The sequence below is a fragment of the Medicago sativa genome, chromosome 3, assembly GCF_051527215.1.
Source record: "Medicago sativa cultivar Bolivia chromosome 3, Bolivia_mono, whole genome shotgun sequence".
Classification (NCBI taxonomy): Eukaryota; Viridiplantae; Streptophyta; class Magnoliopsida; order Fabales; family Fabaceae; genus Medicago; species Medicago sativa.
In genome coordinates, this window is record NC_140751.1 from 24,510,619 (window position 1) to 24,654,797 (window position 144,179).

General features: G+C 33.7%; 10 protein-coding genes and 1 long non-coding RNA gene across 17 annotated transcripts; 7 read left to right on the forward strand and 4 right to left on the reverse strand.

Moving 5' to 3' along the window:
• The first annotated feature begins 4,097 nt into the window (after positions 1-4,097).
• On the forward strand, positions 4,098-10,071 carry ATP5 (delta subunit of Mt ATP synthase). Its single transcript, XM_085751321.1, has 6 exons — positions 4,098-4,277; positions 4,981-5,031; positions 5,213-5,456; positions 8,787-8,899; positions 9,535-9,621; positions 9,800-10,071. The coding sequence occupies exons 1-6, from the start codon at positions 4,164-4,166 to the stop codon at positions 9,923-9,925; spliced, it is 735 nt and encodes a 244-aa protein (XP_085607447.1). The 5' UTR covers positions 4,098-4,163; the 3' UTR covers positions 9,926-10,071.
• An 8,071-nt stretch (positions 10,072-18,142) lies between these two features.
• MYB83 (myb domain protein 83) lies at positions 18,143-22,003 on the forward strand. The gene is made up of 2 exons (XM_085751320.1): positions 18,143-18,548; positions 20,142-22,003. The coding sequence occupies exons 1-2, from the start codon at positions 18,256-18,258 to the stop codon at positions 20,866-20,868; spliced, it is 1,020 nt and encodes a 339-aa protein (XP_085607446.1). The 5' UTR covers positions 18,143-18,255; the 3' UTR covers positions 20,869-22,003.
• A 25,005-nt stretch (positions 22,004-47,008) lies between these two features.
• Positions 47,009-56,291, forward strand: LOC146936578 (protein DETOXIFICATION 43-like). 2 transcript variants are annotated; one of them, XM_085751322.1, is made up of 13 exons: positions 47,009-47,134; positions 50,764-50,930; positions 51,726-51,847; positions 52,179-52,454; positions 52,705-52,901; positions 53,012-53,147; positions 53,492-53,588; positions 53,968-54,068; positions 54,325-54,488; positions 54,579-54,767; positions 54,887-54,982; positions 55,084-55,205; positions 55,708-56,291. In XM_085751322.1, the coding sequence occupies exons 2-13, from the start codon at positions 50,851-50,853 to the stop codon at positions 55,760-55,762; spliced, it is 1,635 nt and encodes a 544-aa protein (XP_085607448.1). In that variant the 5' UTR covers positions 47,009-47,134; positions 50,764-50,850; the 3' UTR covers positions 55,763-56,291. The 2 variants fall into 2 exon arrangements, with proteins under 2 accessions (XP_085607448.1, XP_085607449.1); XM_085751323.1 differs by having other exon boundaries at positions 50,773-50,930.
• A 4,525-nt stretch (positions 56,292-60,816) lies between these two features.
• On the forward strand, positions 60,817-61,809 carry LOC146936579 (uncharacterized). The gene has a single exon (XM_085749245.1). It carries the CDS (start codon positions 60,817-60,819, stop codon positions 61,807-61,809), a length of 993 nt encoding a protein of 330 aa, XP_085605371.1.
• A 1,159-nt stretch (positions 61,810-62,968) lies between these two features.
• On the forward strand, positions 62,969-66,665 carry LOC146936580 (uncharacterized). Of its 2 annotated transcripts, none has more exons than XR_015030662.1 (6): positions 62,969-63,703; positions 63,778-63,952; positions 64,586-64,640; positions 64,757-64,846; positions 64,929-65,665; positions 66,300-66,665. It is a non-coding gene; the product is annotated as an uncharacterized LOC146936580 (long non-coding RNA). The 2 variants fall into 2 exon arrangements; XR_015030663.1 differs by having other exon boundaries at positions 66,330-66,665.
• A 6,358-nt stretch (positions 66,666-73,023) lies between these two features.
• LOC146936581 (poly(ADP-ribose) glycohydrolase 1-like) lies at positions 73,024-83,614 on the reverse strand. Of its 2 annotated transcripts, none has more exons than XM_085751327.1 (12): positions 83,494-83,614; positions 77,942-78,215; positions 77,585-77,782; positions 76,944-77,047; positions 76,494-76,698; positions 76,296-76,400; positions 75,917-76,035; positions 75,405-75,548; positions 75,071-75,146; positions 74,776-74,958; positions 74,302-74,364; positions 73,024-73,446 (listed from the first exon to the last, which is right to left on the reverse strand). In XM_085751327.1, the coding sequence occupies exons 2-12, from the start codon at positions 78,176-78,178 to the stop codon at positions 73,291-73,293; spliced, it is 1,590 nt and encodes a 529-aa protein (XP_085607453.1). In that variant the 5' UTR covers positions 78,179-78,215; positions 83,494-83,614; the 3' UTR covers positions 73,024-73,290. The 2 variants fall into 2 exon arrangements, with proteins under 2 accessions (XP_085607453.1, XP_085607452.1); XM_085751326.1 differs by having other exon boundaries at positions 77,942-78,225.
• LOC146936582 (Tetratricopeptide repeat (TPR)-like superfamily protein) lies at positions 78,893-83,614 on the reverse strand. 2 transcript variants are annotated; one of them, XM_085751325.1, is made up of 2 exons: positions 83,494-83,614; positions 78,893-82,179 (listed from the first exon to the last, which is right to left on the reverse strand). In XM_085751325.1, the coding sequence occupies exon 2, from the start codon at positions 81,851-81,853 to the stop codon at positions 78,995-78,997; it is 2,859 nt and encodes a 952-aa protein (XP_085607451.1). In that variant the 5' UTR covers positions 81,854-82,179; positions 83,494-83,614; the 3' UTR covers positions 78,893-78,994. The 2 variants fall into 2 exon arrangements, with proteins under 2 accessions (XP_085607451.1, XP_085607450.1); XM_085751324.1 differs by having other exon boundaries at positions 78,893-82,236.
• Positions 83,615-90,575: 6,961 nt separating this feature from the next.
• LOC146936583 (uncharacterized) lies at positions 90,576-92,347 on the forward strand. Its single transcript, XM_085751328.1, has one exon. It carries the CDS (start codon positions 90,602-90,604, stop codon positions 92,108-92,110), a length of 1,509 nt encoding a protein of 502 aa, XP_085607454.1. The 5' UTR covers positions 90,576-90,601; the 3' UTR covers positions 92,111-92,347.
• Positions 92,348-100,561: 8,214 nt separating this feature from the next.
• LOC146936584 (small RNA-binding protein 11, chloroplastic-like) lies at positions 100,562-103,679 on the forward strand. 2 transcript variants are annotated; one of them, XM_085751329.1, is made up of 5 exons: positions 100,562-100,680; positions 100,988-101,176; positions 102,881-102,949; positions 103,029-103,135; positions 103,218-103,679. In XM_085751329.1, the coding sequence occupies exons 2-5, from the start codon at positions 101,065-101,067 to the stop codon at positions 103,329-103,331; spliced, it is 402 nt and encodes a 133-aa protein (XP_085607455.1). In that variant the 5' UTR covers positions 100,562-100,680; positions 100,988-101,064; the 3' UTR covers positions 103,332-103,679. The 2 variants fall into 2 exon arrangements, with proteins under 2 accessions (XP_085607455.1, XP_085607456.1); XM_085751330.1 differs by having other exon boundaries at positions 101,052-101,176.
• A 7,355-nt stretch (positions 103,680-111,034) lies between these two features.
• On the reverse strand, positions 111,035-115,752 carry LOC146936585 (zinc finger CCCH domain-containing protein 30-like). 2 transcript variants are annotated; one of them, XM_085751332.1, is made up of 2 exons: positions 115,534-115,752; positions 111,035-113,728 (listed from the first exon to the last, which is right to left on the reverse strand). In XM_085751332.1, exons 1-2 carry the CDS (start codon positions 115,656-115,658, stop codon positions 111,529-111,531), a joined length of 2,325 nt encoding a protein of 774 aa, XP_085607458.1. In that variant the 5' UTR covers positions 115,659-115,752; the 3' UTR covers positions 111,035-111,528. The 2 variants fall into 2 exon arrangements, with proteins under 2 accessions (XP_085607458.1, XP_085607457.1); XM_085751331.1 differs by having other exon boundaries at positions 111,035-113,738.
• Positions 115,753-118,772: 3,020 nt separating this feature from the next.
• LOC146936586 (uncharacterized) lies at positions 118,773-119,546 on the reverse strand (the record flags this gene model as incomplete). Its single annotated transcript, XM_085749246.1, has 1 exon — positions 118,773-119,546. A coding segment is annotated over one exon (762 nt), but the record flags the coding sequence as incomplete, so codon positions are not given.
• Between the last annotated feature and the right edge of the window lie 24,633 nt (positions 119,547-144,179).

The following is a 144,179-nucleotide window of genomic DNA, read 5'->3' on the forward strand; positions in this document are numbered from 1 at the left end:
ACTCTGAGCTTACAAACCTCAGAAACCCCAAAGTCAACTCGTTAATTAGATTAACAACAATTGACCAATTTTAAATACTATTGTTTGTCATCATCAAAAAGGGGGAGATTGTTGGAACAAAATGTGTTTAACAATGAACCTTAAAGAGTTTTGATGATAACAAGGTATTAAAAATTGTAAATTGGACTAGCTAATATTTGTTCAAGTGTACAGGACCACAATTAAAAAGTTACATCATTAATTGGTTCTGAATGAGCAAATAAAGAGCAAAAGAAAATGAAGCTTAGACGCTTCTGAAGGCAATACGCTCCTGAAGACGGAAAGCGCTCCTGAAGTCAAGCTGCTCCTGAAGAGAGTAAAGCGCTCCTGAAGAAATGGTGCTCCTGAAGATTACTGCTTCTGAAGACAAGAGGTCCAGAAGCCACATCATCAGAAGCTAAGTTATCAGAAGATGCGTTATCAGAAGCTGCCTCATCAGAAGTCATTTCACCAGAAGCTGAATATCAACTGGATTTGCAAAAGATTCAAGGATTGAAGAATCATCACTGCAAAAGCTGTCTATTGGATTCAAAAACACAACAAAAGATTAGTGGAATCTTGCAACGGTCATTTCAAAGGTATTTGAAGGCATGTGCTTGCAATTTTGGACGAAAGCGTTGACATTGTACTTTGTACGAACTGTACAACCACCTTCTCCACTACTCTGTTTTGTGTCCACACTACAAGACAAGAAAACAGCTCCAGAATACGGCTTCGCTTGCATAGATGTTCCTTTGGATAAGGAATGGATTTCAAATTGGTTCTTCATAGGACAACAACCAAATCAGGCAAAAGATCATTGGTGAAAGATCAAGCTTCAACAACGACTCTTTGATGTGCTGGCAATTTCACAACGTCTCTTTCACACCTCTATATAAAGGAGTGAAGACTTAGAGTTTTGGGAATGCTGAACGAAAGACTCACAACATTATTACAAGTGCCAAACCTCTGCTGAAATTGTTCTGCATTCACTTAGAATTTCTGTGTCTCAAAGTTTCATTTTAGAAATTCCTAAGTCATTGAGTCTGTATCTGATTTGTATTGTGAGCACCTCTGATTGTATATCAAGTGTTCAACCTTAAACAATTTTCTGTGTAATCTTGTTTAGTTAGAAGTCTCTTGCAGTTGTGCTTGAGCAGGAAGTCTCTTGATTGTGTTCTTGAGCAAAGGAAGTCTCTTGCTTGTGTGCTTGAGCAAAGGAAGTCTCTTGCTTGTGTGCTTGAGCAATTGTAATCAGATATTACTCTTAGTGAAATCTCCTTGGAAGTGCAAGGGGGACTGGACTACTTCCGGATTGTGGAAGGAACCAGTATAATTGCTTTGTGTCGTTCTTCTTCTCTCTCTCTCTCTCTCTCTCTCTCTCTCTCTCTCTCTCTCTCTCTCTCTGTTTTATTCCGCTGCATTTAGATTCTGATTACCACTTCAGAAGTTGTCTCACTTAGCTTCTGACCTGTGTGTTCAGTTTTTAGGAGAAACGAAGAATTTTTCAAAACACAATTCAACCCCCCTTCTTGTGTTTTTCTCACCTTCATAGTCAAACCAAAATCAAAACTAAAACATATAAAGATGATATAAGGTTGATTTTGTGGTTAAGGTGTCAGAGTTAAGAGTGAAATGATAAGAGGATTAAGTCAGAAGGCTTAAATGCAATTTTGATCCTTCATATTTCATAATTGTTCAATTTTTGTCACATTAGTATATTTCAGTCATAAGGTCAACGAGGATTGACAAATGTAAAATGGGGTAAATCTTGAGATCCATCTATGACTCTAGAATTATAGAGTTTCAAATTCAAGAATAAAATTAAAATCATACTATCTCTCTGTCCCTAAATATAAGACTCTTTTGATAAAATTACTGGAATTAAGAAAGTTGATAATCATATTAAATTTTGTTTGTAATTATTATTGTTTTCACAATGTTATCCCTTCGAAAGAGAGTTAGTTTATGTTTTCAAGAATAAATAGGGGTATGATGGTAAAAAATAATTAATTTAGTAGGAAATACCAGAAGGGTCTCATAAAAAACAAACAAATTTTTTCTTTTCAAAATAGTCTTATAATTAGGGACAAAGACCGTAATAGAATTTAGAGGGAACAATATGAATAAACCAATTGAAAAATAGTATAACAAAGTTACAAACTAATCAGATGACATATTTAATTTACAAAAATGCTAACATATGTCATTAGAACATAAACTCATGTACTCCCTCCGGTCACTGTTATAAGCAAAAATCAACTTTTTAGGTTCATTCATTAAATGATGTATTTGGTTTATATTATAGACCAAATACATCATTTAATGAATGAACTTAAAAAGTTGATTTTTGCTTATAATAGTGACCGGAGGAAGTATTAATGATGAAAAATTTGTATTGGAAATTGTACATTACATTTTTCAAAGAGTTCAACACATAATTACTACTCCCTCCGTTTCAAAATACATGTCCAAGTCAACCACTTCACATATGCCAATGTACAATTTTGACCGTTAATATCTTTAATTATCTAAAGTAAAAAATTATAAAAATTAAATATTTTGAAAATATTTGTCGAGACAAATCAAACAACATCTTACATGCTAATATTTGTATTTATACATTAGTTAAAAAGTATGGTCAAAGTAAGTCAAGTGAATAGTGCACATTGCAAAAATTGGACATGTATTTTGAAACGGATGGAGTATTTGGGAATTCTTCAATTATGATGTAATGACAATGCAAATTTTAGTGGGCTAGTTTGTCTTTTTTTTTTAAAAATGGCAATGCAAAACTTATTACATTAACATTCAAATGAAGGTTGGCATATAAATCTCAAGCTATGGCAAGATGTCACTAAAACAGTTGCACTTGCACATGTTGGTCGTGCTTTGCATTTGATTGAGAGCTTGAGCTTAGCTATCACCCCTCTTCAGACAACAAACGCTTTGCATTTACCTTGACAGATTGGTAATGTTGCTTCAAATCGGGTGCAATGAGTGTCACTCTCCTCATAACACACATAGTCGCATGGTTACCTCATATATGAATGATGATCTTCGTTGGAAAAAGCCACAATGGGGTAGATTTAAATGTAATATTGATGCCTCTTTTTCGTAACAAATTCAATAGAACAGAAATAAATATTTGCATTCGTGACGACGAAGGTTTCTTTGTGTTTGCCAAGATGGTCTTGATTACCCCTATGTGTTTTGTCCTGGTGGGGGAAGCCTTTGGCCTTTTCTATGCTCTAGAATGGTTGACTATTGAGTGACGTGGGTTTCGATAATGTAGATTTCACTTTGGATTTCAAGATAACTACAAATGCCTTCAATAATCATCGTGTTGGTGTCACGAAGTTTGCTCATGTTCTCTATGCTTATAGAGGTCTTTTTACCACAAAGTGGGAATAGATTGTCTCCTGTGAGAATGTCTCCAGTTTTCTTCAGTGTCAAATCTAAGTCATTAAACATCTTCTCTCTCTTGATTTTAACATTTATTAACATTCAATTTCTTAAATGCATTTAATTTTCAATGGGTAGGATTTCACTGGACCCTCCAGTCACTGGAGAGGATCCATTCCCCCACAAAGTTTACTAACTTTAAGGTCAAGTTCAATCGACGACAAACAAATGAGACAACTCACAATCTATGGGGTAGCCGCATTATTAGATAGTCCCGCTATTTACACTAATGTACTTTGTTGTATTGAACAAATTATTATTAATGAAACACTATAAACATCTTTCTTTCAAAAAATGAAGGTTGTCATAATTACTAAGAAGTTGATTTATTTGTAAAATCGTGTGTTCAACTTCTGTTGTCAATGTGAGAATCTCTTTGATGAATGATCCATTAAGTTGTGAAAATTAAACTCTTGAAAGATTATGTAATTTTTTTTTCTTTCATAAAAAATGTATTTTTTTTAAAGGAATGATTATGTAATTTTGTTTATATTTTTTTATAATTTTTTTTCTTTCTTTGGGTACAAATTGGAATAAAAGATGTAAAATACTTATTTACCCTTCACATCTTCAAGTTTCAACTTCATCTTACATCTTCAAACACTTTCATTTTCACTCTCCCAAACACAGAAAACGCAGAATCTTCACAAAACAGAAAATTAGGGTTTCGAATCGCTGTAATGGCACTGTACGGCCGAGTCAAATCAGGGATCTCTCTTTGCAACAAATTGGGGCTTCTTTCTTCTCAGAGATCCACTCTTCAACGCTCTCTCATTGCTCCTTCCATTTCTCAGGTCAATAATCCCTTTTCAATTTCAATTTCTCATTCAACGCTATCGATTATCCTTTGATTTTTTTGATTCAATTCGTTAAATCAATGTTTGTTATACTCGTAGATCGTTTAAGCTTTGAAATTTGCAATTTTTTGACCTTTTGATCAAATGGGTCAGATTTAGAATTTGATTTTGATTTTTATGAGTGGTTTTTTGAGAAATGACCTAATGTATTAAATTGGCGATCCAGTTTTTGCTGGGAAAATTTACATTTTTTTCAACTTATTGATCAAATGGGTTAGATTTAGAACTTGTATTTTCTGGAAAAATTAAATTTCTTATTACCGATTTTTCTGTGTGGTTGTTTGAGAAATGACCCCTTTTATGCATAGGAAGGTTTATATTGGTGATCCATTTTTGTTGGAAAATGTTTTCTCTCCGATGCATCTTTACTTTTTTACCTCCATTTTTATGCGTGGTTGTGTGTGAAATGGCCCTTTTTACTTATATAACATATTAACTTGGTCATGTGTTTAAGTTAAAAAGATGTTTCTACCATTTGTAGTGTTTTGTTATTGTTGTTGTTGTTGCACTTGGACGTGTGAAGTGTATGAACTTGCATTATCATAATGTGTTGTCTGCATCATATTTCAGCTTTTTATGTTGTTGGATGCAATTATTTCAGGGTAATAATGTGTTTCATTTTCATCTCATGCTTGTGCAGGCCACCAGAAATTATGCTGACGTGCCGGGGGCAAGGGAAGCCAAGATTAAGGTAATCAAATATATTGGTCTTGAATTGTGCATTTTTTCTATGAACAATTATATTTTTTCCTTCTGGTTCAATAGTTGTTTATTGATTTTTTAATTTTTGTTTGTTAATTATGTTTTACCATTTAGTTCTTTTTATTGGATTGATTTTTATTGGTCTTGTTGTTTTTTAATTGTTGTTTTAGGTCCCTATCGCTATGTTTGGAGGTTCAGGAAACTATGCTTCTGCTTTGTATATTGCGGCAGTGAAAGCTAATGCAGTTGAAAAGGTTGATGCCGAGCTTCTTCAGTTCGTTGAAATGGTAAAAGGTAGTAAGATAACTTCACAGTTCATTAAGGACATATCTGTAAAAAAGGATGTCAGATTAAAAACCATCGAGGATATTGCCTGCAAAGCCAAGTTTTCTGAAACTACAAAGAACTTCCTTGGTAAGATAGGTTTTTACTTATTATGGTATTGTTTTAATTAGATTATTGTTTCAATTATGTTGCTAATGTAAGTTAAAACTTGAAATATTTTAATTTTTATGATTTTAGTATGTGCTTGGGTTAGAGAAATTGTTACATTTTAGTTTTCTTTAATGCAAAAAGAAACTGCACGTCAATGATGTAAGCATCTACATTCACTTTCTGATGCAATAGAGAGATCTAATGTTAATTACAAACTTCTTACACTGGGTTTTATTTTCCGTAGAAAAAATATTTATGCTCACAATTCAAAGGTATAAGTGTATATTATGGAATGGGGTGGGATGAGTAGAGTGTTTTCAAAGATTGATTAGATGGCTTTATTGCATTTTGAGCCTCTTAGGTTTATTGTTTCTTGCACAACAAAATGATCCTTTAAACAAGTTTCAGGAAATTTATGTTTTAATTGGTGCCCTTCAGGAATGCTAATAATCTGTAAAATATTGATTTAGTTATTAACTTATTATTCTAACTTGGAACTGGAATAATAGCCTTTTCTGGGTTGATTTCTAGTCACAAATATGACACAAACCTCAATCTAAAGTGGCAAGTTACCTGTTCTGATATGTAATCCACTGGAATGATACATGTGAATTTCCTGCTGTCTCATCAATCCTTAAATGGATGTGAATGATTTTTTCCCTCATAGCCTCTATCACATAGCATTGTCCTACATTTGTCTGTATCCATTTTTTAATTTTCTATTCATTTATATCTTTATTTGGTCATGTTATGTGAGTACATTAGAATTATTGGTCACATATTTCACTGGGTTATCTGTATTTCTTCAATTTACTGTCCTTATCACCCATTTACCTCAAATGTTGATAGAATTTATTTCCAATTTTAATATCAACTAAATTAAGAATATAAAATTCCGAAAAATATTCATTTTCAACAATTTTCTCCTGTTCATAAATGTTAATTTGTTTTTCTTTCAGCTGTCTAGCACTTGCTATAGATATACTGTTACTTGAAGTTGGAGCTCTTTTTAAATTTATTTTACCATCTAGTCTAGTACCATTAACTAATTCAATCCATTGATGCATTACATAAAAATGAAAAGGAGCTCTTTAAATATAATTTAGGCCAAATACCATTTTTGGTCCTTTAAGTTTGACAAGAATACCGGATTAGTCCTTTAAGTTTCAAATAGGTTCCTTAAGTTGTTAATTTAATGCACCTATTTGAAGTCTTTTAAGCTTAAAAGGGTAAAAATAGGTCCTTAAAAGGGTAACGATGTGATAAAACAACTTAAAGGACATATTTGAAACTTAAAAACTTACAGGACTAATCCGGTATTTTTGTCAAACTTAAAGGACCAAAAGAGGTATTTGGCCTATAATTTACCATCAAGTTTAGTAGCATTAAATAATTCAATTTCAATCCATTGATGCATTGCATAAAAATAGAAAGGGCTCCTGTTATAATGATAACAAATGTGGTGTCGCATATTGTAATCCTATAACACTGTTTGCAGTCATAGGACTCAACTGTGTGTATCAACGGGCTTCATATATTATGCTGGATTATGTATTCCTTAATCCGCAGATCAATAGTTGTGTTAGAACTTGCTGCATACAAGAATTCACATATGTGATGATTCAGACTTTTTTTTTTTTTGCACTTACTTAGAATTTATACATGTCATTCAATAATAATAATATAATGTTAGTCTACAGTATGTAATGTCATTGTATTTGGATGTTTTGTTCTCAGTTGTCTTGGAAGTTGGAACACTATTAGTCTCCCAGTTACACAATTATCGTTTAAGCAGGACTTAACTATTTCCCTAGTACAATAAAGTATTTTTGTGTTATAAGATATGAAAATATTCATATCTTATAAGATGTGAAAATATCTGATAACATCTTGATATATTATATTAATTATCTCATACACGGTCAGTTTAATCTTAGGGTATCTTTGACTATCTCCACAAATTACTTTTAGTATTTCTTGTTTTTATCATGATTTGTTTCCTTATTTAATTGGATTTGGAGTCTTGTATTAGTGTAAGCGTTTTTAGTATTTCTTGTTTTTATCATGATCTGTTTCCCTATTTAATTGGATTTGGAGTCTTGTATTAGTGTAAGGGTTAGTGTTTAATCTTTTTGTATGAAATCATAGTCATCAATAATATCCTGCCATATTCCTAGTTCTAAGACTTCATTCTCTCTCTTCCCTTGTGACGTAGAATCCTATAATATAACTTCAACATGTATCACATCGTCCCATCATGTGACTTATCCTGTTACTATTTTATTGGTAGTTCACCTAAGTCTGAAACCCCACTAAAATTTGAAATTCTATTTTCCTGTCAGTCGTTCACACACTTGGCCTTTTCTTTCTCTGAGTTTGAACAAGTTTTGTGTTTTGAAGCTCTCCACTGTCACACATCTGCCTTGTTTTGAAGCTTTCCTCCCGTGTCATCACATGTTCAAATTCTCTCATCTGCCTTGTCATCTTTTCGGATGCGTTCATATTTTTTCCTCACTTGTCATCTTTCTGGTGTGTTCAAACTCCCTCCTCCATTGTATTTTCTTTTTGGTTGTTCAGAATATCCAAGACTCGGTTTGTCATTGGATTCGTTTCACTTGTGGTTTTGCACCAGTTTTGTTTCAGTTGCTGTTTGATACTGGTATTGTCTCATTTGGGGTTTGACATTGGTTTTGTCTTTGTTGTGGCTTGGCTGCAGTTTTATCTTGGTTGCTGTTTGACACCATTGTCTCTGTTGCAGTTTTTTGTCAGTTTTTTCAATGGTTTTGTTTCAATTGAAGTTTGGCACTTTTCTTTTTCACAAATCTTGTCTGGCCAGCTTTTTTTTGTAGTTTCAATTTGGTCTTGACTGTTGTTCCAAATGTACCTGGCCCTGACAATCTTAAGCATCAAACTATATTATTTGGTTACTTTTCTCTTTCAAAGGGGCCCGCTAAGAGCTTAGTCACCTTTAGTTTAAGGTAATGCGTTAGAAGATATTAAAATATCTTGATATATCTTAGAGTACCTAAAACTATCTCATAGGATTAGTTCTTATCTTAGACTGTCTTGGACTATCTCTTAAGACCTGTTTCCATATTTCTGTTATTATTATGGTTTGTTTTTTAAAGAGGACTTTTTGTTTTGTATTAGCATAAACAGGGGTTAGTGTTTAGTATTTTTTTTAGAATATTTATCCATTTACATACATGAAATTATAGTATTGTATTAACCCAGTGTCTTTATTCTTTTTTTCCCTCTTTATTTAAAACCTATAACATCAATTTGCTGATTAGTTCTTTTGTTTTAAAGCTCTCCTTGCTGTGAATGGGAGGCTTAAACACGTAGAGCTCATTGCAAAGAGGTTTGCAGAGTTGGCAATGGCATACAAGGGAGAAGTGAAAGCAATTGTGACCACTGTTTTTGTAAGTTGTACTTGTTTGATGGCTAGCTTATTTATGAAATTAGTGCATCTTATCACATGTTTATACTCTATTAAATGCAGAAATTTGTTTAAAAAATTAATTTTTTGTAAAAGGACGATTACATTTGATATTATGATGTGAATCACTTTGGTTGACATAATACTTATCTTCAATTCTTTTATTATTAATAAAGAATTGGAGAGTCACTATTTCATGTATAATTTGTCAGAAATATTTCAATGAGTCCTTGTCTCAATCAATTATTCATTCAAAATAATCAATAGAAATTAAATTCAACTGATCTCTTTTCTACTATACCATACCTGGTGTATCCTCTCCCCTATTCTCATCATGTATCACATTCTTCGGTTTCCTAAACTACCATCCATGTATTGCTACATGCCAAGATTTACTCCTCTCCCTCTTAAGATATGCTCTATCACTATATATATAATGTGTATGTTTGTGTGGGTTATTGCTGTAAAACTTGTTTGCTGCATTTTTTTATTGTAAGATGTCTAAAAGCTCACATTCATTTCAATGCTTTCGTTATTTATTTAAGCATTGTCTTTTCATTAAATAGCAGAGTGAGTAATTTCTACATTACGTAACTTCCCATATTTTTTTTCTACCAGCCACTTCCCGCTGAGGAAGAGAACGCATTGAAGCAAACTGTTCAGGAAATGTTAGGTTCTGGGGCAAAAGTTAAGCTTGAACAGAAGGTATATTAACATGACATTTATATATGTAAACATGCCTAACTATCATTACAGTCAATTTTTTATTTTTTAACTCAAATCTAATCAAGATTAGCTCCTCTTATCCCATTATCACATTATATGTTGTATATTCACGTGCCTCTTCTAAGTTAAAGCTTTACACTTTGGTTTTGTATTTTAGATTGATCCAAGCATACTTGGTGGCATTGTCCTGGAATTCAGCCAAAAAGTCTTTGACATGTCTATAAGGACTAGGGCACAACAGATGGAAAGGATGCTCCGAGAACCGATAAATATTTCCGCCTAGAAGAACAATTTTCTCTTGACAGTCTGTGTCCTCATCGTTTGATGAAAGAAATGTTACATTATTGTTTATTATAAATTGTTTGAATATGGATTTGTATGGGATGGTAATATGCCATCATTTTGCAAATAAAAAGCAACTTTTTCCAACTTTGTGATACTGGTTGTTTCATGTGTCCGAATCTATTTCTATTTGTCCTTTTGAGGTCTTAACTGGCTCCTGTTTTCAGTTAATGTTGAGTTGATCAGTCTAAGGATTGCAAAATTTCAACATAGTTCAATATTTGTGATCACTTCTGGTTGTGTTAATGACAGTTTGACATCACGTTATCTAACCGAACATATAGTCATCATGTTATCCGACAGAACGTGCAGATTTCAAATTGCCCTCGATAAATATGCCATAAGGATGCCTTGTGCTTCGTTATTACAACGATTCATCATGGAGGATTGTGACCCCATGTATCTGTTCAGTATCAAACTATTGTGTTTGGCATAAAGGTTCATGGTGGGTGCCTTAATGGTTTTCGGAGAGACGATCATGCTTAGACAGAGTATCTTTTGTCGTTCTCTTAATTTTCACTATTTCTAAAGTTTAGATTATTTTGTTACATTAGAAGTTTTGGGTATAAATGTGATTTGGGGTGTATTTGTTTCAACTTAGAAAAATAAAAGATTATGTTGAAAAAATCTGAGATTTGTAAAAGTCACTTTCTTTTAACTTGTTTATGTGTTACCTCTTTGTTTTTAAGTCCATGTAAATAATATGTACTCTACTCTATAAAACAAGTAATGTTTATTTTGTTGAAGTAGTCTAGTTGTTCGAATTTTCCCTTACGTGAATAAGTAAGTAGTCCGGTGTTTCATCCTGCATATTCTAATACATTGTATTTGCACGCAAAAATTAGTTTGGGAATCACCTTTTTATCATGTAATTGTCCATGTAGTTTATTTAATAAAATGTTTTTGTTTTCATTTCTTGTTTTAAATATATAACTTTTTTTATTTTCAATGTTTTTAAAATTTATTCAAGGAAATAAACAAGTTTTTGAATAAATAATTTTTTTTTACAATTAATAACGTGATATTAAGATAATTTGGTGGCTGAGGTGAGTGGGTTAAATGGTTAACGAGGGTAGTGATACGAGAGATGCCAAAGTGCTATCCATTATATAAACGACGGGGAGACTAACAACACACGTTTTTCAACGTGCTATGTTTTATTGATTAAAATTCATACGACTTTTACTAAATCATACAGGTCTCATATAAATTTGATGGAGATGCGTGTGAATTTCAATTGATAAAAGATAGTAAAAATATGTTCAAAGGAGTTTTGCAAGCATTATTTATAGGCTATAATATGGTTTTAGTCCCTGCAAATATGCCTCGTTTGGGTTTTAATCCCTGTAAAAAAAATTTGTTTTTGGTCCCTGCAAAATATACTATTTAAAAAAAAAAATATTTTGCAGAGACCTTTTTAAAATAAAAAATAAAATATTTTGCAGGGACCAAAAACTACAAAATGAGTTCAGTCATCATGTGCATGCCACGTATGCAAATCATCACAAAAATGGGGTCAGGGACTATTTTAAAAAGCAAAAAATTTTGCAGGGACCAAAAACAATTATTTTTTTTACAGGGACTAAAACCAAAACGAAACATATTTACAGGGACTAAAACCATATTTTAGCCTTATTTATATTGTATACTAATATATTCTGCTTTTAAGAAAAGTATTACATTGTAAAAAAAAAAAAAGAAGAAAAGTATTACAATTTATAATAAATGAGTAATTCAAAAGAAAACGTCCCCACTCACTAGAGTTTGCAATGGTCCAATGTAGTTTCATTTTATGATACTTTGTTTATATAATGGGAAATAATTTTGGTTGTAGATTCAATTCTAAGGTGAAGAAACCATCGTTGAGGTTGAACCAATTCTAATATCTATATTTTTTTTTATATACAGGTCAAACTTCTTTTTGATAATTGCAAACTCAAGAAATTTTATACCTATAAAATATTGAAAACAACATGAAATCATAAAAATCTCATTTATGTGAATATATTTAAGCATAAACTATTTTACACATCTAACTTAACACAAAATTAATCATGAATCACTTTCCTAACGTAGTATTTTAATGGATAATGATCGAAAAACACAAAAATGAAACATCCTCCGATCATTTACACCAGCACGCACCTATGATTTCTATTAAAGAAGGACGAAGTTTTTTTTAATTCTTTTAAAACAATACAAAGTTATAGTCTTGCCATTCTTGTGAAACTGTTTTGTACAGATTTAGCAACACTCTATTTTAATCTATACTATATCTATACTATATATAAAGAAAACTACCTCTTTCAGCACATTTTTTGGTTGGACTTTTCTTTCCAAAAATACCCTTAATTTTCAATTTTAATTTTAAATACAAATAACACATGTAACAAATAGATAATAATAAATTTAATTTAACGAGAAAACTTACGCACAATTCCTTATGAACTGTTCTTACTGTTAGCCAATTATAAAATAACACGTGGATTACTAATGCATGTCACTAATTGTCCCCGTTAATCCTTTTTTACCTCCGTTAACCACATATCAAACTCACAAAAAACTAGCACAAAACAAAAACTCATGTTACTTTTTTATCAGCCGATTTTATGTTGCACATATGTGTTGTTCCCCTCAATACATCCGACAAAGATTGTCAAGTATTTTCATATCCCTTCCACAAAAAACAGTATTTCCATATTATTTTATTACTTCCACAAAATACAGTATTTTCATATTATTTTATTAAGTTACTCTTCCTTAGCCTTTGATCAATTGTAACAAACGTGAGCAAAAAATAATGGTAAAATTGAACTTTAAATCCTCTAAAAAAAAAAATTAGTAACAAACGTGACCAAAAAATAAAGTTAAAGATTAGACTTTAAATCCTCTAAAAAAATATTAGTAACAAACGTGAGCAAAAAAAATTGTTAAAGATTGGACTTTAAATCCTCTAAAAAAATATTAGTAACAAACGTGAGTAAAAAATCATGTTAATGATTGGACTTTAAATCCTGTAAAAAAAAGATTAGTAACAAACGTGAGCAAAAAATAATAATATTAAAGATTGGACTTGAAATACTTTAAAAAAAAGATTAGTAACAATCGTAAGTAAAAAATAATGTTAAATATTGGACTTTAAATCTTCTGAAAAAAAAAAGATTAGTAACAAACGTGAGCAAAATATAATGTTAAAGATTTGACTTTAAATCCTGTTAAAAAAAAAAGATTATTAACAAACATGAGCAAAAAATATTGTTAAAGATTGAACTTTAAATCCTCTAAAAAAAGATTAGGACTCAAAATATTTTAGAAAAAGATTTGTTAGCACTGTATTAAATATTAATAAGTAGCGTTCTCAAATTTAATAGTTCATTCCCGCATTGTTTAGTTTTTCTCAATCTCTCAGCCCTCTGCATCAGAATTCAAAATTAGCCTGTAAGTTTTTTCCTTTTTCGTTCATGTTACAACTAATCAAAGTTGATTAATTTTATGAATTATATTTGACTTTGATGGTTTATAAGTGATTATGATTCAAATTGTTTACGAATAATTTTAAGGATTATTTGACTTTGCTGGTTTATAATTGCTTATACAAACTATGATAGCGTGACTTTTTTTTTATATAAAGAGAACCATGGTTTTTTTTAATTATTATTAAATAAAGGGAAAATAAGCAATAACATCCCCTGCCGTTAAGCTCCTTCCATCACTTTTTTCCTTGTGATTCCAAACGATGCATGTATACAATTGATAAACTGCTCCCACGGCCCCCATCCAATATCCAATAAAATACAGTGAAATCAAAGTGTTAAAACCATTTAAACAATTCAAAATTGTTAAACCATAATCACACTCATGTTACCAACAACTAAAAACAGAAACACTAGAAAGCTTCAAACCACAATCTTTTGTTTTTGGTTACATTCAAACCACCATCTGAGAGGCCATTAAAAGAGAGGACCGCTAAGAAGTATGGATACGGACATCGTCACCAGATACAACACGGATATTGGCATGCCAATAACGTTGATAATTTGAGAAAATCACATAATTTAAGGTAATTATATTTGTGGATGCGGATGCAACACGTGTTCAGACACATCTAATACGAGGAGTGTATGTGATTTTTAGGCGAGGAGTAATATTATAATTTGTAATCACAATATAAAAGAAAAAAAATCAAATAGAATTGGAAATAGAACCGGTGGATTGAAGATGGATAAATAGGGTAGAAAGAAACAAATGGCTACACTACCATATCAACAAGAATTCCTAAACTCAATTGTTCAAGGAAGTATCCCACCACATATTTTAAAGGTAAAAAAGGTGCACCTTTGATGTTGTCGCGAAACATAGACCCTAGATATGACCTGTGCAATGGGACACGATTGTTATGTTTTGGTTTATTTAAGAATATGTTGGATGTGAAAATCCTAATATGATGCAATGCTGGAAAAAGAGCATTCTTGCCCAGAATTAAATTAAAAACAAATGCGAGTTCAAGACTTCCTTTTGTGCTTAGTAGAAAACAGTTTCCCATTAGACTAAATTTTGCTATTACCATAAATAAGTCACAAGGGCAGACCATTCCCAATGTTGGAATCTATCTTCCACGACATGTTTTCAGCCACGGTCAATTATATGTGGCTTTATCAAGAGGAGTTTCTCAAAATTCAACAAAAGTTATCATTAAAGAAGGGAAAATAGAAGGAGAAGATGGAGACTTCACGAAAAATGTAGTTTTTAAAGATATTATTTTATCGCAATCATAGCAATGTTTCTTTTACATAACATGTCATTTATACATTTATGTTATGATGTTACTAATTACTATTAAAATAAACAATAAATGATCATTGTTTTATCTTAATTTTATATGCAGGCAAACTAAAATATGTTGAGTTTAAAAATAATTTTGTTATATGCATTGACAATATTTTGTTTATAAATCAATATATCAATAATTTCCATTAATATTTAAAAATTTAAAAATTTTAATCAAAAATATACAAACAAACATAATAAAATAATCACGCGTAGTAGATCGTGTCCGCCCGTCTTTCCGCTAGTTATGATAGAGGAAATAAGATTAGTAAATATGAGACTAGTAAACCTCAACCTTGTACTTCCATGTTTCTTTTTTCAAAGTACTCTTACCTTTTTAGCTCTTGATTTTGTTTTAAAGTACAACTACTTTACGGCATTCTAGTATAACATATTTTCTTACTATAAAAGTGCATACAATATAAGGTGTAACACGTAAAAAACCAGATGAGTTGTTTTTTCTTGTCTTTGTAACAAAGTAGAATGTTGCTTGGTACACCCTGATAAGCATTGAAAAAATAAAATAATATTTGTTGTTTTTTATACCCTCTTCTTTCTAGGACACTTGTAGATAGGAAAATTGATGCTTTAAAAACATTAGAGTATTTTGAGAGATTTCTCCTTCACTTTTGCTCAAAAGATTGAATACAAGTCTCTATCAAAATAGAGATTTGGACAAATGTCCAATAACTATATTACCCTTGTAGTAGTATTTAGGAATTGACAAAGACTCCCCCATGTGTATCTGATTCTGAATTGAAAGTGACTAATTTTTTTTTTTAAGTTCATGATATTTTTGTGTAAAATTAATATTGATACCTATGTAGGGGAATTAGGTAATTGAAAGGGAATCACTTAGGGAGATGTATAATTTGACAGCTAGGAAGAAATTGATGAATCAAAGAATGTGGCATAGTTTATCTACACAGTTGAAAAATCTTAAGAAATGGATCTCCTAATAATTATGGATATAAACAAGGTCAATTTTCATGAAAGCTGTACTAGTTCACTTTGTTTATAAGAGAGGTCCTGTTATACAGAAAAAAATTTCATTGTTTTAAATTTTGTTGTAAACATATTATTGATGCAAATTATCAACCGACTTTATTGATGAATTTGCATGATTATTTTCAGTGGAATCTCTGGTTTCAACGATTTTTTTTCCGTTTTCATAGTTCAAACTGAAATCTTGTTTAAGATAACTGAGTTCAGTTTCGCACAAAAAACCTTATTGTTGGTCCTTTTTTACTATTGTAGTTATAATTTTAATTTGTTGTAGAAAAAAATAGTTAGATTTTAATTTTAACGTGAAAGTGTTAGGAAAAAATAGACATAAAAGGGTAGTTACTATGGATAAGAAATACACGTGTTGTCCTTGAATGACAAGCAGAAGTCGTTATCAAACATGGAAGATGGAATAGAAAACCCTAAATTTAACTTTTGTTGTAGTCACTTTAATGTTGTGAACCTTTATATTGCGGTAAAATGCAGTTAAATGTAGCAGATGCGGCTGCAATTTTAATTAAATATTGTTGCAAAAACTTCTAAGACTATTATATGGCGGTCGCAGACCACAATTTAAAACTTGATTACTTGTACTTAGATGGTTAGCAGGATATCCAACACAAAGAAAAGATTTTCAAAATGGAAAACCAAACTATTTTGATAGGGCATACACAAGAAAACTACTAAATTAATTTGGAAACCTAATATATTATATGCAAAAAGTTTTTTCTTAACCTTTCAAAGGACCGACCAATGTTTTTCAACCCTAAAATAGAAGGGACCAAACCTATGTTTTACTTTTTCATTTTTTAGAATATTTTTAGGGCAAGCAGTAGACAAGGTGATCTTTTGATTGATACAATTAATCTTCATTCATAGAATATCTTTTGTGTTGCAACCAATTAACTTTTGAAAAGAAGTACTACTTAATAATTTTCAAAAATAATAATAATTTCCAAATAAAGTTTTGCAACATTATAATTGCAATTGTCCTCATTGAGATAAGGTAAATTCTGTAAGTTATCATAGTGAATTTCACAAGATTAGAAGGTAAAATTTTTGTACTTAAAACAGCTCAAATTAGTCATGATATCTTGTATGTCCTTTTCATCTTTACAAAATAAGAGCCTTAATCTCCAATGTATGTCAATGACAAAATTATGCCATGAAAAGAAAAGAAATAAAGGAAGCATTGCTTTGTTAGGGGGTGTTCATTGTTTGCTTGTGAAGTATGCCAATAAGTGGTTAGCCCCCTAATGAAACTCATGCAAAAAATGTAATCTTCACACAACAATTTATAAAAATAATATTTTTCACATTAACAAGCAAATGTATGCTAAAAATGTAAGCTACACACAACAACATATAAATATAATTGTTCACATTAACAAACAAATGTGAAAGAATGCTTCACTTTTGCATTTAAATTAAATTAAAATACACACACATTCAAGAATGTCGGATAAGATGATTCATATCTCTTTTAGCTTAATTATTTTTTGGTGTAGCCTGAATATCACCTGTTAGCAATTGCAAAAACTAATTTTTTTAGTTTGGTACTACAACGACAAAACTTTCTCTCAAGAGTTTTAACGCTGCTCATCCTATAGTTCTTAAATCCATAACCTCTTGTTAAGTAAGAAGAGATCCAAACTTTCTCATCAAAACAATCTCATGTCTCTACCAACTTAATTTACAGGTGGTCTCAAATATGAACTCAATCTTATAAACACAATCCATCAAAACTTTAAAAAAAGTTTTGATGTCTATACACATATATAATCCTTACAAACTCGAGAAATTAATCTTCACAGTGGCCACCAAAATGCGTCAAATGAACAATCCATAGGCAGCATAAGCTTGTTTTTTTCTTCTCTCTCTAGGATCAATACACGTGAAATTGAAGTTTAAAATCAATTGAAGTTTAAAATGAGAGAGAGAGAGAGAGAGAGAGAGAGAGAGAGAGAGTTATTATGTGAAGTGGAAGCAAAAGAGTTTCTGTTCCACATACATTATATAAAAGATGATGAATGATTACCTTGTGAGTGAAGTAAAATGTATCGAAAAAGACAAGAATTGAGTCAAAGACAAGAAGACCAACCATCCTTCTCTGTCTCTCCATCTCTTTCTTTTGGGGTCCCCCTCCAATCCGTTTTCCACTCTACCTATATATCAACCAACACAATCCCTTCTCTCTCTCTCTCCAATACATATTCATATTTTAAGCAAACCCCACAAACCATCACTACCATCATTACATTTTCCCACCCCATGAAGCTTTCTCTATTTGTCTCTTAAAAACATCATTCACCTATATAGCTTTCTCAAAGATCTCTTTCACAAATCACTCAAAACAAGAAAGAAAAAACCTCAAAGTGCTTCTTCATAAGAACTACTAAACTCTCTCTCTCTCTCTCTCTCTCTCTCTCTCTCTCTCTAATGCAAATGAGGAAACCTGATTTGATCATGGGAAAAGACAACAACAACATTAACAAGAGCAAGCTAAGGAAAGGGTTATGGTCACCTGAGGAAGATGAGAAGTTGGTAAGATACATGATAACTAAAGGACAAGGTTGTTGGAGTGACATTGCTAGGAATGCTGGTCTTCAAAGGTGTGGTAAAAGTTGCCGTCTTCGTTGGATTAATTACTTGAGACCTGATCTTAAGCGCGGCGCATTTTCGCCACAAGAGGAAGAACTCATCATTCATTTCCACTCCATTCTTGGCAACAGGTACATTCTTTTCTATTTTCATTTTCACTTCAAATATAAAAATGCTAACTATTTTCATATTTGAACCCTAGGTCATTTAACTAGTCCACACCATAGCTATAAATTGCGGTCTTCAACCGTAATTGTTTTTTTGAATAACAAAAAATTCTGCAACCACAATTTAAAACCATAATTCACACGTCAGAATGCGACAAAGATACTCTTAGTTGAGAGGTTTTCAATAAACAAATCTTGAAGGGGTGACATATACATGAAGCTCCAACAAGACTACTTTGAAAGGATGAAACCTTTGAGAGATAAAAAAAAATATGAATAGTTTTCTTCCATTGTTTTACTGAAATTGATACAATAATTAAGTTGAGAGTGATGCTATATAAAAGACCTTATTAATCAAGAAGTTATAAGATTACTCTTTCCATTCAATAACAAAATGAATATACAATAATGTGATATACAAGAAATTGATCCAATAAAAAAGTATTCAAGCAATATTATATATTTTTTTTTTTGGTGAATGAGTATACAAGCAATATATGCAAGTGCAAAGTCATTGAAAGAATTAATTATTTATTTCAAAAGGGTATGATAAATTAAAATGTTAATGATATAAATTCATAGTGAAAAGAGACCCTTCTCTCAAAAAAATGAGAAGAGATCCTAAAATGTAACCAATCTGGACAATTTTCACTGCTTTAAGTACATTTCGTTTTATGCTACTTCCTTCATAGCAATAGCAGATTCTAAACCTTTTAAAGGGAAATGTACCCTTAATTTTTTTAAAATATTTTAATTAGGACTTAATTTTCCAGATGAAAGTTTAACTTACATGCATATTCATCGCATAAGGTTCAACTTATTCATAAGTATATCCCCCCCACTAAGATCTTAAGATTTATACGTATATACATATAGAATAATTTGGTTTTTGTTTTTTTGTTGAAATTTGATTGAAAATAGGGTTTGGTCCAACTTTTTTTTTTTTTTTTTTGAGGGAAGGGTTTGGTCCAACTGTCTGTGTTACATATTACTACAATATAATAAAATATTGACGTAGCATATAAGCATGCTAGGGTTTTTGGCAGCATTAGCTATTATTAAGGTCTATAGCTTTCAACTTAAGGATAGTCTTACTCATAAAGCATCGATTATTGAGGTCTGTCTTGTGCAGTGGTTAAGCTTTTTAATTACTCATCCTATATTTTTTTAATTCACTTTGATATTTATTTGATGGATTTACTTTACCCAAAAGATGTAATAATAAATAAAAAATAGATAAAAATAATTATATTTTCAAATAAAGTTGTTAAAAAAGGTTATACAAATAATTGTTGAATTCTATGAAATTTGTATACTAACCAGTTACGATTTTTAATTTAATTCAAGATTTTCATGTTACAAAAAATTATAAGGAAATATTGAAGGAATTATAATTGAAAAAAATAATTTATAAGTTTAGAGTGGAGCTCTTCCCTTCTTCAATTATTAGCATTTCTATTTTAATTAGTGTAACTTTTTTTTATATGGTTAATAAGTGTAACCTATTTTGGATTTTTCTTCTTTTGGATCATTAACTTTTACTATAAACAATCTCAGATGGTCCCAAATTGCAGCACGTCTACCTGGTCGTACCGACAATGAAATAAAGAATTTTTGGAATTCTACACTGAAGAAAAGATTGAAAACCAACAACAACAACTCTACTCCATCTCCAAACAACAGTGACACTTCGGATCAACCAATAGATAATGTTTTTGATGTGAAAAATAACATGATCATGCCAATTAATGAACAAGAACTAATGACATTATGCATGGATTCCTCATCATCAACTTCATCATCATCCATGCAATCCATGCACATGCATACCATGGTTTTACCTGACCAATTTGATCCATTTTCCTTGTTGTCTAACAACCGTTATGACATGACAAGTTTTCATGCTCATGACTTGCCAAATAGTTGTTTAACACAAGTTGGCAATATGGTTGATGATATTGGGCTTCATAGTGATGATCATTATGGGATTTTGGAGGCTAATAAAATGGGGTTATTAGAAAATGATTTTGAACTTCCTCCACTAGAAAGTAGAATTAGCATTGAAGATAAGAGTGCCCTAATTGGTGATTATAATGTGAAAAGCCATAACAACCACTTCAATAATAGTTGCTTCAATAACACTAATCACATTCAAAACTCCAATGAGGACTTGTTTGGGTTTGGAAGTCATGGGCAAGGAGAAAACTTAAGAATGGGAGAATGGGATTTGGAGGGTTTGATGCAAGACATATCCTATTTTCCTCCTCTTGATTTCCAAGTTTAATTGTCTTTTCATTCTTTTGAATTTCCAATCACCCCTTGTCCCCTCTGATCTCTCTCTAAATTGGATACTCTACAACGAACCTTAAGGTGCAGCCGGCTGTAGACAACTATACCTGAATAGAGAAAATTTCTCTGTTTGAATTTAACGGTACGTACAACCGGCTGCATTGTAAAGATGAATGTAGAGGATTCAAGTTCCACTCTTCCTTTTCTCCTTGAATATCTTTGTGGAAATCAGATCCGCTATGACCCCTCTTACTTCCTCAGTAAAATCTCAGCTTTTAGATTAATCTATTGGCTATAGGTAATACTATACACCGTTGGATTAATTCAACAATTGAAATTTTGCTATAAAAGGTAGATGGGCCGAAGAGGATCTCGTCCTCTATGACAATCCTTTCAAAGTCTTTCTATCTCTCTCGTATTTTTTTCTCTTATTTGTTTTCATTATCTCCTTGATTTCTCTTAATCTTCACTTTTATCTCCAATTTTCTCTTAGACTTTCTATCTTCCTCCAAGTCAATGTCTTCTCATGGTCTTTTTTTTTATCCAATTTGCATATACACAAATGTCTTCAATCAATATGCAAGGTGACTAAAATACCTTATGGAATCTTGGGCACCCATTCTTTCTTGTCTTTAGTTCTTCCAAAATATAAACAAAGACAAGTCCTTTTGTTTCATACATATATGTTGTCTTGTCACATTCATTGTTTCTTTTCATGGTTCACAAAATTACAACCCAATTGTATGTTGTGGTAGATATGTATACATAGTTTTGCAATGAAAATTGCGGTATGTGTATACATAGTCTTGCTTCGGATTTTTTTGCATTCTTTGTGCCCTTGTGGGTTTCCTTGTAAAGCACTTTGTGTAATTTTTCGGTATGTAGGTTGGTACAAATAATCAAAGGATATTATATCTTCAAATGAAATGTGAATAGTGGTCATTTAGAAATGTCAAAAGAGGCAAATAAATGTAGGCTTAATTGAAATTGTATTTAGCAGTGTTTATAGCACTAGGAACAATGTGGAGTTGTAAGTTTGTTATATTTTAGTGTTAGGTGATATAGGTGTACAATAGTACAAGATGCAATTGTAAACAATACAATAAATATCAAATGTGATTTGAAATTCATTCCCTTTGTCTTTCTCTTAGTTTGTGTGATTATTCTCCCCCTTTCTCTTATTTTGAATATATTCTCATTCTGATATTGGACGCCTACACCTTTGTGGTGTAGATCTTCAGGACGAAGAACCGTAAAAGTTGTGATTTGGAGGACTCTTGTTCTGAGAGAATATAACTTTGTTAATCTGAAGTTTAGTCAGAAGATAAATAAATTCTGACAAAAAATTATTTTAACTAGTATTGAAACTTGAATTCTTCTAATTGATTGGTTCCTTAATTGGAGCTCATCAAACATTTGGCTGAATCATTTGATTCTTTTGATAAATGATTTGATAATAGCACATGGACACATATTTGAGAAAATATAGACAGAAAAGAATTTAATAATGTGTATTTTTAAAATAACTACTCAGTATATATTTTCATAGGTGTTTGTCAAAATAATGTATCCAAATACTTATGATCATACGAGACTTTTCATAATCCAATTGGTTTAACTCAAAATGTGTGTGTATTTTTTATACAAATAAATCTACATTTCAAAAGTTGAAAAAGAAAATAGAAATCAAACCACGCTAAAAATGCAACTACCTATTCATACATAGCCCGATGATATATATACAAAAAAAAAAGGAAATGTTAAATAGTGCCCTTAGGACATTGGTTAAAGGGACAACGATAAAAATATTTTGTTGGGAAGTGATGAAAAGTGGTGAATTCAACTTTTTAAATGAAGTTGTTAACTAACGGGTGTGTATAAGAAATAATAGGTGTGAAAGGCAACGCCGAAATATTGATTAACTATATCAGGCTTATGTGAATCCACTATAAAAAGCCCAAGATACTGGCCGAAAGTTAGCAACAAGCCAATGCACAACAGTTATCTTAATGACTATTAATTTTCTTATCCCATGTGTTTCTCACGCATCATATTTATTTATTTACTTATTTTTAAATTAACTTTTGCTCGGCAAATATGATCCAAACCATATTTTGGTTTATATAATCTGAAATCTTATATTCCCAGATTTGCAGGAGATCATTGCATATAATATTAAGAACGCATAATTGAAAATAACCAAAATTAAAAGAGAAAAAAATGTAAATAGATAAAAAAAAATGAATAAAACTCTCATTTTATTAATAGATCATATCTTTTATAGTACATTTACATTGACATTGAAGCTTTTTACACAATTATTAAACATCTAATGATAAACACATAGTGTTAAACTTGTGGTGCAAGAAGATGGAGTGCAAAGAGAAGAAGATTGAGGGGGAAGGAGTTTGTGGTAAGGTTTGTTTCCTTTCTAGGGGGAATGAGACTTTGATGGTCAACTTTACAACTAATCAAACCAACCTTACACCCAGACAAATAGTACAAACTTGCAGAGTGGCACCATGTCTTTTGCCCATTCATACGATCCCTAAAACGCTAGAGTAACCTTTTTGCATGAAAGGCCAATGGTGGAAGAACATTGTAGAAGAAAAGAGAAGGAGAGAATGTGAGATGATCGAATGAGAAATTGTGAAGAATTGATGGGTAGGGATAATTTGTGTCACATGAAAGTATATAGTGTAACAGACCATTAAATAGGGTCAAAACATGTGATAAAATGGTTTGACCAGTCGATAAAACTGGTTTGGTCACAGAAAAACGTGTTCAACGAGTTACTATTGTTGAGCAAGTAACCATCCAAGCTATGAACGGCTTCAGATTATATAATCCGATTTCATCTCAAAATTGTTCAGTTCATATAATTTGAACTGTTTCAAGACTGTATTAAATTCGTTCTTTATAGGGTGAGGGAGAGTTCAGATTACATAATTCGAACCAGTTCAGTACATGATTTTTTCTGTGATTCACATTGCACCGACAATTTCTGTGGCCCACGATGCACATAGACTTGTATAAATTAGTGTGCTTGTTTTCGTATGTCGTAAACCACACCAAAAAATCATGGACACTTTGATCATTGATCTGAATAACAAACTAACTACAACTTACTACAAAAGAGATCAAATCAATCGTAAGAGGATCTTTGCTCAAGATCCTTAAACTATGCTTCCACCCATCAACATCCCTTAATATATGAAAGAAAACATGAGACATCAAACATGAAGAGGAAAGGGAAACAAGAGAGAAAGAGAACGACCAGGAATTTGAGCAGTAGAGGGGAAAGTTTTTGTGTGTGGAGGGTCCATTGTTAAACTAATAGACCTTCTCAATCTAACAATATCAAATGGCTTTGCACGGTGTAAGACTTGTAGTTCCTTATCCATGGTAGCATTAATTATAATATATAAAAAAATATAAAATACTTTAAATAAATCATCCCAAAAACTATGTATCTCTTTTATAAAAAGATATGGATTCGATCTAAATTTGCTTTAAATTTATATTGACTTAAATGTCAAAAAAATTATTTAGAGGATTTCAAAAAAAAAAATTAAATACACAATAATTTGTATGAGATTTTTTGTGTATAAATTTATCTTCAATTTTATTTAAAAAGTATTCCACAAAAAATAAAATTATAAGCATTTTTTTTTGTGCTTGACACATCTCATACACTAGACTCGTACACTAGTACACATAAAAACAAAAAGATATACTACATTATACAAATCAAGCCACTCATATAGCATAGACTTGCATGACCACCACACTGCCATAATAGTTTTCCAATTCCGCCACCCTACTATTGACTTTATGCCAAAGAAGCCACCATGTTTAACAACACAAGTTATCATTTCCCTATCTATTTTTACTAGATTATGTTTTTATCGATGTATTAATTACTATTACTATTTCAACTACAATCTAACGTCTAAAATAGTATAAATAGGGTCATTCTCTTCATGTATCATCATCAATTGAAATATATAAAATTTGAGTTTCTCATTTGAGACTTAGAGAGTGGATTCTCTCTTGGTTTCTGAGCCACTACATTTAATACCAATTTTCATATTGAACAATCATTTCTTCAAAAGACAGTGATCGATCATGGGTCAATGAAAATTTTGCTAAACAATGATGAATGCTTTTTGAAAGCAAAAAGTTTGAAAAAGTGAAAGGAATTTAGAAGACGTTAGCCTTAAGAGTTTCATGGTTGTGTGTCAAATCTGTCATGCCTCTACGGCGGCACCATTACAAATTTACGATAGGCATGAAGAGCTAATGGGGGGTATGAAGAGCTAATGGGGGTATGAAGAGCACATGCAATGTAATATTTTTTATATTATTTTTTGGAAAACAATGTAATATTTCCATATAGTAATGATCTCTTCGGATTTTTATTTTTTTCTTCATACTTTTTATAGTTTTATTTTTACAGTTTTTATTTAAAGCTGTCGTGTCTTCTAATTGATGATCAAACACTCATTCACTATATTTGGTAACACTCCTAAAGCACATAATAATAACTAATATATGAGAATGTTACCATATCAATCACAACAGTCATAAGTTCAAACCTTACCTAATTTAGTTGTAACAATGACACAAAAAAGCCTTTGGTGAAAGGGTTAAGTTTCCTAACTGGTGTGGTCTAAATTTGTTGTCTAGTTTTATAGTGGCATGAGTAATTCTCTTTAGGTGATCTGTTTGATAACTTTTGGTGTACCATTTTATCTAGGTCAAGCTCCTCACAAAGGGGCCTCTTAAATCCTTGTTAAAAGGTTGAGAGGGTGTTCACTTATGGTGTCGATGACGGATACTTTGAATACAAAATATATCTATACATCTGAAAAAAAGTCAAGTTTCCTAGACACACTCCTAGTATTATGATGAGACTTGGACTCTGTTTAGGAGTTTGAAGGTGAAAGAAGTGTAGGAATTTAGATATGAGGTGGAGGAAAAAATAGAGAATATTATAACAATAAAGACTGAATTTATAAAATTTATTAAAACATAGAGATTTTACAATTTTTGAGCTTCCAAAATTAGAGATTTTACATCATGAAGAAATTAAATCCTCCAAAATCCTCTCCTCGCAAAGTCTTTCATTCTTTCCACTCCATCCTTTCTTTTCTCCATAGTATTCCTCTCCTAAGCTCGCAAAAAAGCCTTTTTTTTTTGTGTTATTAAAATGTTCAAGCATAACTATCGGAAGAACTACTTGCTTTGGTGCTGTTGGTCGCAATGTACAACCTTGTCGATGGCGACGACCGCAACGACTATATCAATGACATGTTTATTGATGTCAAAGAACGCAAAAATAAGGAGATTTTGAGAGACGAGGGAGATGATGGGCGGAGAGAGAAAAAATGTGTAAGGTATTAAGGGTACATTATAAATCTATGGAACATCATCCATCTAACGGCTCACATAACTCGTCCACGGTGAGAGATTTACTTAACTTGCCTACCATGGCCTTTTCCCTAGGATAATTAATATTGTTTTTTATAACTCAATGAGATTGGCATTTGTAAAAACTAAAAATATGCAACTAACATCTCAAGTGGAGACCACCGGAACAAAATGGTTAAGACAAAAATGTACAAATATACTCTCTCATAAAGGATTTCTAACTAGTTTATTTGCCAACAAAAATAAATATCTTCAAGGCATATAATAGTTCAATTGCTTATAAACCTAGGAGAATATTAACCTTTATACTTAATATACAAGTTAATGAATCAAATATAAAAATATATTGTTCAATTTAAGTCTTAATACAGTTTTCTTAGAAATAAGACTTAAATTTGTCTTTCACAAATACTCAAACTAGTCCATCGAAATTAACAGTGTGGAGAATCGAACTTGATACCTTGAGAGAAGTGCACTCCAAAGTCTAAATCCAACACCACCATGTCAACCAAGTGAGTTTCACCCTTTTTTTTAAGAAGTCAAACTAGCCCATCAAAACTAACATAAAGGAGAATCGATGTGAGACAATACAATTCGGTTTCAAGCCAATACCATCAGACCAACTCAAGTGGATTCACCTATATTTCTTTTATTATAAACAAATTTCAATCTCATACTTGTACTTCAGCTACTGAAATGAAATTTGATAATCTCATTTAATTACGTCATGCAGTTACAACTCTTAGAAATCCGAGCTAGATCAACAACCAACATCGTTTCTCTATATTCCTTAAAAAAAACATCATTTCTCTATATGATACGTACCGTACGATTTCAAATTAACGGTTGAGATTAACTATTGCTTGAAACCATGTGAATTCGGACCGTAGGCGATCCCCACCCCAACAGAAAGCCAAACACACCCCGGTAAATGTTGTTGTCAACCAGCAAATCATGAATTTCTCAATGATCTGGAACTAACAGCTTGTACTTTCTCAACTAAATGTCCATTATGAAAGCAATATTGTACGCAACAAGAAAGTTTTTCCACCAATCCACTAATCAATATCATCACAAACAATGGAACAACATTTCAATCTTCTCCCAAAGTTAAGTGTAGTGGAAGCCGGACTAGTTATGTACGTTCTAACACAATCAACTCATATAATGATTTCCAAATAACCATGCATTTTGTCCATTCAAGTCAAAATTTCTTAGTTATGTGGCAGACAGCAGAGAATTATCTGCACCAATTTACATTTCTTTATCTTAGTGGTTATTAATTTTAGGAAAATAAGACTTTTAATAAGTATCCTTAAAGCACTTTTTAAAGGCTTTTAATAATAAGTTTTTACGGATATTTGTGGATTCAATGCATTGAAAATTGAAGTATTAGACCTTTATATTTATACTTTTTTTTATCTTAATTTTCCAATTTTTATGAAACTAGACAAGTAAAAGCGTGTTCAAGTTAGCAATGGAATTTGAATACTACAAAGTTATATTTGTATTTTTATTTTATTTTATAATTTTGTCAAATTTAAAAGTTAGTCGAACATCCAATTTATATAATTCTTAACTTTCATTATCTTTTTGCTTAAAGAAAAAACCTTACCACTCGATTGTGGGTTCTTTAACTTCTCTAAAAAGTGTTAATTATATATGCTAGTTTTATGTGAGCTACTAGTTTAATCAAAACATAATTGAATTGCAAAGTAGATATATAAAGTTAACTTCTGAGAAAAATGGTAGGATTGATTGAATATGTTTGTCGATAAAAATATGTACAATGGATATTTTTAGACAGAGCTAGTATGATACGGAAAATACTTGAATGATATTGGGGTTGGTGACATTGGTCAACCACAATGTCACAAGTATAGCCCTAATTGTTGTATTTGGCTATTCTACCATGGTATTTGAGTTAGTTTTCGCTGATGGGTGTACACGAGGTCTCACATTTGACTTGGATTCTCCTAATTTACAACGTTTATATTTCCATTTCCATTTCTCTTATACACACATTCTTTCATCATTCTCCGAAAATATAGTTGTTTTCAATGCATGGAGCTAAAATCAATAATGAACATGAATTTTTGCTGCTGAATTATCAATTCCGCATGTCCTTTGAATGAATCGGACATCCCTACGACCTTCGCATAACTTAGAAGACTTGAGAAATATTTGTCTAACTCGTTTATAGCCGTTCTTAATTTGATTGACCCTTATTCGTCGACTTGAGCATTTGTTTGTCTTCTGCTAATAACTTAGATCATTATCAAGTATAAATAGTTTCAAAGAGTCCATCAATAAAACTCATCCACATTTCGTATAGAAAAGTAGAAAATTGCAAGATCAAACTCGCGACTCCAAATACATCAAATATCTTTGCAATTTTTTACCATTTGCATTGTGCTAATTGTGGAACAAAATAATTCAATTTTTTTTTTTTTAGATCAAAACAATTCAACTTTAATTAGCTAAACTACTTAGGTTCATCGGGTTTGAGTAACTAGTTTGAACTAAGGGAAAAGAAGTTTGAGGTTATGGGTTCAAATGCGAACGAATGAGTAAATATTAATCTAACAATAATTAAAGATTACCATAAAAAAACACTTAGGTCAATAAATTTAGCTTTTTTCCATTTGAATGATAACAATTTTCTAAACCCACCTATTATAGTAGTTATACTAGTTACTATTCTGCTGCAAGCAACCTTTTTCTTTTTGTTGACAAATGCTGCATGCAATTTCTTCAGTGTGTGACTATTTTCTTTCCTAAAATGATGTCGTTATTCATTTTTGTAAAATGTAACCAAAACTTCCGTATATTTATTTGCTAGGAAGATATGTTCTCTCCAACATTCTTCCAAGGACAAGTTTGTCTTCCTATGTATATTGTTTTAGTACGAATGTCTTCCAGTCTACTATACATTATTGAGGTCGTGGTATAACATAAGTCAAGGAGGCCATGAGGCCATATTTTTAACAAGATGAGTTTATCAAATTAAACATTTATAATTTATTTGTCATACTATATTTTTATTGTTAACAATATTGAATTTTAATAGAGAATAACAAAGAAACAAAGAGATGGTTAGGGTTTCATAAAATAGTGTTTTTTTTTTTTTTTTTTTGAGAGAGGGTTTCATAAAATATTTCAATAGCTTAACATTACCAAAGGTTATAAGAGAATATATAATAAATCTGATGGACTCTAACTTACTAATATAAAGACTCAATAACTTAAGCCCAATACTTTATTATCTAACATTTATAACTAAATTAAGTTTTTTTAATCCATTTTTTGTCAAGATTTTTATTAGATAATCAATTAATTGATTTGAGTTCAAATATAAGTGGATGTCACTGATTACTTGTTTCAAAATAATAAGAATTAATCTTAATTGGTCATTATTCTATGTATAAACTATATGAACCCCAATATATTGAATATACAACATATTATCTGTTATCCTATCTCTATCTAAAGAACATTAAAGACATAAGAAGTCCTGATTGGAGAAGAATTTTTGTGTGTTTTGATAATGCTATCAATAACCTATTTATTTACTCAACTCTTAATTTTTATACTTTCAAAATAAATAAATTTTAAGTGAAGTGACCATATAGGCAATTCCTATATGAAAACACATTTGTGGAAATAATGAAGCAATATAATCCTACGTTATTATTATTTTTTTTTTGTTAAATAGTTCAATAGTTAGAAATCCACTTTTATTTGATGAATAAGCGGGGTAATCGGAGTTCAAACCCCGATCCTATATATATATATATATATATATATATATATATATATATATATATATATATTATACAATGTCTCTGTCAACTGAGTTTAGAAATTCACCTTTATATGGTAATTAAGTGGGATATATGGGGTTCGAATCCCGATCCTATATTACACAATATCTCTGTCAACTGAGTTATGCTCGCGTTGATCATGTTAAATGTTATTTAGCATTAGCGTATGATATTGAAAATATGAAATATCTAAAATTTCTAAACAACAAGCATAAGTGGATCCATAACCCACTAAACATAAAATATAGGGCAAATGCATCTAAAGGTCCTTTAAGTTTTTCGTTTTTCCCAAAGTGGTCCTTTAAGTTTCAAAAGTCCCAAACAAGTCCTTTAAGTTTCAAAAGTCCCAAACAAGTCCTTTTAGTTTTTGAATCGTTTCAAACAAGTCCTTTTAGAGGATGATGGTGATGATTCAGATGATAGCAACAAAGAGCATTATCCACCATTTGTCATATGCCTAAAAAGATGACTAATTTTAAGTGGGTGTTAGGAGCCAGATTTGGTACCAAAGATGAGTTCAAGGAAGCAATTACCAACTATGCTATCTACAATAGGACTTGTTTGAAACGATTCAAAAACTAAAAGGACTTGTTTGGGACTTTTGAAACTTAAAGGACCACTTTGGGAAAAACGAAAAACTTAAAGGATCTTTAGATGCATTTGACCTAAAATATATAACTTCTTTTAAAAACTAATATAACATGTCATAACTATTTCCAAAATTAAAATATAACCATATGGAGAAGGAAGGACACATGCATCCCACCAAAGTAGTTTGGGTCATCAACCGTTGTACTGGCCTTGACCATGTTTAATTTTTATATGAATAATTCGTGGCCAACATTAGAAGAGAGACAAAAATGTTTAATTTTTATATGAATAATTCGTGGCCAACATTAGAAGAGAGACAAAATGAATGAGTACCACGATATATTAAAGTACATCATTCACATATGTAATTCTCTTTGAGAAATTACAATAAAAGAGTGGTCAATGTAGTCGAATCACAAGCTAAAGCAATGCTCTCATCATTAACTCACTTGGAAAAATATTAAACTTCAATGATTTAAATTAATCTATCCTCATGGAAAAGTATATATTTGTAGTATTATTTTATATTTCTTGTTTTATAATGCGCATTTCGGAGTTAAGAAAAAGTTATCATGGCAACACTTCCAATTTAAATTACCATGCACTTATCACACTTATTTTAAATATGGGTTGTTATGTTTACGTACAACATAAGGAGTATCGGGTTTATATATCAGTACCATAAGCAAAATTAATCACTGTCCTACATATAGTAAGAATTTTTAGATCACAAGAGATAATATTTAAGAGTCTGCTATTACTCTTTCTACCCTATTGGCTTCTCACGCGCTTTATTTTTTCTCTTCCAAATACTCTTTACTCAACAAATATAAATCAAACCATATTTCGGTAAATAATATCCGAACTGTTCTAAAATTCCTTATGTCTATTCAAAGCTTCTAAATATACATTTCAGATTATATTTGCTGAAGTATTGCAAAATTGTTCGGCAAATAGAATCCAAAATATGTCAAACCTACCAGAAGACCATGTTTTGAGACAGATTACAATGTATAAAAAGACACAGTTCAAATTATATAAATTGAACGTTAACATACAATTCAGATTATATTTTTCGAACTGTGAAAGCACACAGAGGCAGAATATGTGTTCACTGCTAAACACCCTTATTTTTGGGAAATTGACGAATCAAGATTGATTTAAACATGTATCAAAATAAATTATAAGCAAATAAATTAATGAGACCATATGAAACAGCACACACGTGTAACATAAAATTAAAACAATGGCTCAAATATTTAAATGTTACAACCAAACCAAAATCATTCAAACACAAATTAAAAAACATAAATTATCCATAGGTTACAACCCAGTAATAAAACTATTGGGTAAAGAGGGGTTAGTGGTAGCAACTATTAAGTAAAGAAAAATATTTACGGAATATGTACGAATACTTAAAACAATAAATCAATCGTTCTATCTATGATATCTAAACACCAATCCCCGGCAACGGCGCCATTTTGATGAAGTAGTTTTACATCAAAAACAAGATAAGTATTTGTATCGTCTCCACAGGGATTAGTGCGACATCACGGATATTTCAACATCAAATATCATTCTAAGTAAAAAGGGTGATTGTTTGTTTGAATTTACAACTATGTTAACTAAATGCAAAAAGTAAAAGATGAGATTAATAAGGATTGAAACTTGTTAGGAGTAGCGTTCCTTAACCAAGCGTCACACGTAAACTAATGATCCATACGAATTCTAACTTTATAAACAACATTATCACAATCAATTCTAAACTATCCTTCGTGTCCAAAGCGATATAATTAATTCTAAGGTATCGTTTAAACATTCGTGTCCAAATCCCTTAAACGATAACAAAGTCGATCGAATAACCTAATCGACCGTGTCCAGCCTGATTAAGTATCCGAAAGCATTTAACTCTTGATTATGGTGATTATCACAAGATTAACAAACTTGTCAAGAATGATATAACCTAAGATATATTGCTACTCTAGCTCTAGATTCAAGAGTTTGTGTCCAAATCATCTTGAATCTCATTGAAAGCATTAACACAAGAATAACAACAATATTGAATATAAATTGCTAGAATCATATTTTGCAAGATCAAAAGATTACATGTTAGCAAGAATCAAGTACCTCTCATCCCAACAAAGAGTGTTTAGCTACACATCATCATGGAAGCCTTGCAAGGATGGATTGAAAAGGAAGGAACCATTACACTTGTGATGTCTCAACAAAGGAATAAGGATCCAACTTCCAAAATCACTCTCACTTCATATGATCTACCCTATTTTCTCTCTAAGATATTACAATGAAAACTAAGAGAAAAGCTATGAAAAAAACTCCTAAGTTACTAAGACTAATATGAACTAACTATCTCTCTAATGAAATTCTAATAATATATAATATATCAAGCCCAAAATATCTAAAAAATATCTAACATAATATCTAACATAATATCTAAATAATATCTAACAAAATATCTAAATAATATCTAACAAAAGCAAGTGGGCCACTTGAATTGAGCAAACCGCCTAACTCACGCTAATAGCGCCAAAATCGCTAATAGCGAAATTTCTTTAAGCTCCAGATACGCCAATAGCGTATCTCTCTGGACTTTGACACTTCTTTGAACACGCTAATAGCGTAGAACACGCTATTAGCGCCATTTCTTCAAGCTTGCTGGACAACTTTTACCATTTCGCACTTTTTCATGATAAATTGGTCTTTGATCAGTGTCTTGAGGCTAATTCCTGCACAAAAGGATAGAGTAATGATAAGTAAAGCGTAATAAGGCATTTAACGCTTATTTCTCGGCTTTTCCTTCAATAACTTGCAGAACAAGTAACAAAAAGTGCTTAAAATATAACATGAATTTAACACTTTTATGACACTCATCAGTAGCCCTAACACCCCTACCACGCCTATCACGCCTACGACGATAAACAATCCCTCCCTGAGCCTCATGGAAAATTGCATGCAAACTAATCCAAGGCGGACTTTCCTACAGCACCTGACCACAGCCAATGATAGCAAGGGCATGGTCTCAGATGTGTGCTAAGTGTGACCTGAAGTCTAGCCACTGTTGGTCTCCACGCTCCCTCAACGGCAAGCTCATCAATGGTTTTTTGCTCATATGGCCTTGGGATATGAGCATCTTGTTGTTGACGTATGATGTATAGATGTGAAATTACAAAATACCATCTTATGTATTAAATTGTATTCTCTAGACCAGTCGGAGCAGGCAGACCCAAATCATGCTCAGTCAGCATAAAGGAAGAATTAGATAGTGCACCAAATTATAACAAGTATAAAGTAGTAAGTTATCATCTCCACAGGGTATTAAAAAGCAGTAACAAAGATGAATGAGCTTGCAGGTTTTTTAATTGTCATGCAAAATGCGAGATTAGGTTTTTGATTCAGATAATTAGCGATGATTAGGGTTTCCTTCAATCTCATCTACCTTCTTTGTTGGGATTAACTCGTTTTGTTATTAACTTTTGATCTGCCTTGATTGGAGAGAGTAGGACATGAACCTGTGATGCAATAGTGGAAAATTCGAGTATTTATGTCGTGAAGCGACGTTCTCCTAAAGAAAAACCATATCCCTAACAATCATACTTATGTTTGATTTAAAAGATATTAATTTAAAATAAACAGTTTACTACTTTCCTTGTTCGGAAACCGACATGATAGTAAGTCATATACCTTAGTCTAGAGTTCAGGTCGACCGCTAGTTGAAAAGCATTAAGAATGGAACAAATACAAATTAAATCAGACACTTGAATCATAGACTCAATAAAAATTTATTAATTGATCAGGTTAACCAGCATGATCATGCAACTCTAATCAAGAGATGTTTAATTACACATTGTAACCGACATCATTACAAAACAGTAGAAAAATATACCCTAGAGAGAACAAGAGGAGGAGAAAACCCTCTGTCTTGAAGATTTGATGTTTGACCATTGCCTTGTACCACTAACTTTATGAATGAATAAAAGTGTGTGCAAGGGTCTGTATTTATAGCACATCATTACTTAGTTATTAAGAGATGATAACTAGGCTTTTTCCTCTGACCCATCTTGGAAAACAAGCTAAAATTGCAATTTCCTGCACAAAAGCGTAGATGAGAACAAGACAAGATTACCCCTGCCTTGAAACTTGGGATGAATTTTCCCTAACTTGTATTATCTTCAAAAGCCTTCAAAGAACCATTGATCTTCATTCTTCATATCCTCGATCCTTTATGAGATGTCTTGTTTAGCCGATTTACATGATTTTTCACTAAAAAGACTCAAAACACATGTGAAGTTGCATTATTTAGGATAAAAGTGAATTACAATTACTCAACTGAAAACAATACAATATTTCCCTCAAACCATGGACAACTCCTCAAAATAACCTCTTATTTGTCTTCAAATGCCAATAAAATAACAACAAAGAAAACCTAAAATATCATATGATGTTCCGTCATCACAACCGCAATCTTAAAGCATAACTTGATGATGACATGTCATCTTACGTTATTCATAGCATGTTTTCAGTCATTTTCAGTAGGTTTTACCAGCAAAATAGAGGAGTATTAGAACAATTGCCTATGATTTCGGAACATTTGTAATGTTTTCTATATTCGAGTCTGTAATTCTATTCTTCCCGAAATATAGCAATTTTAGGGTGTTTTTGATGTAATTCACGAAGAAATCATGCAAATCGGAAAAGCAAGAACATCCGTAGATTAGTGAAGACCTTGAGAAGATCAAGAATGAAGATTCAAGAGGCCTCGTAAGACTCTGCAGAGGGAGAAATTATGCTCCCAGGTACCAAAACATCTTATATGGAAGCAAACATCCAAAATGACGGAAAAACATAGAAAAAGGGTCTGGAACGCATGCACGTGCGCCTAGGGCTTGATCCATGCGCCTAGGGCATGGCTTGTGCGCCCCTTGCACTGATTAGTGCGGGCCAAAACTACTTTTTCCTACTTTTTTGTGGGAAAAGCCCGGTTTTTGGTCCCAACTTCAGGTGGAAACTCTCCCTATAAATACCATATTCCTCATTCATAATTTCTCGTTCAGAACTGAAGCAGTTCAAGAAAAAGACGATTCTAGGAGCTTTTCAGGAGGAGTTTTCTCTATCTTCTCCAAGTTTTTCTAGGGTATGTTTATTTCTTTTTGTAATTTGTTTTTAGTTATCATGGGTAACTCTAAGACAAACCACTGCTATTCCTTCACACTTGTCCTCGTCACAATGATTTCCTAAAATAAAATTTAATTAATTAATAATCCAACTCAACATGTTCACCTAAAAAGAGTTTTTTTTTTTTTAAAGATCTCAAAAAAATTGTCATGTATGCGTTGATCATGTGAAAATTAAAGAAAACCTGAAAATATAATGAGGGATTTACCATGGGGACGTAAATTGCTCGTTTAGAAAGTATGTTGAATATAATTTACAAATATGGTATCATAAACTCATAATTAGTGGTATCATAAACTCATAATGTCAACATCGAAACGACATATGCACCTAACAAAAAACTAATGTCATTTCAAGAACTTCTGCAAATTTTTAGACTTCAATGTCTCACAGCTGTTTCCATTTAGTATGAATCTTTTTAAAATATTAATATATTTTATACTACTGTGCTGCTGGATCAAAAGTGAGGATTGCACTATTTGATTCATTCAACTTCCGGAGTCAAAAACTATTCATCTTTTTTGGATATGCATTTTCGGCTCCTATTTTTGCAAAAATAAATAAATAGAGTTTTAGTCTCCTATTTCAAAAAATGGGTTTGGTCCTTTTAATATAATTTTTTTTTAATTTTCGTCCATTGTTTCATTTTTTATGATATGGAAGGGTATATTTTTTTTTTGACATATATATTTATTGTGACCTAATAAACCCTGAATTTAAGAGAGTATTTGATAGCATGTTCATTTTTAAGCATTTTTTAAAAAATGAACATACTGTTTAATTTAAGAGATCCAAAAATAAAATGGGAGATCAAAATTATATTAGGAAAAAGGTTAAATTTAGAAAGAAAAAAAACCATTTTTAAAAGATAAGAGGAAAAATTCATTTTTTTTAAAAACAATAGGTGGACCAATATGCATGAATATAAGCTCTTATAAACACATATATACACGTTTTTACACGTTTTTTTTTTAAGTTTTTACACGCTTTTTGACCTCATTAAGTGTAGTTAAAACCTATGTTACCCTAAACCCTCTATAAATACCCTTCCAACCTTCACCATTTCTCACACAATCATCTCACATTCTCTCCTCCTCACTCTCCTCCTCTTCCTTCTACAACAATGTTTTATCATCCTTGGTCTTTCATAGAAAGAGGCATCTTTGAAGATTTCAATAGGTTGCTTTGAACTTAAGACAAGGAAATACTTTACCAAGATGATTGGTGACCAACCTTCTTGGGGTAAAAAGAAGCAGATTTAGTTTTACCCCAAGAAGGTTGGTTTTCTTGTGTTTTTTTACCCCAGATTTAGTTTTACCCCATTGTAAATGTATCAATTATATTAATAAAATGAGATTTTATGTCTATTATTTTTGTTCCTTTATTAGTGTTTATATTTGCATTTATTTTATGATTGCGTATTGAATAAATAAATTTGAATAAAGTGAATACGAATACAAGTTGCGTATTAAATAAATTCGCATAAAGACTAATTAGACCCTGCGTGAATTCAAATAAAAATTGCGTATTGAATAAATAAATTCGAATAAAGTGAATAAATAAATTCAAATAAGGACTAATTAGACCTAGCGTGAATTCGAATAAAAATTGTATATTGAATAAATAAATTCGAATAAAGTCTAGAGCATACTTGTCGGGCGAGCAACACTTCACCCAACGATGTAATTCTATTTAGTAACTTTTGAAGACTAGCTGGATTTTCCCTCCACTTGAAGAAACCTCTAGTTGCTTGGTGAGCATGATTTCGCCCAACGATCCTATACTTTTTGTACTTGTATAAATAGGATTGTAATGAGATTTTAAATATACTTTTGATACCTAAGTCTCGTTTTAGAGATAGGGAGTGTGAGAAGTTGTGTCCACCACTGGAGGCCATTGAAGCTTAGATTCAAACTTGTTGATGTTCCTCATTCGTCATTCTAATTCTATTTGCTAGTTACCTTAATCATAGGTAACTAATCTCTCTTTGTTTGGGATTAGATGTAGCGAGCTAGGATTTCAATGTATTACTATTGATTTGGAAGGTTGTATACAATCTATTTTTCAATATAAGCTTTGGTTTAATTCTATACTTAATGCTTAGATAAGTCCTTTGACTTAATTCCCATAATAGAAGAATGCTTAATACCACTTTGGTCCCTTGACATATTCTAAAAGTTCAATTTGTCCTTGTAACTCTAAAATCAGGTTCGTTCCGTCTTTTTGAAGTTGAGTTTAGTCTTTTAACTTTAAAATCGATCAATTTTGTCCTTTAACTTAGCTAAGTTAATGCAACTTGGTCACATAACTTATGCAAGTAGATGCAACTTGGTCCCTATCGAGGGACCAAACATAACTATTAAAATAAGTAAGGGACCAAATTGATCAATTTTAAAGATAAGGGACCAAGCTGAACTTGTAAAATAAGTTAAGGGACCAAAATAACCGATTTTAAAATTAAGGGACTAAACTGAACTTTAAAAATAAGTTAAGGGACCAAACTGGTATTTAAGTCACACAAGGTTTATTATTATTGTAAAACTAACAAAAGTAAATAAAATTACCTACTATTAATAATAAGCTTGAATTATTTGTGTATTGCTTGTATTTGAAATCAAATGGAGTTAAGTCAGTTTACACTGTGCCTTTAGCTTACTCGATCCGTTTTTTTTTAAATACAATTTGTTGTCTTTTAAGTTAAATGTTTGTAATAATGTAGTCCTTTATGTTTTTTTTCGCAACAAGTTTTTCATTTAAGTCATAAAATATTTTTATCATTTGAGTTTAAAATACCCTCTTTTCTTCAAACTCGATTTAAAATTGCTTATATGGACCTTTATTCATCAGTTTGTGGGTCCAAATTCACTAGTCTAAAAACTAAGGTTCATATGTGTATTGTTTAGAACATGACCTCTTAAATATGGTGTACACCCTCCGGTCACTATTATAAGCAAAAATCTACATTCTAGATTCATTCAATTAATGATGTACATGGTCTTTATTATAGACCAAATACATCATTAAATGAATGAACCTAAAAAGTTGATTTTTGCTTATAATAGTGACCGGATGGTGTATTATTCATTCTTGGTTTGAAATGAAATTGGTTGATTACTTGATTTATAATGTTGTTCATGAAACATTTATCTGTAATATTAGGTTCGAATTCGGAAACAAAAAGGACAAAATGAAAGTAATTAATCATGTTCAGTGTTATAAGCACTTTTTGGACCTGCCCCCTCAATTTTAAAATGTAACAAGCATATTTCAAGGAAATCAGTTGAAAAATGGTAATAATTAATGTAAATATTTTATGACTTAAATGACCAATTTATTAAAAAAAATATTAAATGACTAATTTTATTTGTTAAAAAAATATTAATAACTAATTTGTTAAAAACATTTTAAAGGACAACATGAGGTAATTTGACCGGGTTTTTACTCGTTGTTTTGCATAAAAAAATATCTTAAATCTTTCTTGTTTTTTGTTCATTTTTAAAGTTTAATGCATAATTTATTATTATTTTGTCAATAGTACGCTCAAAGTATTACTGCAAATATAGAAACAAGTGGAATATGATGATAAAATGTTAGAAACTCATGTTAGGTAGTTTGAGCACGTAGAGAGAATACATGTAGATTATGTAATAAGAAGAGTTAACCAGATTGACTATAGAATTTATCATAGAGAAATAGTAGAAACTCAGGTTAGAAGACTTGAATATGCAGAGAGAAGACATGTATGTTCTTCAGTAAAGAGAGTAGATCTAATGAAAAGTAGTCAAATCATTAGAGGTAGAAGAAAACTTAGAAAACTATAAAAGTTTCTATTAAGAAATATCAAGAGATTAATGGATTGAAAAGAGATATGATATATAATAGAATATTAGGATCTTGATCATCTCCTTCCATTCACTCTCTCTTTCTCCCTCCTTCCACAACTTGTGTCTATCTCTCTCTAAATTTTAGACAGAAGATCAAGAGAGATAAAAGATATGGAAAAAATATCGAGAGAGAAAGAGAGGGAGAAGATGAAGCAAATTGGATCCTTTCTTTCACCTTTCTCTCTTTCCCTCCTAAGTCTCTATATGTCTTAATCTCACTCCTATCTTAATTAGATTTTTTTTTTTTCAATGAAGAGAGTGAGTTTAGGAGAGGGAATGAGAGAAAGGTGAAAGAGGTGATCCATATCCAAGATCAATTGAGAGATAGACACATTTTTTGGAAGAAGATAAAATGAGAGAGTGATTGAAAGAAAAGTAATTGGAGGCCAAGGAGGGAGTGATAGGAAATGAGACATAGACACGCTTTTATGACATCGTTTGATCTATGTAGTTGAACCTACTTAACGGCAGGATAAAATTTGTTTGTTGTTGTTGGATGATAAATGTGAAAAAAATTATAAAATTTATGAGTTAGTATATCTAAAAATAACTTTTAAAACAACAAATAAAATGAAACATAATGTGTATAGCGTGTCGCTGCAAATATTGAAGGTTCATATACCTTTATTTAAAGTTTAGCATGCCATTTTCATAAAAAAAAATGAAGAAGGTTTAGCATGCTATTTAAAGATGAAATATATAAACTATGAATATATTAACTTTATATGATTTCATTTGGGTCGAGTTTTTTATATGGTTTTTAAAAGAAAAGACGCATGTATAATTTATAAATATGTGTCAAAAAGGTATACATCACTACTCTAAACATGGAATAGTTTAGTGAAGACATGGTGGACACATCGCGTTGTTAATCTATTTTACACATAAAAGACTTCTTGTTGAGATTTTTATATAGCTTGAACGCGTGCCTGACACACGAAAGTGGAATGACCAACCTTGGGCAATAATTCCACTCAAAAAAACAAAACTTTATGCAATTAAAATAGATAAGTTTATAAAGAAAAAAAGCAATATGTATAGAAGTAGAGTGTCCGGGGTTCAAACTCCAGCCCCTACATATAATATGTAATATCTCTACCAACTGAGCTAAGCTCACGGGGATGCAATATATATACTATATATAAAGAAAATACATGAACTTGAGTTGATTTTTCCCTTTTTAATATTATACTTCATTTAATCCTGCCAACGCTGGTCCCATGCCCGGGTAAAAGGAGAGGGTTGTGTTAGACCTCGATAGCCATCATAAAACTTTGTCGAATCTCTATATGACATGGACCAAATAAGAAATAGTGTGAATGATAGGTTGTTTCCCGGAAACAACGTGTTGTATAGCTCGAGTACAATGTCAAATGAGCAAGAACCGCTGCATCGCCGCCTGGATGATGTGAAAAATGAGCAAGGGTTCCCACATCTTCATGAACGCGTGCGAGAAAAGAAGCTAGTTCATGAGAATACAAATTTTTTTGGAACATGGAATATAGACACTCTTACAGGAAAATCTATGGAAGTAGTAGACATTATGACTAAGAGGATGATTAATTTTATGTGTCTACAAGAAACTAAGTGGGTGACGAAAAATGCAAAGGAATTAGATAGTTCAAGATTTCAGCTTTGGTACACCGGTGAAGTTAGATCGAGAAATGTGGTAGACATCGTTGTGGATAAGGAGTGGAAGAAATATATTGTAGATGTTAAAAGGATAGAAGATCGGATTATAGCCCTAAAGCTTGTAGTGGAAAAGAACACCTTTAATGTAATTAGCGCTTATGCAACTCGGGTAGGGATAGAAGAACACCTTAAAGTAAAGTTTTAGGAGGAATTAGAAGGCTTAAATGGGGATGTAGGGATTTAAATGGGCATGTAGGGAGTGTTTTGAGAAGTTTTGAGGGCTTGCATGGGGGGTATGGTCTCCGGGAGATAAATGCGGAGGGTAGATCCATCTTAGATTTTATATCGGCTTTAGATCTTACTAAAGCTAATACGTGTTTTAGGAAAAGAGATGAGCATCTCACACATACAAGAGTGGGGTCTCATGTTCTCAAATAGATTTATTTCTTATTAGGAAATCAGACATGAACATTTGTTTGGACTATAAGGTTATACCTGGAGAAAGCTTAACTACCCAACATAGAGTATTAGTGATGGATGTCGGGTTTAAGAGGAGTGCGAAGAGAAGAAACCATAACGGGCCTCCGTAAAGCAAGTAGTGGCATTTAAAGGGTGAAAACAAAGGATTTTCCAACACAAGATCTTAGAGGGAGGTTTCAAGCGACCATAAGGAAGCTGTAATGATATGTGGGACAAGATGACACATGAGATTAAAAAAGTAGTTAAAGCGACATTGGGAGAATCTTGAGGTTTTGGACCTAGGGGTAAAAATGTCGAAACTTGAGATAAATATAAGATATCTATGAAAGAGGCTAAGAAGGCGGTGAGCGAAGTGAAAGTTCATGCTTTTGAAGGATTATATCAATCTTTAGGTACCAAGGAGGGAGATAAATCTATATATAAGCTTGCTAATGGACAAGAAAGAAAGACAAGAGACTTGGACCAAGTGAAGTGTATTAAAGATGAAGAGGGTAGAGTTTTGGTTCAGGAAAGAGATATATGGGATAGATGGAAGAAGTATTTTCACAACTTAATTAATGAAGGATTTGAGATCTTATAAGACTCTAACATGCTAGAAATTGGAGAGGAGGCCCGAAACTATAACTATTATCATCAGATTCAAGAGCACGAGGTAAAAGAAGCGTTGAAAAGGATGAGTAATGGCAAGGCAGTTGGGTCGGACATCATGCCTATCGAAATGTGGAAAATTCTTGGAGATAAAGTAATTGTGTGGCTCACCAAACTTTTTAACTAGATTATGAGGACGAAGAAAATGTCAGACGAGTGGAGAAGAAGGACTTTAATTCTGATCTATAAGAACAAGGGGGATACACAAAATTGCGCGAATTATAGGGGAGTTAAACTAATGGGTCATACAATGAAGTTATGGGAAAGGGTGATTGAACAAAGACTAAGAAAAGAGAATCAAGTTACGGATAACCAATTTGGTTTTATGTCAGGGAGGTCGACTGTGGAAGCGATCTACTTACTTTGACATGCGATGGAGCGATATCGAATGGATAAAAAAGACTCGCACTTAGTTTTCTCTTCTCTGTAACATTTTTTTTGCCTGTTATCTTTGATCATAACATAATTTTACTTTTTTACCCTAGATATAGTTTCTTCTAGGAGATTTTTGCTTCTCTTTCTCATTTTGTACATTACCTGATTTTGCTTTATTGCAATATCTTTAATCATGACAGATGTAATTACAATAGTTTAAAAAATCTAGCAAATTGTCATAGTCTATATCCTCCCTTTCAGCAAGGACTCTGTATTTTGGTTCTTTTCTTAAATCCATGTCTACCAAAACACGAACAAAATGACCAAATTCACGATCAAACCTAGGCTTATTTATGACTTGATCGGTACAAAAAAGCATACCAACACTACTTGCAATAGCAAACAATATTTTGGCCACCAATACTCTTACAAAAGACCAAAAATACAAAGTCAAACTTGTGTTGATGATTGTTGTTGCAAGCTATGGTTAAAATCTTTCGTCCAAGCAAATAATTTCAAATATCTTGAGTTCATACTCCAGGGACCTATTGATCTGACACTCATCAACACAACGAAGAATTCGGTAACCAGATTTTATTTAAAACTATCAAATACTATGTGAAAATTAAAAAGTTGTGATTGAATGTGGATGTAAAAGAACTTCATAGTGACAAAGTATATCCATTAATATCTTGCAACATTTTATTTATTATATAGTATTTAAAAATAAACAAATGAATAATATTGAAAAAGAAGGAAATTATCTTGTGCTTGACTCATGTATATATTAATTTTTATACACCAGTTAAATACAACTAGCTAGCTTTCCTTCAAAATAAAATATAACTAGCTAATTAATGTTGCACTACACTTGAAGTGTTAATTCAGCCGAAAGTGGTTTGCCTTGTAACATCAAATAGTAAACTTGAATCTCCTCAAAAATAGTTATAAAATGATTGTTAGTGTCACTTTGATTAATAAAAATTTCTCCAACTCTTCTTAAAATAAATCCCCCATTTCTCAATTTAAAGAAAAATAATGTTGCATCAAAATTAATGAAAAAGAACCAATCCCCCACACACAATCACTAAGTAAAACACACAAGATCCCTCTTAAAAAAAATGTAAAACACATAAGATCAAAATGTTAGGTCACAAGAGATTAAAACACATAAGATTAAAACACATTTTTAATTCCCAAGATTGTGTGATATTGGAGCTTAATGGGATTCCCACGTAGCCCACAAGAGCACACGCTTTGATCCCCGGCGAATGAGAAGCACCAAAATTTGTAGCATAAAGTAAGACATTATTATATATACCAGTACTAATTTTGAACTTATAGCTAACTTATCAATATGTGATAGTGGACATCATCTTTGTTTCTAAGACAATTTCTATAAACGACAAATAAATAATTACCAAATTAATTTATATCTGAAATATTGTGGGCTATATGTTTTTATACGTGTCAATGTTTAGCACACCAGATCATTTGTTTTGTTATTTTGTAAAAAAATAAAAAAATATTTGTGTGAGCAATTTGAGTACTAAATTATATAAATTTTGTATTTATAAAAATAATATCTGTATTGTACCCAAAAAAATCTGTATATTACTTTTATAAAATACTTTATCATGCGGCGGCGGAGGTGAATTATTTGAAACTTTATGGTAAAAAAATTTATTATGGGCTTGGCCAAAATCCATTTAACTTCTATTTGAATAATTTGTAGTTTTTTATTGGGTTAATTATGTTTCTAGTCCCTATAAAATAGCGACCTTGTAAGTTTAGTCCCTACTTAATTTTAATAGCATTTTTAGTCCTTATAAAAAAAATTACTTATAATTTTAGTCCCTGCTAAAACAAAGTTTGATTAATTATCCTTAAACTCTTAAATTTTTGAACGATTTTTTTGAGACAAGATTAGAACACTATGAAAGGTTCGTTTACTAAAATTTAGAATTTTCTGACATGAAATGAATTAAATATGAATTTTTTAAAACGACAAAAGTTAAAGATAAAAAGTAATAAAATCTGGATGTAGAAATCAAATTTTACGATAATTTTTTGCGGACGAACTTTTAGTAATGTTCTAAACATGTCTGCAAAAAATTGTTCAAAAATTTAAGAGTTTAAGCATAAATTAAACAAATTTGAATTGAGTAGGGACTAATACTCAGTGCAGGAAAACAAAATTAGGGACTAAAAATGCTATTAAAATTAAGTAGGGACTAAACTTACAAGGTCGCTATTTTATAGGGACTAGAAACATAATTAACCCTTTTTTATTTAAGTACAAATAATTTGTTAAGGGGGATGTCTCTAATCTATAAAAAAAATCTAAAACAAGGATTTGCTTATGTTATAGGTTCATTTTTTTTTCTTGTAAGTTCTAACCTAGCTGTGTCATGAATTTTCAATGTAGTATGAAAGTGTTTATCCTTATAACTTTAGGGTTCGTTTGGTGCGTATATGATAGATATCTGATATGAAATTGGATAAAGACAAGATATGATATGGACATGATAACACTTATCCTATCATGTGTTTGATGCTCACATGATAAGTATCATGATAACAATATTTTATCATATTAAATTACAAAATTACTCTTATAATCAATAACATTTTCTAATAGATTTTTGTACTACTTATACATATTACAACAACATCACAAAATAGAGGGAGAAAAATTGAAATCCATGGATGATCATAAAAAACGGAATCTGAAAAGAGAAAAGAAATTAAATATAAACCTAAAAAAAATAAGAGGAAAGTTCAAATCCATACAAAAGAAATGGATTTAAAAGAAAAAAAAAATAGGAAGACAAATCGATTAAAAAAGAACATAAATTTAAGAAGAAGAAAAAATGGAAGAGAAATCCATGAAAAGAATTTGAACGTTTTGAAATCGTGACAAAAAGAAGAAGGAATAGAAATTGAAAAAAAAAATAGGAAGACAAAATCTATTAAAAAAGAACATGAATTTAAGAAGAAAAAAAAAAGGAAGAGAAATCCATGAAAAGAATTGGAACGTTTTGAAATCGAGACAAAAAAAAAGGAATAAATATTGATAAAATAAAAATAAAATAGAAGTCCATGAAAAGAAGAAGAAGAAGATGAAAACGGGATCTATAAAAAAAATTGAAATTGATAATAAAAATGGTGAATTTAGAAAAAAGAGGAAGAAAAAGATGATAGGAATGAATGAATGATTCGGATGGAGAGGATATGAGAGAAGCAAGAAGGATGAGGTAAAATAAGGATTCATTCTGTCAAATCGGATATGTTAATTTAAACACAGCCTAAATTCAAGATAGAAAATACAAAAGAGTGATAGGATATGATAAGTAAAATGAATAATTTATCATATCTCATTGTTGCACCAAAGAGAAGATTGAAATAGGATATGATCATATCATGTCTCTCTATCCTATGCACCAAACGGACCCTAAGAGTCATGCTAACTTGTATTCTTAAGGTACAAGTTAAAGAGCTTAAAATGGAAATAAAAAATAAATTTTATATTGATAATATAACTTTTAAAACTTTTAAGATATTGAATGCACAATTTCAAAAAAAAAAAAACTTCTACATTTGGCTTCTTAACTTATGCCGGCACAAGTTAACAATTTCCTAACTTTAAAACATGAAGTTCGAATTTTCTCAAAGAGTTTTGTATAATGATCATTAATGTCTCTCAAAAACCTAATAATTTTTTCGATTTTTCTGGTTTTTTTTCTAACTAAATCTTAATTATATATTTGGAATGGAATATTTGTTATATTTCCTCTTAATATATTACTTTTTGCTTCTTAAAATAACTAGACCATTTGTTATTTTGTGTCTTTTCCCTTTCTTTAAATTACACCCTCAAAACAATGTGACAAACAAAAATGCTTTTCCCTCTCTAGCTCCTACACCTTTTTTGCGCACTATTGTGTCATTATATTAATAATATTAATATTGATTACAATATATATTTAATTCAAATACTTGGGAAGATCGAGATAGAGGTTTAGTGGGGCATGCAAAGGGTACTTATAAAAGGGGTGTGGTGTGGGATACATTTGCTAAGCAAGAAGAAGAGTGTGTAGCCTTTTTGAGGGAGAAAAATCTAAGAGTAGGGGAAAGGTTGGTGACTGCCTTGCATTCTTCACTCTCTTCCTACAAGTCAAGATCAAACCTTAGGAGAACTCAGGTATGCCAATTCATTTCATTAGATATGTTTTTTTCATTATTAAGATTATATAGATTTGATCTGGTGTTTATTGTTACTCGGAAGTCGGCCGTTGGACCAACGACTAACATAACAATAAACATACTAGAAAGCTTATATAATAATATAAATTCAAGATAGTTTATCTCTAGCTAAATTTGATATTTCTAACACTAACAAAATTTGAAACATATTTTATCTTTCTTAATCTTTAATTTTTGTTATTATTGAAAAAATCCATATAGTAATGGAATTTATTGATTATTGATCCAACACGCAGCTTTACATGTATTGTTTGCTTGCATGACTTGCATTTCCAATTGGCATTGCTTTATGCTATTAGCTTTTACCTTTTAATCAACTTAGATTTCTTTTCTTAGAAAATAAATAATGAAAATACCTGCATTTTTCATTTGAGAAAGTCTTTCATGCATTTACTTTTTTTTTTTTTTTAAGGGTCTTTCATGCATTTACTTTGCATGTAATTATTTAACACATGATTATTATTATTATTTTTAAATATATTAGATGGCGAAATCCAACTTCATCACATTATTTATTTTCTTCATTATCCCACAAATCTACCAAAAATAAAAATAAAACTAAACATAAAAATTAAGATCCCATAAACCAAAAGCCTGACAAAAACACACTATGAAATTAACACTATTAATATCTGTCAAAATGGTGAGCGGTGAGTTATTTATTTCAGACAAAGATGTGTATGTCCTCGTGAGCTTAGCTCAGTTGGAATGGACAATGCATAAAATATGCAAGGTCTGGGGTTCAAACCCTGGCCACCACCAAAGACAAAGATGTGTATTTTTGTTTCATCCTCATCATCCATGATTAATTACATGCTTAGAATTAAATGGAGAAATTATTCTTTGAATCCCACCAAAAAGAAAATCTATAAAAAATAATTTCTTAATTTTAATGAATAATGTAGACTTACTATTGCTAACTTTAATGAATAATAGTGTAGGTACTTTTTTTTATATAAACTAATATAAGCTATTTTACATCAACACACACTTAATAATGAAATCAACACTTAGTGAAAAAATTAGCCTTATCTCTTATGCTTACTGCATGCAACTTGCATGCCACTCAGCTTCCATTTAATACCCATAATGAGTCATTTTGTAACAATTTTATATATATATATATATGAATAATAAATTTTGTGTACAAGTGTTTCTTGTTAACTTTATTTCTGCCACGTACTTTATTAGTGACAAGTGTTTATTATAACAATACTCGTAAATTTTCCTGCCACGTACTTTACTTCTTGTTAACTTTTATTAGTGACAAGTGTTTTATTTATTTGCTCAAAAAATTGCAAGTTTACTTGTGTACTATGAAGCACGGATACGGACACGACACGGACACCGATACGTCGATACAGTTAAATTTTTTAGAAAATCACATAATTCAGTGTAATTCTATGTGTCGGTGTCGGACACGACACGTGTCTGACACGGGGACACGCCTTATTCGAGGAGTGTCCGTGCTTCATAGCTTCTGTAGGATTTTGGTAGAATATTTTATTGTGTGCTTTTTTAGTGTGATCCACCGTGACCATATTCACCTTGTACGGATTACGTTAAGAGGCCTGTCAATAATTATACGACAATTTTTTTTCAAAAACAAAATAATAATTAAACAATTACATTAAACATTGATTTGTTTTATACTTAAATTGGAAAAGATGTTCTGTTTTTCTAACTTATTACGGCTTTTCAATTTGTTCCCAGAAAGGCCAAAACATGTTCCACTTTAGTTCTTTTCTTTTACTTTCCTCATTCCGTAGTGGTTTAAAATACAATCACTATTCTCACATTCATGTATCTATCATTTAATTTTGAATAATTTACTTAAAAGTTAAAAATGTATATGCATGTACTATTGGTATAAAAAGTTTAATTTATGTTTTTAATGACATTTCACCATATAAATTTGTTTTAAATATTTTGATAACTAATTTAACAAAAATAACATAATAATGAAGTATAATTTGATGTATGCGTAAATTATTGCACACTTTTTTTTTTACAAAATTGCACACTTGGTAGTGCATACCAATAAATTAATTAATTAAAGGAAAATGTTAACTAATGCCCCCAGGACACTGGTTAAGGAAACCAAATATAGTATAAATACCTTGGAACTTGTGTAGTCAAAGTTTAAAAAGTGTAAAGAATGATCTTTTCAATACAAATATTACCTTTTTTGTTTCCTTAACTAGTGCCCCGGAGGCACTAGTTAACAAGACCCTTAATTAAATTATAAAGTATAAGCATCTTCTTCACTTTATCATTAGTAAAAAGGAAAACTTTTTGTTTTATGAGCTTTTAATCATGTCCACAAAATCTTCTCTTGATGTACATATCTTCCTTTAACAATAGTCAATATCTTTATTTTGAGAATTATGTTTTTTTTTTTTTTTGAAGGAGAGAATTATGTTTATAACACACTTCTCTCAATAAGTTGAAATTTAAAACCTATATATTGAGAGAGTTTGTAATATGACTATCTCCCAGAAAAAGAATATCAGTTCGAATCCTAAAATTGTTATTTGAGAGGTAGGTCAAAAAGGTCCTCGTGAGCTTAGCTCAATTGGTATGAACAATGCATACAATATGCAAGGTCTGGGGTTTGAACCTCGACCACCACCAAAAAAAAAGAGGTAGGCCAAAAAAATAAAACCAAATGTCTCACAATATAAGAAATAAATGATAATTATATACATATAAAAAAAAATGTTTCAAATACATCAATATATAAAATAGACACATTAAATATATTGTTTTTTTAATGCATGTTAAAACTACAAATGGGATGTAAGGACTAATATGTAAGTATGTTTGTAAGCCGAACATTTGGCTTTTTCTTAATGCGAACTACAACTCATTTAAACTTTTTGTTATCATAAAAAATATAGAGTTTATATTAGGTCATTACTTTTTTCTCCCTATGAGTTTCTCGCACGTCATATTCGGATTTTAAAATCTGAAGTGTTTCAAATGTTTTTGAAGGTTTTTATGGGTTGTTTATGCCGTTTGAATTATATAATCCGAACTACATAGGACGCACGAGAAACTCATAAGATGAGAAAGAAGCTATCTTTATATTATGTTACTGTCAAGGGGGTGTATGGATCTGGGGAAGGCTCTTGAATTAGGAATTACTATTTGTCACGATCTTCTAAGTTTTGTCTAGCTACTTTTTATCATTTTCCATCTTATAGGGGTTTTCTTATTTTGTTAAAAAATAGTTAGGCATTGTTACTTTATAAAGAAGTTTCCTACAAATACATGAAAAGAAGGTTCAATCATAAACATGATCAAATCAACATTTATGCAACTCTAGTTTTTTTTTTTTTTGTCAAGTAGTCTAGTAGTTAGAAATTACTTTATTTTTTTTTATAAGTTCTCAGTAATAGCTTATGAAAATAGCTACTAGTTTACATGAAAATTATAAGATTTTACTCTATCTTTTTTTTTCTTATATAGAAATGGCTTATATATAAGCATATGTATATGATAAGCACTTATTTTGTCTTATTTATTTTGATGGTACAAAATATGGAACTAACATATACTTGGTAGGTTGTTCAGGTTAGGCTCATTCTTAAGGGACTTTCTTTTGCAACATCCTCTTCTTGATTGAGTTGTTATCAAAAGATTTAGGATATCATGGAAGATAATGGTATCTCAAATAATGCAGTCAAGAACAAGTGGACAATGCCTCTATCAGTTTTCTTCAAAGATGCAAGGTATCCTCGATTTGTGTAATCAACTTATTCACCCTTCTTTCTTGGAGGAGCAGGGTCAGCATGATTAGAATTATATGACATGATTTTATATTATATTGCAAAAGATATCATATGTTATATTGTTAGACTGATTGCATGTCATGGCATGTTTTAATCTCATCAGATTCTCTAAAGCTTAAGGGCATTCATGTAATTTTACCAAAGTTAAATAACATTTTAGTCCCTATAATACACATATATTATGGTTTTAGTCCTATGAGTTCTTTTATTGGTTTTAATACCTAAAACCAGTAAAAGAACACAAACATCTAAAAGTATAATAAAGAATGAAAAAAATAATAAAAAAGGTGTTTTAGTCCAATAGTATATTTTGGAGTGTAATATAACTATTTTTTATTTTTCATTCGGAAATATACTTTCGATATGACTCTGAAGGTGGAAAAAGAAACTCTCAAATAGGAATATTTTCTTTTAAACCTCCGATTATAGTCCGTGTAATATTAGATTTATGTTGAGTTTGTCCTTGCAATATCTGAACTATATTAATTAACTTCAGTCTCTAAAATATGACATCTATTTTATCTTGTTGAGACTAACAGCATAAACCTAATATTACGGGGACTAAAACGAAAGAACAAGGACCAAAAACATAAAAAGTTTTCTATTTTAGGGACTAAAATCAACAAATAATTTTTAGGTACAAAATCAAAAATCACTAATATCTTGCAGGGACTAAAAAGGTTCTTAAAGTCTTTTACAAAATACTAATAGTAGGTTCTATTAATGTGAATGTAGCCTTGTATTCAAGATGGATTCCCTAGCTAAGGAGATACTTGGGATTGCATTCCCATCTGCACTTGCTGTTGCTGCTGATCCAATTGCTTCTCTTATAGACACAGCATTCATAGGTCACTTAGGTACGTTTTTTTTCTTTCTCGTCACTAGATTTTGATATTGTGAAGGGTAACCTTGGCACAACTGGTAAGATTGTTGTCATGTGACTAAAAGGTCACGGGTTCAAATCTTGGAAATAGCCTCAGCCTCTTGTGTTAAAAACAGGGTAAGGCTGCGACAATACACCAAATGGTGGGACCTCTTCCCGGACCCTGCGTACGCTGGAACTTTATGTGTAGGGTTGCCCTTTAATAGAATATGATATTGTACTAGTCTTAATTGAAGTTGTAACAAGGTTCATTTTAATGTTTGTAGCTTGTTTGAAGCTAAACTTTGTTTTTTTCATGTGTTTAGGGCCGGTCGAACTTGCGGCGGCAGGAGTTTCCATTGCTGTATTCAACCAAGCTTCAAGGATTACCATTTTCCCTTTGGTCAGTATTACAACTTCTTTTGTAGCTGAAGAAGATACTATGGATAGAATCAATAGCAAAGCAGCAGAAAAGCAGTTCAATGAAGGCATTAAGGCCAAATCGAATGAAGTCATGCCTGATGATCATTTGCTTCAAGACATAGAAGCCGGTGCAATCAAACAGGATGGTACCTTGAAAAATGAGACGAAAAATGGAGATGGTACTTTCTCTCTATCTTTTTTTTTCCATGTTTGATGATATGAGTTATGAAGCATTGACGCAGACACTGATACTAATGTTAGAAAATGGTATAATTGAATGTAATGTAACCACGTGAGTCGATGTCATTTTGGTATTGGATGCCGAACACGCCTTCAATCTGAAGTGTCGATGCTGCATAGGATATGAGAGGGAAATGAGTGCATTTCATGCATGTTTGGTTTTTCTAACATTCTAAATTTCCTTATCAGATGCAAATTCAAATGTAAGCAAGTCTTCCATTGTTACTAATAGTGGTAACAAGAGTGAGTCAAAACCTATAAGGAAGAAAAGGCACATTGCTTCAGCATCTACCGCATTACTTTTCGGCACAGTCCTTGGCCTTATTCAAGCTGCAACCCTTATATTTGCAGCTAAACCTCTATTAGGTGCAATGGGTTTAAAATATGTATGTATCTTTATTATCAAAAGTACTATGTTCAATATCTTATTACTTCATTATCTAAACTACATTTGATATAAGCTTTTGTTAAGTTGAGATATTATCTTTTTTTGTAGGATTCTCCTATGCTAGTCCCAGCTGTTAAGTACTTAAGATTGAGAGCCTTAGGTGCTCCTGCAGTGCTTCTCTCCTTGGCCATGCAAGGAATCTTTAGAGGGTTCAAAGACACAACAACTCCTTTATATGTCATCGGTAGGTTTAAATGATCTATCTGTCATGAAATTGAGTCCAAATTAGAGACTCTGAGAACATACAAACGCATAAATTAGAATCGGCATTGTTAAGAATCACACCTCGGATAAGATATAACCTGAAAATATACTTATAAATGGTGGACATTCTTCACCTAAAGATTTATTGAGCCATCCCTAAGGGATCAAGCAAAATTCTACGAGGCATTTCAAATTTTTAAGTAACATAACATAAGAAAAAACATACAGAACACAAAATAAAAAGTTAATGAGAGAAGATTTGGTTTGAAATTTGTTAGTGCTTTTCCCTAACTTGGTTCATTCTTTTGCTATGGTTTTATTTAGTTTCCGGGTATGCATTGAACGTCGCTATGGATCCACTACTCATATTTTACTTCAAATTAGGCATCAGAGGTGCAGCCATTTCACATGTGCTCTCTCAGTAAGTCTTGCTTTGTTTTATCATAATAATAATAATAATAATAATAAGGAAAATGATAACATGTGCCCCAAGGGCATATGATAAGAAATTTAAAATAGAAACAATTGTCTTAAAAGTTGTGCATTCAACTTTATTCAACTTTTAAAAGTCAAAATTTTGTTGTTTTCTATGTAAAGTTTCTAATTTTGAATTCTTTAACTTTAACTTGTGCCCTAAGGGCACAAGATAACAAGACCCTAATAATAATAATAATAATAATAATAATAATAATAATAACAATAATAATAATAATAATAATAATAATAATAATAATAATAATAATAATGTTCAAACATTTTTATTCTCAAGATTTCAACTTACAAAATGATGATGCTTTTAGGTACATTATGGCAACTTTACTCTTGTTTATACTAATGAAAAAAGTAGATCTCCTACCTCCAAGCATGAAGGATTTGCAGATTTTCCGGTTTCTTAAAAATGGTATGTTGGAATTGGAGTCTATATTTTCAATTCATATTTTGGTTTTTTATTTAAATATAAAATACCGAGCATGAAACTTGAACTGTCCGAGTTTAATCAGACGGTCTAGATGTGGCTAACTGAGTGCAGTCAATCCGATTCGAACATTTATCTCTCGAGACAGAAAAAAAATTAATATAGTATCAAACATGCATTGATCACTTATTAATAATGCTTAAATTTACTTACACGTTCGAATTTGTTTCAATTTCAATAGGTGGTCTATTGTTGGCCAGAGTTATAGCAGTGACATTCTGTGTGACCTTATCAGCCTCATTAGCAGCAAGGTTAGGTCCAATTCCAATGGCGGCATTCCAAACATGCCTCCAGGTTTGGATGACCTCATCTCTTCTCGCTGATGGTTTAGCTGTTGCAATACAGGTACATAAACATTTTTCTCTTGTTACCGAGATGCAAGATATATATTAATTTAAGCGTTAATATTACTGATTAAGTTTGCCTTTATCACAGGCAATTCTAGCATGTTCCTTTGCTGAGAAAGACTATAATAAAGTGACTACTGCGGCAACAAGGACACTGCAAATGAGTTTTGTTTTAGGAGTTGGACTCTCTCTAGTAGTTGGAGGTGGATTATACTTTGGAGCCGGAGTATTTTCCAAAAATGTTGCTGTTATTCACCTAATCAGACTAGGCCTCCCGGTATATTTTCCTAGCACAACGCAATAGATTAGTTCGTTATATTTTCTATTACATGTAAAAGTTAGTCACATATAATTTTTTTGCGCGAGTTTTCATCTAATTACATGTTAACTCGCCAGTTTGTTGCTGCAACACAACCAATCAATTCATTAGCCTTTGTCTTTGATGGTGTGAACTATGGTGCATCTGATTTCGCTTATTCTGCATACTCCTTGGTAAGTTTGCATTCTTTCTTTTTTAAATTTAATTTACCGATTTTTATATTTTGTTATCTCTGTCAACATTTATTTAGTGATTTGGTATTCTGTTTTTTCAGGTCTTGGTCTCATTAGCAAGTGTTACTTCTTTATTCTTTCTCTACAAGAGTAAGGGTTTTATTGGTATCTGGATTGCACTAACCATCTATATGAGTCTTCGCATGTTTGCTGGTGTATGGAGGTAAACTTTACTTATGTTGAAAGCAAGTAACTATTTAACATACTTAGAGACTGCTTGAAAAAGTTTATGGAAACAGCTTATAACATGCAATAAGCTGTTTTCAGCTTACTTCCCTAAACTTTCCATGATAGTATATGAAAACAACATATAGCTCATAATTGATACATAACCACGTATATGATGAGCGCTTATGCTATAAGTGCGTCATCAAGTTTTTTAACCTAACATGGCCTTAATCGACGACTCTAGTTTTTAACATGGTAGCACAGTGTAGTTCTTGTATGATAGATTATCATGGATACATGGATAAGTTGCATAACTTATAGCTTATTAATTACATTAAAACCAAGAATATCTTAATCACATCGTCCGTATGAAAATTGAACAAAGAAACGTTTCTTTACAAAACATGCATAAAATGTTTTATAGTATAGCTTTGCTTCAAAGTTCTTGTAATTATATTATACAATGTTGTTTTAAAACATGTCAAATGCATATGCAGGATGGGAACAGGAACAGGACCCTGGCGTTTTCTCAGAGGCCACTCATTGTCTTGAGGATACATCTTACAAAAATAAATTTCATTGTGTAGTAGCACCACATTTTACATCACTTTTTCATCCTTTAGGATCAATTGTCTGTTTTTTAGGACATGAAGACTTCTCTCTACTATAGTGATAGTCTTGGACTGCTCCATTTATACGTCCTAGTGTTGTATCCAGTATCGTCAATGTTGTCAATTGCAGATTGCAGAAAATAGCGATTCGTTCAAAAATTCCGCAATGCTACAGTGCTATAGCGCTGCTATAGCCACTAGCCACTATTTAACAACACTTTGTAGTAAATAGTGTATCGCGGAACAATCCCGATTAGACCTGATTCTTCTACGCTATGGCACTGTAGTGCTGCTATAGCCTCTATTTGACAGCACTCAGTATCGTTATCTCAAGTTTTTTTTTATCCCTCTTGATGTATCATTAATGTGATTTTGTTGTAATTTGAAGATTATTCTTCAAGCTGTCGGTATGTAAACTCGAATGCATAATGAAAAATAAATTGATATACAATCATTGAAGTTGGATTTTATTCTCTGTCTAAAAATTGCTGACTTGCAATCACCTTCACTTATCTTTCAATTTGTATACCTCTTTTGACACACTACACAATCCGATGTAGCTCCAAAACACCTCGAATACGATTTTAAAATGCAGTGATATCTGCACTACACAATGCCTAATTCTTTTATTCATTGAGATTCAACATTCATTTTCTCTCAGAAACTTCAATCATAACAAAGTTTCATTGAAAACTTTTTGATCTTTTGATGTGAGTGAAAATTTGTAAGGGACTTGGATATAATTTCTTTGTAATAGTGAGTCTTCAAGATTTGTGGATTGAGAGTTTCAATTGCACAAGATTCAAGGAAAAGAATTTTAGGTTGTTTTCAACTTAAAAATGGATTCTAGGGTTTTTAGGTTGAAGACTCTTTAAGTTGTGATAAAAGTTCAAGTCATTTAGAGGAAGATCCAAAGGGATTTGAAGACTTCAGGAATTAGGTTGCAGCTGCTCAAGTTGAAGGGTGAGACCAAATTTTATGGGATCAAAAATTGAAGGTTTTATTGATTGCAATATTGTTGAAGGCAATTGAGTCTTAAGGGGTTTAGGATCATATGATGAAGGAACATCCTGCACATAGTATGCAAAATGGAAGAAACTTTATCACACATTGTGATCTTTCCAAAAAATTTAGTTGGTTCAATTTGTGAATCTTTTAAAAGAAGATTTTCTATAATAAAAAAATTCCTGCATTGTTACACATAATTTTAAAATTTTGCTCTGGATGAACTAACCTACTAAAATTTGACACTAAAGAGATTAGCTCTTTATCAAACTTTTGTGGTTTTCAATCAATCAAAACTTCCGAAATCAAAATCATTCCAATATCATATTGGTTGTAGATTAAGGAAAACCTAGGATAAGAGTTAATTGATGGAATTATAATTTATGATGACAGCTTATATTGTGACAAAAGTTTACTTGAACAAAATCTGTGGAAATAGTAGATTCAGAATTAACATTATAATAATATTTGCAAACAATATAATCTTTTATACTTGAATTTACTTTTATGCATAAAGAGATATAAAATGGTGAATAAACAGACGCACGATAAAAAATAAAAAATAAAATATAGCCTGCACACTTGTTTTAAAGACTAAGAATAGCACCAAAACAATATAACTTGATTATTGGTTTTGAAACAATTGTTTTAGTGTGTCATACCCCAATTTTTGACCTAAGGTCCTACATTCATACACCGTTCGATCCCGATTAGTCTTTGACTTTTTAGTGAAAAAATCGGCAGAAAGATATTTTAAAATACCTCTTTTTTGTTCTGATTCGGGCCCTCTTCTCACTTTATTTTTATTATTAGTTTTTTTTATTATTTCCATCTTTTATTTGATTTTACAATTTTAATTTTTCAATTTTTATTTTTATCTTTTTTTTTTAATTAGTAGTGTTTCATATTTTATTTTAATCACTTGTTTTTAATTTAGTTGTCCAAGGCATAAAAAAAAAAAAAACAGCAAAGTCCAATAAGTCTGAAATGCCCGCAAGGGTCCAAAAAAAATTTCTTTTATTAATTCTCTTTTTATTTTAATTTCTAGTTTTTATTTTTAATTAGACATTTTTTTTTTACTTTAATCACTTTTATTTTAGTTTTTACTAATTGTCCAAAATGTTCAAAAAATAATAGTGTCAAAGTTCAATGAGTCCAAAATTAAAATGTCCATGTCCAAAAATATTTTTCTCTTCTCTATGCCACAACTTTAGGAGCAAGACACTTTGTTGCCAAATCCAGGAACACGTTCTCTTCTTCACTAAGTTATTTCCATTTCTACATCAATCCTAATTCTATAAAAGCCAACCTGCACATACACAAAAACACACACAATTTTCACCCGACACATACAATTTTACCGAACAACACAATTTTCACACGCACGCATACTCCAAAAACCTGCAAACCAAAACCCTAGCCACCACAATCTTTAGCCACCGCAACCCTAGAATTTGAGTTTTCGTTCGATTTTTATTTTTTCTTTTGATTCATGCTGCACGGAAAACGTCAGCCCTTGATCCATATACATATGCTTCATCGCTATGTTGGGTTATTTTGATTCTAATCACTACTATTTTCCATTGTTGTATTCATCTATTTCCATACATCTTTTTACCGATTTATTATTCATTACCTTTGTTTTATTTTCATCGATTTACCATTCATATTGAATTAGATTCATAACTTTGCTTTTAAATTCCATTCATGCTCCATATCATGTTCCGAAAATTCCAATTGCCATTGTTATTAATATTAGTGCTACATGTAACTAATTAATTAATTTCAGTTGTATTGAGGAGCTGTTCGGTGCCGTATTCCATATATTATCAATATATATTCATATTCATTGTTGCTCCACTCCTGTTCGGCTTTCCATTGCAATTGCAAAGAATTGTTTTCAGGTTGCATCACTCATTCTTTTGATTTAAAGTGTCCATCGTCCCCAGGTAATTAAGCAGTCTACGGCAAATTGTTCGAGGGAATTTTATAGGTTTACTATTCTATATTTTATTCGTTTTTTTGTTTGTTTTTTTTTTTTTGTCATTTATTTTTAGCACACACAATTTTATAGAATGTAAAAATAGGCTTTAATGTAATTTATTTTTTTATTTTTTTATTTTTATTGCAGACCCTAGAATGTATAATAGGTTTTTATGTAATAGCTTTAGGTGCACGTGTGCGTGAGTGTGTGTGTATGCCTTTTATTTTCTTTCTAGTTTAGGTTAAAGGTTTTTGTGGTGATCCAACGTCACCACAAAATACCTACGCTTTATTTTCCTGCTCCGTTAGTGTTAATTTTAGTTTAGTTATTATTCAAAAACAACAAAAACATGCAAATAGTATCAAAATCACAAAAATATTTTTTATAATAAACCTTGATCCTAAATCAAGTGACCGTCTTTTTTATTTTATTTTCTTAATCAAATATCAATCAATTTAACTTATTTTGAGTCCATTTTCTTTAATATTAAAAAACACAAACAAATACTCTTTTGCCACGTTGGCTTTCTTTCATTCTTTTAAACCTTTTTTCAAAAACTAATAAAAAACACTCAACCAATCAAACGTCAAATTTCTACCCCGAACTACGAGGTTTTGATCCCTCACGGGTACGTAGGCAGAGGACACTCGTCCTTCCAAATCAATAAAATGTAGATAATTAGGTCTTCTTTTTTTTTTTTTTCAATCATTTCAAAGTTTCATTTTTTTTTTTTTTTATAAAAAAAAGCAAGCAAGTTTATAGCACAAAACGTTAAATAAAACCAAAAGGTTCTCGTAGAGTACTACGAATATTTAGGGTGCTAATACCTTCCCTAAATATAACCAACCCCCGGACCCCCCAATTTAAATAAATTTTTTCACAGTCGTGAAATAAAAAGTGAGTCAAAAGCTAATCAAATAGCCTTGATCTCCGAAAAATGACGCGACAGAAATGGCGACTTCACTGGGGACCCCCTAAGAGGGTGAAGCCTAACTTGGCTTTGTTTAAAATTTTGTGCTTTAAACTTGCTTAAAAATAAAAAAAGAAAATCAAAAAAGATGGAAATTAAGTGTATATTTGTTTTTCCTTCTTCTTTCTCCTTTCTTAAACGTGAGTGGTGAGATAAGCTCTATACCCGAGCTTGAGGGAAATTAAGATAGGACCGGGTATAATCATAGTTTCCATGCCAAGAGTACTCTTCGGTATTGGTACATGTGATAACCCACTCAATGGAGGGATCTTGAAAGTATACTTTTGTCGACGTGAGTACTCATGTTTGGCATGTTATTTTCAAGCGACCGTTGAAGTTGAGAACCTTTAGTCACCTTTAACCCATCTTGGCCTTTTAGGACGTAGTGCGGTGGCTAGTCGAGAGTACTCTCGTATTGGTCGTCACGCGATACTACACCCAAACGAGACTAACCGATGAATATTGTTGGAACGAGAGTACTCTCGTCGCCTAACAAATATTCGGACGTGGTTGAAAACTTTGGGAACCTTGATAGAACCCTTGTTACATGTGCAAATGGAAACATTAGTCCTTACCAAATGGCGTTGTTATCCCTAAGCTCCAACATTGTATATCCTGAACCTCATCATGTTCTTTAGCATATTCATGCATACATGCATATCCTCATAAAAACTTTTTCGCATCAAAATATCGAAGGACTTAGATAAGTCGTCTTGTAAACATCAGAGGTATAGACCTTGTAAAGAGGAACACCAAGAAATACATTTTCAAAAGTCTTAACTAGACTTTAGCTTTGTGAGGGACTTTTTCCTTAACTTTGCTTTTACTTTTAAAAAGGAAACTGTTCGTAATATCTTCAATTATCAAATGAAACAATGTTCCTTATGATGTTTACAATTACTTTGACAGGTCCTTCAAAAAAAATTGTGTCTATTTTTGCATAAAGCATCATGCATCATTCTGCATTTCATAGTCTCAATTCTGAGTCTCACAAATTTTTCTCTTCCATAAAAGGTCAACCCACCTCAAAAGTGTCATGGCGTCCTCGTCTGAAATCAACTCGCATGTACAACACTCGAGCAATCATAAAGAGAAGATGGATTTTCTCGAGCAAGAAAATCAATTGCTCCGGGAGGAAATTGCAGCCATGCAGACCAAGATGGACGAAATGACTGAATTGATGAAGACACTGACGGTTGCTCAAGCACGTCCTCCTGCTCCTCCTATCAGGACTCAAGCCGAAACTGTTTCTATTGGCCCTGAATGGATGTTTTGTGCCGATACTCCAGAGTACTCTGCTCCACAACGTTCCGTGCCCTGGTTCCCGCCTCTTACTGCTGGCGAAATACTCCGTCCCATTGCTTGTGAAGCTCATATGCCTACCCATCAATATGTAGCTCATGTTCCTCCACCTCCTATGAGAGCTCCTCCAGTCACTATGACCTATCCAGCACCTGTGATGCATACCATTCCACAAGAAGAAGAGCCCATCTACCATTCAGGGGATATGGAAGCCTATGATAGAGTGAATGACTTGCAGCAAAAATATGATGAAATTCAGCGAGATGTGAGAGCCCTCCACAGGAAGAAAGTATTTGGGAAGACTGCTTATGATCTTTGTTTGGTGCCAAATGTTCAAATACCCCACAAGTTCAAGGTACCGGACTTCGAGAAGTATAAGGGAAAATCCTGTCCTGAGGAACATCTAACAATGTATGTGAGAAGAATGTCTGCCTATTCCAAGGATGATTCAGTCCTTATCTATTTCTTCCATGAAAGTTTGGCTAGTCCTGCCTCAAAATGGTACATGAATCTAGATAAAACAAATATCCAAACTTTTCAAGATTTGTGTGATGCTTTTGTGGAGCAATACAGTTACAATGTGGATATGGCCCCAGATCGAAGTGATCTACAAGCTATGACTCAGGGAAACAAAGAAACGTTCAAAGAGTATGCCCAGCGGTGGAGGGATACTGCTGCCCAAGTCAGCCCGCGCATAGAAGAGAAGGAGATGACCAAGCTTTTTTAAAAACTCTCAGTCAGTTCTATTACGTGAATATGGTCGGAAGTACTCCCAGGAGCTTTGCTGAGATGGTTGCTACGGGTGTACGACTAGAAGAAGGAGTCCGAGAAGGACGATTGATCAATGAAAGTGTCCCCGCTGGCAGTTCAAAGGAGAAAGACCAGGGAGTGAATATGGTGAAAGGTCAGCAAGTCGATCCACATCGCCAGGCTAAAAAAAAAAACGCCGCAGTATGACCCGATTCCTATAAAGTATGCGGTTTTGTTTCCACAGTTGCTCGAAAGGAATCTAGTCCAGACCAAGGCGCCTCCTCCGGTACCAGCAAGATTACCAACATGGTATAGACCTGACCTTTTCTGTACCTTCCATCATGGGGCACCTGGCCATGATATTGAACATTGTAATGCACTGAAGAAAGAAGTCCAGAATTTGATCCGGACCAACCGCCTGACTTTCTAAGTCTTAACTCCAAATGTGCTAGCCAATCTACCACTAGATCATGGTGTCTAATGTTGTAACACAAAGAGGGTTTAGCTGCAATTGAGTCGATGTTGATGTTTTCTTCCGCTACTCGATTTGTTCAAATGATGTGTTTATTGTTTACTGCTTTTCAAAAAAAATCCTTTCGTTCCGCCCGAGACGAAAGTGAACTTGTGTAGGGCATTTTGCTTCTTGCATTGTCATCATTAATAAAAAAAGTCGTTTTGATCCCGACTTTGTTTTTATTTTGTGCTTTTTCTGGAAAAAATGGTAATACAAAAAACCAAAAAATAAAATCGTTCTCAAATATCTGCATAATCATGACTTATACTTGTCAAAATTAATAATCAAATCATGCATTAATAAACCCGTTGAACACATTAATCATGTACTCTCTTCCAACTGTGAGTTCCCTGTGTCCGAAGCTGAAGAAGGATAATGAAGAGACTCCCGACGAGATCTCTCACATACTGGGGCATCTTAGCCATCGAAGCTGCAAACAAAATATCAAGGAGATTATCTAGAAGATGACATTCAATTACAAAGATTGGCTCGGGGTGTTACCATTCGCTATGCTCAGATATCGTACACATTTCACTACTAGAAAAACACGATTTAGGGACGAATTTTAGGGAGGGAAAACAATCCCTCACTAATAGTGACGGATTTAGGGACGGATTTCCGTAATTTCCACGAAAGTTGAGCTGCCAAACATTAGCAACGGAATTGTCTAGATATCCGTCACAAAAAGTCCCTCACTAAACTTCCGTGACTAAATCCCTCACTAAATTCTTTAGCTGAATGTTTGTGACGGAATTTGACATGGATTTTATCCCTATCTAATGTATCCCTCACTAAAATCCTCACTAATATCAATTGCATATCTCTATCTAATGTATCCCTCACTAAAAACATCACTAAATTCATTAGCCAAAACTGAATTACTTCCCCCTCATTTATTTTCACGTTTTGGTTTCCCTCCTCTCATACCAAAATATTCCCCCTCTTTTTTTTGGCTCACAAACCTCAAAATAATTATCCCCAAAATTTTCCATTAAAAAAAAAAAAAAATTATCCCCCAAATTTTATACTCACAAACCCAAATATTCATCTTCAAAACTTCTCACTCCTAAAAATTCAAGATGAACCCAAACCCTAAAATAAAATTAACCCAAAATTTTCCCCAAACTCTCAATCACTCTCTCAATCGCAAGCTTCTCATCTTTAAAACATATCGGTCCTTCACAATCACTCTCTCAATCGCAAGCTTCTCATTCACTCTCTCGGAATCGCAAGCTTCTCACTGAACAACTCTTTCCTTCTTAGTCCCTGAATCGCTCTCTCAACCTCTCTCATCTTCTCAGTTGGAACCCTTCTTTCCTTCTCAGTTGGAATCGCAAGCTCTTCTCAGTTGGAATCGGTCAGTTTCAGATTTCTTCTTTGTTAATTGAAATTTCTTCCCATTCTTTACTAATTTATGTGTTTAATTTGTAGATTCTTCTTAATTTGAAGCTGAATTTCTCCTAAAATCTGAAGCTGAATTTGAACCCAAATTTACGGTGCTCATGCTCTCACAGCACAGATCTTCATTGAATCTCACTCCCAAAATCGAATCTTCTTCCTTCTCCCAAAATCCTTTGTCAAATCTTCAGTGAATCTCAGACTGACGGTAACATCTCTCTCAATCTCAGAATTTATTTATTATTTATTTTATTTTTAATAGTTTTTTTATAGTTTTTCTCTTTAGTGAAGTTGATGTTGGTGATACTTGTATTTCTGATGTTGTTTTAATTTATATATTTATTGTTATTTTCATCATGACCTTACTTGAAGTGGCACTTGGATTTTGGGTTCGAAATTTGTTGTTATGTGATATGGTGTTGATACAATTTAGAGCAGGGTGCTGTACATGATCTAGGCAATTTAATTTGAAGAAATCGTCAAATTTGTACTTGGTTAAGCTTTTATGACTTACCTGATTTTCTGTTTTTCTATTTTATGACTTACCTGATCTGTTTTATGACTTACCTGATTTTTCTCTGCCTGATCTAGACAATTTAATTTGAAGAAATCGTCAAATTTTTTGTTATGGTGTTGTACCTGATTTTCTGTTTGCATATATATATATATATATATATATATATATATATATATATATATATATATATATATATATGGCATATATGATGACTACAATACCAATTTATTAGTGAAGAAAACATTTGTTAGTGAAGATGATGTTCTTCAAGGCATAGATCATTTTTCTTCGTTATAATGTAAATAAGCATCCATTTGTTGACAGGACAAAATTGGTGCATGGTTTACTTTCTGGGAAATACTCTGTTCCGGCATTCAAGGTATGTATGTCTCCATAGCGTAGTAAATTCATCTGAAAATTTATATTGTGCCTTTGCAAAATTTAATGTACTTCATGCTTCTGCATATATTTATTCTCTAATTTCCCTTATGACAGTCATTACGAAAAATGAATCACTCAAATGTCGTGAAGCTGAAGGAAGTTATTCGAGAAAGTGACATTCTGTACCTTGTTTTTGAGTACATGGTGAGCGACTGGATTTTATGGCATACTGGTGGCTGTTTTGAAGTCTAATACTAACTGTTTTAGGTCAATTTTGGATATGCAGGAATACAATCTCTACCAACTTATGAAAAAAAGGGAAAAGCTGTTTTCTGATGATGAAGTTAGAAATTTGTGTAGGGCACCGTGTGATGTATATTAATGACATGTATTAATGACCCATGGTCAGGTATCGTGCTCATAAAGTCCTGCTTCAGTCCTCCCTTTATAGTTCCAAAGTTGGTAAGTGTCTGATAATGAATAATTGCACATAAAAAATTATGATCTTGATTATCGCATTGCTTATAGTGATGATGAGTACCATACTAAAAAGAAAATTTGGCTACATCAACTACGACTGCTGTAAGATTTCTGCCTCTTTGATGACTGTTGAATTTGTATATATTGATTAAGCTGATCTGGAGGAAACGTGTTTCTTATGCATTTTATTTGCCCAACTTATAGGGCTATTATGAAGTAGGAAAATTGCATGTATTACACTTGAATAAATGCTTTTTACCTTATTGAGAAAATGAATTGACCCCTCTTAATCATCTTTCGATGAAACGAGGCTGCTGTGTTTTTTCTGCTGCTGGTGTGAGTGTTTTCTCTGTGCAGGGAGGTGCTGACAGCATTTGGGGCCTGTTTTCCATGACTCTTTTTTAAGCCTAGTGGACTGTGTGTTGGACTGTGTGTGTTGTGTGTGTTTTTGTGCTGTTTTTAGGACATTGAGGTGTTTGAATAGCAGCAGTTTCAGACCTGTTATTTATCATTCAAATTTTACATGATATGGAGGATATTGCTGTAAGTTATTACTTCATGACCTTATTGAACTTGATGAATATTTAGTCTATTTTTAAAGTAGTTGAACTATGATATGGAGGTTCTGCACTGATGCTAATTGTTAAGAACTGATACTATTTTTAATTGTTTTAATAGTTCTGCACTGAAATAATTGTTCACTAATGCTATTTTTATGGAGGTTATGCACTAGTGCTAATTGCTAAGCACATATTAAGAAATAATATAAATGTACCTATGACTTAGACAGAGCACTACCATTTCAATTTTCTTTTTTTTTTCTTCCATACCAATCCTAACTCCACTTGATTATTTTTTTGACATAAAGAACTACATATGAAACTATGTCCATATTTAAGAAGCAGATTGAGAAAAATAATGAATTGTCTTGACAGGAAGATATATTAGAATGTTAGTTTGTTTGATGCTTCTAGAAAACTGATATAGGCAAGCAGTGAACACATCATAAGTTTTTAGGACAGCATACCGGGTAAAAATCAACAACATTGTTTTTAGATAAGGTTTTAGGCAAACATTTCATATAGTTATCAGGTGACAAAGTACTGTGTTTAAGACCAGGGGAGAATAGTTATCAAAATATTTCATATACTTACTTCGAATTATTCATGTATTGAAGGCTCATGAGGAGTTGATTCGTGCATCGCAGGAAGATTCACGTTTTCTTAGGGAGCAAATGACTAAATTGATGGAAATGGTTTCTCAAGGTCATCTACATCCACCTCCACCTCCATCTACTTGATATATAGATATATAATATGTATAATATATGGTTATTTTGATAGCTTGGTTGCAAACTTAGTTAATGTGCTACTTCTAGTATCGTTAAAAATGTTTAAGCGTTTATTATGAAACTGATTTTTGAGAGTTTCCTTGTGACTCTATGTATTTTGAGAGTTGAACAATGGTTGTAAACTTATTGAGATTTTCCTTATGACTTTTATGGTGATGAATGTATGTGTTGGGTATGAAGACAATTTATCAAGTGTTTTTTGTTGTATATTTATAATGTCCAACAAGTTCAATATGGTTTAATATAGTAAATGCATATACAATATTAATATAATTAATTAATGAAATATGGTTTGAAATGGAACATTTATATTTTGATGTAAATTTCTCTTTGAATTAGTGAGGGAATTCAATTTCCTCACAATTTGTGCCTTCAAAATTTGAAAGGGAAAACCAATCCGTCATTAATTAGTGACGGAAATAATGGTAAAAAATGATGGAATAGTCCCTCACTATTAGAGAGGGAACAAGAATCCCTCACTAATTACTGACGGATTTGTCCAATTTTTAGGATATTTCTGGTTCATATTTAGTGACGGATTTAAATAATTAGTGAGGGATTGTATCCGTGTCAATTAGGGACGGAAACCAAAATCCCTCACTAATATTTAGCAAGGCCAATATTCTTAAGGGATTACCGGTCGTCACTAAATCCGTCCCTAAATTAGCTTGTGAGGGAATTATGGCAGTTTAGTGACGGATTTCTACCCTCTCTAAAATTGATTTTTCTAGTAGTGTTTCAACAGGGGCAACCCCCCCTCCTTCCCCAATATGCAACATGGAGGTCGTGCTTTCCGTGAAGGTCGAAGTCCCGTCAATAGGAGTTCTGCTAAAGTCCAAACCTAATTGAATTTAAATGCATGACGACCTTTGTACAAATATATCAAAAGAGGTTTAAAACAAGCTTCTAACAAGAAGGCTCGTCCCCGTGAATTCAAGAAAGAAACTTTGTGCCCAATTTTGTACTACTTTCCAATCAGACTCCAGGGGCAAGTGGACGCCTAAGTATGAAGACTTGTGAGCAATGACTTTTTCAACTATGGATGGTGACAAACTCACACGTCCTATGAATGCCGGTGCAGTCAAGAAATACTTTGTCAAAAATAAAAGCTCGATAAGTCGCGAACCTGAAAAGGCGGCTTAGGCAAAATGAGCGTCTCGGTGGACTGAAAACCTGAAAGGGCGGTCCAGGCAAAAATTAGAGACAAAAAAAAAAAATGATGATGATTATCCTGATAGATTGAAAACCCGAAAGGGCGATCTATGCAAAAGTTAAGGATCAAAAGACAAAGTAACTGCATCTGGTCAGGTACAATCCACTTGGGGCATACCTGTTGTCAAAGAATCGCCGATCCGAAGCATGAGGCGCATCTGCTATCAAAGAACCTCCGATTCGATGCATCTGCAGACCAAAGACTCGGAACTGGGGCATTCAAAGTTGTCAGGGAGTATAACGGTTATTGTGTTCAATGTACCCTTCCCATATATATACCATTTTCCAAATTTTTCAAAGATCCGTGGAGCCATGCCATTGGTAGGCCACCACTCAATTCATCAAATTCGAGCCTGTGTCCATTTATTTGGAACTCTCATTTATTCTATTTGCAAAATTTCTTCTATTTTTGATGACGATACTTGAAGCAAAAATCTTCAAAAAAATGCAAAACTTTTTTTACATCTTTTGAAAAGTGTGAACAACAAGCGCACTCTCTTTGAACTCGTGAGTAGTTGAAGCTTACATCAGCATGCGCCTTGAGAACGGTTACACTCCGAAAGAGAAACATGACAATGCACCATGGAGAGGGCTTCTTTCTTGAGCAAGATGCCATCACAGTCAAACAAAAAAATATATACAAAAAAAATCAAAGCTCGCTAAGTTGAAAACCTGAAAAGGCGGCTTAGGCAATAGAGAGCGTCCCGGTGGACTGAAAACCCGAAAGGGCGGTCCAGGCAAAAATTAGGGGCACAAAAAAAGAATATATTCCCGTTGGACTGAAAACCCGAAAAGGCGGTCCAGGCAAAAGTTAGGGATTTTTAAAAACCAAAAAAATATATACAAAAAAAATGACTGTTGAAGCATGCCAGGGGAAAAGCACCCTGCGTCGGTTTACAAATGGCGACTTCTTCCAGACTTTTGGTTAGACAATGGGCTCCCTCCCCAAGAGGCATCAGTTGCTACCTTGTGCCGGGTTTTACACCGTCAACGGCTCGATTTGTTCACGATAATATCACCTCCAAAGAAGTTTGCTGAGTGTTTGTACTGCGATGTCAGTCCGCCTCTCATCTTACCTGTCGTGTCCTGTCCCATCGAGTTCATCTATCACATACTGTGAATACAGTCACACAAGTTATACTCATGCATTCATACATTCATGCAATTATATATTCATGCATTAACACTTTCACATATTCATACACAACATATGCATAATATCAATTCACACATGGTTGCATCAGTTACCCAAATTCTTGTTTGGTCGTGTCCTTTCGTCTCAGTCCTCAATCGTTTCAAGCTGCCAGTCCTATACAACGGACCGCTTGAGCCTACATTTTATCTTGTTTCAAGCTGCCAGTCCTAAACAACGGACCGCTTGAGGTTACTTTTTCATCTTGTTCAAGCTACCAGTCCTAAACAACGGACCGCTTAAGTTTACCTTTTTATCTTGTTCCAAGCTGCCAGTCCTAAACAACGGACCGCTTGAGTCTACATTTTTGTCTTATTTCAAGCTTCCAGTCCTAAACAACGGACCGCTTGAGTTTACTTTTTATCTTGTTCCAAGCTGCCAGTCCTAAACAACGGACCGCTTGAGTTTCCTTTTGTCTTGTTTCAGGTTGCTAGTCCTAAACAACGGACCGCTTGAGTTTCCTTTTGTCTTGTTTCAGGTTGCTAGTCCTAAACAACGGACCGCTTGAGTTTACCTTTTTGTCTTATTTCAAGCCGCTAGTCCTAAACAACGGACCGCTTGAGTTTACCTTTTTGTCTTATTTCAAGCTGCAAGTCCTAAACAACGGACCGCTTGAGTTTATCTTGTTTCAAGCTGCCAGTCCTAAACAACGGACCGCTTGAGTCTACTTTTTGCCTTGTTTCAAGCTGCCAGTCCTAAACAACGGACCGCTTGAGTCTACTTTTTGTTTCAAGCTGCCAGTCCCAAACAACGGACCGCTTGAGTTTATCTTGTTTCAAGCTGCCAGTCCTAAACAATGGACCGCTTGAGTCTACTTTTCATCTTGTTCCAAGCTGCTAGTCCTTAACAATGGACCGCTTGAGTCTACCTTTTTATCTTGTTTCGAGCTGCCAGTCCTAAACAACGGACCGCTCGAGTCTACTTTTTATCTTGTTCCAAGCTGCCAGTCCTAAACAACGGACCGCTTGAGTTTACTTTTCATCTTGTTCCAAGCTGCCAGTCCCAAACAACGGACCGCTTGAGTTTGCTTTTCACCTTGTTCCAAGCTGCCAGTCCCAAACAACGGACCGCTTGAGTCTGCCTTTTCATCTCGTTCAAGCTGCCAGTCAAAAACAACGGACCGCTTGAGTTTCCTTTTTATCTTGTTTTAAGCAGCCAGTCCTAAACAATGGACCGCATGAGTTTACCTTTCGTCACTTTTCAGTTCCAACCAATGAACGGTTTGAAATCACATTTTTCTCCAGTGTCATCCCCAGCGTTAGCTGTTCCAGTGATGTCACCAGTCAATTTCTATTTCAATTTCAAGTTCAATGGTGTCGTCCCCAGTTTATCTGTTCTAGAGACGTCGCCAATCAATTTCAAAAGTGTCATCCCCAGTTTATCTGTTCAAGTGATGTCGCTAAATTTTTTTTGTCTTCATTAAGCTATCGTTCCAAACTAATGCGGTAGTAGACAATCTTTTCCCCTGTAAAACTACATTCCCCAGCAGTGTCGGATCCCTTTCTTTAACTAATTGGGTATCCCGTTGTTTGTTTCTCGTCCCAGTCAAATCATCTTTGCCGTCCTGCATTCATAATTGCATCATGAGCATTTCACAGCATCTTAGGTCAAAAATTTGTGTACTTTTGTATTTAAGTCTCTTCGTCCCGTCAACTCAAAGATTTCATCTTCAAATCTCCGGACGAAGAAACTTAAATAGGGGCATCTGTCATACCCCAATTTTTGACCTAAGGTCCTACATTCATACACCGTTCGATCCCGATTAGTCTTTGACTTTTTAGTGAAAAAATCGGCAGAAAGATATTTTAAAATACCTCTTTTTTGTTCTGATTCGGGCCCTCTTCTCACTTTATTTTTATTATTAGTTTTTTTTATTATTTCCATCTTTTATTTGATTTTACAATTTTAATTTTTCAATTTTTATTTTTATCTTTTTTTTTTAATTAGTAGTGTTTCATATTTTATTTTAATCACTTGTTTTTAATTTAGTTGTCCAAGGCATAAAAAAAAAAAAAACAGCAAAGTCCAATAAGTCTGAAATGCCCGCAAGGGTCCAAAAAAAATTTCTTTTATTAATTCTCTTTTTATTTTAATTTCTAGTTTTTATTTTTAATTAGACATTTTTTTTTTACTTTAATCACTTTTATTTTAGTTTTTACTAATTGTCCAAAATGTTCAAAAAATAATAGTGTCAAAGTTCAATGAGTCCAAAATTAAAATGTCCATGTCCAAAAATATTTTTCTCTTCTCTATGCCACAACTTTAGGAGCAAGACACTTTGTTGCCAAATCCAGGAACACGTTCTCTTCTTCACTAAGTTATTTCCATTTCTACATCAATCCTAATTCTATAAAAGCCAACCTGCACATACACAAAAACACACACAATTTTCACCCGACACATACAATTTTACCGAACAACACAATTTTCACACGCACGCATACTCCAAAAACCTGCAAACCAAAACCCTAGCCACCACAATCTTTAGCCACCGCAACCCTAGAATTTGAGTTTTCGTTCGATTTTTATTTTTTCTTTTGATTCATGCTGCACGGAAAACGTCAGCCCTTGATCCATATACATATGCTTCATCGCTATGTTGGGTTATTTTGATTCTAATCACTACTATTTTCCATTGTTGTATTCATCTATTTCCATACATCTTTTTACCGATTTATTATTCATTACCTTTGTTTTATTTTCATCGATTTACCATTCATATTGAATTAGATTCATAACTTTGCTTTTAAATTCCATTCATGCTCCATATCATGTTCCGAAAATTCCAATTGCCATTGTTATTAATATTAGTGCTACATGTAACTAATTAATTAATTTCAGTTGTATTGAGGAGCTGTTCGGTGCCGTATTCCATATATTATCAATATATATTCATATTCATTGTTGCTCCACTCCTGTTCGGCTTTCCATTGCAATTGCAAAGAATTGTTTTCAGGTTGCATCACTCATTCTTTTGATTTAAAGTGTCCATCGTCCCCAGGTAATTAAGCAGTCTACGGCAAATTGTTCGAGGGAATTTTATAGGTTTACTATTCTATATTTTATTCGTTTTTTTGTTTGTTTTTTTTTTTTGTCATTTATTTTTAGCACACACAATTTTATAGAATGTAAAAATAGGCTTTAATGTAATTTATTTTTTTATTTTTTTATTTTTATTGCAGACCCTAGAATGTATAATAGGTTTTTATGTAATAGCTTTAGGTGCACGTGTGCGTGAGTGTGTGTGTATGCCTTTTATTTTCTTTCTAGTTTAGGTTAAAGGTTTTTGTGGTGATCCAACGTCACCACAAAATACCTACGCTTTATTTTCCTGCTCCGTTAGTGTTAATTTTAGTTTAGTTATTATTCAAAAACAACAAAAACATGCAAATAGTATCAAAATCACAAAAATATTTTTTATAATAAACCTTGATCCTAAATCAAGTGACCGTCTTTTTTATTTTATTTTCTTAATCAAATATCAATCAATTTAACTTATTTTGAGTCCATTTTCTTTAATATTAAAAAACACAAACAAATACTCTTTTGCCACGTTGGCTTTCTTTCATTCTTTTAAACCTTTTTTTCAAAAACTAATAAAAAACACTCAACCAATCAAACGTCAAATTTCTACCCCGAACTACGAGGTTTTGATCCCTCACGGGTACGTAGGCAGAGGACACTCGTCCTTCCAAATCAATAAAATGTAGATAATTAGGTCTTCTTTTTTTTTTTTTTCAATCATTTCAAAGTTTCATTTTTTTTTTTTTTTATAAAAAAAAGCAAGCAAGTTTATAGCACAAAACGTTAAATAAAACCAAAAGGTTCTCGTAGAGTACTACGAATATTTAGGGTGCTAATACCTTCCCTAAATATAACCAACCCCCGGACCCCCCAATTTAAATAAATTTTTTCACAGTCGTGAAATAAAAAGTGAGTCAAAAGCTAATCAAATAGCCTTGATCTCCGAAAAATGACGCGACATAGTGGAAAGTTGGTTGAAATTTTCAATTTAGAGACAACAACTTGTTGATACATTATTATTCATTCATAGATATAGATAAAATCTCAAGTGGCATAGAAATTTAATTCTAGCTTTGGTTGTTAGTTAGTATTAATTACCAGTATTCACAATGGAGGGGGACATAGTACCAAAAATTCCCACTAGCAATTTGTTTATTACAAGAACAAAATTACTTGTTTTTAAGACTATGCTCTTACTTCATAGTTAATAGTCCAACTATGCAAGAATAATTGATCTATACAAGGTATATACAGGTTCAAACTATATCAATCGTTTCACGGTGGTTCATTTTTCCTTGTAATAGCCAAATTTTCTTTAAAAGAGAACAAACACTGAAAAGTTTCGAAGACAGACAGACAACGACAACAGAACAAGGCATATTAACCAAATTAATGCATCCCAGAATCATGATCATATATTGATTGCAGGAGCCATTGGAGGAAACCAACATTAGTTTCTCCTTTTGATCTACTTGTTGAGTACTCCACTAGCATGTTCCATAGGTCTCCAACTGTCCATCCCTGCGACAAAATCCAACATGCGACCTGCCACAATACCAACCAAAGTCTCTAGTGAGATATCAATATGGCAAGAAAAGACCAAGTTGAGTCGATATGTTCCTGGAACTTGGCTAAATGAAGATGATTTATTCACATTGGTATCACCACTAAGAGATATATTGTCACCACTCTCTTTAACACTCTTTCCAACACTTACTGAATGAGTAAAATTCATTGGATTCCACTAAATCATGTGGGGCTCATCTTCAAAATGATTGGACTGACATAAATTTCACTGAATCATGAATAGTGTTGGTAAGAGAGTGTTAAGTGTTGCTAGCATTTATCTGCTACTAAAATTAGTTAGGAAGAAGGCTATTGGGATAGATGTGATTCCCACATTGAATAATGATAAGGCATGAAAAGAGTTTATAAAGAGAGATACTCCTCATCTTACAACCGATTTTGTAAAAATGAGATATGCCCATTATAAAAACTTAATATGATATTAGAGCCTATTGAGTCGAGTCATCCACCATTCAATAGTGTTCGGTATGAAGAGGGTACTGAGAAAAAACTCAAGTTTCACATTAAAAAAGAGATAAAGCCTAAAAAGAGTATATAACTAGCGACACTTCTAACCTTACAATGCAGTTATTTAAGGATGAGTTAGGCCCAATTTGAAAACTTAATAGAGGTAATGCAAATAGTGGGTTATTCATTTCTGAAACAGACCACAAAAAATGGAAACTTAATTTGAAAAATGGAAACTTAATTTGAATATGGAAGTCTATTAGCTTAGCTCAGAGAATCCTGTTGATGTCACTTTAATCTGAATGCAAACTTGCAAATAGATTTTACAGGTACAAGTACAACTATATTTAATATATGTCAAGTTACCTTGTCTAGATTCTGCAATGCCCCCGAGCCAAATGTGTAGTGTGCAATGAAAGGTCTTCCAGCCTGCAGGGTTTGATAAAACAAGACAAAGTTTAAGGTCTTCAAGCATGAAAGATCAAATTGTCAAAGGTAAAGTCTAGTACTACAATTGTTGCTGTCAATTTGCAATATTTCATTTTCATCGACCTTTTGTGACCACATGCTGATTTTTAAAGTTCTCAGCCGTCAAAATTTTAAATGTTCTAACGGCATTGTTGACTATCCCTAAAAAAATTCTAAATTGAAACTATCAAACATGATATGGTTGACTCGATCTCAACACTCATAACAAGAATGCATAGAAATATCTACCATGATATGGGATTTTCCTTGGTGTAGGGGTAAACATAAGCATTAATTTCTAATTCATTCAGATAAGTACGCAGTGACTACAGGTACATATTCATACAATGATGGCTGAAAATATAAAATTACTTGAGAAGCTGCAAGCCACTGAATTATGGTCTTTACTTCAGGATCTCCTCCAAAGGCACCACATCCCCAATTTCCGGTCGCAACCCCAATATCATTGCTATTCTCCATCATATCGTAATCATTTTGAGAATTTCTGATTTCTTGATATGAATATTTTCCTTCACTTGTTTCCATAGCATCAAACTGAGAAACGAAGAATGTTCAATACAGATAACTGAACAACGAGCAATGCAGATAGCAAACCATATTGATGCTAGAAAGTCAAGGAAAAAACAACCAGTAAAGATGAGCATACATTCTCTTGTGGTATTTTCTGATGCCGTTGATATTGAGATTGCTGCAAGAAACCACAGAATGCCTTGTTGATCTCACTGCAGGAATGAATAAGCTCGATTGATAATGTTATAACTTCAAAAAAAAAATGAATACAAACAAAAAACATAACATTAAATTTCATTGTGTGCAGCTAGGAGCAATACAATGAAACTCCAATTTGCAGGTAATAAATTGATGCAACTTGTAAATATAAAGCACAATTGATTTTAGATTATAAATTCTATCTTAATATAATACGACAACAGTGAATCTGAATCTAAAGAGACGCAACCAATCAATGAAAGTTAACGAACCGGAGGAGAAATTTTTCCCTGTATTGCCTCATCCCTGGGCCACATAATGCATCAATTGCAACAATCCTGGTTTTGCGTCTTCCTAGGGTGTCTACATCTTTGTCATCCACATAATCCCCAGAAAATCGAAACGATGATGCATATCTAAAGAAATCAGGAGATATTATCACTGTTAGGTTGAAGGAAGCACACAATAGCAAATTGTGTTTGAAACGCTGAAAATATATAACGAGACATTGCATCAGACAAATATTTCACCATTTTATGCATACTGTTACTGTATAGAAAACACTAATGTGCAATTTTTTCTATTCTTCGGAAGATATACAATTTTACATTAAAAAACTGTTCTAACCAGGTGTGCAAATCAGTGAGAAGGAAAACAGACGCATCATAAATGGTTCAATCTACTGAAAAAGAACCGACCATCACATTTGAAGTAAACAAACCAGTAGTAGGCACTAAAGGTATTCAATTCTAACTGAAATTTAGAGCTATCGAGTAACACTGACCCTGTATAACTCGAGAACCTTTCGACACCAACAATATCTATAGCCTCATTATCCGCCATGGACGGCAAGAAAATCATGCCAGCAATCAATTCTGGACTGATCATGAAGCGAATTTCCTCCTATATCAGACAATTGCAAGTAAATTTATTAAAAATAAGTAGGTCGAAAGCTCATGTAAGAAAAATATCCAAATCTGCCGAATCTACAGGCGTAAGGAGCTAATATAAATTGCATACGAAATATAAGCACAAGACATATCAGGAACTATGCTTATAAAACATATCAGGAACTATGTCATATAGAATCTATCACAGTTGCTTAACATTTAAGCACAAGATGTTAAGGATGGAAATATAATACAATTATAAACATATAGCACCTGTACACAACCCCTACGAAGAGCACCACCGCCAAGATATTCATTTGCAAAATCCACTTCGACAATTTCACTTGAGTGATCTTCTATGAGCCCTGAATTTTGAACCTAAAATGCAAAAGTATCACCTATTACTAACCAAGTGGATCATTGAAAGATATTAGTTTTGTGGACAATTGAAAATAAATCTCCTTAAAATACCTCAAATCTGCATAGAGGTTTTACAGAAGTGCTCCAAAAGCTGGCATTTGGGTAAGATATGTGAATACAATCATCTTCCCAGGGAAGTACTTTTCGCTCAAATGAGACAACACCCTTAGGCATATTAGAGGTTATCCTTTGAAAATAGTGAATGATGCACCAAATCTTATTTTCCTGTTTTTGAGTGTAATCATTATAGAGACTCCTGAAAAAGGCACAACCATAGAGACACCTGGATTTCAAGAAAATTTTGTAACAACATGTGAAACAAGGAATTTAATATGGTCACTTCTTCTATCGTTCTCTTTCACTATCATTGAGTCTCTCGAACACAAACATGCAAATACCATTGACGGTTTGACACCACTAGGAGAAAATGATGATCAAAATGAATGCTAAAACAAGCAATTGGACAAGTGAATAAGAATAGTATAGCTTAAGATTTCTTACGCAAACAACTCATCAAAGTTAACTGGTTGAAGTTGTTTCTCATATCTGTCATGGACTGGGAATAGACATAAAAATGAGCATGCAAGAAGAGCAGCAATCAACTCCTGAAAAGCAAGAAATTGCAATTGTAAATTATAACTATCATTAGCATGTAACTCACGACCATGTACAATACAACGGCAGCAGAAGCAGCCTTCGTTATGTGAGAGTCATGTGTGATAGTAGTAGACAAGTAGCCAACCAGTATTATTTTGATTATTTGAAGAGTGGGTATATTTTATCTTGTCGCAGTAAAAACACTATTGAGATATTTAGAGAGAAAACTAAGGGATTTGTGAAATGCTTGAATGATTTGCACTCAGCTGATCCTTCATTTATATACACTCATAGAAGTAAATACAATTTATATTAACAAAGAGATTAATAATAATGCTACTTCCTAGTTGCACAACTTCCAATACTAATTAATACTAACTGCTACTAATTCCAACAAACGCAAAGCAAAGAGGTATAAGAATTTTAATGTCAAGTATTTGTAGCCTTGTAGGTGGAATTTTGTTTTTAAACAATCTTAAACAATTAAAAGAATGCATATTCTACACACACACAAAAAAAAAACACAAATTTTGTAACAAGCACACCTGGGTAAGGAACACTATTCCAGCTTCCTGCGAATCCAGCATACGAAGACCAGTTCTGACAGTGGCTCCCTTTCTGTCAATAACCATATCCGCATTTTCATAGTGTGCTTCCAACAAAGATGGCAACCTCAAAAGCAAATCTCCCAATGATGGAAGCACCTCCTCAAACCACTTCCTACATTCCTCTCTAGATATCAGCTGAAACAAACAATCACGAGTCTTTGTTTTTATTCATAAAACAATGGTTCGATCAGCTATAAACAGCAAAACCCATGTAACCCCAATATGCCAGGAAAACTCGGATTCAAAATTAAAATTTGAGGTTTTAAAAAGGTGAAGTTACCTGCAGTATATTACCTCGTCGAAGAAGAGGGCATATCCATGTGCAGCGGAAGGGGATAAAGGTTCTGGAGAGAGAGAAAGAGAGTTCCTCAGTTCAGTAATGAAGATGAATAAGACCCGTCCCGAGTCAACTCGGCCACATCCGAGCTCTCTGAGAGCTTCCACCACTTGGGACGGCCAAAATAGAGAGGAAGAACGCATCACCACTGGTAAATATGGTAGAATTGATCTCCAATCTTCTCTTCTCTCCATTCTTCTTTTATTCTCTTCACAATGGAGTAAGAAAAAACTGCTCACAACTTACCAAGCAAAGAGAATATTTCAAAAACGGAATTATTATTTTTATTAATATTACAATTGAAAATTGAAATCTTGACACTAATTATTAGATTTACCCACTCATAATACACAAATCAGAAAATCCATCCAGAATGCAAGCACGCAGGCAACTATCAGTCATAGGCTAGCATTTCAGGGAAATGAAAAAACCATCGAACAAATTTAATAATGACCACTATTTGATTTAAGTAGATTCTAAGCCTAAAATCTGTCCTTACATTGCCTGACAGCCATGATTGGGCTCTAGCAGATTCTGAGCCAAATTTAAACACCGAATAAAAGCATTATAGTTACTACAGTATAACTTTTTTTATGTAATAGTTAATATTCGTTTACAATATAAGCTCCATAACTTGAGATATGAATTTATATTGCAGTTGTCAGGGAAATTACAAAGCAGTAAGCATAATAATATTGACAAAGAAGACCCTTAATACATTCTTATTTTTTTAATCAGTCCAAATAACGAAATTTGGCATATGAAGAAAAAATAAATAAAAAATCGTCAAACATTCGGTATACACATCATGTTAGTTGTAACACAATCAAATCTTCACCAAGATAATTTGCAATTTTCGAGATTAATGCAGCCTGCAGGAGTTCATATTTTCTAAATTTCATTGTACATTTGGGACTGGTGGCGTGTATGATTCAGAAACAGTATAAAAAAATTTACACAACGTATCGAAATCAAACTCAGTATGATATATAACATAGAAATTCAATTCACTACCAATAATCTGAACAAGAACACTTGCCACCATGGAAATGATGAAACCGGTATGAATCCCTTACTATGATTTTCCTACCAACAATTTTACTAACTAGCTTAAAAACAGAGTGGCAATCACCACAAACACGAAGATTCTTAAAAATTCTAAGAGGCGAGCCTTCGGCACTATTGATCAACCCAAAAGCAAGGGCAATTCTCTCACTATGGTTCCAAAGATTATGCTCCTTTTGTTCTTCATCTGTATCTTGTAACGCATAGCTTGTGTCTGGCACATAGCCTTCCTCTCTAGTCATCTTTCTGAGCTCTTCCAACTTTGCATAGATTTGTGCAGATTGTGGATGAAACTGGTCTCCCATCCCAAAAGTCATAACCTTGTTTTTCAACTTGATCCAACTACAGGCAGGTTTCTTCTTTAAGCTCTGTGATTCCATTTGCTTTCTGACATTCTCTACATCTCCCCACCTTTGAGTAGATGCACAGACATTTGAATAAAGAACATAGGCTGAATCATCAGACGAGTTCAGCTCGAAAAGACGATCAGCAGCTTTCCTCCCGAGCTCCAAATTGCCGTGTATTTTGCAAGAAGCCAACAAGCTACGCCACACGAATTCATTCGGTGGGACAGGCATCTTATCAATGAAAGCTTCAGCCTCAGCAAGCCTTCCTGACCGGCCAAGAAGATCAATTATGCATACACAATGCTCTATTGCAGTAGAAACACCAAATTCAGTGGTCATTGAAGAGAAGTACCCAAGACCCTCATCCACTAAACCCCCATGGCTGCAGGCAGACAGAAGTGAAACAAATGTGACGTGATCAGGTCTCAACCCAAGATCAAGCATCTCATGAAAGGACTCTGTGGCCTGGCGGAAAAACCCGTGTCTGGCCAATGCTGATATTAAAATGTTCCAAGACCTCTTTGACCTGATTTTCGGTATCGGAAGGATTCTAAATACATCGTCAATTTCTCCACATTTTCCATACATATCCATTGTAGCATTTAAAACATATTCATCTAACTCAAACCCAAGTTTAATAATCCAGCTGTGAAGCTGCTGACCCTCATCCAGTAATGTCAAGTTACCAATAGTAGCAAGAGCTACGGAGAAGCTAAACTGATCCAAGTCAACCCCATCATTTCTCATCCTTGCAATAAATTTTAGTGCTTCCTCACCAGGACCAAAATGAGCATTTGCAGAAAGAATGGCATTCCAAGTACTAGAATTTTTATTAGCTAATACATCAAAAATACAGCTACTTGTATTAAGATCACCACACTGGGCATACATTGTAATTAAGGAGCTTTGGACATACGTATCTAATTCAAATCCTGCCACAACTATGTGTGCATGGATTGGAATTCCATGTTTCAAAAGATAATCAGGAGACATACAAGCGCCAAGAAGATTGACAATAGTAATGTAGTTTGAAGGCAAACCTTCTCTTCTCATTAAGTTGAATGCTTGAATTGAGGCATTTGGATCTTTGTCATCAGCATGGCCACCTATCAGTGCATTCCATGTTACCACATCTCTCTCAGGCATAATTTTGCACACTTTTTGTGCTTCATCCATCAATCCAAACTTCCCATACATGGTGACCAATGTGTTACCTATGATTAAGTTGTGATGTACACCAAAATGAATCACAAAGGCATGAACAATCTTTAGTTTTTCTAAATTATAACACGCAGATAATGCGGTTGTAAAAGTTACATAGTTTGTTGCCTTTCTTGTTTTGAGCATCTCAATCAAAAGTAGAATGGCATGTGAATACTTTCCATCTTCAACATGGCTTGCCATCATGGAATTCCATGAAATTAAATCTCTCTCTGGCATTGTATGGAAAACAAACTCTGCATCTTCAGATGATCCAGTCTGAGCATACATACTTAAAAGACTATTACATACACAAACATTTGATTCCAATCCAGATTTTGTTATTAGACCATGAAGTCCTCTTCCCCACTTCAAATGTTGTGCAGAACCACATGCCGGTAACAAGGCTGAGATAGTAATATAATCTGTTTTTGGGTGAGTACGACGCATCCAAAAGAAGTGTCCTAGAGATTCTTCAAAACGACCATTACGTGCACTTGCAGTAATAATTGAATTCCACGAAATAGTGTCTCGTTCCTTCATGTTATTAAACACACAGGACGCCTCCTCTACACTATCATAATTACCAAACATGGATATAAGGGAATTTGCGACAGAGACACTGCTAGTGTCTAATCCAGATTTGATGACATCTCCAAGGATCTGATATCCCATGGTTTTATCCCCAAACATTCCGCAAGTTCTAATAACTGTAGCCATTGTATTTCCAGTACAAATTAGCCCGTTGTGTCTTAAATGCCGATAAATATTAAGAACTTCTTTTGTATGCCCATTATCTGCATAGCAAACCATCAAAGAAGTCCAAGAGACTATATTTGGTTCCTCAATCTCCTCAAAAAGTTTGTTAGCCTCAGAAACCGAACCATGTGTACCATAAAAGTGCAGCAAACTAGTACCAACAAACACATTAGACATCAAACCGCATTTGACAACATAACCATGAATCTGACGTGCCCCTTCAGTCATGCACCCTGACCTATCACACGCAGTCACCATACTAGCAATTACATAACTGCTTGGTGTGACACCATTTTCAAACATGTGGCAAAAGAATTGCATAGCCTTGTGGTACCAACCCACTCGAACAAACCCCGATATCATGTTATTCCATGAAGCATCATTTCTATCATACATCTTATCAAAAACATGTTGAGCATATTTTATGCTACCAAACTTGGAGTACATGTTAATCAAGGTGTTTGTATAGAATGTGTTTTGTTGAATAACATCTTTCATGCAAAGTGCATGCAATGCTTTCCCAACATTTCCTTCAGAAATTTCAGAGAAGCCCTTTTGAAGAAATCGAGAAACTTGAGGGTTAGAATGGTTTCTGATTAATGTATGGATGCCATAGCTCAAGAATTCGTTTTCTTTTACGCATGTTTTGAGATTGTTTTGGCAGTTCAAAAGAGGCGAGTATGGAGTGGGTGGGGCATGTACAACATTAAGAGTACACAGCGTTCTACAATTCCTAGCCAGCTCTAATAATTGAAGGAGACCGGGCCAAGGCAGAAGACAGGGCAAATAGTCGACACTTGTGAGGAAGAACAGCAAAGGGCTTACTGCAAAAAAATGTATGGTTGTCCCATATTCCCAATTAGTGTTCTTCAATCCACAATCTGATTCATCCAACAATATCAGAAAAATTACTCATAACCAGAACCAACTTGATAAAATTGTACACAACCAAATAACAGATATATAAGTTCAAAATTGGCATGTCCTTGAGTAAGTCATCAATGGAATTACAATAGAATATGGATGGATGGAATCCCTGATCTTTTTCTAATCTAGCTCAAATCTTTCAAGGTACCCTCCATACCCAAAAGCAATGCAAGGGTATGAGGGACTGACTACTGAGGGAGAGATGTATTGAGTGAACCTCGTGAAATCGAATGATGGCACCCTTTACAACTAACCTTAATGGAGGGAAGTGAGATAGTGATGACTAAGCATAATAATATTCCCATTCAAGACCCTGAATATCTTCATATTTTTAATCACTCCAAGTAACACAATTCGGCTATATGGAGAAGAAAAAAAGCTGACCCGATTTAGCCATGCAAATTTTAGCTAAATAAAATGTTTATAAATCTCACTCCAATCGTGAACTTCCCTTGCTCAAAGCCATACCACTCTAACACCATTAAACGACATAAAAACTACTGCACAATTTTCCTGATTTTTAACAGAGTTTCAAATCCTAAACAAGTCAATACTCAACAAACTTTTCAATATAAAATAGTTCTTAACAAAATAACTTCTAGTCTTAAAACTTAAAAGCAAGTGAAAAGCATAAACGTGCAGACAATGATCATTACATAGTACATCGTTTGGATGCACTGATATAGACACACAACACAACATTGCCACTTACACATAGACAACGATAATAATTTACGAAAATGGAAGTGGTTGAATATCAAACATAACAATGACATATATCGGACACACCTTTCGTCTGAAGCATCGGTGGTGCATATCTATGAAGCACATACATCTCTAGGATTAGGCGTGTCGCAGTGTCCGCTACGCATCTAATTTAAAAAAGGACTTTTCTACATAAAATATATAAATCATTTCATCTTTTGAATCCTTAACAAGTGTAAGGACACTTGTTAGCATAACCCTTAAGTTATTAACCTTTTTTAAATTAAGGGTGTCTACATGTAGCGTTGCGAGCCAGTGTCGAAAACTAGTTTATGGCAAGGCAACGAACAAATACCCATAAGAAATAACCTAATTCATTATCATATTCACACAGATTGAATGACTCAAACATTTAGAATAAAAGGAGAATAGAAAATTCAAGTACCAAGTAATTTGTGAAACAACCCATTTGTAAGAGATGTTAAGCATGAAACGCAAATACTTACATGGATGTGCGTTTTTGAACCTTTGTTTCTCTTCTTCTTCTTCGACTTTCACTGAAAAAGTAGAAGAATTAATCTTTGAAGACCTTTGCCCTACTGTTTTTAAGAGTTTGAGAGTGAATTCATTTGGGCTTTCTTGTTTTCGCTCTTTTGTTAGCCAAATAGACCTTTACACCCGTGATACCGCACGGGTCATATACATTGTAAATTTAATAGATCAAACAAAATTTAATAGCTGAATTACAACTTATACTTTTAATGTCATCGTTTTTTAGTACACATATTCATCATGTTTTTTCATGCCTAATTGTTTGCTAAGTCGTCCTTCTATTTGTTTTAATTTAATATTTTCAATTTTATTTTAATTTAGACAAAATTACACAATTTGTACATTAATTTAAGTTTAGTAAACACTTTTGTTTTTTATATTATTTTTTTCTTAGATTTAGTCTTTTACGTTATAAAAAATAAATATAATTGTCTTTTTTTGAGCGGATCACTTGCTTATTGTCGATTTCAAAAGAAAAAATAAAGGATTAATTAAGTTTTTGGTCCCTATAAATATCTGCAGTTTTGTTTTTAATCCTTATAAAAACAAATCACACTTTTTAATCCCTACAAAAATTTTCGTTAGTGTTTTTAGTCCCTGTTAAATTAAAACTTGTTTAATTATGCTTAAACTTCTAAATTTTTGAAAGATTTTTTACAGACATGTTCATAACATCGTAAGACACTCTTTTATTAAATATTTTAGTTTTTTAACATGTAATGAATTAAATATGAATTTTTCTGAAAGCCAAAATTTCAAGATTATATTAATAAAAATTTGGACCTAATAATAAAATTTTGAGTTACTTTTTTGCGGAGGAACTTTGTATAATGTTCTAAATAAGTATGTAAAAAAATATGTTAATAATTTAAAAGTTTAAGCACAATTAAGCAAATTTTAATTTTACAAGGACTAAAAGTATATGTTGGTCCCTGTTAAATTAAAATTTGTTTAATTATACTTAAACTTTTATATTTTTAAATGATTTTTAACAGACATGTTAAGAACATTATAATAATCTCTTTTATAAAAAAATTAGGATTTTTTAACATGTAATGAATTAAATATAATTTTTTTAAAACGCCAAAAATTGAAGATAAAACTAACGAATATTTGGACCTAAAAATAAAACTTTGAGCTAACTTATTGCGACGGAACGTTATATAATGTTTTAAACAAGTATGTAAAAAATCATTAAAAAAATTAAAATTTTAAGCATAATTGAACAAATTTTAATTTAACAGGGACTAAAAATACTAACGGAAAATTTTATATGGACTAAAAAGTGTGATTTATTTTTATAAGGACTAAAAACAAAACTGCAGATATACTGGGACCAAAAACTTAATTAACCCAAAAATAAAATATGCTACTAGTTCTTTTGGGTAAAATAAGAGCATGCCATTCGAGTCTTAATAGATCTAAACAAACCGCAAATCACATTTCTAAAACCATGATTCCAAGTAATATAAAGACCATGAGAACTGTCTTGAAGTTCAGCGTTAATACTGGATGTGAAACCATAACTTCCTACCAAAACTGTGATCCAACCTCCAAAAGTGTTTCTCCAAAGACCACCAAAGTCAAATCATACTGGATTAACAATGGAGTTATCATCAATGTTGATCTTTATTGTGTTCTTCGGGGGAGGGTGCCAAGAAACAAGTCTAGGGGTTGAGACCTTATTAGAACCACCAAAAGCCTTCTTAACGGAGTGAAAAAAGAAGTAGTAATTTGGCTAAAAATATTCCAAAGATAGGTTATTACTCCCTCCGTCCCATAATACATGACACAGTTGATCATATTACGCATTCCAATGCATAATTTTGAGCTTAAATATTTTGAATAATATGTTAGAAAAAATTATGAAAATTTGATATTTTGAAAATTCTCATCGAGACGAATCTAACGACATCTTATATGATATTATTTATTTTTGTATATTAGTAGAAAAATATAATCAAAGTAAGTTAGTTCAAAATTGCAAATTTTTAAATAGGTCATCTATTGCGGGACGGAGGAAGTATCATTGAAAGATTCTTTATTACGTGATTTCCATATTATCCAACAACAAATGAGAGAGAAAAAATTGACCTATCATGAACCACATCTTTCATTGGTTGATGCTATAACTTTTTTTTGGTAGAAAGCCAAAATAAAACAAAAGCATTAGGAACATGACTGAGTCTGGGGCATCAAGCCTCAGCATAGACTTTAACTTCAACGAAAGAACTTGTCTAAAGGTCACACACACCTATTACTCGTGAAGAGCGATCGGGCATCGCAAAAAAAATTGTGCAATGATCGCTCTCTCTATGCACATTAAGTGAGACTTATTTAAAGACTGTTTTTAGTTTATAACAATTGAAACCATTGAGTAATTAATAGATACTTTCATTAAAAGGTGTGATCATATCAGCACTAATGCACCTGATCACATCAGAACTACTCTGTTAAACGTGTTTGGGCAAGAGTAATACTAAATGGGTGACCCCCTTAGAAGTCTTTGTGTTGCATCTCTCCCACTGTTTAAAAAAAAATATTTTCAATAAAAAATATTAATAAGTGATGTGTATGCTCTAAATTGACTATGCATGGTTGTCAAAATATCAAGTAAATTACCAAGTACAGTTTCTTCATTGAGGGGGTGGTTTTGGGTCAATTTTTGACATGAAATCACCCTCTTCATCTTTTTCTCTCTATTTCAATCTAAATAAGTGATTTTCACATAGATCTAGGTTTTTCTTTGTGATTTCATCATCTAAGTGTGGTGGTTTGTTGTTCGTCGTCTTGTGCGGCGCTGTTTGATTTCCCGTTGTCATACCCCAAATTTTGACCACTTTTCTTTGTATTTACCGTTTTTATTCGTACTTTTAACGCCGAGTAATTTCGTCGTCTCAGACAGAATTTTCGGCAGTTAGTTATTTTGAAATACCTCATTTTTGATCCCGAAAGGACAATTTTAATTTTTATTATCACTTTTATTATATCTTGCGTTTTTATTTTAGTTATTAGTATTTTATTTTATTTTAACTCTTTTTCTTTTTATTTTTAATGTCATTTTCGTTTCCCTTTTTATCATTGTCAATATCTTATTTTGTTTTTGCTCAAAAAAAAATATCTTATTTTGTTTAATTTTAGTCCAAGGCCCAAATATCTTTAGTGTCTTGTTGGCCAAGTAGCATAGGTCCCTTTAAGAGGGTATTTTTGTCCAATTCAGTCACTAGTCTTAACCTAGTTTTTTTACTATAAGTAGTGGTGCCAATCATTGGCAAAAGGGGGCTTGGCACAGAATTACACAAACACCTTCTACTGCGGCTGTGAAAGGAAAATAGATCAAACTCCCCATAAATCAAAAATCATCATGAACACTTAATTTTCCAAAAGCAAATTTCACACAAAACTTGAACCAACACTGTGTTCATTTGAAACCACGCCCAAACCATCATTTCAGAACTCGTATCCACTACTCTATCACAATATTTGTTCATACATCAAATCAACAAACAAAACCGATTTCGGTTCTCATCACAACCAAACCGTCGGGATCAACATCAACACCTAAGCACAGCGTTTGAACCGGTTTGAGGAGAAGGAAAGTTCGCGGTACAGCAACAACTCATATCCACGCTCAACACACCACTGTCAACACAAATCCAACAGCAGAAACGCAACAGAGAAGAAGTAGGGAGGTTTCGTACAGCACTACAATTTCATCACAAGCCACAAAGGCCGAATCCACAACCGATTCAAAGGAGTTGAAGGAGAAGAAAGCGGTAACCGATCCAAACCTCAACCATGTCCAGAAGCTGAAATGAATCAAAGAAGAAGATCGCTGGATTCGTGAAGAGTAAGAAGTTTTCCGTTCGTTGTTGTTTTCTCCATTCATAACCGCAGGTATTCTTCGTTCATTTTCTCTTATGTTTGTGCTAAGATTTCCGTTTTAAGAATTGTAGATCTAGGCTTTTGTGCTTGTATTTTGAAGATTGTGAGTCTGGATTCGAGTTCTATGAGAAAAAGGATATTGAAAACTGAATTTATTTTTGAACTTGGTTGAGTTTTGGAGTTCCGGCACGGCGGTCCACCACCGGCCACCGCGCCGGAAAATTGTTGTTGGCCGGAGAAGAAGAAGTATGGGGGCGGCTGTTTGTTTAGTGAGAGAGAAGAGAGTTTGTTTATTTGGTAAAAAGATACTCCCTCCGTCCCTTAATGTAACCCCCCTTTGTATTTTTCACATTTCTTAAGAAAAGTTGTCAGTGTAATTAATGTGGCTGTTTTGTGTATAAATATTACCAAATTGTCCTTTGTTTATATGTGTATTAAATTTGACTATTCATATTTCAAGACAAGTTAGTAGTATTAATTAGGGGTATGTTTAGGAAAAAAGTAATAAATGCATCTAGACGGTTCAAATCTGATCTCGATTGGAGCCAATTTGTTTTATTAAGTCCAACTGTTCCTTTTTTTACTACAATTCTGCAAATCACACCACTATTTTACTTTCTGCTTTCTTTTACTTAAAATTTTCCTCTAGAGTTTACAAGAAATATTTTCCTGTGTTATTTGTTACTGTACTTACTTTTTTCCATTTATGTTAGTCATATTATTTTGCGTTTTAATTATTCATCATCTCATGCATCTTCATCTTTCTTAAAACTCATATGATGCTTTAAGCTTATTCCTATATTTTTTCCTTTGTTCAACTCATTTCTGCATATATTGCACTACTTTATTGTATTTTGTTTAATTCTTAATCATGTTTCTGCGCTTGTTAACTCAAATCTCTTTCTTTTCTTATCACACTTTGTTTTATTAGGTAGCTTGCTTAATTTTAGTTATGCCTTCATGCATTTTTAGATCAAATCCTATATCATCAACTCATGCATTTTAAACCTATTTTGTGATTTCGCTCCAAGCATTTTAAATACTTCAATCTCTATCACTTTTATTTTGCTTTAATGTTTTAAAAGGCTTTATTCCATGCATTTTAAATGTTTTTACTCCACAATATCTTTTGTTAATCTCGCTTTAATATTTCAATATTTACTTCACGCATTTCCTTAAAACTTCAACATCACGCATTTTATTTGATAAGCCATCCTAGTATGTCATACCTCTAAGCTTTCTTATTATCTTGCTTGCTTTAATTCTAGTATAACCTCTTGCATTTTTCTTCTTCTTGCAATTTATTTAAATTCCATGATATTAGTGTGTATAACTAGGAAATGGATGTATATTTTTTCTCATTGGTTTGTAGCTTGGCAAAGAGGCCATAGAATGTATCTAGGAATTTTTGTAATAATGTAGGTAACACAAGCACCGACACTATCATTTTATTTACCGCTTTACGCACGCTTTATGTTTCACGTTATTACGCTAGCTTTCCGTTAGTTAGAAAAATCATTTTCATCTCAAAAATCAAATAAGCAAAAGTCAAATCCTTTTCTTAATAAACCTTGGATCCAAATCCAAGAGATTTTTTCTTTATTTTCTTAATCAAATTTTCAACGAAGCTTTAATTAAACTTAGACTAAATTTCGCAAATAAAATGAAACAACCTCACTTCTATTTTCTTTCTAGAGCCTTGAGGCCCCTCAATCCCCTTCTTGAAAACCATTTTCAAAAATAATTAAAATCAGCATAACCCACAAAAATATTTTTATAAGAGCGAACTACGACGGTTTTGATCCCTTTAAGGGTACGTAGGCAGAGGCTTTAATCCTTTCAAATCGATCAAATAAAAATAACCAAAACTCCTACTTCTTCTCCCTCCATTCTTTCACTTCAACTTTTAACAACAAATTTTCAAATAAAATAAAGTTAGAAAGAGGTTCTCATGGAGTACCGTGAACGACGCGGGTGCCTAACACCTTCCCGAATCGTAACCGACCCCCGGATCCAAAAAGGGTTTTTCTATCTCATTTTTCCCTTCCCAAGAATAAAATCGAGCAAGTCCGGTAGATTGAAGGTTCAAGTCCAATTAATGGCTTGACACCCGAAAATCTTGTTCTACAAAAATGGCCACTTCACTGGGGATCCTACGCGGGTTAAGCCCACCTTTCTTTCTTTATTTCTTATGCTTTATCATTTGTATATACTTTGTAAATATTCATACGTGAGGGGTGAGAAAAATAAAAGTCCTACTCCCGGACTTGAGTGAAACATATGATAGGACGGAGTACGATCATAGTGCCATACCAGGAGCGGTCCTGCCTATGTGTGCATGTGATATAACTCCACTCAACGTGGGTTCAAGAGTAAATATACGTCACCATGAGCAGTCGTGATTGGCGATATTATTTTTGAAACCCATCAAGCGTTGAGGACCTTTAGATTACCTTTAACCCATCTTGGCCTTTCTAGGACGTAGTGCGGTGGCTAAACCAAGAGCAGTCTTGACTTTAGTCGTCACGCGATACTACACTCAAACTAGACTTCCTTATGAATACTGTTGGTCTAGGAGCAGTCCTACGCACCGATAAGTCCATGAGGGTAGTTGTAATTTGGGAACTTGGTAGAACCTTTGTTACAAATGCAAATGGAAACCAGAGTCCTTACCAAATGGCGTTACCTTCAACTCCAACATTGTGAATCTAACCCCTCATGTATTCTATGTATTCTAGCATAACCATACATACATGCATTCATCCATAAACCTTTTTTTTCACCCATTAAAAAATGTTGAAGGACTTAGTCAAGTTTTTTTGTAAACATCAAAGGTATGGGCCTTGTAAGAATGAACACCAAGCAATACAATTCCAAAAATCTTAACTAAGCTTTTGCTTTCGTTAAAGAACTTTGTCCTTGGTTTTGTTCTTACCGTTTGAAACGGAAACCTATTGCAATATCTTTACAATATTCAAATGAAGCCATGTTCCTTTGCAATGTTTACACTCGCCTTGACAAATCCTTCGATAACAAAAAGATTGTATATTTTTGCATAAGCACATCATGCATCATTTTGCATTCATAGTTTCTAGTCCGTGTCTCATACTTTGGTTCTTTCTACAAAAGGTCAATCCATCAGGCTACTCGTATCTACAAACACTTGATCAAATTAGGATGGATCATCTTGAACAAGAGAACCACAAGCTTCGGGAAGAGGTGACAACCCTCCGGGCCGAGAATGAGATTTTGAGGAACTTAGTATCTTTGATGACGGTTCAACACAGTCAGCCATTGTCTCTTCCAGTTGGCAGCATTCAAGCTCAGACGGTTGCTTCCACTACCCCAATTTCAACAGTGTTTGCTAGTACTCCTCAACATGCTATGCTGGAAGGTTATCTCTGGAGTACACCTTTAAGTTCTGGTGAAGTATTCCGTCCTGGTGTCTCTAAGGGTCAAACTCCTTTTGTGCAACAGACAAAGCATATCCCACAACCGGGCCCTTTGTTCACTCAAGCTGCTATGACTTACTCAGCTCCTTTGATTCATACTACTCAGCAGGGCCCTGGGCCAATTTATCACTCAAAAAATGTGGTTGCATACGACCGGATAGCTGAACTGGAAGAAAAGTTTGACAGAATACAGTTGGAATTGAAAGCTCTTCGTGGGAAAGAATTGTTTGGGAAAAATGCTTATAATCTTTGCTTGGTTCCCAATGTCATGATACCACCCAAATTCAAGGTCCCTGATTTTGAGAAATACAAAGGGAACATTTGCCCTGAGCTTCATTTGGTAATGTACGTGAGAAAGATGTCTGCTCAAGTAGGCAATGATGAGCTCCTTATCCACTGTTTCCAAGATAGTTTGACTGGTGCCGCACTGATATGGTATATGAGTCTGAGCAAGGATGATATCAAAACTTTCAGTGATTTGTGTGAGGCTTTCGTTCAGCGGTATAACTACAACTTGCACTTGGCCCCAAACAGAAAGGAACTACAGGCCATGACTCAGAATGATAATGAATCCTTCAAAGCTTATGCCCAACGTTGGAGAGATTTCGCTGAACAAGTTCGTCCACGTCTAGAAGAGAAAGAATTGACCGAGATTTTCCTGGAAACACTGGATCCGTTCTATTTTGAGCATATGCTTGCAAGTGCATCTGGCGATTTCGCGGATATGATGACCGCGGGCATGCGTATTGAAGATTGGGTTCGAAAAGGACATTTGATCAAAGAAGTTGTTCCCACTAATGGTTCAGAAGAGGAAGACCAGGAAATGAGTGTGACAGAAAGTCAACCTCAACAACAGTATCTGGCTTATCATCCTGTGGCCGCTGTTATGCCTGTCACAAATGCTCCGCAAAGTTCGGGTTATCAACCCCAGTTTCAGCAATATCAACAACAGCCTCGACAACGGATTTCAAGGAAACAGATTGACCCTATTCCCATGACGTATGCAGAGTTGTTTCCAAAGTTGCTTGAAAGGAATTTGGTCTATCCCAAGGCACCTCTGCCAACGCCAGCAAAATTGTCAGCCCGGTACAGGCCCGACCTCTTCTGTGCTTTCCATCAAGGGGCACCAGGTCATGATATTGAGCACTGTTGTGCATTGCAGAAGATAGTTCAGAAGTTGATCCAGAAAAATCTCATACCTTTTGAAGAGTTTGAATCGGAATGTGCAAGTTAATCCGCTATCGGATCTTGGTATCTAAGATTGACACATGGAACGTTTAGCTGCAATTGGGTCCTTGCTGATGTTTATTTCTACTACTCATCTGTTTAATTAATATGTTTGTTTGTTGCTTTATGTTTTTCAAAAAAATCCTTTCGTCCTACCCGAGACGGAAGTGAACTTGTTTAGGGCTTTTTGCTTTATGTATTTTCATCATTAATTAAATGGTCGCTTTGATCCCGACTTTGTTTTTATTTTGTGCATTTTCTGGAAAGATGGTAATACAAAAAACCAAAAATTCATTTCTTTAAATCATTTCCACATATTTGCATAATCATAATGTTTATATCAATAATCAAATCATGCATTAATAAACCCGTTGAACACTTAAACCCTGTACTCTCTCTCAACTTTGAGTTCCTTGTATCCGAGACTGAAGAGGAGTATGAAGAAGAAGTTTCCAATGTGATTTCTCGCCTACTGGGGCATCTTGGCCATCGAAGCTGCGAATATCAAGAAAGATTGTCCAGAAGAGGACTTTCATGTACAAAGACTTGCACGAGATGCTACCATCTGCCTTGCAGAGATGTTATACTTCAAGTGCACACTTCAACAGGGGCAACCCCCCCACCATCCCTCAGTATACAATATAAAGGCAATGCTTCACATGGAGGTCAAAGTCCCGGCAACGGAAGTTTCAATGAAAGCTAAACTTGATTGAAATTCAAAAGTGTTATTGTCGTGTGCCATAGACAGTTATATCAAGTATTCGACAAAGAAGGCTCATCCCCGTGAATGTCAAGAAAATGGCTTTGTGCTCAAAAATATGTTACCCGATTCCAAGGGCAAATGGATGCCAAATTACAAAGAATAATGACAAACTTGTATATACCGATGCAGTCAAGAAATACTTTGTAAAAAAAAGGCTTGATAAGCCGCAAACCTTAAAAGGCGGCTTAGGCAAAAAGGAGCGTCTCGATGGACTGAAAACCTGAAAGGGCGGTCCATGCAAAAGTTAGAGACATAAAAAAAATGTGCTTATCCTGATAGGTTGAAACCCGCAAGGGCGACCTATGCAAAAGTTAAGGATTATGACAAAGTAACTGCATCTGGTCGGACATGACTCACTTGGGGAATTTCAGCCGTCAAAAGACCGCCAACTCATGGCAAGGTAATTGCATCAAAACAGATATGACTCATCTGGGGCGTTTCAGCTGTCAAAAGACCTCCGGTTTATGGCAAGGTAACTACATCAATTCATATATGATTCATCTGGGGCATTTTCAACTGTCAAAAGATCTCCGATATGAAGCATCTACAAATCAAAGACTCGGAACAGTGGAATTCAAAGTTGTTAGAGAGTATAGCGGTTGTTGTGTTCAATGTACCTTTTCCAATATAATTACCATTTTCCAAACTTTTTAAAATCTGTGGAACCATGCCTTTGGCAGGTCACCACTCCTTTACATCTAATTTGAGTCTGTGCCTATTTATTTGAAATTCTCATTTATTCTGTTTGCATAATTTTCTTCTATTTTTGATGTGAATACTTAAAGCAAAAAATAAAATAAAAAATCTTTTTTAATGTCCTTTGAAAAGCATAAACAACAGGTACATCTTCTTTGAACTTATGAGTAAGAGAAGCATACATCAACATTCGTCCCAAGGACAGTTAAACTCTGCAAGATAGTTATGAACAAGTGATGTGCGATGACCTCTGTCAAAAAAAAAAGAGAAAAAAGAATACAAAAAAAAAGAGCTCGCTAAGTCAAAAACCCGAAAGGGCGGCTTAAGCCAAAAATGAGCGTCTCGGTGGACTGAAAACCCGAAAAGGGCGGTCCAGGCAAAAATTAGGGGCATAAAAAAAATATATATACTCCCGGTGGATTGAAAACCTGAAAGGGCGATCCAGACAAAAGTTAGGGACTTTCAAAAAAAAAGAAAAGAAAAAACAATACAAAAAATGAATAAAAAGACAGAGGTATCACAGTTCAAGTGGGCCAAATGGAAAGAATGCACTTTGTGCTGGCTTACGAGTGGCGACTTTTGCCAGATTGGTTGATTGATGGGTTTTATCCTGAGAAATGGCGACTTTTGCCGGTGATTTGATGAATGGCGACTCCTGCCTATGGTTTAATTGACGGTGTCTCCCATCTGTGACTTGATTGATGTATTTTATCCCTTAGAGATGGCGACTTCTGCCAAATTGTTAATTGATGAGCTATTTCCCCAAGTGGATTGATTATTGGGGCATTCTCCCTTCAATGGTTTGATTATGGGGCATTTTCCTTTCAAGTGGTTTGATTATGGGGCATTCTCCCTTCAATGGTTTGATTATGGGTTGTTTCCCCACCAGTGGTCTGAGTATGGGCTTTACCCTGACAGTGTTTAACTCATCTCCAGTAATGTTATCCCCAATGAAGATTGTCGAGTGTTTGTACTGCGGTGTCAGTCTATCTCTCATCTTACCTATCCTCTTTTGTTTCATCAAGTTCACCTGTCATATACAGTCATACATTCATGCATTCATGTACTCATACATTAACATTCAGGCACACATAACTTGCATACAAATATCATTCGTACATGATTGCATTGACCACCTTGTGTCCTATTTCAATTGTATTTCAAGCGTCTGCCCCTGTGTGTCTGGTCCAGAGATGTCATTCACTGAAAGCCCGGTGGATTCCGGCAAACTTATTAAAAGCCGAGTGGAATCTCGCAACCTCTTATCAAAAGCCGAGTGGATTCTCGCAAAACTCTTATGAAGCCCAGTGGATTCTGGCCAACTTTTATCAAAAGCCGAGTAGATTCTCGCAAATGTTTACAAAGCCGAGTGGATTCTCGCAAACCTTTCATCAAAAGCCGAGTGGATGCTCGCAAACCGTTCATCAAAAGCCGAGTGGATTCTCGCAAACCCTTCATCAAAAGCCGAGTGGATTCTTGCAAACATTTCATCAAAAGCCGAGTGGATTCTCGCAAACATTTCGTCAAAAGCCGAGTGGATTCTCGCAAACGTTTATTTTGCTTCAAATTGTCAGTCCCAAACCACGGACAGCTTGTGTTTACCTGTCATTCCCTTAATATGTCGTCCCCAGCTTGTGTTCAAGAGGCGTCACTAATCCAATACATAAAAAGGTCATCCTCAAGGTGTTTAATTCATAAATGTCACCAATCAGTTTGTGTTCAAGTGGTAGATCCCATCCAATAACCACTTTGTCAATACTAATCAGTATAGACAAGCTTTATCTTCTGTACTTTTGTCCTTACCACGGGCTGTTGGTAATGGACAAGCTTTACTTTCCGTCTTAGGCTTTATCTTCTGTCTCATGCTTTACTTTCCATTTTAAGCTTTATTTTCCGTCTCAAGCTTTATCTTCCGTCTGAGCTTTATCTTCCATCCAAGCTTTATCTTCCGCATTTTCATCATTTACTACTGTAGTTGGTAATAGACAAGCTTTATCTTCCGTATGTTCGTCTTTATCACGGTAGTTGGTAATATGCAGCTTTTTCTTTTCTCCCCAGTGGTACCTATCAGTTTGCTCCCCAGTCAGTTTATTTTCGTCGTCTTTGCATTCATACTTGCATCGCATGCATTCATATCATTATATTCATCGCATTTTCAGCTTTTCAACTGGTCAAAATTCGGTGTACTTAGTATTTAAGTCTCTTCGACCCATCGATTTAAAAGTCTTCTTTCAAATCTTCGTGACGAAGAAACTTAAATAGGGGCATCTGTCATACCCCAAATTTTGACCACTTTTCTTTGTATTTACCGTTTTTATTCGTACTTTTAACGCCGAGTAATTTCGTCGTCTCAGACAGAATTTTCGGCAGTTAGTTATTTTGAAATACCTCATTTTTGATCCCGAAAGGACAATTTTAATTTTTATTATCACTTTTATTATATCTTGCGTTTTTATTTTAGTTATTAATATTTTATTTTATTTTAACTCTTTTTCTTTTTATTTTTAATGTCATTTTCGTTTCCCTTTTTATCATTGTCAATATCTTATTTTGTTTAATTTTAGTCCAAGGCCCAAATATCTTTAGTGTCTTGTTGGCCAAGTAGCATAGGTCCCTTTAAGAGGGTATTTTTGTCCAATTCAGTCACTAGTCTTAACCTAGTTTTTTTGCTATAAGTAGTGGTGCCAATCATTGGCAAAAGGGGGCTTGGCACAGAATTACACAAACACCTTCTACTGCGGCTGTGAAAGGAAAATAGATCAAACTCCCCATAAATCAAAAATCATCATGAACACTTAATTTTCCAAAAGCAAATTTCACACAAAACTTGAACCAACATTGTGTTCATTTGAAACCACGCCCAAACCATCATTTCAGAACTCGTATCCACTACTCTATCACAATATTTGTTCATACATCAAATCAACAAACAAAACCGATTTCGGTTCTCATCACAACCAAACCGTCGGGATCAACATCAACACCTAAGCATAGCGTTTGAACCGGTTTGAGGAGAAGGAAAGTTCGCGGTACAGCAACAACTCATATCCACGGTCAACACACCACTGTCAACACAAATCCAACAGCAGAAACGCAACAGAGAAGAAGTAGGGAGGTTTCGTACAGCACTACAATTTCATCACAAGCCACAAAGGTCGAATCCACAACCGATTCAAAGGAGTTGAAGGAGAAGAAAGCGGTAACCGATCCAAACCTCAACCATGTCCAGAAGCTGAAATGAATCAAAGAAGAAGATCGCTGGATTCGTGAAGAGTAAGAAGTTTTCCGTTCGTTGTTGTTTTCTCCATTCATAACCGCAGGTATTCTTCGTTCATTTTCTCTTATGTTTGTGCTAAGATTTCCGTTTTAAGAATTGTAGATCTAGGCTTTTGTGCTTGTATTTTGAAGATTGTGAGTCTGGATTCGAGTTCTATGAGAAAAAGGATATTGAAAACTGAATTTATTTTTGAACTTGGTTGAGTTTTGGAGTTCCGGCACGGCGGTCCACCACCGGCCACCGCGCCGGAAAATTGTTGTTGGCCGGAGAAGAAGAAGTATGGGGGCGGCTGTTTGTTTAGTGAGAGAGAAGAGAGTTTGTTTATTTGGTAAAAAGATACTCCCTCCGTCCCTTAATGTAACCCCCCTTTGTATTTTTCACATTTCTTAAGAAAAGTTGTCAGTGTAATTAATGTGGCTGTTTTGTGTATAAATATTACCAAATTGTCCTTTGTTTATATGTGTATTAAATTTGACTATTCATATTTCAAGACAAGTTAGTAGTATTAATTAGGGGTATGTTTAGGAAAAAAGTAATAAATGCATCTAGTAATTTGAAAAGGGGGTTACATTTAGGGACAAAAATAAAATCAAATGGGTGGTTACATTAAGGGACGGAGGGAGTATACGTGAAAGTAATGTGAGCAAGGAACCTGCAACTTTTTTATATCCTCTTTTAATCCAATGTGACCAACTCTTTTTAAATCCCATGCTCCCACGTTTTTAACCTTTCGATTCTTATCTTGTGGCTATGATATAATTTCATTGAGATCAGGTCTGTGCCATCTGATTCATCGGACGGTTCAAATCTGATCTGGATTGGAGCCATTTTGTTTTATTAAGTCCAACTGTTCCTTTTTTTACTACAATTCTGCAAATCACACCACTATTTTACTTTCTGCTTTCTTTTACTTAAAATTTTCCTCTAGAGTTTACAAGAAATATTTTCCTGTGTTATTTGTTACTGTACTTACTTTTTTCCATTTATGTTAGTCATATTATTTTGCGTTTTAATTATTCATCATCTCATGCATCTTCATCTTTCTTAAAACTCATATGATGCTTTAAGCTTATTCCTATATTTTTTCCTTTGTTCAACTCATTTCTGCATATATTGCACTACTTTATTGTATTTTGTTTAATTCTTAATCATGTTTCTGCGCTTGTTAACTCAAATCCCTTTCTTTTCTTATCACACTTTGTTTTATTAGGTAGCTTGCTTAATTTTAGTTATGCCTTCATGCATTTTTAGATCAAATCCTATATCATCAACTCATGCATTTTAAACCTATTTTGTGATTTCGCTCCAAGCATTTTAAATACTTCAATCTCTATCACTTTTATTTTGCTTTAATGTTTTAAAAGGCTTTATTCCATGCATTTTAAATGTTTTTACTCCACAATATCTTTTGTTAATCTCGCTTTAATATTTCAATATTTACTTCACGCATTTCCTTAAAACTTCAACATCACGCATTTTATTTGATAAGCCATCCTAGTATGTCATACCTCTAAGCTTTCTTATTATCTTGCTTGCTTTAATTCTAGTATAACCTCTTGCATTTTTCTTCTTCTTGCAATTTATTTAAATTCCATGATATTAGTGTGTATAACTAGGAAATGGATGTATATTTTTTCTCATTGGTTTGTAGCTTGGCAAAGAGGCCATAGAATGTATCTAGGAATTTTTGTAATAATGTAGGTAACACAAGCACCGACACTATCATTTTATTTACCGCTTTACGCACGCTTTATGTTTCACGTTATTACGCTAGCTTTCCGTTAGTTAGAAAAATCATTTTCATCTCAAAAATCAAATAAGCAAAAGTCAAATCCTTTTCTTAATAAACCTTGGATCCAAATCCAAGAGATTTTTTCTTTATTTTCTTAATCAAATTTTCAATGAAGCTTTAATTAAACTTAGACTAAATTTCGCAAATAAAATGAAACAACCTCACTTCTATTTTCTTTCTAGAGCCTTGAGGCCCCTCAATCCCCTTCTTGAAAACCATTTTCAAAAATAATTAAAATCAGCATAACCGACAAAAATATTTTTATAAGAGCGAACTACGACGGTTTTGATCCCTTTAAGGGTACGTAGGCAGAGGCTTTAATCCTTTCAAATCGATCAAATAAAAATAACCAAAACTCCTACTTCTTCTCCCTCCATTCTTTCACTTCAACTTTTAACAACAAATTTTCAAATAAAATAAAGTTAGAAAGAGGTTCTCACGGAGTACCGTGAACGACGCGGGTGCCTAACACCTTCCCGAATCGTAACCGACCCCCGGATCCAAAAAGGGTTTTTCAATCTCATTTTTCCCTTCCCAAGAATAAAATCGAGCAAGTCCGGTAGATTGAAGGTTCAAGTCCAATTAATGGCTTGACACCCGAAAATCTTGGTCTACACCCGTCTTATTGCGGTGTTCATTTGATTCATCTTGAAAGATCGTTTATTCAATCAAAGATTTGGGCGTCAACGTTGCAGATCCGGAGGCCATGGATATTCCGGTCACTCTAATTTTATCATACATTTTTGTAGGCATTATGTCGTTATATGCTATTAACTTGGATGTTGTGAGTTTGTTCGCAGATTCATCCTTTACGTTTTTAGCGGTGTTGAATGATGTAATCTCTCGATTTGAATGAATGAATATCATTTTATTTTTGTCATAAAAAATGGTAAATTACCAAGTTAGCCACCAACTTTGCAGAATTTTTTTTTGTCTGCCCTATATTGAAAAGCAAATTCCAAATTTGCCCTACATGAAAAAGAAAGTCCAAAACTGCCCCACTTCTTCTCTTTCTCTTTATTCCCCGCAAAACAGGTTTGGGGGGTGTCCTTCCCAGCAATTTCGTTTTGGGGGGAAGGCCCTGTTTTTTTGTCTTATTATGTTATTCCCCGCAAAACAGGTTTGTGGGGTGTCCTTCCCAGCAATTTCATTTTGCGGGGAATAAAGAGAGAGAGAAAAAGTAGGGCAGTTTTGGACTTTCTTTTTCATGTAGGGCAGATTTGGAATTTGCTTTTCAATATTGGGCAGACAAAAAAAAAAATTCCAACTTTGTAGGTCACGCTGAAATAAAAATAAATATTTAACTTTGAATATTTCAAAAAATTCCCCACATTCGGTTAAACTTTTAAATGTATTTTTTTTTGTAGTGGCCGGAGTTCGATAACCAGATTCTGCATATATTATGCATTGTCACTACCAACTGAGCTAAGGACTTACAAATGTATTTTAACAACTTAATATCAATTTGATCTCTTCTTTAAAAAAAAATCAATTTAATCTCTAAATTTATCAATTTAGTGCTTACCATATTCTTTAAAGAACCTTCATAACTAAAATTTCAATTTTTATAAAAAAAGAAAAATTAATAACTAAAATCTCTTTTTTTTTTCTCAACAGAAAAAAAAACTAAAATCTCATTTAAAAAGAAAAACTTTACTCCCTCCGTCTCATATTACTTGACCTATTTAGAATATTTCCACTATTCATGTAACATGTTTTGACTCTATTTTTCTACTAATATATAAAAACAAAATATAGCATATAAGATGTTGTTAGATTCGTCTCGATTAATATTTTTAAAATATCAAATTTTCGTAATTTTTTCTACTAGATTATTAAAGAGATTTAAGTTTAAAATTGTGCATTGACATACGTGACAGAGTCAACTACGTCAAGTAATATGGGACGGAGGGAGTAATAGCTAAAATTTGAAAAAGTCAAAATATGAGTTCTCTCTGCAAAAAACACACGCCCAGAGGCTGAGTGTCACAGAGCACCGTGTTCCACCGACCATTACTCATCATCTGCCTCAGACCAGTTCTCGTTGTGGTAAGTTAGTTCTTTCCTCTTCCAATGGTTTCAATTTTCGTATTTTTTAATCTTCAATTTTCTTCGAAGAAAAAAAATCTTTCAAGGGATTTTGACCCTCTTGGTTTATGAATTTGACAATGGTTTATGTTATAGTATAGAACAATATGCTGCATTTTATTTCTATTCTCTTTTTAAACTTGGTGATCATTCCAAATTTGTAATCGTGTAAAGGGAAGTTATAAGTTATGTATGTACTATTTGACTTTGAATACATATATATTAATGATTATTAATTAAGTTAATAATTTTTCACTCCTTGACTCAGGATCTTTGATACACCACTATTTCGGCCCATGAATATTGGCTTGATAGCTAGTGGAAAACTGCAGTTCCCAACTTCTCATGGCAACACTTCGAGGAATTTCTTCAAGCTTGCTCTCTCACTCAAAACCCTGCACTTCTGTTTTTCGACGTCTCTTCCTTCGTAGAATCACTTCCAGGATTTTTGTTAAAGGTACATCTTTTTTCCTTATTTTAGCTTTTTCATGTTTTTTTGCTCTCAGGTTGAGCTTTTTGACAACCAGGCTGGGCTAGTATTAATTTAAGTTTGAATTTTTGATTGTTTTCAAATTTGAATTACCTTTAATTGCTTCAATTATGATTGATATAAAACTAGATTAGATATTTTTAGCCCCTAAACTGAATACTATTGTGTTGATATTAGTTTTAGCATGTAAAAAAAAATGAATCTATGGTTTAACTGAACCCTTAGTTTTAGCATGTGAGTAAACTAAATCTATGGTTTAGTTGAACATTTCTTTGAATAAACATTTAAGGAAAGCGAAATTATTATTTTATTAAAGTGACACCGATAACTCTTCTACATTCATCTCTGGCAAGATTTGAACTTTGTCCGTTGAGGTTACGGGATCAAACTCTTTCATTGAGCTGACACCTCATCTCATAGACGTTTAATTGAGCATTTAGTTTGCACAATCTCTTGCATTATATTCCCATAAATAAGCTTAGTTTTTTTAAAAAAGTACGCGATAACTATATGGGCGACATCAAGGCTTTTGATATCTCCACGCGATTGAGGCTCCATCAGTTGCAATTAACCGTGCTTATCCATAATATCAAGGATCGCAGCACAATTGCAATGGTGATCAGGGTGACGATTTAAAACCTTACTCGCTAGTAAATGAACCATATGTTAGCCGTGAAAAAACTGTATCCCATGAAGAGGGAAGACAATTTGATTTGAAAATAAAATTTGCCATTACATTCCATAGATGAATACATCAGCCAAAGAATTCAACTCTCCTATTTGTTTATCAAACGAAATTCAGTACTCCACATAATTATAAATGACATTACACACACACACACACACATGCATGCATATACAAGAAAATGGTTATGATTCTATTGTTAGCCAGTTGATCCTCATGCTATCATTTGCTGTTTTTATGATGAATTTTTAGTCTGGAGAATGCTTTCGAAAATGTACTCGATGAGACCTTTAGCATGATTTAAAAACAACTAAATGATACTCACTGTATTTTCCCACCATAGAATGCATCTGAAATTACTTGTGGCCTTAAATCGGATTCACGAAGCCACCCAAAACCTAGATTACTTGATCCTTGGTGTTGGAACCCGAGGGATTTGAGGTAAATAATCGATATTTAGGAGCTGAGGGAAGGGTTTCTGCAGGGCTGAAGTATACCTGGGGACTGCTGTGTGTTTTTGCTGCTGCTACAGTTGTTGTTTTTACAGTTAACTACATTGCTGTCACAGCTTCAGGAGCTGGCACAGTGTCAGTAGTGTGCGCACAACACTTTACTTAGGTGCTTTTTTGGTTTGTGTTGGGAGCATTAGGCGCTCGCCATTTTGTATGGTGATTTTTTATTGTGTTTTTCTTAGGTTGCCTTTGTACTGTTATTTCCACTGCCTGTTACGTCTTGTTCAGGTGGGGAGCATTAATAAATTTGCCGATTCAGAAAGAAAAAAAGATCATTTTGACTAGGAGTATTTGACTATTTCATCTAGATACCTTTCTAATTCTTGCTTGTAGTATTATGATACTCATCAATATTTGTCTTATTAGTTTCAACATATCCAGTTTTTAGTAGTGCTGCTGTGTTGTTTTTTCAAAAAGAGAAAAATGGCCCAACTTAACAATTTTGCTGATGCTGTGACCTTAATCTTGATGCAGGTTTAGCCTTTTCTACTACAGAGGAGATATTAGCTGAAGCTTTTTCTCACTACGGAAATGTTGTCAAAGGTAGGTGTTTACATTGTCGTCCCAAGCCCAAAACCTCTCAGATTAAAACACTCATTCATGAATCATTTAATTTTTCCAGCTGATATAGTATTGAATAAAGCCAAGAAAAGATGCAAAGGTTTTGGATATGTGACTTTTGCTGAGGAGGAAGAAGCCCGCAAGGCACAAATTGGCATGAATGGAAAGGTTAGAATCTACAAGCCTAAAGTATCCAAACATAGCCTCAGTGAACTATGAAATTCAGAAAATGAATCAACTCTTTCTGCAGATATTACACGGACGTGTCTTATATGTAGACATGGATCCACCTAACGAGCAAAAGAAAAAAATAAAGCATGCAAAAAATACAGAGGTTGATAATGAAGATGTGCATATGGAATGAAGTAAAGAGGCAGACCTACAAGGTAAGACGACACCTAACCTAAGGAAGGAAGGAAGGAGCCACATCTCATCTGAGCGCTGCTGGTTGATAATGTTATCGTGCAAGTTTCATATTTTGATCAACCAATGAATACATGCATGATACACATCAACATCAATCAATGAGGAGTACTTTTGCACAAACAGTCTACTTATTATCTATCTCAATTATATTTTTGGATTTCAGATTCATTTTCCCAATCCAATGTATATGAGTCTGTCCAGGATGGAGTATTCAAGATTAATTTTGAGAACGTGATTTTTAGAACTGATTTAAGCTAAGGTATTTAGTTTCAGCTTGGTCTGATGAGATTCTGTGTTATGAGCAAGTGCCAAACTAGACCTTACAATTTGATTTGCCTCCAAAGATCAAATTAAAACACGCACCCGAATCCAAATATGAGTTGCTCCATCCTTTATCTAACAATTTTGATTTACACTAGTTTAGATTAGGATGGCAATGTGTGAGCTTTAGTGATTGATATGATAAGAAAAAAGGGTTAGGAACTTGTTGTCTATTGCTAAAAGTCCGTCACTGCCAACATACATTGGAGACAGTCAAGCCTTACACAACACACAGACACACACACACACACACACACACGTTCTTTTATGAAAATAAATATTGCTTCTTTTGAATATTCTCCGGTGTGTTCAATGTTGCGGTGGTTTATGTTTTTCTGTCCAACATGTTCGTTTGTTTTCGTTACCATTAAGGTCTGCCACAATTGGTAGATAGTTGAAGTCTCTCAAATATGCTTTGGGTGTTTGATCATGGCTGTATGTGTGGAAAATGTCTTGTTGGAAGAGACAAGACTAATTTCAATGATGTCTGCACTACACCTTAGTGAGAATTTGCACTTGTTTGGATGTACGTTCGAATTTTCTTTCCCCTATCCCAAGGTTGTTTTGGACGTGAATTTGGTGAAGCTACAAATAATAGTTTGTGGGATGGCTGCGCGTCAGAAGTGATCTAGACGAGGTTTCAAACACATTTAGTCTCTTATTGATGGTCGGGAACACCTTCACCTAATCTACTTGGTCTTGAGATGAGATGTCATTTGAGTCACATAGCCGACCTTGCTTAACGAGATAAAGTTTAGTTGTTTCCAAATGTGTGAACTTGGTGGGTGGGTGCTCCCTTAATCTACCACCCCTTGACTTGATTGTTTATAAATTATACTACAACAAATAACTGCATTTTCCAACTAGAATGGACCACTGAACCTACAACTTGTGTAGTTACACATATTTGTCACATATTATGATATTACCCCCTCCTTGGACCATCACAAGAGAGACGAAAATCCAAACTATTTGATTTTAACAATTATGTGCTGTATATTCATTTGTTAATGTGCTGTATATCCCTTGGACCATCATATTACCCCCATCAATTATGTTCTGTATATTCCTTGGACCATCATAATATGAAAGTATAATAGAACTTGTTTTAATTCATACATGCATATATTTAGCTGCGTTCTCTTCAATGGGAAGGTGGTAAATGTGTCTTAAATAGTAGATAAAATTAAGATGTGTGTTATTTGAACAACTATTTGTATGACAATTTATGGGACAACTTATATTTATAAAGATAATATTGACACGAAAACCAAAACTATAGAAAGATAAAGTAAAAATATAATGTGAGTATGAGAGAGAAAGTTGTCACAGACGTTGTCATAAAATAATTGTACAAATATTTTTTCTCTAAAATTAAATGGATGTCTTGGTTCATTTGTAGTTGTTTATTTTTCTTTTCAGATTGGTGGAATGTTTCAAGGCGCATTTTAGGGTGGGAGAGTGGTTCATATCTCATACTATGGAAGACCTATCAAACTCTTCCACCTTAAACTGAGGTTGGAGGCTACGGTGAGAGGCCAAAACATGTCTCTCACGGTGCAAATTGATTTTTTACCATTAGATATATTAATAAATTATTGTGTGGTTAGGATGAGAGACCTGCAACTTGTTTCCACCCTTTTCAACGGTAAGTATTAATTTTTAGGCAAATTATAATATGGAACAGTGCAATAAATGGTCCATGATAGACCATAACTTTTTCACCATCAGATCAAGTAAGGCAATCTCCCGTGCTCTTCCTCTCTTAATTCTGGAAACCCCTTTCTTCCTCACACAGCAATACATCATTTGTTTTTTCTACTTTCTTCTTGTTCTTCCCTCCTCTTTCTTCTTCTTCTTCTTCTTCTTCTTCTTCTTCATATTAATGTCATATTCATAAACCTTTAAAGAAACCCAGGAAAAAATAGCTCCTCTAAAAACCCCAATCATGTAAAATAATTGGTCAAAAAAAACAATAAATATTTGAATGCAGTAGAAATCTTTAAACTCTAACCCTTTAAAATTCATCAATATTTGTTCCTTGTCATTCCAATCTATTGTTGATTATTTATCTTCCGTCTTTTGTAATTGTGTTTTTTTTCTTTCATTAGCAGTAAATCCATTGTGTGGGTGTCAATTTGCGGTGCCAATATTGCTGAAGTAAAATTGCTTTTGAGTCATGCATTTCTTCTCTCAATATTGCTGAAGTAAATTTATAATAAGCGATTGAGTCATGCTTTTGAATCTCACAGTTCCTTTGTGTTGGTTCTAAATCTACTTATTTCATCACTTATGAACAACATGAGATCTTTATCTTGAGATATTAATCACTTATTTTGGGGGTTTGGAAAATAGATTGGTGATTGAATCTGGGTAAAAAAGATTGGTGATTAAACCTTCAAAAAAACATGGTTTGGGGATCAGAGGGATTTGTGAGTTCGGTGGAAGGCGCATAAATTCAAGTAAAGACATCAGTTGTTGGTAAAATAAGCTCTCTTTTAAAGAGTGAATCCATTAAATTGAATTGTTTTTTGGTTGAAAGAGTGAATCCATTAAATTGAATTGTTTTTTGGTTGAAAGAGTTTTTTTTGTTCTCCTCCTTTTTCGTTTTGCAGAGATCCATGGAATTGAATCGTACCAAATGAAATCCTTTAGATATAATGTTATTATATAGTTTAATTTTATTTCATTTTAATATAAATAAAAATACAATCTGCAAGCTCTAAAAAAAAAAAAAATACAATCTGCAAAAAAAGTAAGGATTGAGGTTTGACATTGCAGCAAGCGCTGAAAACTTTTCTGCGCCCTCGTTTCCCAGAGCTAGTTAAAGAAGAAGAAAAAAACAAAGAGAAACCACTGTTTCAAGTACACTCACTCTTCGTTTGTCCACAACAATCCACCAAAATTTAGATTCGTGAAATCCCCAACGATTACAGTAACACCTTCATTGTAATATACAAAAACATTTAAAATTCATTGGAAACTAGATTAGTGATTGATTTCAGATCTAGATGTTTAGAAAGAACATGTTGGTGGAGACGAATGAATTTTGGGAAAAACATTCATTATTGTTCTAGATCTGGATTTAAAAATTCAAGTAGTTGTTGATTCTCTAAAAAAACAAAAAGTAGTTGTTACAATATGTTAATGACAAACTTGTAAATAATGTAAGCAAGAAAAGCTTCATAATGTTGGTTGACTTAAGTAGTTGTATAAAAAAAATATTTTTTATATTATTAAAAATCCATAAAACTCAAATTTTTGAGAGGTTGAAGATGAAGATGCAAAGAGAAAAAGATGAAGGTATTTAACACCAGGAATTTTTTTTGATTAAAATCAAAGTATTTTTTATATAAAAAAAAAAAAACAAAGAGAAATACCAACTTATAACTAAAAACTAGTTGATTTTTCCACGTCAAAACCTTCAAACTAAAATATAGGAGTTTCGGTGTTCGGAATGTTTGGTATAAGTCAATTCCACAAACTCTCTCTTCAAAAACTTAGTCAACATGGAATGATGTTCCTCCGACGACCAAAATGAACCCAACCGACTAACAGTATCAAATAAATTAATTTCGACCGTTGGATATGACGAAATTAGACTAAAGACGAAGTAGGAATGAAATTTCGGCGATCGAAATCTTCGGTATAAGTCAATTTGACAAAGCATCCCTTTAGAAACATAATCATGGAAGGACATTCCTCCTATGACCAAAAATGACCCAATCGGCTAACAGTATGAAATATAATCAATCAGACCGTTAAATATGACCTAATTAAACTAATTACGGAGTAGAAACTAGAATTTTGTCGATTGGAATCTTCGGTATAAGTAAATCTGACGAACTATCCCCTCAGAAACATAATCAATATGGAAGACGTTCCTCTGAGGACCAAAACAGACCTAACCGACTAACGGTATCAAATAAAACAATTATGATAGTTGGATATGACCTAATTGAACTAAGAACAAAGTAGGAATTGGAATTTCGACGATCAGAATCTTCGTAATAAATCAATCCGACAAACTAACTCTTTAGACACCCAGTCAACTCGAAATGATGTTCCTCTGATGATCAAAACAAACCCAACCAATTAACAGTATCAAATAAAACGATTTCGACCGTTGGATATGACTTGATTGAACTAATAATGAAGTAGGAACTGCAATTTCGGTGATCAGAATCATCGGTATAAGTCAATTCAACAAACTATCCATTTAAAATCTTCGTTATTAATTTTTAATATCACATATATAATTTCAAGTATTTAATGATAATATAATGTATTAATAAATCGAACTTTCACTGTCATCGGTCTTTATTATACGAAACAAGTTATTTTTTAGGTTCATTGTGTAATTGATGTATCTAGTCTATATTTATAAATCAGACACATCAATCATTCAATGAACCTAAAAAGTCAATTGTTTCTTGTAATAAGGACAGGAGGGAGTAGTATACTACCTCTGTCCCTAATTATAAGGTCTTTTTGGAAAAATAACGAGATTTAAGAAAATTGAAAGTGGTAATAAATTTGTTTGTAATTAATATTGCTTTTACAATTTTATCTTTTAAAATTGAAGAAAAAGATATAAAAAAAAATAGGGGTATATTGATAAAGAGTTAATTAATGTACTTGGAAATATCAAATGAGTCTTATAAAAAGAGGAAAAAAAATGTTTCAAACGAGTCTTATACTCCCTCCGGTCTCAAATATAAGAAAATATTCCTTTTTTAGGTTCATTGAGTAGTTAATGTATCTGGTCTACATTGTAAGGCAGATACATTAATTATTCAATGAATCTAAAAAAAGAATCTTTTCTTATATTTGAGACCGGAGGGAGTATACTATTGAATTAATATAGAGACCCATTATAAAAAGAATGGTTAAATATGTTTATGGTCCCTATAAATATACTAACTTTTCGTTTTAGTTGCTCTAAACTTTTCCTTCAACTTAATCCAAAAAAAAAAAAATTTGATCTTCACTTAAGAGAAAAAAATGATTTATTATCAGAATTAATGTTGGGAGTGAATTAGATTTTTGTGAATTAGAATTAATGCTGAGAGTGTTGAGATGGAGTTGAACCGATTTAAACCATAGATCTAATCCAAAGGTAAAATTTATTGCCTCACCAATGAAGTACCTTACCATTGCCTTATGTTAGCAGCCACCTTATTATATTAATTAAAAGCTATAACTTAATGTTAAAAAAAAAAAAAACTACTTTAACTTGCAAATGCAGGTAAAAAAGGCCAAACCACCGTGAGAGATATACTTTGGCCTCTCACGCTAGCCTCCGCCTAAATTTAGTGTGTGTTTGGTTCAGCTTTGAATATAATTGATTCTGACAGAATTGATTCTGATAGAATTGATTCTGACAGAATTGATTCTGAGAGAATTGATTTATGTTTGGATACAATTATGTAGAATTGATTAAACAAACTGATTTATGTTTGGATACAATTATGTAGAATTGCTTTTGAATGTACAATTACTAAAATAGACATAGCTAAAGGAGAATTGATAAAGAAGGAGAATTGATAAAGAAGGAGAATTGATAAAGGGCAATAAAGGAAAATAATAGGTTGTAATAATAAAATATAATATTTACTGTTTATAATTGATTCTAGAAAAGCTAGAAGCTAGGATTTGTAGCTTCATGGAGAATTGCTTTTGGAGGATAAAAGCAATTCTGAAAAGCCAAACCAAACACGTTTTTAGCTAGAATTGTTTTTGGCACTGTAGAGAATTGCTTTTAGCTGGGCAGAAGCTGAACCAAACATGCCCTTAGTCATGTTCCAATGTCTTACTTTTAAAGTGTATGCAACTATCAAAGCCACGTGATTTCAATCAATAAAATACTATAAAAAAAACAGTCTACAACGTTTGAAAAATTTATAATGCACATGCTACAAAAGGTTACCCCATTTCTGAATCCAAATGGTCCAAACTTCCCAACCCCTATCTGGATAATCCTCAGAAATTCATCAATTCGAACTACATTGTTTTAAATTTTCATAAAGTCTCTTGTGGACAAAAGATAAAGCCAAATTCTGATATTATTGAAGTGTGAAAATGATATAAGATCCCATTAATCTCAATGGGACCACAACAATAGTACAAATGGTAAAATTTTACACACACTCTACATAAAATAGTCACATCAAAATCTGTATTCACATTCATCAACACTTGTGAGGGTCTTTAAACAAAGGTTTGGTCCCATATACGTCAACACTACCCACTTTTATGGCACTACTGCACGGGGGCAGGTCGACATGATTTTTTTAGTCTACAAAATTGTACTACAATAGCCAAAGAGAATTGTTCCATCTGATCTGTGGATTGCTCGATCTTTGAAATAAATCAACGATCGGTTTCAAGGAATGATGGAGTTGTAATTTTTGATAAATTTTGTGTAATCGGAAGTTACGATTGATTAATCACACGATTTTATAAACAAATTTGAAAGGCCGTAGAGCGATCACCAAGTCACCATATCCAAAGATGTTTATATGTGAAATTTGTAATTCCGAGTTTAGATGTTAATGTGGAGTTTACTGTATTATACAAGCATACATGTTATGTAGAGTCTAGTTTACAAATCAATTTCAACAAATTTGTTTAAACTCTCAATCTTGTAAACACTAACAATATCATCTTAGTTTGGTAAAAAAAATTACTAATAATATCATATTAATTTTTAAAACTAATCAAAATTAAATTCCATCACCATTTAATAATGATTAATCATATGTAAGAATAATTCTTGATCACATTAGTCAAAACTATATAAAAGCAAGGTCATGAAACATCTAACGAATATTTAAATGGGATCACCAATTTGAAGATTCTTAATCATCTTAGTTCTTACTAAACAACTTCAAGGACTGGATAGGCCAATCAATTCTAAAGAACTATTTGATCCAAATAAAAAATGCATCACATCCCTTCATTATTTTCACTTCAACGTAGAAAAAAAGGATGTATAAATTTATGTATGTGCGCCCAAATGATTTTTTCCTTAGGGTTGTAAACCAACCAAGTAGTTTTTCAGAGTTTATCCAACCAAAAAACATTAGTCCACCAAATTGCAATAAAATGTCATCCAGGGTAATCTATATTCCATAACAAATGAATTAAGCACGTGTTAAAATTAAATTGTTGTAGAATAATAACCATAGCTTTGAATCTAAATAATCAGAATAACTCAGCATTGCATTTGAGCTAACATTGGTTTGAAATTGAAAATAATCATAGTTCAACACAGCTTATAATAATAACACAACACAATTCACTTCAAAAAAAAATTAATAACATAAGAAGAAAGTATACTGTATTCTAAAATATAGCTTGCAATAAATATTCAATAACTCATAAATTCCCTCATAAGAAACTCAGTCCCACCCCACTTCCTACATAAGCAACATAAATGTACTGACAGAATCTTATACAAAGTAGGAAAAGGAACTTAGAAACTAATGAAGTAAAATGATAAGAAAAAGAATCCTGTTTTGGAAGAATACCTAACCTCAACAGGATTATCTTTTCTAGTAGATAACATAAACAGTTCAGAGAGAAAGAGTTCTTTATCTCACTCCCTGAAGTTTTAGGTAAAATATGAAATAATGAATAACAAAAATTAAAGAGAATGAAAGAAAAAAAAACGATTATCTTTCAGGAACTTCGCAGCCATCCTCCTTCCATGTTTCGGGGGGGCTTAAATTCACCAAAAGAATATGCACCTTAAGAAATTAAATTAAATAACTATGACAGCAAGAATGTAGCAAAAGGGTCAAATTGAATGACTAGACTACAAGTTGATCCAGCTGCAGTTGCTCAAGCCAAGCTCCCAAAACAGAGTGATCAATGCCGTCCACTTGAGGGTTGGGATTCTTTTCAGCAGATGGAATCGGGCCGGAACCTGCAAGCTTCTCTTTCTTCTCAGGTGTGGGATCCTTGACAAGGGAATGGACCCAACCTACATCAGGCTCTTCTCCATTGTTTCCATGCTCAAAAGAGGTGGATCTCTGTGTTTGACCAAAGTCATTTGGATTTACAGACCAATCAGCTTTTCCAATAGGGGATGATCCCCACTTAGACCAGGAGTTAACAGGGGACCCAACAGCTGAGACAGGATTGTTAGCACCGAGTTCTCTTGAGCTAAGGCTACGCAGCTGTTGCTGCTGCTGCTGTTTCTCACGCTGAGCAAAAGCCGACAACCGAGAACTCATTGGAGAGAGGGCTTCCATACTTCTTGGCGACATCCTTCCAGGAGAAGAGAGACCATACTGAGCCTGGTGGAATAGGGGATGCTCTACGTTTGTAGGAGACATGACATTTGTGTTGATGGGTGATAAGGAGCTTTGGAGCTGTTGAAACTGGTTGAAGACAGCAGATTTGTGTGTTGGGGAAAATACAGAAGCCGCGGCAGGGTCAGAATACCGAGGGGATGAAGAAATCTCAGCACAAAATAGATCATCAAGATTTGATGGGGTTAGTGTTTTAGAGCGGCCAGATCGACCGACTGAAATGGCACCAGGACGGGGCTGTGAGAAACAGCTCAAGTCATTCAGTATCTGCTGCTGCCCATCAAAGTCTTGCAACATATTGTTGAAGTCATCATGTGGCGGCATATCACGGGCACTAAGAGAAGATCTCAAACGGCTAGTTTGATTAATGCTTCCTGGTAAATGAAGAGCTGGCACATTGGGCTGTGGCCAAGCATTATTGCCATTTGCAGATGGGGATAGAGGCTGTGCAAAGGGTGATTGAGACATCAGAGAGATTGATGATGGTGAACCAGGGAAAAGGCTCATAGCAGCAGCCATGTCCATGACATTAGCAGTAGAAGCAGCTGATCGGGGTGAAGGAACAGCAGATCCAGTGGACACATACAGCGGACGCAGCTCTTCAGGTGAGTGAGCGAAAAAGCACACCCTTCGGTTACAACCCATACCGTCTTTGCAGAGCCTTGTCCGATACTGAGCTGGGTGTAGCCAGCACTCGAATACTCCATGAGCATATTCACACATATCCGAACGTCTGCAAGCCCCTTTTCTAAAATCAGGGCATGGCACACAGCTGTAGTGAAACTTTCTAGGGTCTCTCCTTCGAGCATTCTCTCCAGGATGCACAAAAGGACACTCTGTCCAATCATGAGAGTATGCACGAGAACAAGGACGAACCTTGAATGAATACATGCGGAATTCATCTGTGGCATACATGCTATTTTTTATGTCAGGAAGAGATGGGTCAACTGGATACTCTTTCTTCTCTGATGTAGAATTAACAGCTGAGTCGGTAAATTTTGGAGCCACGGGAGAGGATGGAGACCCATTTTCAGCAGATGATAAAGGAGCAGTTGAACCAGGACTCGATGAAATAAGAGACATTGGAAGAGAGCAATCATCAACAGATCCTTCAGAAGCACTGTCAGAGAGAAGTTCTTCAAGAATTGTTTTCACGCCTTCGAGCTTATGGGGAACAACAATAGGAACAACAATAACATCGACAGGGCGTTTCTCATTAGCATCCACCGAATTGATATCAGCACCAGCTGATAAAAGCAATTTTATAGCGTCAACAGCATTAACCGAACCACTTGAGGCAGCACAGTGAAGAGCAGTGCTTTTATCAGTTCCACAGGAGAAATTAACATCAGCCTCAGGATATGAGAGTATAAGCTTTAGGATATCAATACTCCCATAGGAAGCAGCCACCATTAAAGGAGTTCGGTGCTCAAGAACAATTTGGTTAGATCCCTTTTGACGGACATACCAGAAGCCAACTTCATTAATAAGTGAAGCATCACTATCTAGAGCTACCTTGAAATCTTCAAAATCATTGTTGGAAGCATGTTCGAGTAAGCTGGAAAAAGAATCATCGGTACGAACAGTTAGATTTTTCATGTCTTTGACAGTATTTGAAGTTGAACCTTCAGCCGCGGATGAAGAGGAAGATGATGAAGTTGAAAGTGATTTTGATTTGTCAGGTCCACCGCACATCCTTCAATTAACTGAAAATAAATGATAATGAAAATAAATAAGTGACCAAAAGAAGTTACGACAAACAAAAAGTTAGTAAATTCACCAAAAGAAGTAACGACAAAAAGTTAGCTAAATATACCGTTTAAACAAAAAGATGAATCTACTGTTTAAACACTAGACGGGTATTACGCAAATATAACTAAAGTTGTCAAATGATTACAAGACAGATCACTAGCCGAGTATTACGCCAATAAAACAAAAGTCGTCAAATGATTACAAGAAAGATCACAAGCCGAGTATTACGCCAATATAATAATTAAAGTCGTCTCATGATTACAAGACAGATCACTGGCCGAGTATTACGCCAATATAATAATTAAAGTCGCCTCATGATTACAAGACAGATCACTAGCCGAGTATTACGGCAATATAACTAAAGTCATCTCATGATAACAAGACAGATCACTAGCCAAGTATTACGCCAATATAACTGAAGTCGTCGAATGATTACAAGAAAGATTTCAAATAGAATATATACTTCATAATTACATTCTTCTAGCTCAAACAAATTAATTGGGTTCTTGAAAGTCAACGAAGAGTCTAAATACAAATTTCAAATACCATAAGTAACACTTATAATTTTCAAAAATCAAGCCAAACATATAAAACAATCCAACAACTTAGCACAGACATTAACTTGAAAATCAAGTGCAATTGGACTTACAATTTACAATTAAAGTACAAATACGAATCACTGACACACTAACACCGGACAAGTACACTAAAACGTTGACCCCGATAATAATTTGAAAAAAATGATATAATTCAATGTAATTAAGTATCGGTGACACCGTAGCGTGCTTCAACAAAGTACATATATAAAGGAAATTTTTACATGGCACAAAAAGACAAGCATACCCTTTTACACAATGAAATGAAAAACCTATGCTAGAGTAGATGACTCAAAATAGAAGTAACCTTAGCATGAACATTACAAGTACAAATAACATAGATATTATGAAACTCAAACACACCAACTAAAAACATGATAAAAACACAAACCATTCAACATGTTACTAATCATACCTCGTCAATATGAAAACTTAAAACATAATTTCTCAACCAAAACACAAAAGTTGTACTACACAAAAGCAGAACATAGTTACACACAACCAACAACGTAAATAGTACTATATATAAAAACTTAGGCAAATAAATATTCCAAAAAAATCGAATAAGCACACACAAAACACATGATTCCTTACGCAACAAAATAGATCTGAACAAAATCAAGAATCATATCAAAAAAGAATAATTAAAGTTAAAACCTTGTCAACTAAAATATCAATTAAATTAAAAAGAAAACAGATACGCATGATTCTTATTCCCTTTTTTAACTTAGTAATTATCGCATCAACTTTATATATCTAAAAAATTCGTGTTATCATAGTAAATTCATCAAATAACTCAATTAATTAAAAAAAATAGAAAAAAATTATTAAACAATGATCAATTTTTTTTTGACAAAAACAGTGTCACTTGATTTTAGAAATTTCTATTATTACTAATTTTTTACTAAATTATTGCAAAATCACAAAATCAGTTTTACGAGTAAATTAACACAACAGAAAAAACTGTAAAAAAAAAAAATAAATACATATAATTCAACGCATAAAATTAGTGTATAAATATAAAAAAAAACCGAAAATTAATAAAATGATAAATAAATTAAAATGCTATAACCATTTATATACGATCGGTGATAATTTTCATACTAAAAAAATTCAGATCGTGAGAAAATCGATTACAAAGTGAAAAACTCACCAATTACGAGTGGTTGTGAAGAAGATCGGGTTGAAAATCAATGAAGTTGAAGAAAAATTCTGAGTGGAAAATGATGAAGAGTGAATCGGAAGAAGAAAACAAGATCTGGTGAAGAAGAGATTCATTTCAGAGCTTCCATTGATAGAAACGAGAAATCATGCACAGAGAGAGAAGAGAGAGAGTAACGTTTTTGAAATTGAAATGAAATGAAATTGAAATGAAGAAGAAGAAGAATTTAGAGTGAATTTAAAAAAAGGTTTTGGAAGAAAGTGAAATGAAATGAAATGAAAATGAGAGTGAAATGAAGTCCAAATGAAGTCGTGAGTGGGTCAACTGGGAAACCGGGATAGACGGTAAGAGAGAAAACTGAGTGGAAAGTGTTTTGAAGAAAATGGGAACGGGTTGAACCGGTTGAAGGTGGTGGATTTTATTGAGATTATTAAGTGGAATTGAATTTGTGATTTGGAATCCGCCAATTGGAATGTAGCATTTGGAAGGTGAGTGTGGTCAATTGTGGAGTCAAATCGAATGAATGTGTCACCAAAATTAGGGGTATGTTTCCTTTTATAAAATTGTTAATAATTAAATATTTAATGAGATTAGTCACTTTAATCCCTGAATGAAGATAAATTGCAAAATAGTCTTTGAATGCAGACCATGTTATTCAATTTAGTCCTTGAATGTAGACTCTATAGTCACTTTAGTTCCTGAAATTGACTAACAGATTCTACATTCAGGGACAATTTTGCAATTTTTCTACATTCAGGGACTAAAGTGACTACTTCTCTCCCATTCAGGGACTAAAGTGACTAATTTCCCAATATTTAATTGAATGGAATTATAGAAAGGATGATTGGATTTTACAATAACTAAAATAGAATAAGCTGATGTTACCAAAATTAGTATTCATATTAAATATAAGAAAAAGAATGATTTGATCTTACAATAAATAAGAAAAGCACCATTCGACCCCTCTTTTTTGAAAATAATAATTTGATACAATGACATAATATGTTTAAATAAATAAAAATTCTAAAAATGGTTGTTTGAATGATATAAAAGAAAAAGAGTAAAGTATGTCATTGATCGGATAAGAAATTATTTAAAGATGGTTTTTATGTTTTTTTTAAAATAAAAAGATAGTTTTTTATGTTTGAATTGTCTAATTTTAATTATTATAAAGAACAATTTATTCCTTTTTACGATTTTTTTTTCAAGAGTGATTTCGATCTTATTCAATAAAGTCGACAACTTATTCCATTTTGCGGTTTTTTCTTCAAGAGTGATTACGATCTTAATAAAGTATATTTTGAAAGAAATGTTTAATTGTTATCGAGAACAATTTATTCCTTTTTATCTCTTTTAAATAAATAATTGTGTTATTAAAAATGTTTAATTTAAAGGAAATGGTTAAGAGCGATTTCAATTATTCCATAAAATAGATTTTGATCCAATCTTTTTTTTTTACTTTTTGAAAAAATTAATATTTATATTATGTATAGAAAAAACTTATAAAGGATTTGAAATAATTGTTAATTTTAGACTTTAAAATTTGTAAGGTGTAGTGATCAAATCAATAATATGTTTGACGTAATCACCACTAATGTTTGATAATTGTTAAAAATTATGAAAACCAAACTGAATGCTAAATGAAACGAGCAAAAAAAACTGAATTTAAAGAAAAGAAATCATCAATATGAAACAAGGATTGTCAAATTGTCGGAATTTTGACCCTCTATGTAATAAAAAAATTGTCGAATTGAAAAAATTAATAATAATATAAAAGTGTATTAGTACCCAAAAAAAACAATAATAATTGTATTAATATACACAAAAATTAGCAAAATAAGCAGAATTATCAAAAGTGAACGTAGCACCAAAGAGAAGGAAAATGAAGCTTCATGATACGAGTAAACAACATAGATGAATTTGTGAAACATACCACAAATGATGTTTTTCTTTGTCTTCTTCCTTTGAACTTCTACCACTTGATTTTTCTCTAAATTCTCACAAATTGCTTCTATACTTTTTCTTGCGTTAAGAGAGGCTGTTTATAGAGATGTGAGTGACAATGCAAATGGATATGCAAGGCCCAAAAAAATGAAATAAAATTGATTGTATAATTAATCAGCCATTAAATTGATTTGAATTATTGATTGCAAATATTAATTAGTTTTTTTTTTGTGGTGGCCGGTGTTTGAACCTCAAACCTTGAATATTACCATGCGTTGTCCTTACCAACTGAACTAAGCTCACGAGGATATTAAATAAAATTCAAATTTGTCTCTGACGTTTCTCTGACTCGTTGCAACAGAAGAATTAGTTAGTCCCCAATAACTATTTTTTTTACTTTGTAAAAAAATCTATTTTTATTATATTATTTTGATGTATTAGTGTCTGATGGGTCTGACTACTTTGATGTATTATATTTTATTGATAATTAAATTAGAGCACTAAAAAAGTGTGAATGACCTAATTAAATCTTCTTCACTCATTAAGTTATTCTCATTTTTTTTGTCAAAAAAAAGTTATTCTCATTTTTCTTTAAAAAAAAGGTATTCTCATTTGGTTGATTATTCTTATGTAAGATTAAAAGTAATCTTCGAAGAATAAGGGAATAAAAATGTTTGATTTGTCACATAAAATGAATGTTTTATTTGAAATGATTAAAAGAGATTTCAATTGTTCACACATTACATAATATATAAAGGGGTGAAGTTTCAAACCTTCTCCATATTTAAAATGTGTAAGCTCCGGCCACTAGGCTACTTAACTAAAAAAAGAATTCGATTATCTCATATAAAAGGATTTAAATTCAATTGGTTTTTGGGCTTTGCCCTCTCTAGTGCCAAAAAAAAAATCAATTGGTTCTTTCAAAAAAATTATTTGCACATGGTTATATATTTTTTATATTAAATAAAAAAATTATATTATAAGATGACAAAAATAAAAGAGAAATTTGTGTGATTTTAACCCTTGAAATATGCAGGTGTTTGCGTTGCAATAAAATCAAATAAAAATTATATATTTTTCTGAGAGTAAATCAAAAATGTATTTATACTACTACTATTTACTCCACAAAGTATTGATTATAAGAAGAAAAAAGCATTTGCTCAAAAAAAAAATATACACTTTCATATTCTTTTTATAGATAGACGGAATGATAAAACTGTTATAAATTGACACACATAAATAAAGGTATTGAGGTTCGAACTAATAACATCTTACCTTTTTTTTTGAGAGAAAATAACTTATATCATTTCATTAAGGATTAAAGTAGTAATACATGCTGGAATAACATCATAGTCATGGAAGCTAGTACTAGATGTGGCTGCCTTAGCTAACACATGTGCAGCCTCATTCGCTTGCCTCCTAGTAAACTCGACATGAGAGTTTGTTAAATGATTTCTACATAATTGAATGCTACTATCCATGATAGAACCAAATTCGGTGACATCTCCACGACCTTTGTTGAAATAATCGGCTACTCTTTTTGAGTCAACCTCGAAGTCAACATTTGTTAGTTGAAGCTCTTGTATCCACCGAATTGCATGATATAAACCCAGTGCCTCCCCAACATCAACAGAACAAACTGGAGTAATCCACATTGTCTTAGAACGGATATGATTCCCATCTGAGTCTCGGATGCACATTCCAAATCCTACCTTGTTGTTAGTATTTGAAAAAGAGGCATCAATGTTACATTTGTATCTTCCCCTACTGGGTTTCCTCCATCTGAGATTCGCATCCCCATTTTGGCGTAACGTACTTTGCGCACCAGGTAGGGAACTCTGACTAGACGGATGTTGCTTACACTTCGCTTTCCTCCATCCTTCTAACAAGTGTGTAGCTCTTTCCAAAACTGTAATGCTCGAGTCTGATACCTGTTGCCACAGCTTGAGATTTCGAGCTTTCCAGATGCTCCACATTATAGTAGCGATAATTTCAATCTGTGATGATGATAATTTCTGCAATAAATTAAAAATAATATCCGGAGCGTTATCAAACTCGTTCAGGGACAGGGAAATCAAGTGTCACACATTTGCTGCAAGCCATACATCAATGGCTGCCTGACAGTGAAAGAAAATATGATAGCTATCCTCATGAGGGTCTTCACACATGACACAATCTGACGGACAGTTAATCCCCCTGCTACGCAGTTTCACCCGTGTTGGAAAGCAATCTCTACAGATTCTCCATACCAAATTTTTGACTTTAGGAGGTACTTTTAACCTCCAGATTCCACTCCAATACCCTGGTTTTCGCAAGTGATCATTGTTTATGACGTCTTCAATGCAAATCCGATACGCACTTCTGACAGAATAACACCCATTCTTCTCCCCTTTCCATACCAACTTATCCATCTGAACCTGCTGATGAAGAGGAGTATTCAGAATATTTTGGGCTGTTTCACTTGTAAAAATCTGATGGACCAACTGTTCATTCCAAACTTTCTCATTTTGATCAATAAGATGCCCCACAGAATAAGGTTGAAGGGCCATCATGTCAGAACCAACCGGAGGGATGCTAGATCCTGACCCAATCCAAGGCTCATTAACAATAGAAATATTAAAACCAGAACCAATCTTCCATCGTGCACCTTGTCGGACAACGACTTTGGCACTAAAGATACTACGCCAGACAAAACTTGGGTTATGCCCCAATTTAGCATCCAGGTAACTGCTATTCGGATAATAACGAGCTTTGAAAATTCTTGAAACAAGGCTATCTGTGTTCGTTTGAAGTTGCCATCCTTGTTTGCCAAGCATTGCTACATTAAAAGCCGCCAGGTCTTTGAAACCCATTCCTCCATGATTTTTGTGAACAGAAAGTTTTTCCCAGGATAACCAATGCAACCCTTTGTTACTTGTACCTCCATGACCCCACCAGAAAGCGTTCATCATCTTTTCAATTTCATCCAGCAGTGAGTTTGGTAACCTGAATATACTCATAACATATGATGGGATTGCTTGAAGGACGGATTTGATCATAACCTCTCTTCCTGCTTTGGACAAACACTTACTACTCCAGCTACTTATTTTCTGCCACACCCTATCCTTGATGAAACCAAAAGTCGCCTTTTTGCTACGACCTACCATAGATGGTAGACCAAGATACTTGCCGGTTCCTAAGACAGCACGTACTCCTAATATGTTGGTGATAGATTGTTGAAGCGGTTCTTGAACATTTCTACTGTAGAAAATTTCAGATTTAGGAAGGCTAATAGCTTGACTAGACGCTTCCTCATACTGATTAAGAATCTGCTTCATCACAATTGCCTGACTTTCCTCCGCTTGAAAGAACAAGAAACAATCATCAGCAAAAAGCAGATGGGATACTCTCGGAGCTATCCGACAAACACGTACACCTTGAAGAACCCCGCTAGCTTCTGCATTTCTGATTAATGCCGATAAACCTTCAGCACAAAGAATAAATAAGTAAGGTGACAACGGGTCTCCTTGTCGTAACCCACGTCCTGGAATGATAGGTCCTACCATCTCTTTGTTCATAATGACAGAATAATCAACTGTTTCTACACACATCATAATCCAATGGATCCACTTTCCAGAAAACCCCATCTTGTACATAACATCTTTGAGGTAAGACCAATCAATCCTGTCATACGCTTTGCTGATATCTAATTTTAGTGCAACACTTTTCTCATTGCCCTTCGTCTTTGTCTTCATATAATGGACCAGTTCAATAGCCACTAATGCATTATCCAGAATGGACCTACCAGGTACAAAAGCTGATTGTGAATCGGCAACACACTTGTGTAAAATTTTCTTTAGCCGATTTGCCAAAACTTTAGACAACAATTTATAAAGAACATTGCACAAAGCTATGGGTCTCCAGTCCTTCATAGTTTTTTGTTCAGTACCTTTTGGAATAAGAGCGATATTTGTTGAATTCAAGGTTGGAGGAAACTGACCTTCATTCATCCATTGACAGCACTCATGAAAGATATCATCACTACACACTGACCAGAAATGTTGATAAAACCCAGGATTAAAACCATCAGGTCCCGGACACTTGTCAGGTTGCATGGCAAACATCGCTTCTTTAAATTCTTCTCTGCAAAAGGGAGCTGTTAGTTGAGCATTGTCATCTTCATCAACCACCTGATTAAGCATATTGATCACTGGAGAGCGAACACTTTCATGTCCTTCAAACAACTCATCAAAGTAATTCTTCGCGATTGCTCGCATTCCTGAATCATCTGTAATACGGATTCCTTCATCAGATTCAAGAGAAAGAATTTTGTTGACTTTCTTTCTGGAGGTAGCTGCTGCATGAAAGAATTTTGTATTCAGATCTCCATCACGGTACCAATGAGTTTTGGCTCTCTGTCGCCAGTACATATCTTCTTGAACAAGGAGATGATTTAGTTTTTGCCTCAAATTATCAAATTGGACTTCATCCAGGATTCCATTAGCACCACGATTTCTGCTAAGTTGTCTTCGACAATTTTCGATATCAACTTGGATTTTATTGCAATGAGATTTGCTCCAATGTGTCAACTCTTTAGCACATGCCGACAGTTTATTGATAACACTGGTTCCTGCATTCCCCAACCAACTATTGCGCACAACATCATTTAGCCCATCTTCAATTCTCCAAGCATTTTCGAATTTGAAGGTTCTTTTACTACTATGTGAACGGGCCACCGGGATTTTATCCAACAGAATAGGGAAGTGATCAGAAGATGGAGCAACAAGACTTTCCAACTTAGCATTAGGAAACATCTGCATCCAAGAATTTGTTGCAAGAGCCCTATCCAATTTTTCTTCAACAGCACGAGGGGTACCCAGGCTTTTAAACCAGGTGAATGGATAACCCTCCATATGAACATCGACAAGGCCAGCATCTTGCACAGCTTGTCGAAATCCCCTAATGAGCCAATTAGGTCTAGTAGCCCTCCCTTTCTTCTCATCAGCATGAAGGATATCATTAAAGTCCCCCATCAAACACCAAGGTAAGGTAATTTGTCTTGCCAGACCACGTATAAAATTCCAAGAGTCTCTTCTTTTATTTACTTCTGGATATCCATAAAAACCTGTGAATATCCAAGTCCCATGACTTACTTCTTCAATTTTAGCACTTATGTGATTAGCAGAATAATTAACAATACTACAATTAACTGTGTTTCGCCAAAACAAGGCAATACCTCCTCCTCTACTATTTCTAACAGGTGCAAAACAAGAATCATAACCCAATAAATAACGAAATTCCTCGATTTTATTAACTTGAACAATAGTTTCTGAAAGAAAAAGGATATCCGGTTTATAATACCGAACAAGGAATTTGATTTTAGGAATTACGCGCAGGTTTCCCAAGCCTCGGCAATTCCATGCTACAATACTCATTGGTCTCGGCGGGCCTGGCTACCAGGTCCCGCCGTTTCATTCTTCTCAAAAACCGGATTATTAAAAACAGACCCTACTTGCTGCACCTCCTTTCCTTGGTCACCTTCATCAGCAATTTCAGTTCTGGACCTCTTTTTAGGCCCATTTTCATCTTGAGGCCCACCTGCTCTGCTGGCCCCACGTGCACTAGCCATGAAGGAGTCTGGCTGCACAGGGCTGCGCACCACAGCTTGCCTGCGCGGCTTCCCATAAGACTGGACAGCTGCAGCGGCTTTGTCCTTTCTGGGCGGCTTGGCTCGGCTTGGTAGGCAGCTTTTGTCTTTTGCTGAGTCAAAAGCTGCGCGGTCCCCACCAGCTTTAAAGACAGGGGACAAAACTGATTGCTCATCATGACCTATTGGCATCAAATTTTGAAACTGGTCCACTTTCTGCACATTAATGACAGCATTATTATTCTTAAAAATAACATTGATTGGCACAGAATTTTTGGCAAAAAGCTTCCTGTAATCCGCGCCAGACAGCTTTTGATTGAACACTAATTGCTGAGATGATTGCTGCATGGGGGCCACCTGCTGGGAAGAGCCAAAGAGGACAATCTGTCCTTGTTTTCCGTGTTTGTCCCCTGGTGGGACCGCCTGCTGTTCCTCTTGTTCCTTCCCCTTGGCCCCACGTGGGCCCCTCTGGCTATCCCCCACCATAGAATTTTGTGGGCTTTCATTTTTTTGTTGGGCCTCCAGGTCTATCAGCTTCCAAAGTGCTTCTGCACCTCCCCCATTTTCATACAGAAATTCGTCCTTCTCCGTCATCCCTTCCGCTAAAGCTTGATTAACTTGATCCGACTTTGTGAGGTTCGGAGCAAAAAGCTTCTTTTTTGTTGAGACCTCTTTTTTCTTGGACCCACCATTAATCTCCTCAGTTGGATCAATTTCTGTCCACCACCTCACCAGTCCGTTCCATCCGAGCGTTGACATTCCATAAATTTGAAAAATTTTAAAGCTCTTGATTGCACATCAATACCAACTTTAATACGACCATAAAATTTATGACTTGAATTACCATCAATGACCGATAAATTGTTGCTTTGAAAGCCATTAATGGATGAACCTTCGTCATTCCGACCACCGGAATTCTTACTCCGGCCGTCGACTATCCATCTACTCGCCACCTTGTTACCACCACCAGAAGAAGAATTTTCAGCACGAAAGTAAGCCCCCCATTTTCTCTCACTACTGGCAGAGCTAGACTCAAACTTGTCACTGCAAAAATTCTCCGTATGGCCTATAGCCCCACAGACAAAACAGAATTTACCTAATTTCTCATATTTAAAAACAAGTTTGATATCCTCACCTTCTTCCCGTTCAATCACGAGACTTTTTTGCAGCGGCTCCTCCAAGGCAATTTCAACTCGAACCCGCATAAATCTCCTCCACGGACCATAGTTATTTTCCTCGTCATACTTGACCATCCTTCCGATATGACTTCCGACTAATGCACCAACTTTAGCATCCATAAAGCCGAACGGTAACTGATGAACTTGAGCCCAGATCTCTGTGGTGTTCATTGGCATCATCAAGGGGTCCTCTCCAACCGCAACTTTCTTCAAAATTACCATGTTGTTATCTAGCAACCAGGGGCTGCCATCAAGAATTCTAGTAAGATCTCCTTTTTGATAAAGCTGGACCATAAACTTGTTGTTATCCATCAGGATCAGCGACATTTTATGTTTTGGGTCCCACATAGGACCGAGTCTTTCCTCAAGGGTAGCCAAAAAGATTGGCTTATTGACCACCACTCTACCAACGAGACATAGATCCAATAGCTCTGCCTGTGTTAGTTGTGGCAGGGAGCTAGTAGCGCTATTATCACCATTGATATTCAAGTTCTCCATTTTTTGGGTTAAAAGGATGTTAAGAGATAAAAAGGATATGGTCAGCGCTAGTATGTTCATGTAATGATGAAGAGCACACTGCCCATGCCAGTACCCTATATATGACACGCATATTGCACTTAGCAAAAACATCCAGATCTTGGCTAATAAAAAGGAGATATTCAAAATTAACACAATGGAATAAATCCCATAAAGACCAAGATATAACCTGTTTCCTATTGTTGACTTAGGAATATAACTACTCAACTTATGAAGACAAACAAGTGATTCTATACCTAAAGTAGGTAAGAAAACATCACGCCTCATAATAACACACAGATCACAAAAGATCTCGAGACAAAACTGAAAATAAAGATAACTCTCCTCCTTTGACCAAATCCCACGAATCAATTAATAAGAATGAAGACACCAGATCAGATCCAATAACACAACGCAAAACAACACAAATCGATTAGATTAAGGATAATCAATCGGACATCAAGCTCCCACGAAAGGACAGAAAAGGATAGGGACCTTTGGAGAGAACACAAAACTCAACAATGGTGGAACCTAGAATGATTTGGGTATGAAATTTCTCTGTAAGAACCGACATTATAGTTATAGTCTCTTTTTTAACATCTTACCTAATTTCGATATTTTTATAAGTTGAGCCCTTGAGTTAGGACTCCTGGAGTGATCACCCTCATATTTATTAATTTATTAATTAATAATCATAGTTACTTTCAAAAGAAAGAGTAACAACATAACAAAATTTGATAAACTTACATCGACGCAGTTATTGACATTACCAATTAAGTTGATACGCGTAATTTTTTTATAAATTTGTTTTTTTATTAGGAGTTTTCTCATAAAATTAGTTCATTCTTTTTTTTGTTGCGGTGTCGGGTTTGAACCCCATATATTATACATTGTTAATATTAGTCGAGATAAGCTCACGATTACAATTTACAAATTAGTTCATTCTCTAAATAATGATACTTATTCTTAACTAAAATAATGGAAATGCTATTTAACCTATTTAAATGACATTCATATCTTACAATAATTGGAGGATTAAGGAATGTGCTTCATTTTAGCCAAAATCGTGTGAACTCCTCCAATTCAACAGTGAACTCCTCCAATTCAACAAATTGCGATTTTAAATTCAATTGTCAATTGCTAGAATATGGGAGTATCAAATTAGCTCACGTCACGTGTCACGTGAACTTTGTAAAAAAATCGAAAGTTGCTACTACCAATTGGACATCACAACCTCATATTTAATGGAAATTATGACGTAGATCCATTTAATCCCAAAGCAAAAATATCACATTAATGTTTTTTTTTTTAAGAAATCAAAATGAATTATATTAACAATCTGTTGTCTCTCCAGCATCCGAAAAGCTCAAAGATTACAACGAGAGTTCAAAACAACAAGAAAACAGTAATTAAGCATAACCCAAGCAAAGCAACGGGTTTTGACACCAATCATGAAACTGATAAGGGAAAGCAGTAACTTTTGCCTTATGCCACCAAAAGGAAAGAGTTTTTATATTTTCCAAAAGCTTAAGAGTAGTGCTCTCTTCGCCTCGAAAAATTCTGTTATTTCTTTCCTTCCAGAGAACCCAAGAAGTAGCAAACCAAATCAATGACATGAAGTTCTTCCACCCTTTTGCATAACCTGAAGCTGTACTAAACTGAAAAAAAAAATGCTCCATTAAATTTGTCGGCATAACTGTATATACGCCTAACCACTTCTGAACCATTTGCTAGATAGTACCAAAAGAATCACAATTTAAAAATAGATGACCGTCAGTCTCCTGCACACCACACCCACCAACACATAATTGTTGATCCTGAGTAATAATCCTTCGACGGAACAAATTAGCCTTTGTTGGCAACCTATTTCGAAAAAACCGCCACGCAAAAATTGACACCTTAAGCGGGATGTCCTTCCGCCACAAAATATCATCCGGAATCCAAGCAACCTCATGGTTGATGGGCGCACCATCAGTAAGAGTGCGGTACGTCCTTTTAACTGTATAACCCGTCGAAGGGTCTGGAATCCACGTCCAAACATCATTAATATTATCCTGCAAGAAAACTGACAGTAATAAAATCCTACAGTCTTCTACCATCTCCTCCTCCCACGCCCATAACCTCCTTCTCCACTTCCACACCTCTCCTCCCTCATCCCAACCCAAAGCATGCATTTGAGCCACAATTAATAATTTGTTCTCTGATAACTCATACAACCTCGGGTACCTCACACAAAGAGGCATGTCACCTAACCACCTATCCAACCAAAACAATATAACTAATTTGTTTCCAATTTTAAGACGAACGTTGTCAGCATACCAATTGCCCAACGCTGGCCCTAAACCGTCACGGATCCTGGTAATGTCCCTCCACCAAACAGACACCTCACGACCTCTTGCCTGGATGCGCCCCCCCTCCATGCCATATTTGGCAGCTAGTAATCTAAACCACATACCCTCTCTATCTGTAACCTGCCATATTAAACCCCCTAAGTCTCCTTACCCCCAAACCTCCAACCCCCTTAGCCAAACACACGGTATCCCAGTCAATCCAAGAAATTTTCCTATTATCCTCACATCCCCCCCAAAAAAATGAATTAAAAGAGATTCGATTGAAGAAATTATACCTGAAGGAGCTGTTAAGAAGGAAAGAGCATAGAAAGGGAGCGAGGTCAGGACAGATTTTAAAAGAACAAGACGACCACCAAACGACAAATATTTACTCTTCCAACTAGACATGTGAGATTTAATATGGTTCACAGCAGGTTCCCAAAAGTGCAACCGACGAGAGTCCCCACCCACAGAGAGACCTAGATACATTATTGGCAAAGATGCCACTTTACAATTCAACATAGTCGCCGCTTCCATCAACCAAAAATGATTAACGTTTACACCAACCAACTCACATCTGAAAATTTACCTTCAAGCCAGACATAACCTCAAACAAAAATAACACAGCACGTATAGCTCTAACATTCTCCCAACTCTTAATTCCCACAATTAGGGTGTCAACTGCGAACTGAAGATGAAACACATTCAAAGTATGCTCACGCCCCACCTTGTACCCAGTGAAAACATTATTATTACCACAACCTCCATCATGACATGAAATCCCTCCGCCGCCATGAGAAACAGAAAGGGAGAAAGAGGATCCCCTTGACGTAATCCCCTCTCCAAAGAAAACTCATATGTAGGTGAGCCATTGATTAGAACAGCCGTCGTTGCCATTGTAACACATTCTCTCATCCATTTTCTCCAAAGAACCGGAAAAGACATTTTACACAACACATCATCCAAGTAACTCCAGTCTACCGAATCATAGGCCTTCTCGAAATCAACTTTAAAAAGTAACAGTTCTCTATTTAATTTTTTTGCTTCATCTACCACCTCATTGGCTACTAAAATACCATCAAGAATCTGTTTTCCTCGCACAAAAGCAGACTGAGAATCTGATATAACACTACCCATAACACCTTTCAGCCGATTAGCTAAAACTTTAGCCAGCACCTTATATAAACTTCCAATCGAAGAAATAGGATGGTAATCATTCAAACGTTGCGGGCTATCTTTCTTAGGAATCAAAGTAATAAATGTGTTATTGATACCTTTCATAAGCTTCCCATTACAATGAAACTCAGTAACAAACCGCATCAAGTCATCTTTCATATCAACCCAAAAATCCTTAATGAATCCAAAATTTACTCCATCCGACCCTGGACACTTGTAACTATCACAATCCCACACCGCAGCTTTTACTTCCTCCATGGTGAAAGGTCTTATAAGATCCGCCCCCTCCCTGTAGGATAATTGACGGAAGTTTAAATCCACAGCTCGAGGACGCACCATTAAGGGGGATTTAAAATGCTCCGAAAAATGATGGAATACCGTCGACCTAACATTATCCACTCCCTCCACTTATAACCCCCCAACATCATGAATGGATATATTATTACCACGCCTTCTGCTAGACAATGTACCATGAAAAAATTTCGAATTAGCATCCCCTTCCTGGAGCCAATTCAATCGAGACTGCTGCCAACAAATACTAGAATGCATCCGAGGTAAAGAGTATAACTCAGCAGAAAGCCAATGTAATTCCTCTATTTCCTCTTCCCTCAAAGAAGTTGTCTTCCCTTTTACATCTAGCACAGAAAGTGTAACACCCTATTTCTAATAAGCGGTAAAACGCGCGAATACATCAGACATATTCTAGAAATAGATGCTACGTCTCCGAATAAACCACAAAACATACATGCATAAAGATCATGTTACACAACATAGCAGCGGAACGTACATATAATTCATAAAAACATCTCCAGATCTCAACAAAATACAATTGTATTCTCCAATTCTCAAATAACAAATATCTTCTCAACTCCAAATACATAGTCCAATAAAAACCAACATGCAAGAACTACCCTAGATCAGAGCCCTAATCTAGACACTTGCATGAAAAAAAGGAACTCCACTCCTCGGCATCATCAAGCAAACAACTAAACTACACCTGCACGTCGTCTACCCATCCATACAGAGAGGTAGGCGGTCCACCACAGACCACTGAGGGTTAGCATTACATCATCATAATCCATAAAAGATTTAAACAAGAACATTGGAAATGAAAGATATATTCAAGAATACAGAATAACAAATCATACATGTATTCACAAGTATTCATGATTCTCATACCATTCAAAACCATTCCATATCATCATTCCAAGTTCATATCAACAAGTGTATCATACACGTATCACATATACATAATCCTCCCTCCTAGAACACTAGCATCACATGATTATTACTATCCCCCGTCACTTACATTTCAAGCTATCACATTATAGCATAGCATGCATATTCCACCTCTAATCAAGTCATCAATAAAAGCTCATCATTTATCAACATCAATCAATGAAAACATTACTCAATTCATTACTCATCTATCATGCTTATCTCAACAAGTACAATTCATCATATCGAAGTTTTAAGCAAGCCATCATCATTATCAAAGAACATCACTACATCATATATGTATATATACATATACAAATATCACCTCATCATTATTATTAAAATAACCAACATTAATTGATTCACCAAGTGTATAAGCACAAACAATTAAGACATGCAATTAGAGCATAATACAATTATTCACAACCATCCACAAAATTCACCAATGTACATATACATCCATCCACACCATCACAACATTCACCAAATTTCACCAATACACAAATTCACCAAGTCATATATTCAATTATGACACAACTCATCAATTATTCAAATGCATGCAATGTTCTAGACTTTTCTCTAGATGCATGTGGCACCAAAACACCTCAAGGTCGTCACCTTCGATGCAACAAAAACATCGTACCCACCTCAATTGGATATAAAATCCGCCACCATCAGTCTTGGATATAAAATCCACCACCACCAGTCATGAATGCATGAACATATGACTCAATTACAAATGCATATGTTCACACAAACAATAATCACCTCACCATCACCAATACTTGTATATATGCAATCATCAACAATTCACCACCAATTTAACATATATACAATCACCAACAACATCAAAAATCACACAACATGAAGTTGTCACATAATTACACCACCAACAATCAACATTTAACATGTTCAACAAACAACATAACATAAACATGTTCATCACCATTCAATTAGTATATATGCATCGACAACAATTCACCAGCACTTGACATATATACAATCACCAACAACATCCACAATTCAATCAACATATAGTTTTCACATATATACATCATCAATCATCTCCACATAAATCAACATATAGTTGCCACAATTCCACATAATTCCTTACAATCCAAATAAAGGAACAAATACAACATATGATCACAAACATCATATTCATCACTCAATAACCATTCATACACCATTTCATAGTCATATTAATCTATTCATAAAGGGTTCATAAGCAATTGGCTCTCAAAAATCATCTTTAGTCAAGTTCGTCTCTCAAAATCACAACAATTAAATTAATTGAACATTTAAGTCAAAACCAAGTAAACAAGTTCCAATGCCTCAACTAAGCATACCTCTAGACCACATATGAGTGCAGTAGAGGATACCTTGGCGTTTCACCGGCCAAATACGACGAATTCTTGAAAAAAACTCAAAGTTCGTCTCATTTTATCACTTTCCCAAAATTTTCCATTTTCAAAGAAAAACAAGTTCAAACTTGATGAAACCAATCACAACCATTTTTAGAAATCATATAAACATTATACAACTCTAATCCCACTGCAATTTCCGGAGAAAAACGAGTTTTCGGAAAAAAATCGACGTTTAGACCGTTTTTATAAAAGTTAGACGATTTTCACAAATCCAAGTCCAAACCAATTCAAATCATGTTCCAGTAGGATTATAGGTATAAACAGAGGTTAATTAAGTCTAAAGAAACATTTTAGAAGTATCAGATTGGTCCCCAAGTGCACGAAACGAAAAATCAAAAGTGGCTGAACCTGTGCAGGTTCGCTTAAGCGAAGGCACAGTTCGCTTGAGCGAACTCAAGTCAGAACCTACATGCTGGTTCGCTTACGCGTTCGCTTAGAGTTCGCTTAAGCGAAACATCACAGTTCTGCAGCAAAAATATTACGGGTTCCAACCCTTTTCACCCCAAATTCCAATTTTCAATCCCCCAATTCACCAAAACAAGTTCCAGAAAGTGTTTATAGGTCAATATAAGTTCAATACACTTAAACACATACAAGTTTTGGAATTAAAGTATCAACATAACAAAATTCACCAAATAATCATCACTTCTTCAACTTTCAACAACAATACAAAATCTCTTCATCAATTCATCAATCTTGATACCCAAAGCACCAATTCAACAACAACATATTCTAAATCAATAACAACAACCAATGAACACAAATTCATGCATAATTCAACACCACAACATCAATTCTTATCAAACTTGCTCAAGAACACAAAACACCAACAACTATGCAATTAAACATGTTAATTCACATACTAACATACAATTATCTTATAAATCATGTTCTCAAACATAACAACAACAATCATGCACGAATTTACAACAATTAGATTCAATTCATCAATTTCACAAAAATGGGTAAAGAGAAAAAGTTATGGATTATGGTTGAAATCTAACCCTCTTACCTCTAACACCAAGATTCTCTAACCCAAGTCTCAATTTTGCTCCTAGATGTTGAATCCCCTCTTTGCCTTCTAACCCTTGTTGTTGTTGTTGTTGTTGTTGCCTCTAGTCTCTATCTCTTCCCAAATGAAATGAAATGAATAATGTTTGTAAAACCTAGTGTTACCAACAACTAGAGTTTATATACTAGCTCTACTCTCAATTGGGCTTATCTCTTAAACCTTAATGGGCCTAACCCATTTCTATTATAACACCCAAAATGTCACTACTCACTTAATGATAAATTATAACACTAACGGTCACTTAATGGTAATTAAAATAATTACTACACCCTCTTTAGTAACTTGGTAAAATAATACTCCTACTAAACATTAAAAATAATCCTCATCCAAAATTACAAAATTACCCCTACTCTCAAAATGACCAAAATGCCCCTAAGTCCAAAATGACTAAAATACCCTTCTACACCGAATTCTACAATTCCCAACCAAAAATACACACAGAGGCAAATAATCACATAAGAGCACATATATCACACATAAATAAATAATAAAATAAAAACTAGCGAAAATCGGGCTGTTATAGAAAGTCTGTTTTTCACTTTCAATATTTTGCCTGGAATATTAAGAGAGTGTTGTTGATGCCACTCCCGAAGAGCGGCCTTTATCATCTTAAGCTTTTCCTTCATAACATAACCTCCCCACCCCTCCACTTGAAAAGAGCTCCATTTGGAACTAACAAATTTTTTATAACCCGATATATTCTCCCAACACTTCAGCATACGAAAAGGTTTTGGACCCCGTCCATAGATAAAACCAGAGCACAATGATCTGATAACCCACGTAACTGAGCTACTTGAATGCTGTTTGGCCACCTCAGACACCAATTTTCAGATAACAAAAATCTATCAATGTGGCTCATGGACCTATTGTCACCTCTATACCACGTGAACCTATGCCCAATAAGGGGAAGATCCACTAATACAATACCATCAATAAAGCTGTTAAAATAAGAAACACCATGCACCTGGGACATCAAGACTGCACTCTTCCTCTCATCATCCTTTCTAACCACATTAAAATCTCCACATACACAAATATTCCAACCAGTAAAATTATTCAACTTGTTTGATAAGCTCTCCCACAACACCCGTTGCCTACCGACCTCACAAGGAGCATACACATTAAACAAAACAAAAGTCTCATTTGACTTCACCAATCTACCATTCACAACCAGCATATGTTCAAAAGAGGATGAAGAAAGAATCTCAACCTCCTCACAGTCCCACACAACGAGAAGTCCCCTAGACGCCCCAACCGAAGGTCGATAAGAGTATCCATAGGGGAACTTCCCCACAACGCAGAGCACACAAAAGCATCAATCTATTCAATTTTTGTTTCTCGTAGACATAAAATAAAAGAATTCTTTTCTCCCACCAACTTCCTGACTTCCCTCCTTTTTTCATGACCTCCTAACCCCGTAATATTCCAAGATATGATCTTCATCAAAACCACCAACTCCCGACCCCCCCCCCCCCCCCCCCACACCACCCTCACCTACTCCTTCCCCTCACCCTCTCCAACCAGGGGTGGAGCCACCTATTGTCCAGGGGGTTCAGCTGAACCCCCTCAGTTTTTTTATTTTACCCCAATTACCCTATGTTTTTCTATATGAACCCCCTCATATATGAGTCTTGCACCTTCATTGCACCAAGTCTCTCTCTTTTGTGCATCCAAAGACACAACTTCTGTACTGTCACACCTACCTACCAGTTTTTGTACCGTCCATATTTCCCTTTCCTTGTACCACACTGACAATCTATCTTTTCATTTTATTTGATTTAACATTATTGAATATAGTTCATTCTTTAACCTTTCCAAAGTACATTAGTTGTGTTTTATTCTTTAGCATGGAACCCAGGTATTCTCTCAAAACATGCCTACGACACTAATGTGATTATTTTGTCAATAGCTTTAAACTATATATATAACAGTATTATATAATGATTTAATGATCATTGATTTCTTTGTCATAAAAAAAAAATCTTTCATTTCTTTAGTTCTCTATTTTTTCTCTACGACAATGATATCACTAACTTTCACTAATTTTTTTTTGTCAAAAACAATCAATTGTTACCTCAAAGAAAAAATCAATAGTTATGATTTTATATATAAAATAATAATTCATGAAATTAAAAAGTCTGTATCTCTATAGCATTGACACTTCTAATCAAACATATGTTCGGTGTCCGACATTGACACAATACTGATACATGTGATTTACATTCAATTTTAATATTTTCTTTAATTACTATCAACGATGACGTGTCTATGTCGTGTCCAAGTGTTGTGTTTCGTAAGTCTGCACCCCCTGACCCAGGGTCCTGGCAACGCCACTGTCTCCAACCAAACCGCCCCTCAACATACACTCTTCCTTCCTCGATGAGATAACACATTAAACATGGTAGCTTTGTCCCCAATAAATTTAATGCCAATCGACTTACCAATGCCCCAAACATCATCCTTCGCTATTTGTTCATTACCATGCAGCAAAACATATTTTTTCCAGTCATTAGACACCGACGCCTCAGAAGTTGTTTCAAAACTACCTTCATTCGACACACTACACACACTGTTACCACCATTACCAACACCTCTCTTTCGAACCTGATGTTTCAATTCATGAAGTGCCGTCTTTCTATCCATAAGGCAACCGAGCAACCTTTTTAAGACATCCTCCCGGATGTCTCTGCACACCATCCACTTTCTTCTTAGGCATTTGAACATCTTTATTTTTACCATGCTGTCGTTGACTCAAAGAAGGATTTTTCTTTGATTCCTTACTTGCTGAAAAAATGACACCAGCATCTTCATGATTATAGTCCCGTAACCACTCCAAACTCCACGGACCCGCAATCATAGACCGATCTCGACTAGGTGGACAAGAATGAGTACAAGTGCAAGGAATCTGTTTCTCAGACACCTGACCATCAACTTTCGGTCCTGTAAAATCTTCTTCCTCATTACAATGTTTTGGAACACCCGTAGGCAAAGGCATAAACACAGACGCTGGTTCCATATTTTTAACAGAAAGCTGCTCACCCTCCACCTCCTCTAAATTCTTCTCCACCCTCTCTGTTGCTAACACATCCTCAGAAATGTCATTCACCAAATTATCAACCAAATCGCCATCCCTCATATCATTGATCACACCTGAGTCACCGATATCTTCTACATTTTCATTTACATCACAGTCGATTCTTCTTCGGATAAACAGGAGTCCTCCCCTAAAGAAAAACCCCATTCCTCCACTACTTTAATAGTAACTAATACATAATCAATCAGAACATTTGTTGTAGCAATAATGACCTCCAAAGAAGAAGTAGCAATTAAAATGCGAGCATAGTCTAACCAGTCTCTATCAATCGTAGGTACATCTACCCTCATTACACGGCCAAGATCAAAAGCACACAGTCGAAAAAAATTTCATTCCAAGCTTGTAACGGAACACCATACAGAGGGATCCAAGCACCCCGTTCAAATTTTATATCTTCTTTATTCCAAGGTTTAATGGAGGAAAATAAAGAATTAAAAAATTCAGCAGCACGTGATAAAATTGATTTCACCTCGTCGATACCGGTAGCCTTCACCAATACCTTGTCCGCTCTCATAGGAATAATATTAAGACTGTCAAAACCAGCATCAGAAATGTGTTGTTGTACCAACAGTATACACTCCCCATTAGACATTGTCGCTACCATTTCAACGAAAGAATACTTAAATCATTTCTTCAAAACAAAAGAAAATTACTTAAATCATTTTTTATATAATTTCTTCCACATATTTGATATTTTCATCGTTTCTTTTTTGTTAGCATGATATTAATATAAAGTTTTCATTGTCCCTTAGTTCATCTCTTTCCCAATCGAATATTTAAGACATATATGTAAAAAATAGGTAAAATGGTATGTCAAGATTGAAGAGTATTGGAATGTTCACCAACAATTAAATTATATAGCTAAATTTAAGAGTAATTTCATTTTTTTTTAGCTATTAGTCCTCACAGTTTTTTGATATACCAGCAATAATAACTAAAAAAAAATAATGTAATAGTTTTTTTTGAAGGGACTAATGTAATAGTTATGATATTAGTAATTTATAGGTCTTCTCCTTAATTTTATTAATAATATAACTTGAAAAAGAAACCAGACAAGAAGTTGTATACAAATTTTAAAACCAATTGCTGACACATAAGAAGATATTTTCCTACAGAAAAGGTGATACTTTTCTATCTATTATTATTATTATTGTTAGACCTTTAGTTTGTGACTTTAAACTCATTTCATACTAAATAAATGACTAATGTTTTTTTTAAGAGAACAAAATGACATATATAATAAACCAACAGAGCTCTACACTCGCATAAGAAGTGTTAAGCTAGAACTCAAGAATATATATTTTTTTGAACAAGAATATATACAATCAAAATACAAAGAAAAGACACCACCATCTCTAGCCAAATATCGATACAACAATTTAGCTAAGGACAAAAGTAAAACAATGAATGAGATTAGCCCATTAGCAGTGGCGGAGCCATAAATTTTATAGAGTTTGGGCAAAACTTTTATCGCAAATTCATATGTGACATAATATATATAAATAATCATAAATCAAAATAAAAAAGCTTAGTCATTTTTTCAACAAAATTACAATTTGAAATAAGAAAGGTAAAATATAACCTGCCAATAGCGTGCTAAATAATATTAGGATTTAAATGTTGTAACAACCCAAATTATAATTAATGATGAGAAGTCAATTAATCACTGTTAGAGATGGTTTAACCAAGACTAATTGGAAGAAGATATATTATTCATTCCAAATGGAAAAGAAGGATATAGTGGTCAATTCACTATTAGTGACAGTTTTGTAATTAGTATTAAGAGGAGTGACATTTTCATAACTAAAGGACATATTTTTTAAGAGAAAGCCAACCATTCTTCTTTCCTTCTTCTTCCTCGGGTTCCTTTCCTTCTCTTTCTTCTTTGAACTCATCACCGCCGCCCACCCATCTCCGACTTCGTTCCGGCCACCACATTCACCAAAATAAAAAAGTAGCATCATTTTCTTTATCCTCTCGACGAAAGCTTTCCATTGGTCTAATTATTTGCACGAAAGGAGCAACTTCACCATCGACCCTTTTCCTCCTCCGCCGTTGTAAGGGCCTTTCCGGCCATCCTACTGAGCCATGGCTAGTGCCTAGGCTAGCTGGGGGTGGCTCCGCCCCTGCCCATTAGCGATGAAAGTCAAAAATTAAATTAGATATTTTTGCTTGTAACCATTTGAAAAAGGAGAGCTTCACGTTGTCAATAAGTTGCTGCAAAGACTGATGTTTTTGCCGGAAAATACGACTATTTATGTCCTTCCAAATAACCAAAACAAACGTCATCCACATCACATGAAGAGAAAACCGAAATTTCCTAGAATCACTTGTTAAATTTGTAATTGATTTAATTGAGCAGAAATAGGTAACTTGTTCGCCGTAAAAATACCAAGCCAAAGGCGAATTTGCATCCAAATAATGCAATAATATGCATTACCCATAAACAAGTGATCAACACCTTCGTCATGCCCACACCCACTCGAACAAAGACTTGAAGTATGCGGAATAATTCCACAATGAATCAACTTATCTTTCGTTGGTATAAGATTTGACAACAACCGCCACACGAGTAAAGAAACCTTCAATGACACTACTTTATTCTAAACATTGTCACAATATACTGACCCATCAATCTGTGCTACAGATGAAAGCGAAGGATAGTCTCCTCGGGTGGAGTATCATTTGTCTGGATCGAGACTCCAATCCTTCATGTTTTCCACACTCTGTTGTAAGAAAATGTTATACAACAAAAGACTGCCCTCCCCCATTTGCACGCTCTCTCATGCCAACAACCTTCGGCACCACTTCCACCCATCCTTGCATCACCCCAACCTAATGTACACATCTGAGCCACTGTCACATACTGGTTCTCAGATAAATCATACAACCGCATAAACTTGTCCTGAAATACACTGCCCTCTAACATCCGACCAAAATAAAGTGTTGGGCCCATCACTCATCATCCTTACCAAACTCACATCAAACCAACTTACAACCCGAAATCATAAACCTTTGCGAATGGCTATGATATGCCTCCACCACCTGGATCTTAATCTCCCTCCCTCCTGCACTCTACCCTCTTCCTCCCCATACCTAGCGACTAACATCTTATACTAGAAACTCGACTACATCACTTTCTATCTCCAGCACCACTTCCCTAATAATGCCAAATCAAATTATTGAATCCCCGTGACCCCCAACCCCCCTTTCTCCTTATCCTGGTAGATAATATCTCATTTTATCCCAGCAATTTTTCTTTCATCCGTACTCCCCCCCCCCCCCCACCCACACACACACACACACAAATTTAAAATATATTTGATAGACAAGGTGATACATGAGGAAGCTTTCAATAAGGAAAGAAAGTAGACCGGTAACGACGACATAACATATTTAAGAAAAACAAAATGACCACCCAAGGACAAATTTCCGTTGTTCCACCCCGATAACCTCTTTTTAACCCGCTCAACCAACAACTGACAAAAGGAAACCTTTGAGGGTCACCAATAATCGGTATACCAAGATACACAAAAGGAATATGACCAATTTTACAGATCATTACCATTGATGTCTTTGTCAACCAGAATCAGACACATTCACTCCTATCAACATATTCTTGTTAAAGTTGACCTTCAACCCTGAAATGACTTCAATAAGAATCAGATTTCCATTTAAGGCTTAATATTTGTTCAACTTTTTTCCACCATTATGATTGTGTCGTTAGCAAATTGTAATTGTGAAAGAAAAATCGCTTTATCATGGCCTATCTTATAACTCGAGCACAAACCCCGCCTCAACCATAGCCTTCAACATAACATTTAACCATTCAGCTGCCAACAAAAACTTGTGTTTAGGTCGTAGTCACTCATTCCATGATCCACTTTCACCACAAAGTCAGAAAATTCATTTTCCTCATCACTAATTCCAAGTTATTCCAATCCACATAATTGTAGGTTTTTTCAAACACTACTAAAAAATGTGCTTTTAGCGACATATTTTAGTGAGGTGACAAATTCCATCACAAATGGTGACGAATTTTGTGACGCTTATTATAAAAGTAAATTTAAGAACGGATAATGTGACAAATGAAATCATTGTTAAATTTTCGTCACAAATTCTGTTACAAAATTTAACACACTAAGTTTTGTGAAATTAACGACATAAAGTTTTCATCTCTAAATATTTTGTCACAATTTTCGTCGTAGAATCCTCTGATACTTTGTGAGACCCTTTATTTGCATTACAAATAGTTTTTCGTGTTTTTTTTATCATCAAAAAGTAATATATTTTACATTTCATGCCTAAAAAAGAATTGAACCAAAGACCTTTAGACAAGAGACGCGGTAGTGTTACCACCATGCCACGTGGAGTGTAAAAAAAAATTCAATTTTCCAAATAGATAGGATTAATCTATTTTAATAGATAACAAATTATGTTCATCTTTCATCAATAATATACTAAATGTAATAAAAATTCTTGTATTTTTGAATGGTACCAACAATATAACATTCTCGCTCCCAATTATATATATGTATATATATATATATATATATATATATATATATATATATATATATATATTGAAGACACCTTTATACAATTATATATACAATAAATCAATGGCCAAGACAGTAGAAATACAATGTGGAGTCTCTTCAATCCATATACAATTATATATTGTTATAGATTATTATTATTAAATAAATAAAAAAACTCAATTTTCCCACATTCACTCATCGTTCATAATAATAATAATAATAATAATAATAATAATAATAATAATAATAATAATAATAACTTCATCATTTACCCATTGTAAGTATTCTCGATAAAAAAAACTTAATGTTTCCCTCATTCATCCATCGTTCATCAATCCAATTATTTTTCCATCTCTAATTCCCAAATGGATAATGATGGATGGTATGAGGCAGTAACGACGAAAATCAACGAAGTCTATTTATTGCTTACTTTCAATGTTATCCAACAATGTATTTCGAAATTAAGTATTTTCAGTGTTATTTACGTGAGGATTGCCAAGCTTTTCAACTGTCATTACCACATGATTTTTGTTCCAGCATATTAGATTAGTTTTTTATTCCTTTAGAATTGTTCCAACATTCATGATTTATGCATTCGTCGGTTTTAGTTTGTGAAATTAATTGTACCGTATAAAATTACTCTTCCCAAATTCATTTTCCCTAAATCATCACTTCATCAATCCAATTCTCAAATTCTTCACTCATCGTTTACTTCGCTCAGCTCATCGCTCATCTCACTTTGTTGCCACAAACAGGTTCCAAAATCCTTGCCTCATCGTTCACTTCACTCAGCCCATCGCTTATAACAACCTTTTTTTTAGTTAGAATTGTTTTATTTATTATTTAAATGTGTTTGTATGTGCTTAGTTGTCTTTGATTTGAGATTAGTAGATTTTTGGCCTAGAAGGGTATTTTAGTTATTTTAAGACTGAGAGGTATTTTGGTCTTTTGGTGAGTAAGGGTAAATTAGTAATTTTATTAGGAAGGTTATCTTTAGTGCTTTAGTGAGAATAGTTATTTTTACTAAATTACTAGTGAGTTAGGGTGATTATTTCAAGATGGTTATTATTCGGTGTTTTAGCGGATTAATGAGTAGTAACTTTCGAGAATTTATTAGTAAGAGTTTTAGGCTCATTGTGAATATTCGAAAACCAGCCCATTGGAGAGTAATATATATACTTAACTCGTGAAGGGAAATTAGGGTTAGAACATTTCATTCTCATAACAAAGGGAGGCTAGAGAGTGAAAGTGGAAATAATAGAGGGAAGAAGAGAAAAGGAAGAACTTTGAGAAGATGAAAGCTAGAGATGGGAAGCTAGAGGGGAGAGTGAAGCCATAACTAGGGGAATTGAAGCTTTGAGATAAGGGGGATATGATTATTTCATCAAATAAGCTATAATCTCATCTTTTTTTATTATGGGTCATAGTGCTTTTGTGTGAATTGTGATTTTTGTTGTTGAATTTTGTGCTCCTAATTGATGAGTAATTATGAGTATGTTAAATTTCATGGAATTGATGTGTTTATATGTTCAAGTTCATAGTTGATGTTTGAAATAAGTTGTTTTGGTGATTTTTGCTCAATTAAGTGTAAACCATGAATTTGTGAGTGGTTGTTGTTCAAACATGTCTAAATTCACTTGATATATGATTATATATGTTTGTATGTTGTTGTGGGTTTGAATTGTTGTTGTTTTTTGAGAAGTTTGAATGAAATTGTGAAAATATAAGCTTTTGGTGAAAAATGTGTTTGATGATGAATTTGTGATGAAATGAGGTTATGAATTCATGTTTGTAAGTGTTTTGATTGTCTTTTGATGTATACTAACTAGTAACAAAGTTTGGGAAACGAATTTGGGCAAAGGGGGATCAAAATCGGGGTTTTTAGGGTAAAATTGGATGGGTTCCCCAAGAAGAAACCCAAAATCTAGGTTCTCCTGGCTGGTGTAGCTCGCCTGGCAAGCTGGAGCTTGCCATGGCTAGTTGCCCAAGATATAACTCATGATTTTGGGCGTCTCGGGCAGTTGGGGTTCGTTTTAGACACCTCTAAATGCTTCTTTTGAAGTGTTTGATTGTTATTTTCACTTAAAAACCTACTCGAACATCAATTGGATTGGATTAAAATGGTTTTGATGAATCAAATTGAAAACTTAGTTGAAAAATATTCAAGAACAAAGAATTTTCTAAAACTTGTTTTTCTCAAATAAATTGATAGGGATATGATTTACTTTCTGTAACAATGGGTTTAGAATGATTAGGGAATGTGTATGTGAGCTTAGAATTTTTTTTTGTTGACAAAAGTGAGCTGAGGACTTAATCTTACTTTGAAAGTGAATTACTTTTTGAAAAACGAGAAAATGAGACGAACTTAGTGAATTTTTTTGAAATAATCGGAATTGAGTTATGATGTGGATATGTATGAACTACTGTGATCATATGTGATATATGGATATGCTTTGGTGATGTGTTTGTACATGGATGCCTTGTTTTCGGTGAATTATTTAGAAAAAGATGGTTTTTGTGAAAATAGACGAACTTTGTCAAAATGAGATTTTATGATCGGATAACTTGTAAAAAAATTTGTATTCATGATAATAAGATAGAATAAAAATGAATCAATGATGATTAAGTGCTTAATATGATGGATGTCAAGTTGTGGTTAGTGGTCTGTCTTTTCGGCAAAATGTGATTATAAAAATGTTATTGTTTCCTTGAAGTTATAATTGTGATGATGATTATGATAATGACTGTTATGATGATGATTTATTAATGATGATGAGTTCTTACATGCAAAGTGACGACGTTATTGATGATGAACGCATGTATGAAAAGTGACGATGTTAGTGTGTTGATGAGTTGTTGGGTGAACGTATGCATTGTTGAGTCATATGTTCATGCATTCATAAGTTGTTGAGTAGGATATTTATATCCAGTGACGATGATTATAATACTTTTGTATTCAGTGACGATGTTTATGTTACGGTTGTATCAAGGGACGAGATTGGTACCACATGCATATAGATTCGTGTCTAGAGTATTGCGTGCATTTGATAATTGGTGTAACGTATCATATTTGACTATGTGCTTTGTGATTATGTGCATTGGTGAAACTTAGTGATTTATGTAATTGGTGAAATATGTGAATTTGTGTGGAGATATGTACATGATGATGTTAGTTATTTTTGGTGATGTTCATACACTTGGTGATTTTAATTGATGATGATTATTTTTGTGATAGTAATGAAGTGTGAATTACATATATGTGATTTGGCGATTTCTTTGGTGACGATGATTTTCTTGCTTATACTTTTGAAATGATGAATTGTATTTGTTGAGTTGATTAAGCTAAATAAAGAAGGAGGTGAGAAATTCTAGTATTGGTTGATGTTGTTAAGGTGTTAAGCTTTTGATGATGATTTTCATTAAAGAATGAATATGCATGAAATCCTTGAATGCTTATGTTTGATTATATATTATTTGTGGAATATAATCTAACCCCTAGTGGTCGTTTGGTTGACCGTCTGCCTATTTATATGAATTGGTAGACGGCTTGAAGGATTAGCTGCTTTGCCTTTGCTTGTGAGTATGCTTGAGGATTAGCTTTGGAGCTACCTCGTTTCCTTTATGCTGGAGTCTAGTTCTAAGGTTCTGATTAGGGTGTTAGTCTTTTGTCGTTTATTTTTCATGTCTTTAAATGATTTGTTATTCATTATGTTGAGATTTGAGATTTATTTGGTGATGTATTATGATACATGTGACATGACTATCTTTGGAGAATTTATAATGTGTTGATGAGGTGTTATGATATTATTCCGCTGCGAGTTTTGAAAAATTAATTATGCATGTCTTGGATGAAATTGAAGATGAAGCATCTAAATTCTTTAAATAGTTGTATTCTTTGCATGATTTATCGCATTAAGGGCTTATGGTGTTACATCGCTCACTTTGCTCTCTCACTTGGCTATCGCATACAAGTTCCAAACTATTTTATCCCATTCTTTTGTTTTTATGTTGTAAATTATGCTAACTAGTTGAGTGCCTATATGTTAAAGTTTTGATTTTTATTTCTGGGGTATTTTCTATTTGTTGGTGATACGCACCTTTTTTTTATATGCACCTTTTTTTAGATGAAGTGGATGGGTTAGTTAGTTGGTTAAAGAGTGGGAAGAAGAAGAAGAAGAAGAAGACGAAGAAGAAGAAGAAGAAGAAGAAGAAGATGATGATGATGATGAAGATGATTTCAATGTTCCCTTTTTTTTCCAGATTATATTTTGGCTTGAATGAGAATGTTCTTTTTTCTTTTTCTAGATTTTATTTTGGCTTGAAGAAGAGAATTGATGAGTTTGTCGTTAATGTGAATTTTCGATTTTGAATGTGTTTATAGATTAAAGAAGATGAGTTTTTCGTTGTTGTTCATGGTTATTTCTAGATTTCGATGATGGTTGAAGAAGACGAGTTTTCAAAAAGATGAGTTTTGAATGTGTTTCTGGATTTTGAATTAGGGAATTTTTGCAATTA

Excerpts from the sequence above, each read along its gene's own strand:
- LOC146936584 (XM_085751329.1), top strand. The coding sequence starts at position 101,065 with ATGGCAACACTTCGAGGAATTTCTTCAAGCTTGCTCTCTCACTCAAAA. Across the intron at positions 101,177-102,880 it reads TTCCAGGATTTTTGTTAAAG|GTTTAGCCTTTTCTACTACA; the intron begins GTACATCTTTTT and ends ATCTTGATGCAG. Across the intron at positions 102,950-103,028 it reads CTACGGAAATGTTGTCAAAG|CTGATATAGTATTGAATAAA; the intron begins GTAGGTGTTTAC and ends TAATTTTTCCAG.
- LOC146936581 (XM_085751327.1), bottom strand. The coding sequence starts at position 78,178 with ATGGAGAGAAGAGAAGATTGGAGATCAATTCTACCATATTTACCAGTG. Across the intron at positions 76,036-76,295 it reads TTCGTAGGGGTTGTGTACAG|GAGGAAATTCGCTTCATGAT; the intron begins GTGCTATATGTT and ends TGTCTGATATAG. Across the intron at positions 73,447-74,301 it reads CATTGCAGAATCTAGACAAG|GTCGCATGTTGGATTTTGTC; the intron begins GTAACTTGACAT and ends GTATTGTGGCAG.
- LOC146936579 (XM_085749245.1), top strand. The coding sequence starts at position 60,817 with ATGGCGTCCTCGTCTGAAATCAACTCGCATGTACAACACTCGAGCAAT.
- LOC146936578 (XM_085751322.1), top strand. The coding sequence starts at position 50,851 with ATGGAAGATAATGGTATCTCAAATAATGCAGTCAAGAACAAGTGGACA. Across the intron at positions 54,069-54,324 it reads TTTCCGGTTTCTTAAAAATG|GTGGTCTATTGTTGGCCAGA; the intron begins GTATGTTGGAAT and ends CAATTTCAATAG. Across the intron at positions 54,983-55,083 it reads CTTATTCTGCATACTCCTTG|GTCTTGGTCTCATTAGCAAG; the intron begins GTAAGTTTGCAT and ends CTGTTTTTTCAG.
- ATP5 (XM_085751321.1), top strand. The coding sequence starts at position 4,164 with ATGGCACTGTACGGCCGAGTCAAATCAGGGATCTCTCTTTGCAACAAA. Across the intron at positions 5,032-5,212 it reads CAAGGGAAGCCAAGATTAAG|GTCCCTATCGCTATGTTTGG; the intron begins GTAATCAAATAT and ends TTGTTGTTTTAG. Across the intron at positions 8,900-9,534 it reads CAATTGTGACCACTGTTTTT|CCACTTCCCGCTGAGGAAGA; the intron begins GTAAGTTGTACT and ends TTTTTCTACCAG.
- MYB83 (XM_085751320.1), top strand. The coding sequence starts at position 18,256 with ATGCAAATGAGGAAACCTGATTTGATCATGGGAAAAGACAACAACAAC. Across the intron at positions 18,549-20,141 it reads CACTCCATTCTTGGCAACAG|ATGGTCCCAAATTGCAGCAC; the intron begins GTACATTCTTTT and ends AAACAATCTCAG.
- LOC146936582 (XM_085751325.1), bottom strand. The coding sequence starts at position 81,853 with ATGAAAGATGTTATTCAACAAAACACATTCTATACAAACACCTTGATT.
- LOC146936585 (XM_085751332.1), bottom strand. The coding sequence starts at position 115,658 with ATGAATCTCTTCTTCACCAGATCTTGTTTTCTTCTTCCGATTCACTCT. Across the intron at positions 113,729-115,533 it reads TTCACAACCACTCGTAATTG|GATGTGCGGTGGACCTGACA; the intron begins GTGAGTTTTTCA and ends AGTTAATTGAAG.
- LOC146936583 (XM_085751328.1), top strand. The coding sequence starts at position 90,602 with ATGGATCATCTTGAACAAGAGAACCACAAGCTTCGGGAAGAGGTGACA.